General features: G+C 37.7%; 2 protein-coding genes across 2 annotated transcripts; one reads left to right on the forward strand and one right to left on the reverse strand.

Moving 5' to 3' along the window:
- Positions 1 to 3315: 3315 nt before the first annotated feature.
- Positions 3316 to 83941, forward strand: FSIP1 (fibrous sheath interacting protein 1). Its single transcript, XM_061463365.1, has 12 exons — positions 3316 to 3443; positions 4845 to 5034; positions 5923 to 6021; positions 7413 to 7585; positions 9106 to 9190; positions 11849 to 11947; positions 16618 to 16718; positions 17485 to 17589; positions 22911 to 23075; positions 30895 to 31032; positions 79229 to 79775; positions 83650 to 83941. The coding sequence occupies exons 1-12, from the start codon at positions 3318 to 3320 to the stop codon at positions 83682 to 83684; spliced, it is 1863 nt and encodes a 620-aa protein (XP_061319349.1). The 5' UTR covers positions 3316 to 3317; the 3' UTR covers positions 83685 to 83941.
- Positions 83942 to 90613: 6672 nt separating this feature from the next.
- Positions 90614 to 106262, reverse strand: THBS1 (thrombospondin 1). The gene is made up of 21 exons (XM_061463366.1): positions 106166 to 106262; positions 104854 to 105431; positions 104233 to 104308; positions 103789 to 103985; positions 103469 to 103594; positions 101808 to 101901; positions 101316 to 101489; positions 100760 to 100936; positions 100259 to 100432; positions 99947 to 100074; positions 99674 to 99826; positions 99041 to 99259; positions 98413 to 98520; positions 97794 to 97953; positions 97294 to 97412; positions 95409 to 95643; positions 94712 to 94939; positions 94290 to 94561; positions 93888 to 93985; positions 93638 to 93777; positions 90614 to 92968 (listed from the first exon to the last, which is right to left on the reverse strand). Exons 1-21 carry the CDS (start codon positions 106230 to 106232, stop codon positions 92961 to 92963), a joined length of 3531 nt encoding a protein of 1176 aa, XP_061319350.1. The 5' UTR covers positions 106233 to 106262; the 3' UTR covers positions 90614 to 92960.
- Between the last annotated feature and the right edge of the window lie 37917 nt (positions 106263 to 144179).

Genomic DNA, 144179 nt, shown 5'->3' on the forward strand with positions numbered 1-144179 from the left:
AGCTACTAAGAAGGAGAAAAATGACTGCTACTGCTGAACTGAGGACAGCTTCAAATCATGATCTGCACTGTCCAGAAAGCACCACATATTCCAAACACCCCTGTGGTGTTGTGTTAGGAATCACAGGAGTTAGGTTAAAATTCTAACATACCTGCAACTTGGCATACTTGGGAAGGAGGCTAAAGTACACTGGTCCATTAGCATATTTTCTGTATTTGTCTTCAGCTCTTAACTTTAAACCACATTGCACCCTTACTACACTAAATACCAGGAAAAACTGTTACTCTTTTACTGGCACTTCCCAGAATGTGACAGTAAAATGCCATTGTCACTTCCAGGAATGTGACAGTAAAATGCCATACACTGCAAGCATCAATAAAAACTCTACTGCAGTCAGTAAAACCATGTCCCCAAGAAAGCAAGATCTGTTTTTGGCAGAAAGATATGCCAATCAAAACCTCGATTGAACAAGATGCAGTTTGTATCTTCAAACTTTCTTGTAAATTTCTGCCACCAGTGAAAACTGGATTTTAGCATATATGGGTACCAAAGGAAGTTGTAGGGGCCAGTAACTATCTCTACAGTTTTTACAAATCAGAAACACAGAAATTAATCACAGAATTATAGAATGGTTTGGGTTGGAAAAGACCTTAAATCATCTTGTTCCAACCCTGCTGCCATGGGAAGGGGCACTTCCCACAAGACCAGGTTGCTCAAAGTCCCCTCACATCCTATTTAAATGTAGAAAAGAAATAAAAAGGATGGGATTAGGAAGGTATTCAGGTAAAAAATTGTGACAATAATATTTGGTTTAAGTTTTAACTTTATTTAAAAGTCATTCAACTATCCTTGTTCACAAGTCATGACAATTTATGCAGGAGACTAGACAGAGTATCAAAAGAAACAGTGATATTTCACAGCACAGATACATTGTTCAAAAGGCTCGATGTAGTAACATCCTGTAGGATTAAACACTTCAAAAACTGTTTTTTTTAACCGAAGCTGGAATGCCAGAAGCTATGAGAATTATGCTGTAATTAAAATGGCTGCAACTAATGTCTACAATACCCCGGCTGGCAGGTTTTATCGCGGACTCCAAAGGACACCCGCTACAAACTGCCCAGCTGCCGGGGACCCACCGTTTCAACGAGGTTTAGGAAAAGCCAAGGCTTCAGCTATGTACCTGCCATGCTACTTAGTCCGCTGACAGCGCCCACCTACTAAACGCGACCCATCTTTCAAGACTCCTTACCCCTTACATGCGCTCGCGGGTCCAGGCAGCCGAGGGCCCCTGCGGCAGCACACCGAAACCTGCCGGCAGGGCGCCCGCCGCCGCCCTGCCTGCGCCCCAGTGACAGTCTGGGGCGCTGGCGGGGAGACCTGGGATTGGCTCTCCCTTTCCCATGGCCCAGCCTCCTGCTGCCCGGCGCTGCTCGGCCCGGACCCGCCGCACAGACAGGGACACTCCAGCCGCGGCGCCGCGTTCCCACCGCCCCGGCAACAGACCCGGTACAGCCCAACCATCTGTGGGGGAGGAGGGAGGAAAAGGATTCTCTCTCTGTAGCATTTATCAGCATAGAGACGGAGAGGAGAGGCTTCAGTGAGGTTATCTTGGTGGCTCAGACTTTGTCAACAAGTAAGAGCTCGATTATAGCTGCCCCCTTGAGAATAAGCTAAGACCAACTCGTCCCCATGGCACCCGTCCAGACGATGGTACCGCCCCAAGGCGGAACCCTGTAATTATCGCGAGAGCCCTGCGCGTTGGTTGTCATGGGAACGGTGGCGGAGACAGCTGTTGTGCCAGCTCCGGCGCCCCCGCGCTGCCGTCCTCCCGCGGTAGAGGTGGGACGGACACAGCGGTGCCGGGGCATAACGCGGTGCCGCGCCAGTCCCTCCGGGCGAGGAGGGTTCCACCAGCCCTACCTGCCTCAGGTGGGGTGGCCGGAGCTGCGGCTCTGCCGGGCAGCACGCCCGAAGAAGCAGCTCCCGGCGCTCCTCTTTCAAGCGCAGGAAAGGGCTGCCTACCTACCTACCTACCTGCCTGCCGGTACGGGAAACCTCCCGTGAGATAAGTGTGTCTTGCGTGCGGTTGTTTGTATGGGCTTGGTTGGTTGGTTGGTTTTTGTTCCGGAATCAGCCTGTCTCCACAAGGTAAGCCTGGGATCTATGAGTTGAAGTGAACCACTTTTCTCTGCCCACTCCTTTATACTTTGGTATGCGTGGGAAGGCCACGAAGGTACTATGAGGGCTGGAGTACCTCTCCTGTGAAAACAGGCTGAGAGAATTGGGGTTGTTCAGCCATGCAGAAGAGAAGGCTGTATGGAGACCTTAGAGCAGCCTTCCAGTACCTAAAAAGGGCTTATAAGAAAGCTGGAGAGGGATGTTTTACAAGGGCATATAATGACAGGACAAGGGGGAATGGCTTCAAGCAGTCAGAGGGGAGATTTAGGTTAGGTGTAAGAAATAAGTTCTTCCCCTTGAGGGGAAGGTGAGGCACTGGCACAGGTTGTTCAGAGAAACTGTGGCTGCCCCATCCTCAGCAGTGTTCAAGGCAGGGTTGGATGGGGCTTTGAGCAATCTGGTCTAGTAGAAGGTATCCCTATGCATGGCAGGAGGGTTGGAACTAGATGTTTTTTAAGATCCCTTTCAACCCAAAACCATTATTTGATCTGATGTGTGTACATGACTCAGTTTGTACTTTTTCTTGTACTGCAATAAGAAGTTGTATTCATTTGGGCCTTCTGAAAAATACCGGTACTCAGATACCTAATTCCTGTAAATTCACACAGTTTTTTGCAGAGAACCATGCTTTTCTATTGTTTAAACTCAAATTTTAATTGAAGCAGGAAACGTGATCATTTGGATTTGGGAACTCCCACTGTTTAGAAGTGCTGAATATAAAAGACTATTGGTCACTTTATTTGATATGTTCAAGGTGTCTTTAAAATATTCTCATTCTTTTCTTGACGCACATTTTTGCAGTCCCATGTTTTTAAGAAAATAATAATAAAAAAAAGAGCCAGGAGGTTTCCTTTGTTGTGAGACTACTTTTAAGATTTTAGCCATTTAAAGTTCTATGACAGTATGCACATTCAAATACTTTGGTTGGCTTGATAATATAAATGTATATTTGCACATATATTAATAAATGTATACTTTAGTAGCAAGCTAGTTTATACTCTGAACATTGAATTGATAGAAAGGATTTGAAACTTGTGTAATCTACATCTGGAATATTACTGTGTTTGTGTTGCTTTCTTATAAAACTGATAGTTTAGAAGGTGGTGTTTTTTTTTTCTTTTCAATTTTAGGTCTCAATGGATATTAAAAGGGGGAGCTTGGATAAAATACCAAGGCCTGCATCTGGTTCAAGAGCTTATCCTAATTGTAGATCTTTAAATACATCTATGGAGTTACCAACAGCAGAGCCACATTTGCCTAAGGTAATTCTTTTCACCTTCATTAGGTTAGAAACCCTATATCTAATTCTTACTAGAATGCTAAAGGAGTAAGATTCTGCCTTTTTTTCTTCATATAAAGTCCTGGGCTCTGCAGGCGTGCTAAGGGGTTATGTGAAAGCTCATGAATGTGGGCTGCTCTTTGTGCCTACATGGAATGGTGTTTAATTTCATTTTTCAGAATCTGTGTTAGTTTTATGTTCACCACAAAAAGGGCTATTCAGCACTGCAACCTGGAAAACTGGTTTGTCTTTCTCTTTATGTTTAATCAGATTATTAAATACTGTTTTAAAGAAAATCTGTCAATAATGCATAGATACATAGCTATAGGCTTGTTGATGCATTGGCCATGAAATTGTGTTTCACTTCCATCCCATTTGTGCTTTTAAATTTAAGCTGGGATAAAAATTAAATTTACTATTAAAAGAAAGGATTTGAGCAATCCTCACAAGTTGAATTTTTGATTATAAAGTGCTATCAGGATATGCTTGAATCAAATAAAAAAAAAAATTCATGGTGTTCCAAGAAATATGTAAGCTCCAGGGATTTAACAGAAAACATCTGTCCTCTGAAAAAACTAATATTGGGGATTAACTTAATTTTGGGAACAGGATATGTGATAAGGTTGTTGGGCTGTAGGAAGTGGGTCTTTGGAATTACAGGTTTGAATTGTTTTAATTAAGATTAGTCCAATTGTAGTGTCCCTCTGTTCACCTGTCTGTAGAATGGGATGCTTCACGGAAGTATTAAAATATTTTTTTATAGGTTCACTATTGGGTATTAAGTTAACATCAGGTAACTCTTAATCCAAATTCAGACCTAGGCTGTTGCATGAAAATTTCTGCCTCTTGAGGCTGATAAAATAAACATAACCTTTTCAGCCCTTCAAAGACTATAAAAAACTATGAGGAAAGTTTGGCTACTACCTGGTGCAGTGGACCCATAGTGTCAGGGAATAGACAAGGCTGTTGTACACACAAGCTGTTAATTGGTTGACTCTACCCTGTGCTGCAGCAGAAATGGCATAAACCTTTGAAATCATTTCCTAGCCTGCCAACCCCAAATCTGGCATTTTGTGGAATGATGGGTTTGAGAATCAATGTGATATCTAAGAAACAGAATTCTGTGTTGTATCTGAAAATGGTTGTTTCATTTAAGAAGTACTTAAAAGCAGTACTGTATAGAATCAGCAAAAATCACAGAAAAAATGAGCTTAAAAATAAAAAATAATTTCCTCAGCCTGACTAGTAGTCAGTGCAGTGTTGTATAGAATTGTTGTATAGAATTGTTGTTAGCCTTTGTAATAGTATGTGATTATTGTGATTATATTTTTCTCCCCCCAGAATATTTGCAGTTTTGTGATAACAATTAATTTGCATTTCATAGGTTGATTCACCTGTCAGTTTGCCTGGTAGTCATCAAAGAGGCAGTTTAGAACACTGCTGTCCAGAAGAAAACAAAGGTGATAACAGAGAGAAATCTGATGTCAAGGAAGTAAGAACAAATCAGAGAACCACGGTGGAGAGTACAACTGTCTTTCTTCAGAAATGTGTACCGAATCATAAGGAGCTGTCAGGTGTGGAATGACTTTCACTTTCTTGTGTTGTGGCTAAACCAAATACAATGTTTGTATAGTTCGGGTAAAATTCTATTGGTGGTGGGAAAAGAGGATGCAAATCGATAAAATTCTAGAAGAGAAGGAGGTGTGAAAATTCATACCTTCATTTCTCTTCACTATATTGAATGCATCTTTGAAATAAATGTGTTATTACTGCCATTACCACCACAATATATGTCTTGTGGCATCTAAGCTGTGATATGCACCTTAGTCATGGCCTAAAAGGTCAGGAGAACCCATCTGCATGTGTCCTATGGAACCATCTTAGGAGATGTTTTCAGTAAGGTGTTTTTATCAAACTTTTCACACAAATCATGATAACTTGTTAGAAATGTTGTATCCTAATAATGGTCCACCAGTCCAAAACCCTGGAAATTATGGTTGTAATTTATAGTGTTTAATAACTGAACAATGCTGATACTAATAACATACTTTACATACAAATACGCAGTATCTAATTATAATGAAAGCAGTTTTAGAAATGCTTCAGATGGCATTCTTTATTACGATTTTATAAATTTTAATAAATAAACTTTCTAGAGCTTCCAACTCTTTAAAAATAGAAAAGGTCAGTATGTGAAACAAAAGTTTGGATACCTTCTTCAAGGTTAGATAAGATTTCATGGCAGAATTGCAGTAAAAATAATGCCTTGATTCTTGTTTCTGTGTTTAACGTGAGTGCTAGTACGCTAGTAGTTATAATTTTTTAAACAGTAATCCATACAGAGGCTTTCTGGATTGCAAAAATATATTTTGGTGTCTTTATTGTTAACATTTCAAAAAGTATCTTTAAACGTTGTTTCACATGTATTTTTTTGGTGAAAGGCTTTTTCCTATGTTTTTCAGGATGTATCTCTAACTCAGATTCTGGAGACGACTGCACTGAAATAAAGACTTTAAAATTCTGTGAACCTTCCCAAGGAAAACTAAGTAATGCAAAAGCAGGTACTACTTTTCAGGTGTATAAAGTGAACAGTGCAATAAAACTTCTGCTCCCCTTCCACTTGTTAATGCTTCTCAGAGTTCGGGACCATGGTGTATTTGTGTGTATATTCTGTAGTTATAAAGAAATACAACAAATTGAAAATGTATGTACCTTGTGATATTCAAGAGGTGTCAGATGAATTCTTTATTTAAAGATTATTTTATTAAAGGATATTCACTTTCTTTAATGATATGGTAGTATTTGAGTTTTACATAGATTCAGTCAATCTAATAAGGCAGAATTCAGGGGTGATTCTATCTATCTAGTGCAGCAGTACTGGTGATCTAACATAGTATTAATTTCTTCAAAAAAGAAGTGGGATAGAGCTCAACTTCAAAGCTTCACTCAGGACTTTCAGGTCAAATCCATTTGCTGGGTTCAGGCCACTTGAAATAAATGCTCTTTTTTCAGCTTCTGCCCTTGGGGCTTTCCTGGAGCTCAGTTAGGTTCTTATAGCTCTCCCTTGCTGTGTCACTCATCTCCTTTTATGGCATAAAGTAGACCAATGCATTACAGTAAAGGCTTGGGATGAATGGATGTGTAAAGCATTTGACCTCAAAAGATTAGAAAAATAAAGGACTCCAAAACTTGGAAGTCAGTGGGATAGGGACAGTGCTACAGTTGTTTCCTTTATTCTTGCTATGGAAGCTAAGTTTAACCAGGAAAGAGGGCAGAGCATGAGAATGCGATAGGAAGGGGAAAAGCTAAAAAGCGATCAGAAATTGTAAACTGCATGTTTAAGAAAAAATGAGATAGTACAAAAATCTATTTTAATCACATAATTGCAGTTTCCATCCATAATATTTCACCATTTCTGTTTTTCAAAACAACAGTTTTCTAGAACCAGTATCAGAATCTGGTTTAGCTGAGATATAACTCAAGACTGAAACTTCAATAACATTTAAAAGTAGAGATATTACAGAGTCTCTCTTAACCCCAGAATGATTCATTTTAGTGAATGACAGTTCATCATGTATTCTACTAGTCAGGCTGAGGAAATTATTTTTTATTTTTAAGCTTTTTTTTTGTGATTTTTGCTGATACTGTGGAGATATCACTCTTCTATTATAAATTTGAATCAAATCACTTGCTCAAAATGCAGGGGGCTCTTTCTCCCTTCCCCCTATACCCAGCTGCTAGAGTTCAGAGTGCGATTCAGTGTTCTGTTACAAAGACTTCTTCTGTGTTTTTCCATGCTATAAACAGGTTTAGAAGCAAGAAAGACATATGTGCTTGAGAGTATTTTTACTCTTGTCTATGGTTGAAATCAAACGAACTGAATTTATTTTTCTGCATTTTTTAAAAAGTTGAAATGCTTCAAGCTAAAATTAATTTAAAATGCATTCTACAGCAAACTCTTCCAACTTGGAATATCCTGAAGAAACAGATGTAGATCCTCAGATTCAAGCAGCTATAAAGAAAATGAATGAACTTGACACAATACTGGCAAAAACACATTTTAAGGAGAGAGAAGTTAAAAAACAAGGCAAAGAAATGAGGGCAAAGCTCTGGGAAGAGCTTCAGGTTAGAATGTTCTGATTATTTTGTAAATAGTTTGTACTTAGTACAAAGTAAGATAGTTTTATATCTTAAAGTAGTGTCTAACAATTATGTTTCATAGACATTATTTTATTAAATAACTCACAGTTGTATGTGTAAAGTGAAGAAATAGATCTTAAAAAGTAACTTTGAATAGGTTTTAATATATATTGCCAACAGGCTTTGAAAGAAGGCCATGGTCATTAAAAACTGATATGACCAAAAGCCAAATATGCAGCTGTCTAGGTGTGGTTTACTTGAGCTTGCTTGTTGCAGGTATGGTAGTGTGTAATGTTTGTGAACCCAGACTTAAAAGCGTTTATTCCCCTCTAGTATGATTTTTCTTAGGCCCATCTATTTCAGTATTGTCTGTTACCGAACAAAAGAGATGCCCTCTGAAGAAGGTGTAAGAACCATATAGCATAAATTACTTCACATTATTCCTATCCTGCTCTCTAGCAGTTGGATGTCAATTTAAGCCTTGAAACATATGAGTTAGTATTTCATCTGTGGTTAAGTATTGTATAATTTACATGAATACAAATGTCAGTTGCAAAAAAGGCATAATTGCAGTTGGTTTGACTGCATCTCATAGTTTCAATGGGTTTGGATTCAAAGCCATGTATAAATTACAGAACTTTTGTATTATAAAATGTGTCTCCATATACAAGACAACACATGAAGCTTTAAAATTCTACCATGCCTTTATCATAACTTCATGAGATGCTGTGAGAGGCTGATAGTCTGTCCTGGGTTCAGCAGTAGCAGTCATGTTTCTCCTTCGTGGTAGCTGGTGCAGTGCTGTGTTTTGACTTCCAGCCTGGGAACAGTGCTGGTGATACCGATGTTTTCGGTTGTTGCTAAGTCATGTTTACCCTGACCAAGGACTTTGTGAGGCTCATGCTCTGCCAGGGAGGAGGGGAAGCCGGGAGGAAACAGAGACGGGGCGCTTGACCCAGGCTAGCCAAAAAGGTATTCCATACCACAGCACGTCATGCCTGGGGTGCGGGCTAACTGGGAGTTACCTGGAAGGATGGGGGCTTCCGGGTGGGACTCGTTTCTTGGCCGGTGGTATTGTATCCTCTTCCCTTGTTATTTTCTCTTATCATTGTTATCGGCGGCGGTAGCAGTGGTGATTTGTGTTGTACATTGTTTGCTGGACTGTTCTTGTCTCAACCCGTGGGAGTTGCACTCTTTCGATCCTCCTCCCGGTTCCTCTGGGAGCGGGGAAGGGGAGAGCCCCGGGGGTGGGGCCTTGATTGCTCTCCGCCCAGCACCACTCACTGGGAGTGAGTGAACAAGCTGTCTGGCTAGGGTTTAAACCACGACATAGTCTTAAGAAATAAATAAAATAGTCAGTAAATGTTGCCATAGGACAAGGAATTTTTAATAGGGTCTGAAGTTCATTAGACCTGACAATGTATTTTGCCTTCAAGTATTTTTTTATGTAAATATATGCATGTATCTGTAAATTTATGTTTTATTTCTTTATTTCTTTTAAATAGTCTATCAGAACCACTGAAAGCCATGAAGAGATAGAAAACACAAAACTTTTTTTAGCTTTGATCTCACCATGGCAGGATACAGCTGGTAAGTAAGAAGGAGAAGAAAATACCCTGTTATAATTATCCCATATTTTGATAATTTTTTTTTTTGATACTATAAGGCTTTCAAACCTTTACAATAAAATAATATTTACATGTAAGAGTACATCAAGGGAATATATGAAACTTAAATGAAATAATTTTTGCATTATCACAAATGTAGATGTTGTACTTCAACATCAGGCTTGTTTTATTAATGGAAACTACATATGAAGCTTGATCTTGGATTTTTTTTTTTTTTTAATTGGCTTTTTTTCTGAAAATTCTAGGCAAATAAAATTAGGATAGATGGCAGTTTTAAAAAGTGAAGCTACGTTAAAGATATGCTAAGAGAAGATTCTCAAGGAGAAAAGGCCAGGAAGTCTGTTAAGATAATTTCTGAGCTGTATTATGATGTGACAATAAAGACAAAAATATTCAAAGTGGAAGTGAACACACTGCTAAGAATGAACTTTTGCATTTTAGTCTTTTAGTAAAATCATTTCCATCTCAACTGCCAAATTCTGTAGCTGCATTAAAAGTAGACAAGGGACTAATGAAGGATTGAGTTCTTTACAAGAAAAAGTAAACAAATAGTTAATGAAACAGAAATGTGGAATGTGATATATAACAAAAAAGACTGAGTGCACTCAAAATTGTAGTGAATACCAATAATGTAAAACTGTAGGTAGAGTATGGTAAGAAAAGTTAGATTATTTACGCATCCTTTTTTTTCTGAGTTAGAAGGACACAGTTTCTATTGAAGTTCTGAAGCAAGTGGTTGAAGCACGTTCTGAAGTATCAGTATTTTTTTTCCAAGAATATGAAGAGAATGTGCCTGCTCACAGGGACCTGAAAAAAAAAAAAAATTGTTATTTTAAAATGTCCTTTTTCTTTCTGTGGCTGGACTTACTGAGGGAGAAGCTGGAACAAACTGTAGGCATTCTGTTCACAATGTCTTGGTTGGGCAGGAGGAGCACAATCAGACTCAGCTTGTCAAGAACATACCAAGTCAAAATTACCCAAGAGTGGATTTAGGAAAAATTGCTGTTTGAATACTCTGTCTTGGTGCTGTAGTTCTCAGAGGTTTGTCAGTCACACACACATTTTACATCCTGTCCTGCACCTGTATACCTTGATTGAAAGGGTTTCTTGCTGAAAGAAAACAGAATTGCAGTGCATCCTGTCTTTTTTACTTTTTGGGGAGAGAATAAGTATTTGAGATCTAAATGATTATTGTTGAGCAAGAATCTCAGCTTGAATGTTGGAAATATGTGCATAATAAGGGTAGCAAGTGTGGGTAAAACACTTCAGCAAAGCTTATTATTATAAGGTAACCTGCTTTTATTTTTATGCTAAAGTTTGGGCTATTAGGGAAGAACACTGAATTTGATATGAGAGATATTGAAAAAGTCTCCAGTAGATGTCAGGGTATAGTAAAAAACAGTAGGCAAGCAAGACTATATGGTTGTTAATGAACTCCCTGCTCCAATTCCCCTATTATTTCAAAGGTAACTCCTTGCTGTAGAGATCATGTGCATCATATGGGTTCCAGTGTGCACTACTGAGAAAACTCTGCACAGTTCAGATTTATATTTATACTCCAGCTTGATCTTTATCTTGAATTTTCTGTGACATGCTGATGCCTTACTTTTCAGGTCTTGTTTATTTATTCATTTATTTAAATGAATGCCCAGATAGCTGCTTTGGCTGATACTGAAATGGAATGCATTTTATCTATTTTGGCTTTCAGAGCTTGAATTTGATAAAGAGCCCTATTAAATAAATTAAATAGGGGAGCTGTTTAATTATAGCTTTTAATGTGGCTGTGAAATCAAACACAGGTTCTGGGTACAAAATCATTAATAACTTGTGTCCCAGCCCCTCAGGCGTAAAAACCCCTCTGACACACTCATGGCAGAAAATTAAATCAGGAGTTAATTAAATAGCCTTAAATTAATTTCCCGGTGCTCTGTGCAACAAAATCATACTTTCGGTTGAGTCCATTAAACTCTGTTATTACAGGATGTTGGTTGTTCTTTCCATATGTGAAATATATGTTTCTTTGCAATACAAGTCCTTCGCTGTAAGTGCTAAGTGTATAGACTCCAAGTTAATGCCCTATTTTGCACTTCCAGTTAATATGTATCAATATCATGACTGAATTTTTTCTTTAAGTGAAACAACTCTTGCATGCTAGGATGTTTGAACAGGTTTTTTTGGGTTTTTGTTTTTCTTTTTTTTTTTTGGCTATACCCTTGACTAAAGCCACTTAGAAGTCTAACAATTCATGCACAGGCAGACATCAGCTGTGAAAACCTGGATACTTTATTCTCATTCTGAATTGTAGATGACTTGCTACATGATGTCTGCAGAGGCTTTTGAACTTTAGGGCCTTGGGCTGTATCTTCTAGAATGTACTTTTTTATCCTCGGTGGGCAGTAGTTTAAAAAACCCCAAACCAGACATAGGAAACAGTGTAATTATTCATGAGAGACACCTTACATTTTTTTCCCCTTCTTTATTTCTTGAGAAATATGGTGGCTATATAATTTATCCAAATAAATTTCTTTAACTTTCATATGTGAGGTCTTATATTATACTGTACATGAAAATAGATCTTCTTTAAATACAATTTAAATTTTACTGAAAATATTCCTTCCAGGTCCCTCCTGTGCCAAGGAAGAAGAAAGACATACTTCAGTATTTCACACACAAATTAATCCAGAAGGTTATGATAGCCATAAACCCCAGTGTAATCAGGGTAAGCTTTATTAATTATATAGTTTGTATGTGGCAAAAAAACATGCACCCCTTTACTTTGCTCTTGTGAGACCTCACCTGCAGTATTGTGCACAGTTCTGGTGTCCTCAACATAAAAAGGACATGGAACTGTTGGAACAAGTCCAGAGGAGGGCCATGAGGATGATCAAGTGACTGGAGCACCTCCTGTATGAAGACAGGCTGAGAAAGTCGGGGCTGTTCAGCCTGGAGAAGAGAAGGCTGCGTGGAGACCTCATAGCAGCCTTCCAATATCTGAAGGGGGGCTATAGGGATGCCAGGGAGGGACTCTTCATTAGGGACTGTAGTGACAGGACAATGGGTAACGGGTTAAAACTTAAACAGGGGAACTTTAGACTGGATATGAGGAAGAAATTCTTTATTGTAAGGATGCTGAGGCACTGGAATGCGTTGCCCAGGGAAGTTGTGAATGCTTCATCCCTGGCGGTGTTCAAGGCCAGGCTGGACAGAGCCTTGGGTGAGATAGTTTAGTGTGAGGTGTCCTTGCCCATGGCAGGGGGGTTGGAACTAGATGATCTTAAGGTCCTTTCCAACCCTAACTATTCTATGATTCTCTGTACAATGGGTGGGTAACGAGGACTTGTCCTTTGTGACTAGGCCAATAAAATCAGACAAAGCAAGGTTGCTAAGTGGACTGGTGACAGTTCTTTCTTTTTATTTTATTTTTTATTTATTTTTTTTTTTACAAATGATAGAATAATTTTGCTTGTGACTTTATCTAAAACATTTTGGTCAGCATGCAAAGAAAAATTTTTAAATCCAGGTTTATAGAACTTTTTCATTGCAAAATGATGAGGTATGTAACTGGTGGAAGCAAGGACAGGCGGCCTGGAAGAATACAGTGATGTTATTCGGGAAGCTAGGAACCAGGTTAGGAAAGCTAAGGCCCAGTTAGAATTAAATTTGGCTAGGGATATGAAAGATAACAGGAAGGGGTTCTATAATTACATTGCAAAGAAAAGACAGACTAGGGACAACATGGGCCCTCTCCGGAAGCTATCAGGAGATCTGGCTACCCTGGATTTGGAGAAGGCTGAGGTTCTTAATGACTTCTTTGCCTCAGTCTTCACTGGCAGATGCTCTGACCACACCACCCAAGTCTTGGAAGGCAGACTCAGGGACTGTGAGAATGAAGATCTTAGGCCCACTGTAGGAGAGGATCTGGTTCGAGACCATCTTAAGAACCTGAACATACAAAAGTCCATGGGACCTGATAAAATCCATCCATGGGTCCTGAAGGAGCTGGCGAATGAAGTTGCTAAGCCACTGTCCATTATATTCGAAAAATCATGGCAGTCAGGTGAAGTTCCCGATGACTGGAAAAAGGGAAATATAACCCCCATTTTCAAGAAGGGGAAAATGGATGACCCAGGGAATTACAGACCAGTCAGTCTCACCTCTGTGCCTGGCAAAATCTTGGAGCAGGCTCTCCTGGAAGGCATGCTAAGGCACATGAAAAACAACAAGGTGCTTGGTGACAGCCAACATGGCTTCTCTAAGGGGAAATCCTGCCTGACCAATTTGGTGGCCTTTTATGATGAGAATACGAAACTGATGGACAAGAGTAGAGCAGTTGACGTCATCTACCTGGACTTGTGCAAAGTGTTCGACACTGTCCCACATGACATCCTTGTCTCTAAATTGGAGAGACATCAATTTGATAGGTGGACCACTCAGTGGATAAAGAACTGGCTGGATGGCCGCACACAAAGAGTTGTGGTCAATGGCTCAATGTCCATTTGGAGACCAGTAACGAGTGGTGTCCCTCAGGGATTGGTGTTGGGACCGGTCTTGTTCAACATCTTTGTCACTGACATGGACAGTGGGATTGAGTGCACCCTCAGCAAGTTTGCCGATGACACCAAGCTGTGTGGTTCGGTTGATACCCTGAAGGGAAGGAATGCCATCCAGAGGGACCTTGACACATTGTGAGGTGGGCTGATGCCAACCTCATGAGGTTTAACCATGCCAAGTGCAAGGTCCTACACCTGGGTTAGAGCAATCCCAGGCACAGCTACAGGTTGTGCAGAGAAGAGATTCAGAGCAGCCCTGTGGAGAAGGACTTGGGGGTGTTGGTCGATAAGAAAATGAACATGATCAGGCAGTGTGCGCTCACAGCCCAGAACGCCAACCGTATCCTGGGCTGCATCAAAAGGAGCATGACCAGCAGGTCAAAGGAGGTGATCCTGCCCCTCTACTCTGCTCTCGTGAGACCTCACCTGGAGTACTGTGTGCAGTTCTGGTGTCCTCAACATAAAAAGGACATGGAACTGTTGGAACAAGTCCAAAGGAGGGCCACGAGGATGATCAGGGGACTGGAGCACCTCCCGTATGAAGACAGGCTGAGAAAGTCGGGGCTGTTCAGCCTGGTGAAGAGAAGGCTGCGTGGAGACCTCATAGCAGCCTTCCAGTATCTGAAGGGGATCTATAAGGATGCCAGGGAGGGACTCTTTGTTATGGACTGTAGTGATAAGAGAAGGGTTAAAACTTAAACAGGGGAAGTTTAGATTGGATATAAGGAAGAAGTTCTTTACTGTAAGGGTGGTGAGGCACTGGAATGGGTTGCCCAGGGAAGTTGTGAATGCTCCATCCCTGACGGTGTTTAAGGCCATGTCAGACAGAGCCTTGGGTGACGTGGTTTAGTGTGAGGCCCATGTCAGGGGGGGTTGGAACGAGATGATCTTAAGGCCCTTTCCACCCCTAACTGTTCTACGATTCTATGATTCTATGATTCACTATACAGTGTACCATTGGTTCTTCATGGAAATCCTTTAAAAACTTGTCTTTGCTGTTATTCTAAGGTACAGCAAATTTCATTAATAGGCTTATATTCATGAAACTATCTACAAATTAAGAGTGGTGCTTTATACAGTTTTAACTGTTCTGTTTGTTTTTTTTTTTTTTAATTATTTTTTTGTTTGTTTCCAGGAGAAATTATCTAGATGTTGTGACAAACCTAAATCTTCAAACAAACTAATTTTATATTTTGTTATGCTGATTATTGTAGAAGCTGCATTGCTTTTATGGATTAGGTACTTTCTGGCAAAAATCGGACATTTGTGCTGGTTCTTCTAGGAATCACTTGTTTTAAATGCCCTGTATAGCTTTCAAATTCTGGTAGCAGGGTAGTATGTCCAACACTTCAAAATGGAATTCTGCTTTTCTGCCTCTGTTCTTTCCCTATTTGACATTCAAATTTGTATGGTTGAGTAACTTCTCACATGTGTTGTGACATAAGAAGAGTAGCTTCAGCTGCCATTCTGTCAGCTGCAATTGTTTATTTCTTTGTCAACTACCATTTTATGTAAACAGAAGGAATCTATCTTCCTGGTTACTGGCTAAGATGACAAGGACATCTTCCTGAAGGTTGAACCGTTGATGACAACAGGATATTTGTACTTTTTCAAATGTGACTGCATGTTTCAATTTTTAAACATGGACTGTAGCTATCTTACAGTTTTATCACTTAGTCTACTATAATGTGACTTTTACCTTTGTGTTATTAAGTGTTTTTTTTCACACTGGGTTGGAGCAGGGCTGTGCTTTTGGTATCTCTGTTTTCGTACCATGTGTCTTCATTCCTCCCTTAAAAGGAATCTTGTCTCTTAACTTCCACCTTCATAATTTCCTAGTTGTGCTGGAGTGTCCTTGAATAGCAATAACAGGCTTCATTACCAATATTCAGAACAGCAGTGGCTTCCGAAACCCATTGTGTCCATAGTGTGTAAAAAAAGATGCAGGGAACTTATTTCATACCTTTGGGAGTTTGCTTGCAATCTATTCACTCTAAACAAGGGTTATTTCCATGTAAATTTCCATAGCCTATCTTCTATTATCAAACATCTTAATTTTGGGTTTTTGTAGGCAAATAGCACAGCCCTTTCTCAAATCTCTACTTCCCAGAAGAGCAAAATGTATTATGCCTACTTTTGAAGCAGTTTTTGAGACATGGAAGTGGGTTATATTTGCTTAGACTGGTTATTTAATGTGATAAATATTTGCTGTCTGTAAAGGAATTGCTTTTTTAAAACTGGTAACTCTCTGAAAAACAGAATGCATTCTAATTTTTGTGATGGATAGAACCCTGTTGTTGGAAAGAACCATACATATGATGTTGTCAGAGTATCATGGCTGTAATAGCTTTTCAGGTCTATAACAAGTTTATTTTAAAACAAAATTTGTTTTATAAGCTGTATTATAATATGAACTATATCATCTGTTCTTCAGCTGTTTTATTTTAAAAAATGTACTTGACATGTCTCCAAATATTTCTGTGGTTTTCAAAAAAATTATTGTCTGGTTTCATATGGATGATAAAACTAAAACAATGATAGGGTTCAAAAGAATGCTGTGGCTTTTAAAGCCACCATGTTTAACATTTTTGAGGTTTGAAATCCAAAGTATTTTTGGCAACATTGAATGGTCTCATATAATAAAAGCTTAAAATAAGATTAGATTTTGACAATAATTATGTTTTAAATTAGCTATATTGTTTATATAAATAATGAAAACAGTATATAAAAAGTTTGTCTATCCACTTTGTTAAAGATTTGATGGGATTGCTGTTATTACGACTGTCATTGAATCAGAAAAGGAATTATAACACAGCAACTTTTCTTCCTCAAACTTCAGATTATCCAAGTGAATTAGAAATAAATGAATTTCTTAATGAACCAGAAAAAATGCATGTCAAAAATAAAAATAATAAGGATTTCATTAAAAAGAACATAGAGGTAAGCATTAACACATAAAATCATTGACATTTTGTTAAATGTTAACTAAAAATATTGTGTAAATACTTCTGGAACCAGTTTTTTGTTTTTGTGGGTTTTTTTTTGTTTGTTTTTATTTTGAGTCAGGAACATTAAAAGCTAATTAGGCATAAATGAAAAAATCTTGCTGTTAAAAAGTGTTGCTTATGGTAGAGTATTCTATAAGATAGTTCTCATCTTGGATGCTTATGTTGGTGGGGATAATACTGCTGTGTATTTGCTAAAGAGTATTGGAAACTGAATTGTTCTGTTTGTGTCTGGACATAGCTAGTTTTGAGGGCAAATATTTCCTAAGACTTTTGTTAAGTGCATTTGCTATTAAGTTAAAGGAGGTGCTCCTAAGCATAGTTAAGGAATAGGTATGCAGGTTGCTGAAGTATAACCTGCATGGGACTGTTATTTACAGAAGACTTCTTTCTGTCAGAAAATAGATGCCTTGATTTTCATACTTTTTTTTTTTCTATGAAGTTCTAGTAGCTGTGATACTTTTTCATCTAGTAAAAAATATCCACCCCGCTGCTATGTCAAAAACGACTATAAAATTATCAGTTTTTATGTAGGCATCTAGATTTTTCTGTCAGAGTGATAATTTTTATTATGGGAATAAGCATGATTTGGATGTTAATTTCACAGAGTTTAAGCACTTTGTTTTGGTGCTGTGTGAGCTAATGGACTTCTAAGTTTTTTTGGTTTTTTGTTTGTTTTTGTTTTTTTTTAAATATTTCAGCTAGCAAAGGATTCAGGAAACCATTTCATGCTTGAGGAAGAAAGAAAAAGGCTAATTGAACTACTGAAAGACACAGAAGATGGAATTGAATTGCAAGGTCCTGAGGTATGGAAATTTGTGCTGTTCTTCTTTATTTGGCTTATTTTTATGGTAAATCTAAATTTGACTTGGTTTTAGTCCTACCATGAAGTAAATCACTGAGCTATGAGACAAAAGCTGGACAAATCCAATTGCTCTTTTGTCTTCAAGAATGAATTTTCATTGGCTTCTTTGTTAATTTTACTAACACTTGGACATGCCTGGCCTCAGAAAAGCAATAGAACCTGAAAGTTAGACATGGGTGGAAGGAGCCTCAGAAGGACACTTGGTGAAAAAGATGACCTATTTTCTCTGCATAAAATGTGAAGTTATGGCCTATCAATCTGAGTGGCTAGTGCTGTAGTTTCAGGTAAAGGGGTCAGCAACCATTTCAGAAAAACTCTTCAGGGTAAAAAAGTGTTACTGCTTCTAGGAGAGTCTGTGCCTCAGAATGATTCCCAGTGATGTGAAGACATCAAACAGTCTTTTGATCTTGTAGTTACTAGGAGATGCCCTTTATCTGATACTACTTTGAGGGGAATATCACAGTGAAGGAGTGTTTGGGGCTCTGTGTTTCACAGAAGTAATCATAAGGCTGTCAGGATGGGAAGATAAAATTTGGGTAGAAAAATGAATCATACTAGGAACTTACAGCACTTTTCAACATTATATAGTAAGTTATGTATTTTCATAGAATGAATATCCTCTATGTAAGCTTGATATAATACTTAAAGAAACCTGCATTTTAATAAACAAGAAGAAATATTGGGGAAAATGCTTGTGTTGTGTAAAGAAATTCGGTGACCTTTCTAATTTGTTTTACGTTTAAATGAACATTAAGTCTATAGTAATATTATGAGCTTTTCCACAGCATTTATAAGTATACACTGAATCACAGTACCTAAGAAGAAAGATGTGAACTCTGTGTAGAATGAACAAAGTATATCCAAAGCCTAGTTTCAGTTTAATTTATATAGCTAAAGTGATCTGGAGTAAATTATTTTTCAGTAGGTTAAATAACAGCTTAGGTGTGAAAGAAAGAAAAAAAGGCAAATGCAATTTAGTTTTCTAAATTGTCTCTTCCTGTATTTTTTTTAAAAACAATTTTTTAATAAGGTGATGAAGACATCAAAGAGGTGATGTTCTACATTACTGTTTTTAAAAATGTGTCTAAAATCCATCTTCATAAATTACCGTTTCAGACATGGGGTAAGGTTGGAGCTCAGGATTTTCTTCATCTGAATGGAAATGGAGAACTAACTTACCCATGGTTCAGAACATTAAACAAATCTGTAATTTACCCAACTTCAGTGTGATTTCTAGGTTGAAACTCATTCACTCTGTAGTCCAAAACTTTTCCCTTTACTCTAGGGGAACTAGTAAATATACACTGTGTTTTGTCATTTTCAGAGCTTTGTGGGTCAAATAAAGTTAAGGAGTCTGTATAAGTCGGGAAAACCTGATGGTCAAATGACTAAGATTATATAATGTGCAGTACTTTAACAGTAACTGTTCATTCACAGTTAGTAAGATAATGTAGAAGCACAGAAACATAACCTTTGCTGATCATTGGTATGTAAAGGTTTAAAACTATCAGCCATGCTAAGTGCTTATGCTCATGAGATGAAAAACTTCTGTAAAATTATACCAGTCTTCCTGCTGGCCTGACACTTGTTCCTGCACTTTACATAGAAACCTTACTTATTTTTGGACATGAATGCTGAGGTTGCAGATTGACTTACTTATGTGTGTAAAATACTCATCAGTTAATAACGTTGCACAGGTATTTGGTTTAGCTGACATAGTTTAGCACTCAAAACAATACAGTGGAAGGCTCTTTGGCCTAATGTTCACCTACTGGTTGGGAGAGTTGATTTTTATTGTACTTCTGAATTTGTTGCGTATTAGAAGAATGAAGTTAAAGCTCACTTGATCATAATTTAGTTAATCTTTTGTCTGTGCATTTGGAAAAGATCTGCTTGCAGCAGGATTGGCATTAGAATCCTGTGTAAGGGTGACAGACTGTTCAGCTGTAACAGTACTTCATGCAGTCTAATAGGAAGAAACCGTAGGGAGAGCGTTGTGGCTGTTCTTTCCTCATCAAGGACGTGTTTCAGTGTGAGGACATAAAACTATAGAGGTTTTACTATTTATATCAGATATTAAATAGATCACAGGATGTGTGTTGCTGTATCTTCTTGACCAATGGACAAGAATGGGAAAGGTGATTTATGGGTTAGTCTAGTCTGTACTCGATCATCTCTTCAAAGAAAACAGCTCCTAAATCTAAAACCAAAGTACAATAAAAGAAAGGTTTAGTTACTTAAACGTGTCTAGTCTGGAGATGAATTTGTTGTGTCTCACATTTGAATTTTATTATGGGTGAGGCATTTCCTGTGGCAGCTCTATAGGAAAGATCATGAGGAAATTATCAGGTAATGAGTAATCTAGACCGCTTCAAGAGGGTCCAGGTAACTGTCCAGCTGATGGCTACTTTCATCTTATTTCTTACTAACTTTTACAAAACTGATGCAACCACGCTGGCTAAAGTAGTGTTTTGGAGGTTATCAATCAAGGCAGATCTGGCTATGCTGTATGAATTCCTCTGTATAGTGTAATGTGGATCAGGTTAAATCAACTTAATTTGACTTGGACTACTAAATATGTCAAATATCCAAGCAGTATTTCTCACTTTTTTAAAAAAGTGTTTTATGAGTATTTAAAATACTTTAGAAGTACATATTCATGCTAATCTAATTTTCAAAGCTGCAGGGGTATAGTTTGTTTCAGATGTTCCACAAGCACTGACTGTGCTGTTATAAAAGTATTGTTCTGAGTTAATACACAGGAAACATTGGCAGGACAGAAGTTTATTTTCCAGGCAAAGCTATCTTGCAAATACAGAAGAGAATGTGTGAGTCCATTTAACTCTGGAATAAAGTGACTAATAGAGTAATTTGGTTACTTGGAGCACTGGGATATGATGGCATGGGATGCAAACAGTGAGCTGTAGCTAGTGAGCCCAGGTGCAGCTTGACTGACTCCTGTAGAGTCATTTCTGTGTGTTTGCACTGTGCCCTTCAATGTCGGATTAGGGGTGGTTAACATGACATCAGTGTAGTACCACATTGGTTACCTATGATGGTCACTGTCTCACCTGAACAGATGCTTCGACAAAGCTGGCAAGCTTCTAGAGATATTTCTGCATGGCTCTTCTGGAGTCAGGTCATGTCCAGTCAGGCTTGCTACTTGTGTTGTCATACTTGTATGAGAAAGCATTAGAAGAACTGATTTTGTTTCACAGAAGAGATGACTCTGTCTTCTTTTTAATTATCTTTTAAATTTTACGTGGCATGGAGATAACTTGTGACTGGTGTTGGGGCATTCTTTTTTTCTTTTTGTAACTAATATCCTTTACGATAATGGGGATGAACCAGAGGTGACCTCATAGTAGTGGTATCATAATTGGAAGCTGGTGTCTCCTCCTTTTCTGTGGACACTACTGCTTGAATAGCCAGAGGACTAATCTGGAAGGTGCAAGACAGAATTTGCAGTCTTAGGGGAAGTTGGCCCTCTTCTGTTAGGAAAACGAAACCAGTAATACTATCCCACATCCCTGCTTGGCCCTTCTAAGGTCCGGTGTTTCTTTGTGCTCAGGACAGAGACATAATCTGCTAATGTCCTTCCCACTGAATGATGGTTGTGCAGACTTACTTCCCTGAGTATGAGACTGGAGTGCCAGGTTGCTGTGGGGAACCTGCATCTCTTTATGAACATGAGCTCATTTGAGTTAAGAGGGCCAAGCTTATTTATAATATGCAACTGTCTGTACTAGGAGCACATATACATATTTGTTAGTCAGCTGTTAACTGCAATCAAGAGGAAAAAGCCACATAAATCACAAACAGTAAAAGAACTGTTTTTTGTCTCTCCCAGTGTTTCTTGTGATAACATACTGGGGCTCTAGAAAGGTGGCAGCTACTCACCTCAGAGCAGTGCCTTTGCTTTCCTGTGGATGGCCAATTTTCTTCTTTGGTGATACATTGCAAGTTTTGTATTGGATCTCACACCCTCATTTTGAGATTTGGCTCCAGGTGGTTTCTGCCATGGCATCAATGTCTGCAGTTTCATTCCAAGCCTGGTTTTGACTTGGATTTGTCTTTTTTAGAAGCAAAAGATAGTTGATGTCTCAAGTTGGCTGTATGGTCAACTATCTGTACAGTTCCTTGGATTTAAGCTGTAATATGGTGTCTCAAGAATAAGTGTGCAGACAAGGAGCGCTGAGATGCAAGGTGTAACAAAAGTAATTCAGGACGATGTTGAAGACAATCCTGGTGCAATTTGAGGGCTGTGCTTCTCCACTTCAGTATTAGCATTGGAAAATGTGAGCTTATAGCAGCATGTTCTTTGTGTTTTCTATCTTAGGACTGGTGGAACCACATGTGCCAGATGCTTTTGTCTTTATCCCTATTCTGTGCACTATTTTGCAAAGAAGCGCAGCACTCTTAAGTTGATTTTCATGTGGGCATCAGACAGTGATGCTTGCTGTGCAGCAGTGGACAACATGATCTATATGCAAGTTAGACCATGTCAAGCAATTATTCCTTCAAAAGGAAGTTGAGGCTGCTATGTTGAACAAATACAGAAACTGCAACAAGGGCAGAGTTTGCATCCATGGAAGGGAGCTATGATAGGAATGGCATGATGTGAGACTATTTTAAAGGTTCAACTGACTTGGCTAAGGGGCTATAAAGTGAGGTGCATCCTTCAGAAAAAGGGGTTCACTATCCAAATGCCTTTCTTGACTGTGCAAGAACTTGATCAAGGGAGTCATATAACCTTCAGAACAGATGGGGAAATTGGGAACTGTCTGATTGCTTTGTGGCCAGCTGGCATGGAGGCAAAACATTTGCTTTTAAGCAGTTTTATTTCAGGGCTTTTAGAGTGGCTATTTAGTGAAGATGCAGGCTTTGGACTTTCACAGAAATAAGTAAATAAGGTTGTGTAAACCTAAACAGCAGAAGTCTGTTTTCCTATTACATTTGAACAATGCATGTAAATGCATATGCTTTCTAAAAATTAAATATATTTAATTCTTAAGTCCGTTTTAATTTGCTGCTTGGTTATATCTAAAGGTGAAAAAATGTATGCCTCTATTCTGCCTATATCTGCTTTTGAGTGCTAAGTACATGAATATTTGGCAGGTTTCAGCTATATACTAAAATGTATGAAAACTTACGTTTTATTCTTAGTATGGTTGATTTGAAAAATAAATACACTTGATGTGTAACTGTCTTTCAAGTCTTTGGGAATGATGATTAAATGTTTTCTGTGTCTTTCGATAGGAGGATGTATCATCTGGCTGCCAAGCACCAGGAGAAGGGTACATACCTGACCTGATGGAACTTCATGACCTAAAGGAGATAGACATTAAGCTTCAAGCGCTATTATCTCATAGGGATTTTTCAACTATTTCCAGCTCTCACTCAAAACTTCCAAGCCAGATTTATCAGGTATATTACAGAATTTCAGATTTCTTGTTTGAAGTGTGTGTTGAGATCTGATGTAAGTGAAAATACATTATGTGTCCGTATTTGTATTTTTTGCATTTTTCTTTAGTATCTTCTATTTGTTCTCAAAATAAGTGTGAAAGGATGAAGTGAAATCTTTACCTATAGAAATCATACCAGAAAATGATATGTTAGTATTTTTAGTTGGTATATAATTCAAAGACTGTCTTGTTTTTAACATTTTCTGAGTCCACACTTGCAAGAAAATAGTTCATATGCAGGAATTGGTAACTCGGATGGTTTTCCCTATATGAGGGCCTCAGTGATTTTGTCAGCATGGTGACACGTTACCCATGATAATTAATCTTTGGGAATTAGAATTATTTTTCTTCTTACCTCAGGATTCCAAACGTGCTTCTTAACTTATGATCTGAAAGATGAAGCAATTGCTGATAATATTAAAGATTAGAAAATGTATTGAAATTGTGTTTCCCTTATTTGTAATGGCCTTTGTCTTTTTCCGTTACCAGCAGCAGTAAGAACCTTTGGGGTCTTAGCCTTGGGAAATGATTGTTTGAATTTTGTACATAGAAAACTCCTATTTATCCTCTGCCCTGGTAATGTTATAATGCCCTGTTATAATGGAGCATATAATAAAATACCATAATTCCTATTTTGCACTAATTTGCATAAATCTCATTTACTTCTGTAAAATTTACAGTTTATAACCAGAACAGGTATATCAGAGGCTCTGTAAACAGTGTATGTTGTCAAAACCTTGTTTTCAGTTGCAAGTGTATAAGGGATATATCTCTTTGAATGGCTAAAATACCTGTTTTTTGTTTTTTGTGTTTTTTTTTTTAATAAAGGCACTTTTTTAATGTCATTTTTTTGGATTGACTTCTTTATGACCTTCAGGTTTTGTTTTACCTATAGCAGTGTTTTCTGTTGCTCTAACAGTTTCAGAGGAGTCCCATTTTGATCATGCTGAACTGGGATTTAATGTGTGAAATAGTGACTCCCTAGAGTTGGTAATCAGTTATGCAAATGCTGTTGTCACTCAGTAACTTGAGGTTCATGGACCTGAGCTTGCCAATGATTGCTTGCTTGAAGTTAGTTTGACTGCCTGTGATAATGAATACTCTGTTTGGGAATGTTTGCCCAAGTGGTTGTTGCTTCCTTTTCAGGTAAAAGCTCAGAAGTGTTTGAATGGGATGTATGTGTATGCTTACTGAAGAATAATGCATTACCTTGTTTAATAATACTAAACTTAACGACTGAAAAGAGAGAGTTAATTGCATAAATTACCATTCATTAGTGAAAAGCAGCTGCCCTTCAACTTTGTTTTGCAGGATATAAAAGGCTCTCAGACACTGTAATTCTGGAAAACACAGGATTCCATTTGTCTTTTTTTTTTTTCTTTTTTGTTTGTTTTGTTCAGATAAGCGTATGAGTCATTTTAATAAAAGCTACCAAATAACAGGACTATTTAAAGATGGTTTTATAAATTCAGAGAAAGAACCAAACAGGAAAAATATAAGGTGAAGTGAGTAAAAGGCTTTAGTTATTTAAAACTGGGTTTAGAAGGACACTAATCGTATAAATGCAAAACTAATTTAAAAAAATGCAACAAAACAAAATCTGGAAGCAAAACTTCTGACTCTGCAGCTATCGAGTTCCAGAAGTGTCTTGGTTGTCAGGTGCCTATTTAGTTGACTACAAAATCCTGTAGGTGCTTTCATTCCCATTTCTTTGCATGTCCAGAGCTGCTCTCCTCAGCAGAGGAGAGGGTTGCCTTAGTTTCACTGTGATCCAGACTTCAGGCAAGTAAGTGTTAAATTCTTCCTGAAGCCTGATTTGATCAGAGCAATCTGCATTTGGCATTGTGACATGAATCAATTTGTTTATATTTACCTAGAATTTCAGCAGCTATTTTTTTTTTAATTTTTTTTTTTTTTTTATGGTAAGTGGAGGGGAAAAAAGTTGTCTTAACATTCAGGAACTTGGCTGCTTGATTGATGGCTTGGCTTTGCGAACGAGGATTTGGGAAGGGCTTTACCCATGCTTACTACAAGTGCAATGATGACTAAAAGGGCAATGTAGGATAGGCAAATCTGGCTGGAAAAAAGGCTAGTCCTTCAGGATGTTTCCAAACAAGACTGTCATCTCCTGGGTCAATCTCGAGTGACCAATGTCCTGAACCACCTGCATTCAGGGTTGGGTCTGCAGCTTTCAGTGCACCGTATCACCTTATCACTTGACTGCTTACTGTGGAAGCTTCATACCAGGTCTCGCCTTTAGTCCTATTAGTCCTATGTTCTTGGTTATGGTTATTTTTGTTTTGGTAGGTAAAACGTCACTCTTCATACACAGCAATAACAATTCAAGTTCTGAATTTATTTATGTGAGTTTATTCCCCACACCTTCTGTTTCAAATTAAATTAGTAATTGCTTTTTAAAAAAATCAGGAAGCAGCAGTAGCTGAAAAATTAGTGACTACTTTGAGTTTAGAGAGCTTCCTGTCAAAAGGCATGAAAAATGACAGTTTGTTGCTGCTTGTGATCTTTTTAGGACAGTGGTGTTTATCACTATCAATATTCCCTAATACTGTTATAAATGGGAAGTTTTAATGAATGGCTTCTAAAAAATCTTGGTATTCTTGAGACATCAGTTCTGATTTCAAATAATAGGTGGGTCACAGAGTAATATCAGATTTCTTTGTACTGAATGTCTTTGGAACCTGATCAAAAGCAACTGCTCCCTACCTAGAATAGGTCTGAAGAAATTTAATTGAATGATACATTTGCCAGAAGATCTTGCTTTGTGCTATGTTAATGTGAATGTCACATGCAATACAAAAGCAGTAAGAGTTCTGGTTGTCTGCCCCTTGTTGGGTTTGATTTCAAGTGTTTAATGACAAAATTTTCAATTGCTTCTTCAGCTGATGATAGCAACTAAATGAGGAAGTAAACTAGCTATCGGCACTGGAAGGCTATTATTCTCTGTAAAATCAGTTAGAATTGGGACACATTTAGTAACAGAGCAAATTAAATAGGCACGAATTACCCTATTTGTTCATCCTTGCACATATTCTCTAAATGCTGTGAGAGACAAAAATCCTTGTGAGACTGCGGATCTGTGGTATTCAAAACTGATAGCGATAATCTGATATTATTGAAGTCCCAGGAAAGTTTCTGTTAATTTCTTTTATTTAGGGTTTCAGTTTATATTATATTGCTACTTCTCCCATAAGCAAGGTAAATTCTGTAAACTTAATTGCTAGATAAAGATGTTGGCACAGATGCTATGGAATGCAAATTAGAACGCTCTGCAATATTTTTTTTCTTAGGAGCTTGGTTTTTTTTAAAGTTTTGTTTTTCAAACTAAGGTGCCAAGCTTAAAAAAAAAAAGTCTGGAGCATACAGAATTTATTTTGCATGAGTATAGTTGTTGGAGGACACGAATCTAATTTGGAACATGGCTTTCAGTTCCAATCAGAGACTGATTTCAGTGACGTTAATCTTTCTTCAAAAAATCAGTGCTGAAATTCTTTCTGATTTCCATGAGATGTGGGTTTCATCTGAGTATTAGTGATGAGGAACATTTGGAACAATTGTTAGTGTGTAAATAATTTGCTTGGATTTTAATTTAGAACTTTAGACATAATTAAAACAAAATTAGCTTAAAGTTGCATATCATAAAGTGGTACCTTTTTTTTTTTTCCATCCAAGAATTGCATTAGGTACAACTTTCAAAACACAAACACCACTGGCTCAATGGGAGAGCTACTCTCTGCCACTGATACATACTTTGGCAGGGTATAGGAAATCTGACTCTGAAATCTTTAACAACTGGTTTTAATTATCCTTCAGTACCATCACCGAGCTGTTACAGAGAAGCATACAGATTTGTCTTTTTGTGCAATGAGCCCAGATGGATTCAGAATGCTTTTCCATGATTAATGTTCTCTTTTACATGGAAATGCTTCTCATCAAAACTGCATTTCTCTTTGAAGCATTTCTTTGTTCTGGTGCCAACTTAATTACATATTTAAAAATGCTTCTGTCTTGTTTAATTTGTTCCTTCCTAAAAAATATGAAGTTGAATGTAATCCTTGAAGAGACAGGAAAATGGTAGGGTGAGGAATATGAAATGTAAGACTGTGTGTGATGAGTCAAGTTACCAGCTTGAAAAGCTGGAAAACTACCTGAAAATAAAAGGAAATGGAGATGGTGTTTAGAAAAACAATAATATCTGTCTGTTTGATTGTCTATGAAGATGGCTAATGTTGTGTGTTACCCTTATGAGTTCTTTCATACTTGATTTGGTTTCTTTTATCAGCAAAGTGTTCATTTTTCAGTTATAGCAGTAGACTACAGTTGACAGTTTAAATAAATACTCAAAATAATAAAAATTCTGAAGATATTTGAACGAGTATAGTTGAAACTAATGTTTCAATTAATGAACTCTTTGATGGCCTATACTCTATGCCAGTACTTCACCAAAAATATGATTTTGATAGATATTTATTTCAGGGCATGGTTAGAAGCAGGTTAATAGGCTGATCAGGCATTTTTGTGTCTCAAGAAGATTGTAGGACACTAATACCTTTCATTAGCTGGGATTTTGTTTTTATAGAATTATAAATGTCTATGCAATAAACATTTATAGAATTAATAATGTCTATAGAATAGACATTAGAATTTTGGAGAAAAGGGAGTGCAACAAAAAATGTAGCCATTTCAAATACTGGATATTTCTGTTTTGCACTAGAATTGTTACAGCTTTGGCTGTTGCTAAGTACTTACGTATTTCCTTGTGTAACAGTTTTATTTTCTACTTTATCTTTAAGATACTTAGATCTTTAATCTCAAACTGAGTTCCCCTATGTACACGTGCTGTATAAATCAAACATAAAATATTTTGAAGAATCTGAAATGCTCAGATAAGATGTTTTCTGTGATATAATACTTCCTATGTTCATTTCTGACATCTTGAGAAAACTATTAAAAAATTAGTAAGTGGGGAAAAGTTTCAACTTTACTCATATGTTGTGAGTTCTGATCCATTACTATCCATGTCTGAGAGAAATGAGACTGTAAGAACTACTTCCATGAAAGCAGCAACTTAATGCTTTGTAGTGATCAGATGTCAAATAGATAATTAGGAACAATTATGAAAGGAATACAGAATGAAACAGAAAATATCAGTGTGCTGCTGTATGCATCTGTAGCGCACCATATAGCGGGACCATTGTGCAGTTGTCATCCCTGGATGTCATAAGGAGTACAGAAAAAAAATGGAAAACTGGTTACCAGAATGTTCAGAAGTGTAGAATGGCTTCTATGCAAAGATTGACTTACACAGAGTTTGGAAAAAAGGAGTAAAAGAGAATGTATTTGAAGTGTGCAAAACCATTCTGATCAGAGAGAGGAAAGGGAGAGAGAATAAATTAAATTTTTTTTTTTTTTTTTTTTACCTTATCATCTAATTAGCATTATGTCAGTTGTGGATATTGATGTTGGAGAAATGTTGAGACAAGTACTTTTTACTTCTGGTTTCTTGTAAATGCTTATAGTCCAGGTTTTATCCAGCACACTGATAGGAATTCTTTAGGTGATATGGCAGAAATCAATTTTCAAGAGAAGTTTATGGAGAATAAAGTCATTGTGTTTATCCCAGTTAAGTATTTCTTTTGATAGAACAATAATGTCTTACCAGAGAAGCAACCAGGCTTAAAATGGTACTATAATAAAAGAAAAAATAAGTCAGGATACACAGTTTTCCTAAAGTTTGAAAGTGTTGCTCATAACTGCTGGCAGTAGCTGAGCTGTCTGCAAAATGAAACATGTATGCCTGAAAATATTTGAAAGACAGAGATCTGCATACAGCTTTTTTTTTCAAAAATGTGTGTGAAAAATAGTAACTCTTTTTAACTCCTCTCGCTGTCAGCTTTTGAATCCAGCTGGTACTGCAGCAACATAATTTTCAGAGATGCTGTATGCAGTTTGAGCTGTTCTTTGAAGGCTGAGTTCATACAAAAAATCCCAACCTGTAGTGCATGCATACAAGCCCCAGAAGAAAATACTGGGAAGTATAGTATAGCATTTAGTGACTTCTCAGTACCATGATCTGTAGCATATTCTCATAGGTGTATTTATAACATTGATTTTTAAAGCAAATCGAAACTACGGCTCTGATCCATGCTGAGCACTAGCTGCTCACATGGTAATATATCTATATATGCAAAGATCAAAATAGTAGATTTAGAAATGTAATTGCAGAAATAGCTATAACTTAAAAAAAAAGAAGAAAGAAAAAGAAATACGATGCCATCATCTTCCTTCCCACCTTTCTATGAACAATTTCATTTGTATTAAAATCGCTGGAAGAACAAAGCCATATAAAACCAGTTCCTCATATTAGGAACTTCAGTTATACTTTGAGCTGCCTTGCTAACTCTGTATTTATATTGTAGATATAAAGATCATATCCTTCTTTTGTGTATTAATAAACAAGTTTAAGTCCTTTGGGTTTTTATATTTTGTTTAGATGTCAGTCATGCGGTTTTCTTGCCATTGGGCATCATATTTAATTAACCCCCCCTCTCTCTGTATTTAGAAGCCTAGCTTTAGGCGCTCAATATCAAGAATTTGGGTTTAGGCGCTCCACACTAAACTTCAGCCCAGTTTGGAGAGATTCTAGTCATTAACGGATGGTGCTGTTTATATCTCTGTTACAGGAAAAATTACTGGCATTGTGGTACTGCCAACTATTGCTGATTGGATGTATTCAAAGATTTGTACTGTGTTAAAATTAGTCTATTTTCAGGCAACTGCTAGTTTGGTTTAAACGTTAGAGCTCATGGATTGGTTTGATGTTTAGAAAAGGTTGTTTACAGGTGCTTGCTTTTTTTTATATGTAGTTGGGAAATTTTCTGTTGAACGTTAAATTGCAAAGGTTGTTTCTCTTAGACCTGCTACTAGTCTAAGAGAACTTCTTGTGTGTGTTTATTAAGATTGCTTGAGCTGCTTCTAAGAAAAAGAATGAATAGAGTATGTTTTCATTAAATGGTTGCTCATGTTCCTTTGGGTTGAATTGACTAACGGTTTGGGTGATTTTTTGATTGTTTTTTTTTTATCCTCTGCCATTATTTGGATTCCTTGGGTTCTTCTATAGGATGTTTGGTTTGCAAGACAATGCCCTAGTGTTTTTCCACTTACAACATAACTTTTCTGTTTTTGCCAATACTTGTCTTTCTTAATAATCTAAATTGCATGTAATGAATGTGTTCAGGACTGAGAGAAACTTCGGAATCCTATCCAAAGCTACTGAAGGATGTGGACAATGTGTAACCGAAGTCTTTAATAATGGTTGTGCATCTAACTCCAACCCGCAGAGAGAGGATTCTTTCTTATTTATCATGATATCTAGTAAACAAAACCTACAGGCACTTCTTTTCAGTTCTTGCTTTCCCTTCAGGCCTGATTCTGATCCCTGTATGTTTAGTAAGAGCAAGTTTTGAACCCCTCATTCAGTCTCCCCTATTCTCAGTGCATTTTTATGGTTGCAGAGTTTAAGCATCAAGAAATTCCTCTTAAAATGTGAAGGGGAAGAACACTTTTATTTAAATAAGTCCAGTCTGTTATTTAGCTATTCCATTTAAAAACGTGCATAATAACATTATGCATTTGTGAAATTTGAAATTGACACATTATTCTAAACATTTGAACGTTTTCCTAATAGGAATGAAAAGAACACTTATCTGGATTTGAAGGAATATAAAGTCATATCTTTGATTTCTGCCAATTCTTCTTGTCAGGAGTCTCTGGTTTATGCAAACAGAAGCCTAGAAGCAGTTCCAGGTGAAAAGGTTCTGCGAGACAACAAGGAACGACGTGATCAACAAAATCGTCTGAAAGAAATAGATCTTCAGCTGAAATCCCTAGAGAGAAATCGTGTAAGTTTTCTATTTCTGTTGTATTTTTTTCCCTCAGTTTGAAAACTTTGGAGTCTATAATTGTGTGTGTCTTAAAATACAATTGAATTCTGCAAACTTCCCTTTGGAGGAATCCCCAAGGAAGCAAAGTCTCAATTTTTGCCAACCTGGGAAACATATTTTTCAGTTGTAATGCATGTTTCTCATTAACGTGGTGTTTTTCAAAGTGAAGAAAATGATTCTCCTCTCTTCTCCCCAGAGGGGGATAGCATAAACAATTATAAATAAATACATCCTAAAAGGTTGGTGTTTTTTTTTTTTAATGGCTTTTATAACTCGGAGTTCTCTGAAGGAGCTGATCTGGTGGTAATGTTGTATACATTAAGTTATTGTGTGATTTAGTTTTGCTAAATTGATTTAGTGTATTTTTGTAACTTACATTTAATTTTGTACATGAATTTCATAGATGCAAGGGCCTTTAAAATAGGAACATGGAAGTGAAATGGTAGTGAAAATCATTACCATTTTAGAAGAAGTATGTCATATCTCATCCTTATTACTACTTCAGTAAAAGTGAGTAGGGGAAAGACAATTTCAAATCCAAGAGCATCCTACTGTTAACCTAGTAGGCAGAAATTATAGTATCATAGAATCATAGGATCGTTAGGGTTGGAAAGGACCTTAAGATCATCTAGTTCCAACCCCCCTGCTGTGGGCAGGGACACCTTACGCTAAATCATATCACCCAAGGCCTCCTCCAGCCTGGCCTTGAACACTGCCAGGGATGGAGCATTCACAACCTCCCTGGGCAACCCATTCCAGTGCCTCACCACCCTAACAGTAAAGAATTTCCTTCTTATATCCAACCTAAACTTCCCCTGTTTAAGTTTTAACCCATTACCCCTTCTCCTGTCACTACAGTCTCTAATGAAGAGTCCCTCTCCAGCATCCCTATAGGCCCATTTCTAAGTCACAGAGCCAGGACTGACAAAACAAAACAGATATACCTCTCTCAAGTGATATATTCTATTATTTTCTCTCTCAGTGAGTATAATTTATTACATTGCTCTCATGTTGTTATAAGGAAATTTAGCTAAAAACTTGTGAAGGTGAACCTCAAGGACTTCAGAAAACTTTTAACTATTTTTCACATATACGTTGTAAATATGCAGTTTGGTCTCTGCTGAAAGAGCTACAAAGCAGTCTATACAGAAGAGAATTAGAGAGAAAATATATAAAACATTAAAAAAAACAGATGAATTCGGAAGGAGAGTCAGACGATACAGATGTCATTTGATTGGCCTGAAAGCCGATGTTGGTATTTATTTTTATGTTGGATCTCTCACAGATCCTCTTAAGAGCACAGGAGAGAAATCATAGAATAGTTAGGGTTGGAAATGACTTTAAGGTCATCTACATCCAGCCACCCTGGCATGGGCAGGGATGCCTCTCACTAGACCATGCCGCCCAAGACTCTGTACAACCTGGCCTTAAACACTGCCAGGGATGGAACATTTACCACTTCTTTGGGTAACTTGTTACAGTGCCTCACCACCCTTACAGTAAAGAACTTCTGTATATCTAACCTGAACTTCCCCTGTTTAAGTTCGAACCCATTACCCCTTCTCCTGTCACTACAGTCCATAATGAAGAGTCTGTCCCCAGCATCCTTATAGGCCCCTTTCAGATACTGGAAGGCTGCTATGAGGTCTCCACGCAGCCTTCTCTTCTCCAGGCTGAACAGCCCCGACTTTCTCAGCCTGTCTTCATACGGGAGGTGCTCCAGTCCCCTGATCATCCTCGTGGCCCTCCTTTGGACTTGTTCCAACAGTTCCATGTCCTTTTTATGTTGAGGACAACAGAACTGTACACAGCACTCCAGGTGAGGTCTCACGAGAGCATAGTAGAGGGGCAGGATCACCTCCTTGATCCTTTTGATGTGCCCAGGATACAGTTGGCTTTCTGGGCTGTGAGCGCCCACTACCGGCTCATGTTCATTTTCTCATCGACCAGCACCCCCAAGTCCTTCTCCACAGGGCTGCTCTGAATCTCTTCTCTGCCCAACCTGTAGTTGTGCCTGGGATTGCTCTAACCCAGGTGTTGGACCTTGCACTTGTCATGGTTAAACTTCATGAGGTTGGCATCAGCCCACCTCACAATGTGTCAAGGTCCCTCTGGATGGCATTCCTTCCCTCCAGCGTTATCAACTGAACCACACAGCTTGGTGTCATCGGCAAACTTGCTGAGGGCGCACTCAATCCCACTGTCCATGTCAGCGACAAAGATGTTGAACAAGACTGGTCCCAACTCTGATCCCTGAGGGACACCACTCATTACTGGTCTCCAGGTGGACACTGAGCTATTGACCACAACTCTTTGCGTGTGGCCATCCAGCCAGTTCTTTATCCACCGAGCAGTCCATCTAGTGGTCATCATAAATATGAGTTTGTTATGCCAGACCAAAAATCCATGTAGTCTCCCTTTGGCTTGTGGATGTCTTTATTTAGGAGTAGGTTTACCTTCTGCAGTAATCAATATTAGGACAAATAGTGTTCCTGTTCTCTTTTATTGCCCTGAAACAGGCATCTCCAGTGCAAATCAAAAGCTTTGTGGTTCAGATAGCAGCATAACCACAGTAGCATAATCTCAGTTACAGGTAACACTGCTGCTGCAGTTGCAAAAACTTCAGCCACTATCTACTTATGCAACATTTATGCTGTCAGTGCTGGAAATACAGAGCTGTTATGGAGTATTTATGGAGTACAGAGAAAAAGGTTTCAGACAAGGAGACAGTGTTTGCTTTAGAGGCTGTTCATGTGTGCATGTGACTACAATAAGGCATATTTGGCTCATACCTGTTTGCAGTACCAAAACGATATTAGAACTTCATTTTAATACAGTGCTCTATTATACTAAACAGTTAAAAGATAGGAGGAAAATAAATATAGGAATTCTGTGCGACTTCAATGTATTGAATGGGTTAATGGGTAAACAGATAAAATAAGCCTGCATATTGTAATCTTTTCCTAGTCACTGATCTTTGTATCGCTTTTTTTCACTACTGACCTTGTTGATGAGGCAAACACAATCTGAGGAAGTGCGTCTGGGAACTGTATGATAGTCTGTAGCAGGCCTGGGAAATGCAGCGGGCTGCTGACTCATTCAAATATTTTGTGTACAAATGGGTCAGTTCCAAGTCTCAGTTGCATTATAGCAGTATTGTTTGGTATTACATTACTCTTGCAACATTTTTTCCTTGGCTAGACTGTGTATATTTAGAACTCTAAATCGATACACTGTAATGTTAATTTATGGTATGTTGCCTGTACCAACGTGTAACTCATGGTCAGACTAGCATTGCTGTGTGCTATGCAGCACCTGGTAAGGCTTCTTCAGGGGAACATGCTGTGTCTTCTTAGCAGCTGCTGCTCTGTAGCATGACTTTGAGATCACAGCATATAGAGGCGAGATATTTATTTATTAGGTTCTCTGTGAGATACTTTGGTTGCCAGTGTAAATAATGAAATATTCAACTCTGAATGAAAGTAGGCTTTTCCTTCTAACAGTAGAGTAAAATATACAGAAAATGTCCACTTCTTTTGTGTGAACAAAGAACAGCCGTCAGAAAATACTGCTTTTTTTTTTTGTTTGTTTGTTTGGTTTTTTTTTGCCTTGATACTCTCTAATCTTATTTCTGGAAAATCCAGTTGTTACTAGAGAAGTTCGGACAAAACAGTGTGCTATCTCCTTCCTTATATATGTATGTGACCTACATAATTGAATGACGTTTTTCTTATTTGGTGTGGGGATGTCTAAAAATGAAAAGACTTGTGCACTGTGGATTGGGTGCCTTGTTTATATAACAAAGTAATATTTTGGCCATCAATTCTGTAACAATGTTAGCAGCAAAACTGCTTTCTGTCAGGAAACTGTGATAAAAACTTAAACTGAATGCTTGGATTGAAGGGGGAGAATACATATTCCATGCTTCCAGAATAATGTGATGATTTCTGGAAATACTGTCTGTTATTCAATAGGTGGCACTGTTCACTGGATGTCAGAGGAGGAAAGCCTTGGCATGCTTTTAAGGGCTGTTATTACTGGTGAAGATGTAATTTCTGCGATATAAAATACAATTTGTAAGAGATCACCTCTTGGTTTTGGCAAGATTCCAGTTTTGCAGCTTTTTATGTTCAGTTATTTTTCTAGCTTAGTTACTTAAATTCTCTATTTAAAATTAAGGTTTTTAAAATTCACATTGCATCTAAATTTCTCCTTTACTTTTTCTTAAACCACTGTAATTCACTATGTAAAATTGGAAATAAATTCTCTGCTCTGAGTAGAGGAGGATTTGTCAGGAGTTAGGAATGTTATTTCTGAATGCATGGTTATAATGGGCTTTATAATTTTAAAATTAAATATTTTACAAGTTTCATGTCTCAGGGTTGACTTATTTTAAAAATATACTCAAAAAAAAAATCCCTTGAGGAAATATTTTCTTTTTGTTGTTTCATTTGTTTGCTTGGTTTTGTTTCCTGAATGGAAATTATGGATAGTTTAACTAAGCAGAAGTTAGCTCTGTGTGTTAGGGAGTAACTTGCAGTAGGTATAAAGATAACTTTATTAATAATTATTTTTTGAACAATAGAATTTTGTATTTCTTCTGCTAGTATAAAATGATTTTTTTGGAATGGATTTGTATAATGTTAGCTTTACTCTGACCTTCTCTTTAAGCAGGAAGAATGCACTCATCATACTTCTGGAGCAGGCTACTTAGTAGGTGCTGGCTTCTGAAATTGTAAAATTTATGGATTCTTCCACTACACTTTCCCTTATATATGCTGTAAGGCTTCATGGTTTCAGCTAAGTCTGGGACTAAGCCCACAAAACAAGGCTGGAAGAGAAGACTCTAACATACTTTAAAATTGATATAAACCCAAGAAAGTTGCTAAATATTATGCTTGAAGTAATGTATCTAAGGGCTTTAGAATTTGCATCTCCCCCCACCCTTTTTTTTTTCGGGGGGGGGGGGGAGGGCGGGGGGGGGTTTAGGGGGGTAAAAATTGTCCGCAGTGAATTAATATACTAAAGAATGTATTGTATGCATTGTTGAAACACATTGTGAAATTTCAATCCAACTGAAATGTGTTTGTACCATGGTGTCTGGGCCCTTGCTGAATTTCTTTTAGGTTTTAGCTTGACCTTAGTTCACTTGTTCTTCACTTGAAGCCATGGCTGACTCTCTGCGCATTCTTTCATCTTTCAGTTTCCTGGAAACCATTGAGCTTATCTTTGTTTTGTGAATTGCATTGTTAACTGCTGCTTCAAAAAAAAAAAAGTTGAGCCGCCAAATGCGTGTTGCTGAGCATTAATGAAAAGAATTTTATGTAGAAAGTATAGTAAATGTAGTTATTTTTCAATTGCGGCTTCTACTAGTTGGCCATTTGTGATAATCCAGTTGCATGCTTGATGATGTGTTGTATTGCTTCGTGGCAGACAGTAGGTTCAAAAGCACATCAAAGCAAGCTGTTAAGTAAGATAGTTTCACCTTTGCTAGGTATGTTTATCTATTTCAAATGTCTTACACTGGAAACTAATTTTGCCTTCCTAGTCACAAGTGCCTGTTTTGGGGTTTTGGTTAAATGTATAAATATATATATAAAAAATATATTGAAAATGCACATTGAACATGTACACATTTGATTGTGTGTATACATATGTATAAATAGTGTTATCTCTTAGAACAACTGAGATACTGATATCTACTTTAAAAAAAAGTCTGCTTACTTGCACTAAGTACTTTTAAAATACAAGCTAAATCTCGTTTGCCTAGTCTTAAATTGATCTTCAAATGTCCATACATCTCTAGGAATTATTTTTTCACAAGTTTATGCAATCTAGTTGCCAAATGCAGTATGTGATTGTCAATTATTGAGATCTTTTAAAATATCAAATAATATGAAAATACACATATTCTGTTATCTGAATATCTGAACTTTGCAGGAAGGTGACCAATTGCTGTGGATGATGCAGAACTAAAATAGTAAATATATCGATGCTGTCAAGAACTTTGATTACCTGCAGGAGCAAAAGGCATGGTTCTTCTTGATACAGAATAATGTCTGTCTGTGGGGGAAAAAACGATCAGGATTAAATTCATTATTTTTTAGTGCTGCAGGAAGTCTTGCAACCATTTCATGCTTTACCCTACATCAGAATAATGAGGGGATTTGTTGTTATACAACAACAAACTAACAGCTTTTTCCCTGAAACCAATTGAATTCAATGCACCTGATCCTGAGTCTCTATTGGACAACTTTGAGAAAAGGAGAGTAATTTGTTCCTGGCTTCTACTACAAGTCTTTTTTCCCTTTAAAGAGAAGGACAAAATAAAGTCCTACCATATATTTAGAGGGTAATTTCTGAACTAAATAGTCATTTAACATGGTTTTAAATTACAGTGTCTGCAGAAATTAATTACTAATACTTCTGAACACAGGAACATAGGCATATTTTTTTATTTTGTTCACTGTTAGTCTTTCTAGGTTCTTCTGACATGCTGTGTGGTAACATATAAATAGCAAACATCTTTATATCAATTCACACAATGTCATGTCTGTTTCTGAATAAGCATATGTGTATAGGTCCATAACAGTAGAACTTGTTTAATTAGACATTTTTGTAACACATATTTAATTGCACCAAATAGAGCAAAAAAGGACAACTCTTCTAAATAAGGTTGAGGTGTACCACTTGTTATGTTTTTCCTTCAGAAGATATTGACAAGTTCCTAAATTCACTTGCCAAACTGTTACCAAGCTTCAAACAGATCTTGTTTATTCAAGTTCTACAAGAATTTGTTCTCATTATGTGATTGTACAAAGGTGTTTCAGAATGAAATGTGGTATCATTTCTACCTGGGAGAAAATATTAGTGTGAAAACCTTATTTTCTTCATTTAAGAAACTATTTAGAATCTTTTAAGCTACTACACACATAAAGAGAGAAATAAGATAAATAGCAGATTGATAGTTTAAATATTGCTCTCATATGATTAAAATATATTTCCTGTTGATTGTTTTTCACAGGATGGTGGACAAGAATGAAATAGCTGCTATAAGTATTTATAATAAATAACTTGAAAACTAAAAATTGTAGTAAGACAATATAAATTTTGTATAACTTAAATTTTTAGTACTAAATTATATTAAAATATTAATCAGTTAAAGTTTTAATGATGCTTCTAGTTTATATAAAAATTATTAAGATGATATTTACATATATGCTGGAGCCAGTTAAATTGAACTACATCCATATGATGGTTAGAAACGTTGCCAACTTGCATCACAAGAATTAGTTCTGCATTGATACTGTGTATGAGAAGTCATTTGCTGAAATGTGATACCTGCAGTGAGGCCCGTTTTAAACGTAATGAATTCTCTGACCATTCAATGTACCTATCCTCTGTCTCCCAGAATGTAGTTTCCTGTTAAGATGATGACTGCTAGTCGTTTCCCCCAGAATGTGTAGGAGAAAATTGAGAAGCATCTCCCTTTTTGTACTTGTCTCAGATGATTTTGAACAAAGGCAACCTTTTGTCTTTTCTTTTTTTTATTTTTGTGTGTGTGTGTTGTGTTTCTCTAACCACTGTAGTAGTTGTTCTCATTCTCTTTCCCAGTATCTTGCATATGATCTCATTTTCTTCTGTAGAGTTGAGTGTTCTTATCCTTTTTTCTCCTATATATTATGGTAGTTTATCTTAAAATAATAAACTATCTTTAACTACCCATCTATCTCTAAATTCATATAGTGGTATTTAAAGTCATTGGTCAATCTCCTTCCATCTTGTGTCTCTAACATGATTTGAATGTAACTGTAACTGCACTTTCTTAATTAGCTTTTTTCATAAATGACATTTGACACCATTGAAGAGATCCTTATAGGAAGTATATTTTGACTTAGATGATAACAGAATTCATGAGAATGAATATGCTTCTATGCTTATATTATTCCTGCAGTATATACTTTATCACACCCTGTGAACTCTCTGACCTCAACAAATATAACATTATACATTTTTTACTACGCGAACAGTTTATTTGCCTCCTGACCTCTCCCACAATCATGTCTAAACTAGGTTACATGTATCCACTTGCAAGTCTGTTTTTCATTCCTTCGTCACTCCCTTTAAGCTGTCATCCTTAGTTCATTGTTGAGATAAATACGTGCCTTCAAAGCAGGACAGTGCCCTTCATCACCCAGTTGCATTTTCAAAAAGTAGTATATTGCTCTGCTTCCCTCATGTCTAAAGCCTTTTCAGAACACTTTTTAGTGAATTGATGAGGATCGTATTTCTAGTTTAAGAATGTCAAGCACATTGGTCAATGAAGTTTTAGTGGTGTTTTGATACTTGACTACCTCCATGTATGTGGCTTTTGTATGGATATGCTTACAGGTTTGTTGGGATTTTCTTTTCTCCTGTCTCTCACTGTTTCTGTACACAACCTGGCATCACATTTCAATGCAATGACTATGATTTATAGCTGCAGTGAATTAAAATAACTAGCAATTTCTCTGGTTAGTACAGGCGTCCACAGCATAAGATTTTCATCATTGAAGCATGCATGTCCTTTTGAAGCAAGGAAAAAGTGTTTATTTGTTGTTACACATCTCTGTTGGCAAACTTAGGAGCTCCTTATTCCTTGCTGCCAGTTAACACTTCAATCTCTGTAGGAAAGAAGCCTTGTTTTTGCTGGCCTGCTTGCACTCTGTGCACTAGAGATGTAGTCAGGAAAAAAACCTGTTTCTCTGCAAGAGTTGTAGTGGAAGTCTGTGTTTCTATTTTGCCCTAAGATATCTCATTCAAAATGGGAGAAGGAAAACAGCAGGGCTGCTGTGGAAGAAGCCTTCTGCAACATGTGCTTAAGGGTAGTTTATCCTTTGTGGGGTGAGTATTAATGTCTTGACCTTTTGATAAGTAACATACAAGTGCATCTTTCGTTTTTAGGCTTGACAGCTGTGTAATTTAGAGTCTTCGATACATGTCAGCATAGAAATCCTTTGTAAATTTATCTTATGCGTGTATGTCTGCATGTACAGATTGTGTGGTAGATCTTTAATCTCTTCTTGAGACACCTTAACTTGTTAGGCTAGGATGGATGGGTAATCAAACAGCATCTCTAAAAGCAAAGGACAAAAAACACATAGCAGATGTGCAGGGTGGTGATATTCTTGTAAACTACACCAAACCCTTTGACATTCACATCAGGCTCCTAGGCCAAAAACATCTTAAATATCCTAGCAGGATGTGACCCCCCCATCCCTTTCAGGTGGGATCTTGTCACTGTACCTAATTTTGGTCATATATTCTGCCTCGCTATTGATGGTCTTCTGAGTGAATTTATCTTCTCTAATGCCTTGTTGTTAAGTAGTGTAATAATACTGTGGTGTATATATATGTATCGAACACTAAACAATATTTGTTGCTAAGAATATTCAACTAAATAATCTGAATAGTTTCACTTTCTGGGATGTTCATGGAAAAGAAGATTGAAACTGGATAAGTGCTTATACAAACATGAACATGTGGTTGTAGCAGACCTTTTTTCTTCCTAGCTGCTTTTCTTTCTGTAAATCAAAGCTTTCCTTCAAAGACTTCTCAAGGAAAAGTGGTGTCTCACAGCAGGGAGTCTTTATTCTACAGGAAACAAACATTTTGTGCCTGTCCTCTGCTATTGGCTTAAGTGTAATGGAAGCTCAAAGCTCCTGGTTTGTGAGGAGGAGCATAAAGGACTTCACCATTCTTATTGAAGCCATGTGTATTACTTTCTCAAATTCATAGAATCTTCTTCTTGAAGAAGCTTTTGCTAGTGCAGGCTTTTTTCAGTTAGTGCTCTTTCTATTAAAAAAAAAAAATTCAGCAAAAAAAAAACCAAAGAACCCTAAACCCAAAGATTCCTATCTTAGGATAAGAAGATTTGCATATAAATATAGTGCACTAAAAGGTTTTTGATTTATCATATATTTAACAGACGTACCTGTATGATGGTGAAAGTAGAGTTTACTGCTAGAATTGTCACTCTAGTAGTTTACTGCTAGAATTGTCACTCATGCGATATCTTGTACTAATTTTTCATTTAAGATAATTGGGGAAATGGAATCCCATGTAAATAATGACAAATGTTTTTCTTCCTCAAATTTTTAGAGACAAAGCTAGAAAGCAGTTGTGAGGAAAGTGACTTCAAGGTGATATTAATAAGCAGCTAACAATTATTAGTGTGATAGAACAGTAAAAGAATAGTGACCTATTTGGTAATTATACAAAGGAAGGCATTGTGTTTGTAAGAGTAGTTTCAAGTATGGTGTGGTAATGGACTCATAGCATTTTTTCAAAGGCATGTCTTTAACTTGAGCTTATATAATAAAAATAAACTGGAATTATGTGAATTCAAGAAATTACAGAAGTCATGTAGTATATAGAGAATATGGATGGATTTGTGGAGAAAGATTAGAAATAATATGCATATATTAATAAAACTCTTCATGAATGATGCACATAGAGTGTAATGTGTGAGTAGATCAGGAGTATAGATATAAACCGTGGAGAGAAATAAGTGGTGCATGATGGATTTGTGCCAACAGCCATTGTTCAAATGTCCTTCCAGTTGTAAATAGTAAAAAACCTGAATTCTTGGTGTTTGAAGTTATTGTATGAACAATTTTGATATGTTGTTTATTCTCTGTGAAACAGTGTTGCTTGGTTTGGTTGGAGGATTTGTGCCATGTGAATTAATCTTTCAGTATAAGTTCTGATGCAGAAATGACATTTTAACTTTTCTTTGTATTCTTCAATTACCCGTATTTCCTTATTTGTCAATTTGGTTTATAAACCCTTATAATAGAATGTTTCTAATTTGTTTAGGAAGCTTTGGTACTGAAGGTAGGAGTTTCAGGTGCAGTATGTTGTTAAAAAATGAAAAAAACAATGCACAATATTGGAAAGTGAATTGATAATATCAGCACAAAAAAAAGCACTGCAAATTCACATTCTTTATGCTGATGGTTTAATTTTCATAAAAATTAACAGAAGATTAAAATAAATTTGTTCTCTTTTTACATGCTATAGGAACTGCCCATTTTTTATTTTTAATTTATTTTTTTTTATTTAGCACAAGTTTTCCTTAGAAGGAAAAGTGATATCTGTCATCTGGCTTGTTTTAATACCTGGGGCTCACATCAACATTTAGCTGCAGAGTAAAGTAAGTGAGCAAATCTTTTAATTAGCCTCTGTGATTATCCATCATGCCCTCTTCATTAAACAGATCTAACAGGGAGAATAGCCAGTTGTTTCTAATAGTTTTCTAGTGCTTTTGTGGTTGTATACTTCAGTGTTCTGAAGGTCGGATAGAACTACCAGACCATAAAATCCAGCCAGTGAGAGATCTGGAGCTAAGAGAGCTCAAGGATTTATTAAGTGATGTGAAACTCTATTGTTTTGTGCGTGTGTTACATAATTGCTGTCAATGCAAGGCTGTTAAAATTCCCTGCTAGTAATAACACGAATACCATTTTATAGCTTAAAGAGGAGATAAAAGAAGTTTCTTAGTCAGCACTTCAACAATATCACTGCACATGTCAGTTTTATTATTCTGGGGCCTTCAGTTTTGGCAGATGCTCTCCATTCTGGCTGTGGTGTGGTAATTACCATATAAATTAAGCAGTGAAATAAGCAGAGTGCAGCCTTATCCCTGCTGCCTGTAACCAGGTTGCAAGTACCACAGTGTGAAACAGGCATAATTCAGGCTGATTATATTTAGAAGGCCACATTTTGAAATGCCGGGCCTTTATCTCCATTCAAGTCAATTTTTAAAATAAATTGAAGCTGTTTAGTTGCTGTGCAAACAGAAGGATCATTCTTTCTCCGCAAGGTACTCTCCATAATAGCATTCCAGGAATTAGTTTAATCCATCCAGGTTTGATTCATAGCCACTAATTATATTTCAGCATACACTCTAATGCTTCAAATTATATGTGTCCTTACTTTAATGAGTTGTAACTAGTCCTTAAATTGGGAGCTTTGCACTTTTATATCTAGCAGGCTTTACTTTGTATTTTATGGGATTAAACTATTATGGAAAGTCTAGGAAAGTAAGCTGAAATGAGTGGATTTGTTTTCTTTTGCTTTGCATTTTTTCTGTATTCTGTTAATTCTGCTCTTTTTGGAAGCTTTGGAATTTTTAAAATCAAGAGTCCAAATGCAAATTCCTTAGTGACAAAGCAGACATATTCCTGCTTGTGATAAGTAACTGAAGAGTGGGCAAAGAAATTAAACATGATGTGAGCAACTGATGCTCAGAATCAGAAAGAATTTATTGGAAAATAAAAAGCCTCAAAAGAAGTGTATTACCTTATTTCTATTTCTTCCCACTCTCACCCCCTCCTGGTATTGCATTACAGAAGTAAAAAGCATTTTAGAGAACTGGATATGTTATTGAAAGGTGTAGCGGATGCAAAGAGACATGGCCAGGGTCTCGATGTACTGGTAACAAAGCTGATGATGTAAACGCAATATTTTGATTTAAATTCTTTTTTTTAAATTTAGTGTAATGGAAATATCTAGAACAATCTTGTGCCATCATTGCTAGGCTGAAATTAATTGCTTTACTACACTAGTTTCTCTGTAGATAAAATGTGAATTTGCAAAACTGTTCACTGCTTGAGAAAACTTCTGATCTTTTAATAAGATGAAAAGTAAAATTAAGGATCTTGATTCTGGATCCTTTTCAGCTCTTAGGGATGAGTTTTGAGATATTATTTATAGTTATTAAATTTAAAATCTAAATTTTCAAGATACTGTGGAATTAAACCCATTTTCCCTGTTTTGGTGATTATCTTTAAGTAGAGCATTTGGATTTCATTTAACATTCTTGACATGGAATTGGCAGTGTAAACAGTGAAACAACATTGAAATGATAGGATTTATAATCTGTAAATGTCAGAATGGTATTTAACTGTAGTAGAAATAAACATAAATGCGAGACTAATTTCAGCTCAACTAATTTTATTATTCCCACTTAAACTCCTCTTTGGTGTCAGGTATTTCTTTTTTTACCAGTTGTATATTGTTTGTTTTTATTTTCTTTCTAATATACATTGCTCAGCAGTTGATTGGCTTATTTTTCTAACTGACAATTTAGGTAGTTTCATGCAACACTTCCATGACCTTTAGAAGCACAGGTGATACACAAAAGTAAGCTCTTATTTGAGTAGCTTGATTTTGAGTTGCTAAATATTTGAATCATTAAGTATTAGGGTAATCTTTATGTGAGCATATTAAAATACATTTTGATAGAGATAAACAAGGAGAAAAGGCACCTCCAATCTACCAGACAGATGGTATATGGCATTAAATAATTTCTTCTGTTTGAGAATCCTATCTTTTTCTCATTTTTTTGTCTTTACTGAGGAGAATATTAGATAAACTGTTTTATTACTTTCTGTATGTGTATCTGCTCTATGCATTGTTACAATTTTTTACTATATAGTTATATTCATTAGAGCTCTTCTGTATTTGCATTTTCTTAGAGGTTAAATCAATTAAAACATGCTGTAATCCCACAGAATCTTTAAAGGATTCAGAGGATACAGAGGAGTATGAGTGGTCATAGAGATCTGCTGAGACGGAGTAGTCTTAAAATTTAATGCTGAAGTTACTACTTGGTTGTGATACTCAAACCTTTCAGTAAATCCTTAGTTTAGAAACCATACTTGGAATATCTTGTCTGGTAAGACCTTCATGGAAGTATTTTCTGTGCTTGGCAGAAATCACCTGAGAGCACAGCTAATGGTGGATAAAACCTATGAACTGGTGCTGTAAATATGGCAAGACCTTGGTTAACCATTAGAAATGTGTTATGGTTAAAGTCTGATACACTGAGCTTGTTTCACAGGCAAATACATGAAGCAAACCAATTCTAAGCTACTAATTATATTACACTACCTGACTTATCTGGATTTTCGCCAGGTAGAAAATTATTAGGCTAAATCTTACTTGTACTTTCACAGTTGACCTACCTGTAATCCCATGGATCAGAAAAAAAACCACCCAAAACCCAACAAAAGACCAAATTCAAACAACTACAACAAAAAAACCACATGAGAAATAATATATTGTGTGAGGAAAAATGTGTTTGAGTATTGGCAAACAATATTCTGCATTCCACCACCATCCTTTACTCCTACATGCTATTGATTCACAACTTTACTTGTCATTCCTTTACCAAAAATACTTGTAAATGCAAGCAAAATACTTGTTACACATGACACTGTGGCGCTATTTCATGTGGGTATCCAAGACAGTTGTAGCAGCTATTGCAGTAAGTCCATAGACCTTATTATTTGGAAAGTGCTCTTAACAGCTTAGGTTTTGCTTTTCCTGTCTCTACGGTCAGGCTGCTTGTATTCTGTTTATTGTTATTTGCAGTGCTTCTCTGCGTTTCATAATGTGCAAGTGGACTAACCATACTAAACAGGGCAATAATAATCTCAGCTGCTAGTTGCAGAGTTAGGATGCTACCACCTATGGTTCTCTACTGTTCTTCTTATGTTTAGTCAGTTTTGAATATGCAGTAATATTGTTTACTTTTATAAATTCCACTGAGCATTCAAATAACTGAAAACAGATTTCACTGTGAGGACAACAGGTTTTAATGTGCAATTTTAATCGGATATGATTATTTCCCCTCATTTTGTCTCTAAACACAGTGTGCAGCAAACACATTCTAACTAAATTTGTTCGTCTCAATTTTAAATATTTCTGTGGTTTACCTAGTAATAACTTATTTGAAACTATAAGCTGTCAGGTGATGTGTGAATTCACTAACTACAAACTTTAGGGTTAAATAAAAATTGTGTTGATATACACTTTTTGTATGAGGTAGCAGAATTTTATACAGGAATACAGTAAATTTATTTATGTGTGTGTACAGAGAACAGTCAAGTTGTGTGTTAATTTGTCTCCATATGTCTTTAGGCCTTACTAAGTCATTTTGTGCTAAAACAGAAAAATTGTTGCTTTAAAGCCTACACGCCTAAATGTGACCAAATGTGGTGTAGACAAAAGGAAACAAACTATACAGAGTGAAAATGGGAATGACTTTGAACTCTTTAAAGACAATGAAACTGCTAATGTCTTCAATGGAAGTTTTAATAGAGGGTGGAAGCAAGCAAAACAATATAATATAAGAATAAAATACTATGCAGGATTGAAAATGCTTGTTCTGTGGGCTTTATTGTATAGCAAGCTGAATTTTCAATTTAGTGATTTTAACAATTTTTCTGGCTAAGCTAGCTAAGCATTGTCTATAGGACAGCTTTTCAAGTTCAGGCTTGTTAATCATTAACATAACTTTGTAAAATGAATGCCCCCCTGCAATGAGTTTGCTTCATCTACACAGCAGCCTGTGTCAGCCACAGCTGAAAATTGTAGGTAGTTTCTTCTTTTATTTAAAAATATTAAATTCTGGGTTACTTGTTATTGCAAGAAAAAATGAGAAAAAACTTCTTAAAATCAAACTTAAATATTAATTTGGTCTGAAATTGCATGAATGTTCTTTGAATAATTCTCGCATAGCTGCCTTGTGTAAAATGCTTTAAAGTAGTTAACATGCATATTTCAACTTTGTGAACTAGCATTACACTGGCACAGAAAAATGCAGTCTGCAAATAATTAAACAATAATTAAAACAAGAACAAACTAGATTTATTTTAGTACAGAGATCATGCTTTTGAAAGCTGATGTTCTCTCAGCCTTTTGAGTTTCTTTTTGTTAAGGAAAGAGAAGTCTTCCCAAAGATCTCTGTGCTGCCAGACTGATATACAGTGTGATCATGTATAGAAAGCAAAGTGGCTTATGCATATTGCTGTGTTCTGAAGGTTTTAACTGTAGATGCAGAGAGTTAGGCAGGTGTCAGATAAGTTCAGAGGAGGAGATTCCTTGCATAAGATCATTTATAAGACCATAGATTCATTTTTCCAGAGGTAATGAAGATTTTTTTTCCTGAATAATCTGGTAATTTATATTCTACTAAAACACTACATCTGTTTCAGATAAGATGCATATAAGTGCTTGAATCATTACAAGAATGATCACTATAGTGAAATCTTTATGTTACAGAAACAAGTGCACAATGCAAGAAAGTAGAATTCATTTGGCTTGATGTAGCAATCCATAATCCTGCACTTGCATTCATCTGCCGTCTGTGAATCTGTTTGTGCTTGGGCATAAAGTTGCCCCAAAGTTAGAACCGCAAAACCCAACCTCATGCAGTTTCATAGTTTGTACTCGAAATGCTTAAGGAACCTGTTAAAATCTGAGTCACTTTAAAGTCATAAGATTAAAATAGTCATAATCTATGCTTATGACTGCCATTAGTAACATTAAAAAGTCTGTTAGACTGGTATTTACCAATTTACCTTATGAATACCTAGAAAGTAGAGAAGTAGCTATCCTTTCATTTTGAGCAGAACACTGGTATTCTGTATTTTAGAGTACAGGATGAGTATTATTGCTTGGATAAAATAACAATTCTTTCATTCTCCAGCCCATCTAGTTTCAAGGAATGTCATTTATGTGATAATTTCCTTCAGCATTTATTGCCTGTCTAAATCGTGAATGGATCAGATGGAATATATTACCTGTGGCATAGATTTTAAAATAAGATCCTCTTGAATATCTCTTGGGGGTAGAGGGGGAGATGGCCTCATACTCTGCTGCCTTCTTATGCTTTCTTAAATCTTTGTAAGTTAGTCATTCTGAATCACTACTTCTTCTGAAAACCAAGAGTTTCATTTAGATGTAAATAGATGTGCATAATAATTTTTACAGGCAAACTAGCTAATTGTTTAATGAGCTATAATCTTTATGATTTTGGAACAGATGTTATCAAAATGTTCAAGATGGAGAATCAAGAGCCTTATTCTTTGCTATGTATTTGTTATTGTGACAGAGGAAAAGCAGAATATCTATCTGAAAAAGAAAATTACAAATGAAATTAATTTTCTTGAAAATATTTATCATCTGTCTTTTTGAAGATATTTTATGTTTGAGTGCAGTAGTCTTCACAATCAATTCTGGAATAGAAAACTAGTGATAATAGAAATAATAGAAAATAAATAATAGAGGTGTTGTATCTTGGAGTTCCTTAGTGAGCTGCTAATGTACAAGTTGTTCAAAACATTTATCTAAATATCATTAATATTTTAGTTCAACGTCGAAAGTATCAGATACATAGAGTTGAAATAAATTGAACTAAGTTAAAAATGGTTCTTCTATGTAGTGTGGTTTTGACCGAGGTTTTCGTTTTTATTTATATGATATTCACTTATATTATCTTAGAAATGACCTTTAAGATAAAGTCCAACAGTTAACCAAGCACTGCCTAGTCCACCACTAAACCATGTCCGTAAGCACATCTACACGTCTTTTAAGTACCTCCAGGGACGGTGACCCAGCCACTTCCTTGGACAGCCTGACAACACTTTCAGTGAAATTTTTTCCCCTAATATCCATTGTAAACCTCCTCTGATGCAACTTGAGGCTGTTACCTTTTCTATCACATGCTACTTGGGAGAAGAGACTGACACCCACCTTGCTACAACCTCCTTTCAGGTAGCTGTAGTGAGTGATAAGGTCTCCCCTGCGCCTCCTTTTCTCAGTGCTAAACAACCCCAGTTCCCTCAGCTGCTCCTCATAAGACATGTGCTCCACACACTTCTCCAGCTTCATTGCCCTTCTTTGACTCTGGATGGCTTCTCTTAATAAGTAATCAAGAAAATAAAATACTGTGATAAGTCAAAAGGCATACGTAGTGTTTGAATATAGGTAGTACTTCAATTGTGCAAAGCAATAAGGAAAAAGAGCTAGCCAAAATATAATACTTAGGCTGAAACAGTGCTACAATACAGAACACAACGAATGAGGTATATTTAGCTCAATACAAAATCTGTTTTGTACCTTTTTCAAAGTTAATACTTGGGTTACTGCTTTTCTTGAAAAAAGGAAGTTTTGGTCGCAAAATTATTAAAGCTATTATCATATAGATGTTAGAAATAATTTTCCTCTTGAGTTTCCATGATTCTCTTTTCATTCTGACAGATGTATTAGTGCCATTTATATAAAAAAATAAAGTAATAGGAAATGTCCTAGGCTTATTTTCTGTGGAATAGAGAACAAAGTGCACAAGTCACAAAGGTGTTACTCTTATGTTATGGTTTATGAAAGCAGGATGATAGTTTGGCTCAGGGTGTCTGAAATGTCAATAGTTCACCCCTAGCTTTTGGCTTTCTTTAATTCTGACTATGTTTTGTTGACATATATTTGCACAACAGTCTAATAAAATGGTAGACCTTACTATAAATGGGGTTTTGTTAGTGTGACAAGTAGACTAAACAGTGAAGGTGATTACGTGTTAAGAATTCATATTTGATTTCAAAGTGGTTACTACAGAGAAATGTTATTGAGTTCCCTTTCATATCCTATATGAAAGACATTATATAATAAGATACAATAATATTTCTAGACATAACTTTTTTCCTCACTTTGTAATTAATTGTTTTCCTTCTCCAGAACAAACATAATAGCTCTGTTTAAAATATGTAGTCAGTGTTTGTGTATTTGATGCTTCTGTGGTGTAGATTGAGTTTCATAGATGTTTCCACGCTACATTTGCATTTACTGTGAAGCTGTAAAATGAATGGTATTGTTTGTCATAATTATGTGCACATGCTTAAGATTGTTCAAGTACATAAAGAAAGCTCTGTTTATTTCGTATTTTAAGGGTTTGTCACTCTGTCTTCACTACTTCAATTGATATTATAAAGCCTGATGCTGCAGGTCCATGCTTGTAGGATAAATTCAAAGAAATATTTCTGATTGAATATTTTTCCTGTGTGTGTTTAGGATTAGGCCTGTTATTTGCGTTACTAAAAATCATAAAAGTGACAGAAAAATAACATAATTCATTATTGTGGCCTATGCCTAGAAGAAAATGAAAAAAACAATTCAACGAAAAGTTTAGATATTTCTTCACATAGCAAAATATGTATTTCTAGGAGAAAAGTACAATTTTCTGGTTGCATGTTGTAAGTGGAATACTTTGATTTTTGCATTTTCTTTATGACAGTAACTTACTTATGAGATTGCTCCTGTTACACTAAAATCTGGACAGAACTATTTTAATGGTCCTATGTGTGAAGCTTGAGTTTTGTGTTATTTGTAGATTGTCATGAGATGAGCTTTCTACATATCCCTGTATATTTAGATGTCTGCTTACTTACAATAATACTGTCATGCCTAGTCAGGCAATAGAAGATAGGGCTAAACTTTCAAAACATTATCATACCACTAAACTGTGCATAGTGCACATATGCTGTGTAGAAAGGGATTTTCTCATGCAAATTAGTGTTTGCATATGTAGTTACTGCTTTTAACATAGTAATGCGGACATTTGCTTTCACAATAGGAAAGTGTCCATTCTATATACATGAGAAATCAGATGCATAACTCTAATCATATGAAAAGAGTTCTTTGCATGACCAGATGAGACATTGTAAGGCAGCTATAGCTCAGTGAGATGGCTGACTGTGAAAACAGCCAGTGAAAACTGAAAAAGACTCTGAAAACAGGGACAGATATTCCTTTGTTTCTGTTTTGGTAGTTGTCATATTCAGCCATTTTGTAAATCTAACTTTAAAAAGTTTTATTTTTTTACTGGTCAAGAAATATCAGCCTTCTGATATGTAAATTGTATCACTGCTTAATCAATGGTTCATTTGCATGAATCTTGTATAAAGGAATAAGAAATTTTTTCAATGTAGGTATACTGTTTGGCTGGATGTGTTTTTACCTCCACTTTTTACATGTGTTATTACTGATCTGCTTTAAGATTGACTATTTTCTACTTTTCTACTTTTATGGGAAACAGATGGAATGTCTGGAATTCCACTTACAAAAAGGAATCTGTGTCCTGCTGAGTAATAGCAAGATGGTTGTCTTTTTTCTTCTTTCCTTTCCCTAACTGCAGATGTAAAATTTAATACCAAAGGCATGCAAAATATTGAAGGTGATTTACTGCTAAGATTTAATATTATTTCTTAAACTACATAGCTATAAGGAGTATGTCTGGATGGAGGATTAATTTCAAGATATGTAGCTTAATCTTCTGTTGGAGAAAGCTACTTCTAAAAAGAAGAAATAAAAGTAATAAACTGAAATCTTTCAATTGCTCATATTATTAGTATTTTTGATTTTTTTATACTTGTTGCTTTTTATGTTTGTTACTTGCATATGTACTTCCTATGACTTTACCAAGTTCAGGTGCATAGTGCAAATAAAATGGCAACAAACTGCTGAATGTCTTTTGATGATGACAGCAGAAACTGGAGATGCTATGAAACTTGTTGAAAGATGTAGATTTATGATGTTATTAAGAAATTTAAATACAAGACTTAATTATCTGGTATATATGAAAACAGCAATAAGCCAAAAACGTAGGTACACTTGCATCACTAACTGTAATATAAATAAGCAGTGCTTATATAACCTATTCTAATGAATTATTTTAAGGAGATAGTTTAAATTTACCCAGAAAAAAATCCCCAATATCTTGCTTATTGATAGCATTTTGTTGGTATTATTTCCTAGTTTATAGCTTTCTTTATTATGTAATAATGCATTAAAAGAATTTCAAGCCATTACTCAGTGTGAAGCAGATATGCTGTAGGGAAACAGCAATTACTCTGTGGTTAATACTTGCTCATGTTTTCAAAGTCAGTGGATTTTGAACAAAATTAATATGAACTCTATGACTGCATCCCCTGGATTTGAAAATTTTAGCAAATCATTATTATTTTTATAATGCATTTACCTCTTAATTTTCTTCTTGAATAAAGTACTTGGGTTGGCAGGTGCAGAGATGTGACCAGGTTTACTATTACTAGCATTAAAAATATTTAATTGAGCACAGTTTTCAAGTTGGCAGATTCCTGATTTTAAATTCGATATCCTATACAAAAAACTTTTGAGTACTTGCTTGGTTTGGGTTTTTATTTTTAATATTAATGACAAATAGAGGCAAAAAAATTAAGCAGACAAATTGAGATATTGATTACTGTTCAGAAGTACACCATATAAACACATAGTCTGTTAAGATATTTTTTAAATTTAGAAGGGAATCTTCAGAAATTGTTTAGGTTTTGGATAAACACAGAATACACTCGTTTTTATTCTACAGCTGTCTGGTTGTAGAAATCACAGTGCTAATCTGTTAATGATATCTATCAGTTGGAAAAATCTTAGGTCTCCAGGAAACAGGGTTAGCAAACACTTTTTTTTTTCAGTTGAGAAAACTTTTCAAATTTACACTCTGTTTTCTGAATGTTTGGGGGTTTGCCACTTGTTTTTTGCCGCTTGTTTTTTGCATGGTTTTTTTTTGGTTTTTTTTTTTCCTGCAGGTGATGTTTTCAGGTGGTAAAGTAGCAGGGCTGTGACTTCTGATTCATGGCACTTGATACAATTCTGAGGGAAATCAACTGTTTTGATGAAGTGGAAAATAATTGGTGGTTTTGGTTTTTTTTTTGGCTGTTTTTTTTCTCTCTCTCAAATTTGAGTTGTGTTATAACTCTCAGTATTTTCCACATCAACTTCTTTTTGCCTATTCTGATGTCATATTCTTTTGACATCCCTTTGTGGGAGAAACAGAGAAAGTCCCCCCACAATAGTGACAGTTTCTTTTGAGTTGTTACCAAACTGTTATGATGGCTGCAGCCCACTCAGCCCTTCATTTCTTACAATATACTTCTATCAGCAGCACTGTCTCATGTTTTGTGTTGTCTCCTTTGATTTATGTAGCTTCCCTTCTTGATCCCTGGATGCTTCTCTTCCATGTCTCCTGGAAGAAATTTCTGATTTTTACTTGTTGTAGAAACTAGTCTTTATAGAGAAGATAGAGAGGGGAGTGTAAGAATACATGAGCAAAGTATAGGAACTCCTTTGCACTCCTTTTCTCCTCTTGTTGCAGAGATTTAGGTTGAATCAGAATGGGAAATCCTTTCCCTACTCTCAGTACCTTCTTAGAAGTACACTTTCCCTAGTACGGAAACACATTGATAACCTGTATCCAGACAAAATGTGCAGGCCTGAATATCTTTTCCAAACCTTTTTTAAAAAAAAAGTTATAATTGTTTTTCAGACTTGATCTAAAAATCAGCATCCAGATTACTTATAAGTCAGGAATAAAAGATCATAGTCTATTTTACAAAAAGACTTGTTTTGTACTATGATTTTTATAAATACTGCTCTCAAAATTTCTTACTGCCATTCAATTGGATAAGTTTATTAATTGTCATTTGCATTGGAGATCTTACATTTATTTGAAATTATAACTGACAACATATTTGTGGGTATGGTAAAAGGGGAAGAGAGTTAACTGAAGGCTTGAAATAAAAGAAATATTTTAAAATAGAACTTACAATTATTGATTCCTTCAAAGTATAAAAGCATTCATATCGGAGCAATTCTCTATTACAAACATATTTTATATCATTTTTTTGCCATTAAATGTCTGAGAATAGTAGAATAGTATTCCTGCAATTCTTTAAATTTAAAATCCTCACTTCAGATAATCCAAGCATGCCATTTACCATGCGTCTTTGAAGCGCGTCACAAATCCCTGGTTGGTTAAAGCTCCACTGAGCCTTGTAGTCTGTAAAGCTTTTAAATTCAAGAAGCTTTTAGTTTCCATTAGTGAGACTGGATTCAAAACCAGGTGGCAGAGATGAATAGACAGTGTCTGTGAACAATGCTTTTTGAATTCCATATCACAATACCTACCCTGATGAGATTTTTTTCTTCATACTGAAATAAGAATTAAATAGTGCACAGTGAATCAGTGAATAATGCTTTAAGAAATATTAAAAAAATGTGAAGTTATTATTTCAGTATCTTTGTCTGATTCTTTTGTTGTTTAAATTCAAAATATTTTTAATCCTTCAACCCCTGTTGTTTCTTGTATTATTGCTCTCAATGCACCACACATTGTTATTTCTGCCCAAGTTCCCTTCAATGAGAAAGGCTTGGTCCATTGTCACTTCTAACTTCATGTTGTGGGGAAGTATTGTAAGTATTAACTACAGAGATACTATTTTTAATTTGGACAACTACGTGATTATTAATATAGATGTATTTTTTCTTGCTTTTCTTCAGTCTTTGTTGGCATGGACCTGCAATTGGGTACTACATTTGGTATTTTGCCTCTCTAGAATATGTGACTCCAGGGGAGGAAAATTCTTCTAATGTGGCATCAGTTAATGCTATTGCGTTGTATAGTAAGCATGAATGGCAGAAATTCAGCCAGTCAGAGCAGGCGTGTTACTTCAGGTTCTTTTGTTGTAATAGAGTTGGTTTAAGCTGGATATAAAGCTCTGGTTAGTGCATAAAATTCCATCACTTTAGAAAATGAAATATGATTTAGCTACTAATTGGAGGTAGGGGGAGATAATGGACACTTTCTTGAAAGTCTAGATTTTGCTTAGTTCTGGGCTTCTTGGTGTTAGACCACATCTAGATTATCTATATAGTTCTGAATGCCTCAGTTCAGGAAAGACATCACTAAGCTCCAACAGAGAGAAATTTGTGGGTTAGAGTACTTGGTTTGTAAGGAGAGGCTGAGGTAACTGTCCTTGTTTAGCCTGGAAGAGAGGTGGCTACTGATAGCAATCTTCCAACAGCTATGAGTATCCAGACTCTTCATGGTGGCAGGACAAGAGACCCAGTGCGTAATGTGGAACAAGAGATTTGGACAGGATGAAAGAAAGTGGTTTTTAATAATGAGATCAGACAGGTAGTGTAACAGGTTGCCCAGAGGGGTTGTTCTGTCTCCATTCATGGAGGTTTTCATGACACAACTGGATAAAACCTTGAGTAACCTGGTCATAATTTTAATTTTAACAAGAGTGAAGAAGAAAAATGCTTCAGGTTATCGTGAGGAGTAACTAAGGGCTAACAGAACACCTCTGCTAGCTAGGTGAAGTCAAACTGAGTGCTTCTCTAATATGACAAAGCTAAAATTGGAAGTAAGAGGTTAGGACTCTGAGTATATGTTAAATAACAACTGAGGAACTGAACAACCACTTCCATAATTGTCTTGTATTTGTCTTTTGGAGTATTAAGTTCTCCATGTGTTCACATCATCTGAATATTATTTAATGGGTAGTCTTAAAATTCATTGAATAGCTAAACATTTGATGTTCTTCAACTTATTTCTGAAATGAAAGTTAATTTCTTTGTCTACTTATTTGGAAGTTTAATTTGATATGAAAATAATTTCAACATCAGGTTAATTTACAATAATTGTTGCATTTTCTACATAAGATTACTTAATATTTCCCTGTTTAAAAATATTTTTCTTATTTTCTATTTTGTTTTTTATATTTATAAACACTGAGAACATTGTCTCTACCATGTTAGTCCACTTTACAGATTTTTTGGTTCTCCAATTTTTGGCAAATTTCCTTCCTGTTTGAGGGCAAACTTGTATGCATATGAAATACGCTCCTGCATTTCAGCATGTTCACTGGAAGATGGGAAACTTCACATGAGATTATTGCCTTTCTCCCAGAAATAATTCCTATTGTGAATTTCTACATCGGAAATTATGGTAACATGGATTTACAAGGTGTCAATCCACCATGGTACTTTGTTCTGTGTTTTGCAAAAAAAAAACCCCATCATGTTTGAATGCTTGCCTTTTTGTCTGTCCATAAGTAGTTGTTGAGGAATGCTGCAAGGCCCTGCAGGTGCTTTTTCAAAAAATAAAATATTGTACAGGTATTTAAAACCTGTATTATGTATTCTCCAATTATAATCAACTATTGCCTTATTTAAACTCAAACTTGCAAGTTGCCTTGCTAATGACTGTCAGCCTAAGGCTTTATAAAGGAAAAAACATGCCTAGCATGAGAGCCAAGTTGGATAGGAATGGCTTTCCTCATGTTGCTGCATTCACATGTTTATCAACATGTTTTATATATAAAGATTTGCCCCCTCCCTCCAATTTATAATACTTCTAAGCCCTACTGACCTCTGTTTTGCTTAGGCTTAATGCCTGGCACTTTTAAATCACTTTTACTGTCTCTTACAATGTTTAACAAAAAAACAAATGAACCACTGAACATAACCCCTCACAGATGTTAGCAGGGTTACAGCACAGTCGTTTTAATAGAGGACAGCAACAGCTTTGTTGCAGGAAATGAGGGCAAATATCTCCTCCAGTGGAAACTATGGGAAGAATTTAAATAGAAAGAATATTACCCAAACTAGAATTTAGTTTTCTAGATGGTAAATCTAAAAGCTGTATGCTTAAAGTATCAAGGGATCTCTCTAGCACAGTTACTAACCCCTTCCAATTTTAAATCTCATTCTAGACAAGGCTGGTCGTATTATAGAACCTCCATATGTCTCTGCAGCACAAAGATCTATTATTTATTCAGAAAATCAGCTGAGTCATGAACTAGGAGTTAATCAGATCTCTCTTGTACACATTCTGAGCTGGTGTTAATTCTGCTTATAACATGCGAGATCACACAGATGGAAGGTTTCTTCTCTGAGGTATTTATGTCAAATGATATTAAATCTTTGAATTTGAATACTCCCTCTGATTGTATCCTCAGGTTTGTGATATCCTTCTTTAACTTCCTTTAAGAAAAACATTCCAGTATAATTTATTATCACTACAACCATTAATCTTTCTGACCATTTAGGTATCTTTCTCATTCATATGAAGCAAATGTCAGTGTTAGTGCAGAAGAAGCCAATGTATGGCTGATGTTTTGAAGAAAAGTTTAAAAAAAAGACCAAATTTTAAGCCATCTTAAAACATGACAAAGTGGTACATTTGTTAAAATATTAACTCTGATTTATTCGTCTGTATTCCTACTAATTGGTGAGAGAGTTACAAGGAGAGTTAGGCAGGTTACACTATATTCATGACTACATTCACTGGTTCAGTACACTCAACAAAGATTCCAGCTGGCTGGAAAATTATATAATACCAGCATTAACAGGAGAAGCTAGCCACTGCAATTTCTGATGTCATCAGGAGGCAGATTGTATTCCACCTCTAATTAATCATCTGTTGAGAGTAAGAATAGGTATACTGTCCAGGCAGGAAATGAAGATGAAAACTCAGTGTTTGAGAAAGGGGGGGTTGCACCTTGGCAAATGCTGTGAGAATGCTGGATCTGCACTACCATGGTGGTTCATGATTCCACCCTGTAGGCAGTTAGGAGACTCACCATCCTAAAGTAATTCTCTGGCAAATGAACTGCTTCTTTCTGGTATTCTTAATGTGAGGTATTGCTGAAAGGCTTTTGAGAGCCATCAGATGCCCCCTGCTCTGTGCTTATTCTATAGTTCTTTATTGCCAAAAGTGTTTTTAATTTTTGACCATAGGATGAAGTTTCACATGCTATACATAAAGTAATAAGGGGCAGAAGGAGCGATGGAAGTCCAGAGATAAACGGAAATGGCAACCTGAGGATTGGTCTAGAAACCAGAGTGAGAATTCTATCTTGAGAATTGGAGTAGAGGGGTGCAGGAGCATTACATAGGTACATGAATGCTAAATAAATGTACTGTTGCAAGAATTATGCTGAATAAAGCATGCAATTGGAAGTCTTAATATAGGACTATGACACAATTGATGTAATTTAGTGAAAACTTATATGAGTGGAATTATACCATAATGGGGTATCGCCTTTTCAAAAACAGGTCAAAGAATCGGAAGGAAAAAGCACATCTAACAAAAATTTAGAAGAGCCTAGTTATTGAATGATCTAGTAAAGCCTGAAGAGAAAATAAAATGAGCAGACCACCATAGAAAATGAATAAATGGATGCACCATTTTGTTAGCACCTAGCAAAACAATCTAGAATTTGGTGATATGAATAAATTTTTAATTACCCAGATATTTGTTGAGAAAGGTGTAATAGACTTTGAAGTTTCAAGCATTCACTGGTGAGTTTTGGTGTAGGGTTGTTTTTTTCTTATTATTTTTTTAGTAATAGTATAGTAGTGCTTTTTGGCTTTTTTTTTTTTTTTTAATAAGGATAAAGAAAACAACTTGCTGGAAAGTTTCTATAGACATAATTTTAAATAGTAAGAAACCAACTAGGAATGGATAAGTGAAAGGCAACTTGATTGATGTGACAGTGAAATGATGGTACTCACAATGTTTAGCAAAGAAAACAAAATAGAAACTGTGAATGTCAAGAAGCAGACTCTGAGAACTAATAGAACTAAAGACCTCAGGGGAAAAAGGATTGAAAGGAAAGCTTTTTATAAAACAACCACCATCTCACCCCCCTAACTTTCAAACTCATTTGAAAATGGAAAGGTCACAAGTGAAGGTAATCTAATTGCAAAGGGAGGATTGGGACTCAGTTGTTGATTTCAAACACATGAAGATAACATATAAAAAGGGCTAATAGTGTTGCCGTAATAAGGTAATAAGGGTGAATATAGAAGAAAAACATCATTTTAGAGAGATAATTTCAAAAAGGCTAAGGCTAATGTGAGCTAAAATAAGCAAGATATATCAAGGAAAGCAACATGTATGTTAGAAATTCTTTATACTAAAAGGAGGGCTAAACTCTACCATTCACTAAAGTTCCCTTTTAGGTATTTGTACTTAAAAGTTTGCAATACTTAAAAAATTACCTACAACTGCTTACCTTACTATGTCTAGTACCAGTGGACTAGCATCTCTATCCTTAACTAAAAGACAGGGTAGGTACTGTACATATCTGGTTGGCTTAAAATTCTGTTTGATGGACCTCATCAAACTTAAATTATTGCATGAAGAAACCTCAGAAATACTAGTACTCACAATTAAAGATGGCCATAAGAGTGGTTACCGAGAGACTGGAAATGGTGAAAGTAATGCTTATTTTTTAAAAATAAGGAAAAACTAACAAAGGTGCAACAGCAAACAGATTTGTCAAGAAGAACAGGATCAAGGGAAAGGACTACTTCTTGTGACAGGGTAGCAGACAGAAGTCATTTAGATAGAAATAACAGATTGAAGTTGGGTTCAAATATGTTTACACAAGCAGACTAGAAATATTAATGGTTCACTGTCAAAATGTCAGTGAAATGTGGCTCTGGAGGGACTTGTCATTGTCTCAGTTTTATTCTGAATTTTCATTTATGACCTGGAAATTGAAATGAACGACATGCTTATTAATTTCTGGGAGCATGAAGTTGACAGTCATGTACATATCTTTAAAAATGGGAATTTTATAGAAGTGGTCTAGAAGAAGTTAAGATGCAGTTCAGCAAGGTGCTATGATTAGAAATAACAGCAGAAATACAAAGGAGAACAATGGTTTAGATGGAAAGTTTCTCAGGTTTACAGCAAATCATGAGCTGCATGAGTCATATCATGTTATAAAAATGTGAAGTCATACTGCGGTGTATAAAAATTAAGATATATTTCTGCTCTGTGCAGGTTTGTTAGGTCTCAGAATTTGCTATGTAAACCTTATTAAAAAAGCTGCGGACTGTTTGGCAAGAGTGTAAAGGAAAGCCTCAAACAATGGCTAGATTCCTACATCACAGGCCTAGAAAATACTGAAATCAGTATGGGAAGAATTGGGGTGAGACAGATGAATGAGAGAACTCTTGGGAGGATGTGCTAACACTCTTCAAGTGTGTATTTCGGCAATGTGGAAGGAAAGAAATTGTTTCCATACTGAAAAGACAAAAGAGCAATTGTGCTTGACTTGAGGAAGAAAAAATCCAGATTAGATATTAAGAAAACAATAAATAGCTAGCATTTTTATGTAACCTCCATCTACTACAGGCTTGAAAAGAGATTAGTCAAAAGTTGCACTGGAAATGGCATGAGGATAATTAAATATTTCTGGAAGCCTAGATGTATGCACATCATGGCAGACACTAGTAATAGGGAAACTGCAGTCCTCAGAGGAATTAGTTATTGTAAGATCTGGAGTGGATATGCTGCATTATGGAAAGGCTAGTTTCCTTAGATTGTCAGTATGTCCGTACCTGTAAAATGCTGAATGCAAACTACAGTATTATCTAAAGGCAATCCAATAGCAGTCATCTATGAAGTGTGTGTAAGACAGCCTCAGGTAGTAAAGAAGAGAATTAAGGTAAGCATTATTTCACTAAAAGATCATCAACATGTACTGTGTAATGCAATTTATTTTTCATGGTATTTTAACGGTCTATATACCATTGCCAAGTAAATGTTTCCTTGCATGTATTTTATCATTTCTTCCATTTCCAATTTTGTTGCATTTGAATGCATTATGTATAGATTTGATTATTTCAGCAGTCATGAAGTCTCAATAAAAATTAAAAATGCTTTGTATCTCGGGATTTGCAGTATTAACTTAAACCAAGACCTGGTTTCATAATGTGAACACCTTATTGTTATATAATGAATCACTTAGGAAAAAAATTTACCCCTGCTACATAACAGTATTTCTGCACCCTGGTACAGAACAATATTTCCCGACTCATTAAATAGAATTATTGGTCTACTAAGACACATCTAATAAATTTCTCATTGTCAAAGAAAACTCACAGAATCAGTGAGTCAAACCTCTCATTTTGCATTATTTTTTAAAACGGAGATAGGGCGAAAAGCAACAGGGACAATGACTTTGAAGAAGTTGATTGACTGTAAGTATAAATTTATAGTTTTGTGAATAAAATAAGAGCTTTCAGCCAAGGCTAAGAGGCTTAAAGTAATCTTTGAGCTATATGATTCACTTCAATTTCATGATGTGATGTAACAAGCATCAATTTAGTTTTATTGCACAGATGTTATATGTCTAGACTCTTATACTAGAAGTCTCTGGAGTTTTTCCTAACTTGCAGTCTGGGGCTTGTTCTTTGTGGTTGAAGAAAGAAATGCTGAACGGGAAGAGGTTGCAGCTCTTAAGTCACTTGCCTGTACACTGTGGGTACAGACATGATATTTAGCACAAATCCAGTAAGTGCTTGGTAAATCAGCTGCCCTTAAAATCATATGGAGGGGGAAAAAAAGTGTATTTGAGGGTAGCAATCAGACTGATGGAGAAGACTTACTGTTCTGAGAGGGCTGAAGGTAAAGCAGAATTGCACAGTTTCTGTATGGATTAGTGCAACATTAAGAAGGAGTATTGTATTCTTCTGTGCTATCTCTAACTCTAGATTACTCCATAACTATGACTGCAGCAGTGGTACTAGTGCTTATAATGGGGTTGTCATTAGAATGGATTCACTGTGAGCTGCAAATGTTGTTCAGGAGATCCCAAGTAGATTCTGTGAAAGCTGGCCCAGGATGAATTCTCTTTTGCTGTGGTTTTCCTGCTAACAGTTATTTTCAAGATAGATAGTTTTTGTATGGCTAGACAAACAGCAGCAACCCCATTGGATGTCAGTCTAGACACAATTTTAAACTTGCATAAGTGTTTGATGTATTTGACATAGAGCAGTTTTGTACTAAAAAGTTCTTAGTAAATGCTTGACTTGACAGCAAATTACAGTGTAAAACTCAGATGAATGTCATCCATTCTTTCATGTACTTAGAATTTAAGTAAAACTCGGATGAATTTCATCCATTCTTTCATGTACTTAGAATTGAAGATGTCTGTCTGCATTTTTTGAAGCATTGGTTTGCTAGCTATCTTCTGTAAGCCAGCAATTGGCTGGTAATTTTGTTGGTTTTGTTTTTTTTATCTCCTAGAGTAGTCAAGCAAATAGCAACTTTAGCAAGCCCAGAAACTGATGTAAGTGAACAATGTGTTGTTAAACTGTTATGATGATTTATCAAGACTGTTAAAGGAAAATTAATTAACTTGGTGCTAGAAGATGAAATTTCAACTAGAAAGTCTTCTTTGTTCTTACTGATGTTGGCACATATTGTTTTCTTTTTTTTTTTTTTTTTTAAGAAAGAGCTTTAAAATCTTGTGTTGGTTAAGAGTGTTAAATTCCTGGCATTGTGTGAATTTTTTTCAGACACTCCTTTGTATGTATTTCAAGTTTATTGTAGTTTAACTAGACTCAGAATGCAATTGGTGGAAACTAGCTCACAAATCATGCTTCAGAAGCATTATTTTCAGATCTTTTCCTGCAAAATAGAAGAGATCATAGAATCATGGAATAGTTAGGGTTGGAAAGGTCCTTAAGATCATCTAGTTCCAACCCCCCCTGCCATGGGCAGGGACACCTCACACTGAACCATCTCACCCAAGGCTCTGTCCAGCCTGGCCTTGAACACCGCCAGGGATGAAGCATTCACAACTTCCCTGGGCAACCCATTCCAGTGCCTCACCACCCTAACAGGAAAGAACTTCTTCCTTATATCCAATCTAAACTTCCCCTGTTTAAGTTTGAACCCGTTACCCCTTCTCCTATCACTACAGTCCCTAATGAAGAGTCCCTCCTTGGCATCCCTATAGTCCCCCTTCAGATATGGAAGGCTGCTATGAGGTCTCCACACAGCCTTCTCTTCTCCAGGCTGAACAGCCCCAACTTTCTCAGCCTGTCTTCATACGGGAGGTGCTCCAGTCCCCTGATCATCCTCGTGGCCCTCCTCTGGACTTGTTCCAACAGTTCCATGTCCTTTTTATGTTAAGGACGCCAGAACTGCACACAATACTGCAGGTGAGGTCTCACGAGAGCAGAGTAGAGGGGCAGGATCACCTCCTTTGACCTGCTGGTCACACTCCTTTTGATGCAGCCCAGGATATGGTTGGCTTTCTGAGGTGCAAGCACACATTGTTGGCTCTTGTTCATTTTCTCATCAACCAACACCCCCAAGTCCTTCTCCACAGGGCTGCTCTGAATCTCTTTTCTGCCCAACCTGTAGCTGTGCCTGGGTCACTCTAAGAAGTGATTGAACACTGGAACAGGTTGCCAAGAGGCTGTGGAGTCTCCATCCTCAAAGAGTCAGAACCTGTCTGGACACAGCCATGAGCAACCTACTCTAGCTGACTCTGCTTTGAGAAGGCTGTTTGGACTAAGCAATCTCCAGAGCTCCTTTCCAACCTCGACTATGATAAAATTCTGTGATTCTGTAATACATCTGTTAAAATGTGTTCATATCATTGAAGAAATCTGACTAAATATTTGATACCTACTTAAATTAGCTTCTTCGAAACAAATGACTTCTGTATTTCTCTGTTTTTTATACTTTTGAATTATTTTATTTGGCATAATATATTGTTTGGCTTTTTCATGCTGAATAAAAACAGAAAAGCCCAGTATTAATGTTTATTAAAAGGGAATAAATATTTTAAAAGCATGAATATGAGGCTTTTGATTACTATGCATATGAACAGCATCCTTCATATCTTGTTTCTACAGTTATGTCTTGGTAGTTATATCTAATGATATTCTATCACATTAATTGTTCATATGTTCAAAATGTAATTTTCTTTTCAGATAGTACTGTGAAATATGCAAGCTAATTACATTCGGAAAGCTACCTTTGACACTCATCTTGAGGAATGGTTTTAGTGTGTTTAGTAATGTTGTAATTTTCATTACAGTCCTGTACTTTTATGGTATCAGACATTCATGCAGTAGGGGCTATGTAGATAGTTGGCAATCGTAGGATATATAGCAGTCAGGATTAAATAGCAATAAAGGATTCACTGAACTGCACTAACAAATCAGACGTGATTACAGTCTGTGTCAATGCATGCAGAGTTTAGAATGTGCTGGTGAATAGGCTGTAGTCCATTCACTTATGTTATTTTTCTGTGTGTGATATAAGTGAAGATAAAATAATAGTATAGATATATGGTCCTAAATTATATGAAATATTTTATGAAAGCAGTAATAATTAAGGAAGTTGAATTAAAGGTTCTTTCATTTTTATGATGTATGTGACCTCTTATTTTTAGCTGTTGTTCATCAGTATGTTTTCCTCTTTCTGTTATTTTTTACTAATCTTAACATTATATGGCTTTCAATAAAATATTTGCTTCAGTGTTCAAATAATGTAAAATTTAATCACTTGTGGTGTCCCACTGATTCTAATTTCTGTATTCAGAAGACATACAGAATGAAGTTTTCTCTTAATTGTTCGACTTTTGTGCTTACTTTTGTCAAACTAATTTTTTTTCTGTAATCTCAATTTTGTAATCACTTGTATGCATAAAAACATAACATTTTGTGAAGTGATTTCTAGGTCTGAATTCGTATTCTGGGCATGTGTAATTTTGCGTAGCTTGTCCATGTTATGTGATGGCAAGAAAGAATACTCAAATCTCTTCAGTCAAGCTTGTTGAACAATTTTGTCACTTTTTTCATAGGAACATTTTAAGGACATAATAATGACATAATTTAGGACAAATTTTTTAAATTGTCACTTAAATTACTTTTTTTTTCAGATAAATAACCTGAAGTACAATAAATGGCTAAACAGAAAAGGCAGGAATAGAAATTGGATGGTAAACAATTTACCGTTTTATGCATACAGTATCTTTGGTCGTTATTGCATACATGATAAAAACTGTATATAGAACTTTTAGTAGCAATTGAAATTTAGCAGGTTAAATGCCTCATGTTTAATTTGCAGCCACTTCAGTATATGCACAGATGTTTTTTAAATTTAGGATCAGCTTCACTTTTGTGTTAGGAGAAGAGATTGAATAAGGTGGTTCATTAGTTCTCTGACTCTCAAACTGTTCTTGTCACAAGATCTGTTGACACCTTTCAGGCAGTGCTCTAAGTTCAGACAGGCATGGGTTTATACTGTAGATGTAAATGCTTGGAGTAGGGCAAGACTTCCTCTCCCCTCTTTGTTACAGTGTCCCTCTTTTTGCATAGGCAGTACTTGGCCCTTGGGGCTGTCCAAAAGCCAGAAGATTCCCTCCTGATACAACTCTCAACCATATACTGCTCATGGGAAGTAGAGAGGCTTCATTTGGAAAAGTGAATCTGTCCTTTTATTTCTTATCTCATTATATTTCTTGTATTAACAAATATCTACCACTCCTTTCTTGAGTTTTCCTTTTTTTTTTTTCTCCCAGATTAACCTTTTAAAGTTTTCAGCATGAACTTTTTTCCCATGTCATGAAAAAAGAAATCTGAAGCTCCTCATTATAGAACTTACCAGAATTCTTTGTCTTGCTGTTATTCCTGCATGTTTTAAAAAAGGTGGATTTTTCTCTTTTTCATATGGTTTATTTTATGAACATATGGGTCTGTTTTGTGGTTTTGGGAGATACAGTGATCCAGATTTTCTCTGCAAGTCCTACAGTCAAATTCTGCGAGTTTTTTTTAATTATACAATTGAATACCTAACACTGCAGAATAGGAATTTGCATTATATGCATCCATTTCACTTACTAACTTATTCTTAATACTTTATTCTTATTTATTGTTTTCATTTGCAGCCTCTTCCTGTGCCCATCTTGCTATTTCTGTAGCCAGTAAACGATTAAATTAATTCATTAAGGTGTGTGGTGGGTAGATGCATACATACTTGCAGACCCTCATCCCGCTCCACATAAATCAAGATATAAATCTAGATATAAATCAAGTGTGCAAGGGAGACTTAAATCACTGTTTCCTTTGTATTAATGAGTCTTTTTGTTTGTTTGTTTTTTAAACGAGATGTGAATTTCTACCAAGTAGGTCCTAAGAACATCAGGAGAGAAAGGTGGGTACAGTGGCTCAGCCAACTCTTTGCCCTCCCACCTTGGGCAAGTCAGTTAAAGATGTATGGAGTGAATGCGTGTTAATTCCTGGGCTTTCTATGCAGTTCAGGGTGAGGATTATGTGGGTTTAGAATAATATTCGGAGCAGCCAGTTTACTGAGTTGTGAACAGCCTAAGGCTAATTTATAAGTGGAAAAAAACCAAAACAAACAAAAACCCAAACGTGTCTGGGCTCCTACCCTTTCTGGAGCTTAGGTATTTTGCGTGGGGTCTAGTCAGGTGCCTTTGTCTTCTTAAGATCTAAAACCTAGAGGAACTTTGTAAAGCTGTGCACATTTAAAACATCTTTGTTTCAAACAAGGAGAAGCTCTTCTAATTAATCCCTATAGCTGATGGTTCAAACATTTGTCTAGCAATAGTAGAACTAAATTTAGTTCTTTGTAAGCCTGCTGTTTCAAACTACATCTGTTATCATCTAAAAGAATACCATATATCCTCAATAAGCTGTAGAATAGATTCAGTGCAGTACTATTTGTGGCTGTCATTGAAATGGGGCTCTACTCTGTGAGGAAAGCCAAGCCAAAGAGACCATGTCTGAAAAGGTGCAAGATGTTATGACCTAGTGCTTAGCACATCCAGCTCTGAATAGAGAGCCTGAAGTGCCTTAATCCCCTTTCACAAGAGTGACTTGAGGATAAAATACAAAAATAGCTGTGTCATATCCTTCCCCTTGTTATTCTCTCTTGACTTTTTAATATGGGGACTTAAAACCCATTGTTCCCACTAGCCAATATTAAACTGTCTCACATAAAATTACAAACGAATGACCCATATAAGGAATACAGTTCCAGTAATGCATAAAGTAAAACATGGACTGCATCAGATGCATTAAAATAATTCCTGGAGCTTAGTACTCTAAGGGGATGCATGTATGAACAGATTCCATAAGACAAGTTGCTTGTCTCTCCTACCAGGCAGACCAGAGGGATCCACAGTTCAGTCTTAAAATTTCAGAAGGAATGGATTTCTGATGTCTCTGAATAGGATTAAATATCATCTTGTGGCTCAGAACCATGGTGCATCTTAATTAAAACTACTTAATTTTAGCAGTTAGATATAGCTCTCAAATTGTGCCAGCCAGGCTGGAAAACACACATGTAATCACAATGCAGAGGCTAAACTACTACATAGCATCATCTTTCCAGGTTACAGCTGTATCCATTCTTGGTATTTATATAGATTTTTGTCTCTAACAACAACAGGTTAGATATTTATGTATGTTTTTATTATTGTCATTAGCATTAAAAAAAGTCAGATACTTAAAACTTCCATCTCTTCTAGTATGCTCTTACTGCATCTTATTCAGTACAGTAATGCTAGAAACTGCTGCTAAATGTTGTTTTCAGGGGTGTATATCTTTCTATGAACATCTTTTATACTTGTCTTAGTTTAATGAACTGTTTCATCAGATCCTCTTTACATTTAAGTAATTTGAGTAATTTGCCAATCTATCCTCAAACTCCCGTAAAAGTTTGAAATAGTAATAAGCTTAATGCGAGAGCATGTTAACCTAAGCAGTGAATGTGCTTGGTTAAAGAATGTATGACTTTCAAACATTTATCATCCCCCCCATAGCTTCTACTTTTCGTTTCAAAAAATGTGATCTTTTCTCAATGTATTTCAACAGGAACCTCTATCTGAATTAGTCTAATGAATAAGCAGCTTTCTGCTAACTGCCTGGAAGAAACACACAAAACACTTGACTGTGTCATTGCCTACTGATTCAGTAGCTGTGATTCCACATAACTGAGAGGAGTTTAGTGTCTTCTAAAACCAACAATGTCATCATTAATTCATCAGAAACACAGCTGCGAACTTTGGGTGCTTTTTATTATACCAACCCAACCGAGCAAAAAACATTCCAATGTGCAGTAGACAAAGTTCTAAGCAACTGGGGTGCATAGTGCTTTGTGTTTAAGCTATTGACCTTGTAATGTGATCACACAGACTTTTAGTAAATTAATCTTTCAGATCTTATGAGTGACATGTGAACTTTGACTTTCTTGGCAAAACACAGACTCCAGCTCTGGTAGTCACCTGTACTCAAAATGCATGATAAATTCACATAACTTTCTTTTGAAAAAAATTAGTTTTTTGGTACTTTCATGTCTTTTACTAGGAAGAAATTAGACTTTTTCATTTTTTGTGCAGTGATCTACATCACTGAGTATAAATGTGATTGTCCCAAACTTTATTTAAGAATATACTTTGGCTATTCCTGTAGCAATGATACGTTTCAAATTGTGAAACATGAAGTTTTCTGTGAGGTACATGCAACTGTACCTTTTACATTCTGGTAATTTGTTCATTGTTTCTAGAATTGTATTAATTTCCCTAAAATCAAAATTTCTTATAATTGGTGTTTACACAGCCATTATTCCAAAATACATTTTATATTCGAGCATCTTCTGCAGAAAACAGGTGAAAAATTTAAGCACTGAAATACTCTGATATCGTCAAGGCATAATTATTTAAAATTTTGAGTCTTTACTATAAAGCCTGTAGATTTCTACATGAGCATAATTCTTTTTTGTCCCTGGTGCTGGAAAGCTGGTATGCTTATGCTTAGTATTTGGGCTATTTGGGCTACCTGGTTTGCGCATATGTGTCACGTGACTTGTGGCATTCTCTTTGGTCATGAGGAGTAAGTACAGGAGCTTACCCAGTGTGGCTGTGTGCCCTGTTGAAAACCATCTTTGCTTCTAGTTACAAACATGTAGCCATCTCTTATTTACCAGGCATGGGTTTACCAGGAAATGAGTAAGTGGGAGGGAAGGAAGCCTATGTACTGCAACACTGTGTTATGTACCTATAGGCTTGTAGCTTTCATAGTCAAATCAACCTACTGTCTTTGTAAAGTGAGTAAAAGTTTCCTCACTTTTTATCTGTATGCCACAGATACTTGTGTTTCTGAGCACATGAACCAGGATAATAACAGTAAGGAACTGCAACAATTAGAACACATTCTTTTCGAGATTATTTTGTTCTGGGACATGAGAATCTGTGACCAAAAAAAAGAACAACACAAGATGCTAAAAGGGATTTTCATTTCTAAGGCCTAGAGAGCTAAGAACTATTATAAACTTAGTGGCAGAAAGTAACTGTGAGGGTTTTCCTCATCACGCCAGGAAAGAAAAAAAAAAGGAGGTTGGCTTTCCTACCTGGTCTTACAATATTTATGCTGTTTCTAGTTTTCCAAGGACATAAAATACATGGATTTTTATTTTTTTTTATAATAGTATAAAAATATTACCATGCCAGCAGGAATATGGTCATTGATACTGTTCATATTTACTCTATGTGTAAAACAAGCCTGAGGAAAAGCCATACGGGTTTTAATAAGTGATCAAAACTAAGGTTTACTTTAACAGTTAGACTTTCTGAAGGGATCTTTGTAGTTAGAGGAAAAAAAAAAAAATTATTGTGCATTTCTATTTAAAAAAACCTCCAACACTGTCAAACATCAAGTAAAATAGGTTAGCACTTGTTTTATCTCAGTCTTAGGGTTTTTTTATTGTTATGTGGTAAATTTAAACTTTATGATAATGTAGATTTCAGTGTTTCAAGGTTTTAAATCTTGTTCTTGTACTTACTGAAAGGACCCATGTCCCCCAACCCACCACCACCCCCAATCAAGAACGGGTGCAGGCAGGCTTGAAACTCTAAATAAAATGTTTTCTTTGAAGCATATTGTTCATCACGTTTTTCCTAAAGGCTGTTGGGTTTTCCTTTTGAATGGAAATAGAAGAGCCATAGGCAGGTATTTGATTTAAAAATACCCTTCCATTCTTTAGAAAAGAAAAAGAAAAAATTATTCTCTATTTTAAAAATGTTTTTTAGCACTCCATAAAAAGATGCCACACTGACAAGCACAGCTGCAACTTGATGTTCCCTATGAAAACTTTGCACTTGCCCTGTGGCAACAAGCCCACCAAACTCAAAAACAAAATAAAATTCTGTATCAGTTCTCTCTCTGACTTCTCATTAGCAGAGACAGAGATGTGGCAAAATTATCCCTACCCTTAAGCATTTATCTATGCTCATGTATGGTAATGTTTCTCTTAAAAGGCAATGACAATTTCATAGATTTTAGATGGGATGTTCCTTAGTTAAGTGTAATTATTCATTACATGAATCAAAAGGGTCAGAAACATTTCATAAGCAGTAAATGGGAACTTGATTTTTTCCTTCAAGAGACTTACTAGTCCTGCCATTGTGAGGTAGGACTCCTTATTTGCAATTCACATAATTAAAATTATTGCCAATGTCTCTTTTTCCTGTAAGTTATGTAAATTTTGGTACTGTTAAAGCTCTAGATTTTTTTAGTGCCACAATTCCACTAGAATCTTTGCTCCTATTAAGGAGACAAACCCAAGCCTTTATTTAAAACTGTAACAATTGAAAGATCAAAACAAGAAAAAAATTACAGTTTTGGATCTACTAGACCGCATATTTTTGGACAGATGTCATGGGTTTTGAGTGCCTGCATTTGCCAATACAGGGCAATATTGTACATGCTCTTTTATTGAGTTTGTGGGATAAACTTACAGTAACAAGACAGAGAAAGCTAAGCCAGTGCGATACGTTTGTTATTTGAAACTAGGTGTCTTTACAATTCTGTACTTCGACATATTTCTTGGAAACAGGTTTCTGAAAAATAGTGTCATACACCTTTTTCTAATCCTGTGTGATTTACCAAATTTCTGTTGTATTGTTGATCTCTACTTCTTCCTATTTATCGTTTTTGCTTAGAATGCAAATTGTATTGTCACAAAGGCTTCAGTTTTAAAAAGAGTAATTTATAAGCAAAATTCTAAATTTTCTGTGTTTAGATATTAGCTGGGTTGAATTACAGTCTGAGGTGCTGGTGTCTTTGCTATGTGTGAGGACCTTGTGAACTAGTCAGCATTATTAGCATTTGGCTGAGGCTCTTCATTTAGGTGTCATGAATGTGAAATGAAGAAGGAATACTATAATCTTTATTTGACGCAGAGTCAAAAACTCTGTGAGAAAACCGCATTTCTAAAAGAAACTCTGTGCTTTTTTCCTTGGATAATTGAGATTTTACACTACCTGTGTTACTGCACTAGAGAACACTGTGGGTTTCTGCATTTTGTTATTCTACATATAGCAGGACTTCTTTCATATCATACTTCTGCTATTGGGAGAGAATATTTCTGTTTCCAAAATACTTATCACAGGTCAGTTTTACCATATGTGTATATATACGGTATATAGAAGTCAGTATCAGGGCTGCCAGTTGCTATTGATGCACAGGGCCAATCAAAAAGAATCACTTTAAAAGATGTCCCTAAAAATATCAGAAATGTGGTCTAAACTCCTAGTATTCCTAAAACTATTATTTTGTTCCTTTTTTAAGCCTCCATTCATAGTCGCTTTTGAGTCTTTGTGTCTTACTGCTCCTTGGGCCAGTCCTTGATTTCAGTGAGACTAAACTACATAGGTCATGTAGATCATGTGTCTGCAGCTTGTCTGTTTTCTTTCTTATTTGGTGGAGGCATTTTGTCAGTTTTATTGGTGTTTTAGCACTTGAAGTTTCTTACGTTATGAAGAAACAAATCTCTATGCCATTACTTTTATTGCTATTTATGTTTTCTGTTCCCTGAATGGATTATAGACCTGCAAGTATTCTTAAAATCTCAAGATACTTAGAGTTTTAAAATTGCTATGAGAAGATACTTATGTACCCTTAGTGTACCCTTATGGTACACTGTATCTATTTCTTGGAAAAATAGAAACCAATGTGACAGAAAAAAAAAAATAAGTGGGGTTTTGTAACAGAAAACAGCTGCAACCACATCAAGGCATTTTTGTCTACTCTACTGGCTTTGCTGAAAATTAAAGCCACAACTTAATAATATTCAAGGAAGAGATTCCTACGGAATTAAATCTGTTAAGTGCTTGATATCAAACAGTTAAAAACACAAAAAGGGATGTTTAGGAAAATGTTTCTGAATGCTAAATCGCCTAGATTGCAGAAGTTCTGCTTCTTCAGGAGAGGCTAGAAAATGAAAATCTTATTCCGAATGATGGATTATAAATACCAGCTCAGGAATTTGTGTCTTATGTTTTCTCACACATTCAGTGTGTTCAATTAAAAACAGCTTGCTTTCTAACCTCAGAATACTTGAAAGTGTATGAAATCAAGTTCTGTAAAGCTAAGGAGCTATCTGTTTGTTGAGAAAAAATCTAGAAATGACAGAAAAAATTTTAGTGACTCATATATAGAAAAATGCCTTTTTTTTTCCTTGCTACAAATGCAATAGATGAGCTAAACATTGAACTAATCTGGAGTCAGGAGAGCTGAATTCTTGCAAAACATCTGTTGACAACCTTGGGGTAGATGGATTTTTAAATTCAAAGTTATTTAAATCAGAGATTTTTATCACAGTTCAGTATTCAAATAAAGAGGGGGTTACATGATTTATGCAGCTTTTAAAATTCTTGTTAATTATTTTTCTAAAGAACGGTTGACTTGTTGTTTAGTGACTACTAGGATATGATTATTTTCACTTAAATATGCCCAGTATATCAAGTCAGTACCTCTTTGCCTTACCCAGGAAAATATACTCTATGCACATTTAATTACACAGTTTAATGTATTTTTACTCAGAATTGTAGTTCTTACCTTTTGTTTTATGAAAGATACTGAATAAAATGTCTTTCTTTGTTGATTCCTGCTGATTAGAAATTTGTGCCCTGCTGCTACCATGAAATGAAGCTAGAATTGAAGTTAGCTTCAGAGAAGAAGGGTAAAAAGTATGACTTGTAACAATTCAGAAATAAAGGGGCTTGGATCTTTAAAATGTATTAAATTATTTCAATATGCTTCCAAGAAAAAATTCACACTTACAGTCACTGAATTGCTTCATTATATCCTACTGTAGTGCCATGCAAACTTTGCAACTGAGAGTAATGCAGCTTAGTGTCTTGGTGTCTATGGTATCAAATGAAAAGAAAATGATTGCAAAAGATATTTTAGCTTCCTCCTTTTTTTGTTGCTGTTTTTTTTTCTCTTTTTCCCCTACTTCTGTCTCCTCTGGCAAGTAGTTGCTTTCTGTTTCTGAAGTCTTCAGTGTGACATATCTGACGAAGCAGATTTTCATTATTTGCACATTCAAACCACATGCAATTAAGTGGATATTTTTGAGAAAGATAAAATAAAAACAAGTATTACGCTTGTTTGCAATGACTAAAATATGTGTGTTTGAATTAGTTTTGCCTACAAGAACTTGTCATTTTTATTTTTTTTTTGGTATAACCTTTAGGCGATCTTAAAAAAGAAATGTGTGACTGCAATTACCATGTCTCTTCTTCACAGTTTTCACCTACTTTGCAGCTCTAAATAACAGCAAAATTTTATAAACTCATGTCCCCTTTTGATTTCTGTCTAAAATTTCTCTTTCTCAGAGAAAGGGGAAAAAAAACTTTAGGGTTTTTATTTCCAATTTATTAATGAAGTTCATTTATTTATTTTTTTAAATGGAGTTTTTATGATTCCATGAGGCTGATGATGGCTTTGATGTTGTGATTCTGGTGTCTCATGATGTTACAAGCTAAATTTTCTTTTCAGACAGTGATGTTACCAGACACCCACAAATCTCCTCTTTTTTTTCTGTCATTTCTGCTTTCTGGCTTTTAGCAGCAGCAGCAGCTACAGAAAACTGCCTACCAGACCTTTTTATTCTGCCCTAACAGAAGCAGAAACAGTGGAAACAAATGAGAAAAGGGAAAATGTCACCAACAGAAGAAAAGAAATAGAAGAGAAGAATAGAAGGCAGAAAAGAGCAATGGCAGGAGATTTTCTCCTACCGTTCAGGAATCCCATTCTTGTTAAAGATCTAAGTCTTTCCTGAAATAGTACTAAAGTCCCCAACATACCCAAGCTATGTATAAGCACAGGACCATCAGATGGTGAATCTTGATTATAGCACAAGGAGCTCTTAATTTTGGAATCCATTATTCAGCTTCCAGTCTAAATTTTTAACACCATCAGATTGATACATGTTATTGCCCTATCCAGAAACATGCTCTCTGAGTGGTAAGCATGTTTTTAATTTACTCTAATTACATTTTCTCTCATTACATTCTGAAATAGCCTTACACAGGAAAGATTAACTTTTTTCTTCTAGATTTGTTAAGCCCTTTCTCATAAGATAGTGTTTTTAAAACAAACCAGCAAGCACTGAAAGCCATAACATGATGTGCTGGACACAAAAGAATTTCCTTGTAAAAGTGGATGTGTGGTTCTCTGTACTGGGTCTGGCTGGGATGGAATTAATTTTCTTCCTAGCAGCTGATATGGTTTTATATTTGTGACCAGAGCAGCACTGATAACACACCCATGTTTTAGCTGTTGCTAAACAGCGTTTGCAGTGTCACGGCATTCTCTGTTTCTTGCTCTGCCCTCCCAGTGAATAGATCAGGTGTGAGGAATAGGCTGGGAGGAGGCACAATGAGGCAGGTGATCCAAACTAACCAAAGAGATATTCCATGCCATATAACACTATGTACAGCAATAAAAAGGGAAAAGAAGGGGTTCTATAAAGTTCCCATCTTTTGCTGAGGAACTGGCTGGGCATTGGTCTACATACAGGAGATGCTGAGTGGTTGCCTTTGCATAACTTTCCCTTCTCCTTTGCTTATTAAACAATTTTGATCTAGCTACACAAGTTTTAATGCTTTTAGGCTTCCTTTTCACTTCCCCTGTCCCACTGGGGCAGGGGGGGTGGGCAGTGAGCAAGCAACTGTATGGTGCTTAGCTGTCTACTGTATCACAACAGTATCCTAAGGACATATTACCACAATTTAGATGTTATGGACACCAGTCCTGACATCTGTGGTACAAAAGAGCTTTGGGCTGCTAGCACTTACGGAAATTGTAAAAAGCTCTTCCACAACAACATGATGTGACTGTTTTTGTATGCAGCGTATTAATAGTATTCCATAATAGCACTGATCAGTACTGCTCATAGAGAAGTTCATGTTGCTTTGGTGTGATGCATAAAGGTGAGACCTTGGAACTAATAGTGCATGTTGAGTTGAGTAGTATGGAAATACAAGGCCTTTTCAAAGTAGAATAGAGCTGTTTGAGAAACTATTAATAAGTCATGAAAAAAATAAAACTTATGAAATCTCCCTGTACTGATATGTAAAAAATCTCATGTTGTCTCAATAAATTAGTATACAAAAATAGAGTCTTTTAATCAGGAAGAGATCAGTTACTTTAGAATTGACTGTTGTAGTCCTACACATCAGCAAAAATCTAAGTAAATTTGAGTATCAAAGTAAATTGTTTCAAGCAAATAAAGCATCTTGAGAAGTGTTGATTGTAATACTTTCAGATTAAGCAACAAAATCTAGGCATTTATAGACATGCCAGCTACATGAGTCCTTAAATAGTTTTGGCTTTCTAGTGCTTATTCATTTTCTGTGTGTCATTTTATGATTATTTACTATAATTAGAAATAATCCTGACATATTAGCTTTCTCCCCATGCTAAAATCTGATAAGGCCTTTCAGTGTTAAGTCAATTTCTGTGTAGATGTGGAAAACAAGACTAACGCTTTGAACTTCCAAGCCTGTAGTCACAGCAGGTCTGCCTGCAGTGTACTACAAGTTTGCATTCCTACCGCATGCAGTAAGGTTTTCTCTATAGACCCATGTCACTGAGGAATTCAGCAAGGAACAAGAAATCTTTAGTCAGAGAAGGGCCACAAGTATGTGGAAAACTAGCTACACATAAGCAGTAAAGGTCATTAGCAGGCTCCTAAACTCCTGGCTAGGAATTAGTTTTTTGGATCATTAACAGTAAAAAGCCTAGAAAATGAATAGGACTCAGTGTCCTATTAAAAATTAGACAGAACAATTAAAAGGTGTTCCAATTTCTAATGGGAACCAGACCTGATAGCTCATTTTCCCTTGTCTAGTGGGCTGTTTTTTCATTTTGATTTACATTAATTTTGTGTCCTTGTATTTTTAAAGAACAATCTTGAAGATTTTTTTTTTTTCTGTATAGGAGTTGTAAATTATTTACAGTAAGGGCAGTGATAGCTTGGGAGAGGTAGAATCTGGTGTTTCCCTAAGACTGTGTTACTGATTCCAAGTCTTGTGACTCTAAACTAGTACAGTTAGCTGTGAAAGGATTTATTTTGGTGTGTGCAAAAGTGTACTTTGCAAACTCCTCATACAGTTGCGGTATTATGCAATCCCATGAGTTCAAATGCTCATTTAGGTGCGAGGTGTCTCTCCTTAGGGTATTATCTGTTTCCCTAAATTCAGTATTCTGTTTTCAACAGCAGTCTTCTTTCATTTCAATGTAGATTTCTCGCTGCTGAGTGGATGACTGATCGCTACTTAAGAGCAATCATCTTCTCTACTGTATATTTTTCCTTAACCCTAAAATGACTGTGGCACAAAAAAATTGTGAACAGTGAGCATTTAGTATTTTAAAATGTAATTTTTGAGAGCTATGTTAAATAATTTCTATTTCCATATCTTTGCATCCTTGCAATCCTGTCTTACAAAACAAACCGAAGGGAGGAAGAGATAAAGAAAGAAGAAAAGTAAGTAATGTTTTACACTGCCTGCTTTGCCTGCAGGCCTGCCAGTCTGAAAGAAAACAAGCCCACAAGTTACCAAAACTTTTCACTCTATAGATGTTATACTCATTTCCCTCTCCATATGCCTTAGGCTCTAAATCTCCCTACTTAGCTCCCTGGTAGTAATCAAAGTAATATATGGACTAATTGTCAATACGAGCCATGTGATTTTCCTGACAGGAAAAAAATTAAAAATTAAATTTGGACAAGAAAATGTAGACTGCAGATAAATGGGGATGGGGAAAATAGAATGACAAAAGAAAGGCAGGACAAAGATGATCTTCTCACTGTTTTCATTTTGTACTCATTCATTTACTCCAGATGCAGAATTATTTTCTGCTGTGAGTGAATTGCCCTGTCATTAACATAAACTTAGCTCTAACTGATCTTGGCCAAGAGCTTTGAAATATGTCATTATACAACCACACACTCAAAACCATGTGTGAATCCATGTGGGTTTCCAGATGTGAAAATCTTTTGTGATACAAATTTAGTTATGTTTATGTAGCATGATATTCTGCTCTGTGGATATACTCTAGATGAAGCTGTGCTTTCAGTAGTTGTCTAACCTATGTTACTGTGGTGCTCTGCCTGAGCAAATGCATCTTGTTTCTTATAGTTAGTTCATTCTATGAATGACTATAGACAGACATTGTCCCGCAAGTTAAAATACTTCTTCAAGAAATGTAAGAAATTCAGCAGGGTCTTGTAAATTAGATTGAGATTGAAAATTTGAAAAATTCCTTGTTTCATTTTTGCTTTGTCGGGTGTTTTGCTACTAATTGTTTTTCCCTCTCTGACTTATTTTTGATCTGTATTTTCTGCACTAGGATTGACATTTAAAAGCAAAAGAAAAATTAGAATAGATCATCTTGTTTTCTTTGTTATTTAAATAGGTGCTTAAGGCTGTGATTTGATTTCAGTTATATTATCAAAACTACATTGATTGATACCAATATTAGCTGAATCTCAATATAATTACCTCATTTAATTTTCATCTAAATACAGCTCTCTACATATAACGATAGTCTGTTGATGATAGTTTTGATTTGTTTTGGTTTGTTTGTTTAAAAGCCTTAACATCTCATTTTCTTTAATGCAGTTGTCTTCTTTTATATGTGTAGGAAGTGAATTCAGAGTGTCTTTGGGAAGGAAAAGTGTGTGCACAAAAAGACTTGTGGGTTCAATAAATCTATAAAATGGAGTTTAAGAACATCAGCTAGTGCCTGAACTGTAATCAGACTATAGTAACAATTATTAGCTATTCTTAATGTTTGACCATGTAAGTACAGAATAGTGGCTGAAAGTAACCTAAAATGTCTTTCTTGTTCACTTTATAGTGTCACCTTGTAATTTTTAATAGCCACAGCAAGTCTACAAAGAAATACTATTTTTTTCCTCACTGAGTGCTCTCGTATTCATGAACATGAATAATCAGTTTGTAGGCATAAATCATACACACTCTGCTACGTTGGCTGCCATCTCATCATGTCATATACATGAAACAGTTTCATATCACTCATGTAGTTGGATCAGGGGTAAAAAAATTAGCTGGATCTGATATTGATCTTTTTTCTGAGATGGTAGTAGCTCCATGCTCTAGCACAATGTAAAATCACGTCTGTGTAACAGTCATTACACCGTGAATAAATCATTGTTTGACATAAATCACTGTAGCCTTAGAGTTCATCATCTTGTCAGCTGACCTTTTGTCTCTTGGATGTTTGGTAAAACTGAGGTTTTGATTGTAGAAAGCATCTTTTCCCATTTAATATGTCTGTAACATTTGTAATACACATAATTATATTTTATCTCATATTTCATAGGCAAATGTATTATGAATATCTAAAATATGTCTTGTACTTTTCATTGCAGTCTCTAAATTGTCAGGGAGTGTTGTGCTTCTCTATTACCAGGGAGCATTAAGGACTGTACAGGCTAGAAGTAATGCCCATTGCAAACCTCTCCAGGCAAGGCAATCTTTGCTGTTCTTCACCACTATCAGCTAATATTAGTAATTATCTTTAATATCAAATTTAAAAAAATGTCCAGTAAAGGAAACCTGCATGATAAAAATGATGGGAGTGTGCCACTGTCTGAATGAGAAATTGACTGGAAGGGATACATCTGTGAGCTATCCAAACAGTGACAACTTCTTGAAAGCAGTAAAACTGGTGTACAGAAGATGGGGCTTTCTTCTGCCACATGCCTTGGGACATACATGACATGGTACGTCCTGAGCAACTGATGGGCTTTCTGTCAACGGTTGAGCAAGGCTCAACGGTTTGTTGCATTTTTACAGTGGGCGGCAGGGAATACTTCAGTCACTATGTAACAATCCTGTGGTCTGGTTTTTTGACCCCAGCTATATTGCCCAAACAGCTGAAAGTCTTTTAGCTATGTGCTGGTTTGCTTTCAGTACCCAAAATCTTAAAGCGTGTGCGTGTCTGTATACATTAGAAACCAAGTTATATGAAAAAGTACGTCGTTTGGTAATTAAAACTAGTGATATCTAGTGGAAGACTAAGCAAAATCAAAGGCCTTCTCAGTGCCTTGTGGGCATCAGACTTCTTTCCTAAATTTCAGCACCTAGTCTACCTAGAACCTGCTGAAGTTGTTACATAAATGATATAATTATATAAATACATATTTAAATCCAGTTTGAAATAAAAAAAAAATTATATCAGTTTAAGAGGTCTGCCAGTGCTTTTGTATCTTTCAAACTGTTTTATGGCACTGCTTTTCACTAATTATATTTTGAAAGAAGAAATTCTTACCCTCTTTTTTTTTTTTTTTCAGACTGAAGAACAAATGGGCCTCTCTGAGGAGCAGCTTAAGACCCTTCTGGAAGAATGTATACAGGCTCAGAGAACAATAAGCAACGTTACCATGCCAAAGTCTCAGGAATCTCTTTCTTTTGGATTAAGTCCCCCTTGTTACACAAGTCAAAACTCCACTCTTCACTCCACATCTACTCTTTCCAAAATGTTAGTTGAAGATCATATTGTAGGGATGTTAACAGCTCAGGAAAAGACTGGACTGGAAGACAAAAGCTTATGTGTTAATGCAGAGAGTGAAATCCCTGGCAGCTATATCAGCAAAGCACTGGTTGATAGACACTTATCAAAGGATTCACTGGCCCAAACAGAGGAACCTGCTGACCTAGAAGGTTTACAGAAGATGGAAGATAAGAGCATTACTAAAGGTTACTTTATGTCAAGAGCATTCAACACAAAAAGGTTGAAGAAACCTTCTTTCTTGGATGAACCATTATACTGCATCAGCACGAACAATGAGCCATCCACAGAGGCTGACATTCTCTGCATACCACTGCAAACCAAAGGAGGTGAGACTCTTAATGACCCTTTAGAATAGGCTTTTGATTATGATGGAAAAACCCAAGCAGGTTCTCACCAAAGGTATGCACCAATACACACTGATTATTATGGTGGGGCAAGGACGTACTTTTATAAAAGATAAAGCTGTGCCAAAAGTAATACACACGAAATAACAGAATATTTAATAAAATTCTTGCCCTGACATAAGTGACTATAGGACTAGGACTCTTATGAAATATAACATTGATGTTGATTAATTCTGTCAACTGGAAAACAGTGTTGACAAGACATATGGATTATCTTTTTGATACTAGATAGTCACGTTCACTGTTCTGTGGAAAGCAAATATTCTCCCAGCAGTTGGTATAACATTTCACACATAAATCCAAGTATTTCTCGAATGTTTTTAATAAGGTAAACTCGGTAGTGTAGAAACAAACATGACCTAGTTACATTAAAAATAGTAAATTGCTTTCAGTAGTTCAAAATTACACATAGAAGATACCAAAATGAATAAATACTGCAAAATTTCTATAAATTACTTTTAGTTCAGTAAAATAAACAGCTGTAACTGGGGGTGGGGGGGGTGGGGGGGGGTGGTGGTAATAATAATAAAAAAAAATCACTCTAGTATTATAAAAAGATTTTGGAAATGTCTCTATTTTTTATGTCCTTTACTTAATGTGATTATATAGTGATAGTGTAATCTAAATCTACATTTAGATTTTTAGCCTAAGACCAATTCTCTTTCTGGAAACCAGACCATTCAGATAAGCAGATTTTAGGCACATGCCTCTACAACTTTCATTTCTCTCAGGAAAGTTGTGACAGTGTGAAGTTTTTTTTTTTTTGTTAAAGTTCAATAGTTTAATTGTACTAGAAATCAGTTAATTTTGTTCAGTTTGTCAAGATAGGGCTTTGTTATCTGGTAATCTATTCTGAATTTGGGGAAACATTTTTTTACATTCATCCGTAATTTAGAAGAACATTCTACTACCTCTTTACTATATTATAATTTCTTGATTATGATCACAAGTGTTTCTTTGTTTGCTTGCACTTAACCTTTCTACAGTGAAGGGAGCGTTAATATATTTTCAAAGCAATTCCACTTACTAGGAAGCAAGAAGGCTTATTGCTGGTTTTACACTGCCAGACAAACTTGGTATCCAGACTCACCTGCTGTATTTGCCCAGTATGAGATTTAGGCCAATGCTGTAGTGGAAGTAAAATAGAAATACAATTCCTGTAGAAGAGGTTGGGGTTGCTCAGGTTTCTTTTTTCTGATAGGTTAGTTTTCAGCTACCTTCACATGCTAGCTTTGCTCTTCAAGTAAATGCAAGCGTCAGAAGAGCAGAGCAAGAGAAGAGGGAAGTAGTCTGCCCCCAGGGCAGAGTGGGGTGTCAGTGGTGGTAATGGAGAACACCACAGAGAACCACCTCTGCCGAGGCAACCTGATCTCCTGCAGGAGTAACATGACTGCATACTACATTGCTAGTGTTCTTTGTCAACCAACAATAAGAAAAACTCAAGTTTAACTTGCTGGCTTCACATGAGTTAAATGAGGGAGGGGAGGAACCGGGGCAGGGGCGAACCGGGCGGGGGGGGGGGGGGAAAAGCGACGCTCAGACAGGCGTAGCCCCAGGAGGAACCCGGGGCCGCAAGTGCGTTCGAAGTGTCGATGATCAGACGAGATCGGGCGTTTTCAGGGTGGTGTGGCCGTAGGCCCATCCAAGTACTAACCGAGCCTGACCCTGCTTAGCTTCCGAGATCAGACGAGATCGGGCAAATACGTGGAGGTTATTCTGTAAAGGAGTTCCTGTAAGCAGCAATCGATTTGTTGTCTTGAACTCACGTACTATCTCCAACAGTTTTGACTTCTCATTTCAAAATCCAATGGGGTTTCCCCGCACAGTTTTTGTATGGAATACCTCCCTGGCTAGCCCGGGTCAGGCGCCCCGTCTCTGCTTCCTCACAGCTTCCCCTCCTCCCTGGCAGAGCATGAGCCTCACAAAGTCCTTGGTCAGGGTAAACATCACTTAGCAACAACTGAAAACATCGGCTTCACCAACACTGTTCTCAGGCTGGAAGTCAAAACACAGCACTGCACCAGCTGCCACAAAGAAAAAAAAACATGACTGCTACTGCTGAACCCAGGACACTTCTTTAGTCTGAGCAGATGTAGTCAAGTCACAGTCAGAGTCAAGTGTGACTCAGATGCAACTGCTGTTGCTGTTTATTAATAAATTTTAAGATGGGATGTGATAAATCAAGCAAAACACCATGCACTGTAGCCACTATGTAGTGAAGGGAATACGTAACTGTTTATAGCTATGGGGAATTTTATTGTAAAGAGAGAAAGGAGATTTCAGCTATTAAGTTTCCATGTGGGAAACCATGACAACATCTCATGGTAAAAGTCTTTAAACTGAATATATTAATGTTAATCATGTAATAATTTAAATATCTTTGAGTCATAATCATGTGTTGTGTCACAGCAATGCAATGGGGTATTTCAATTAGCTATTTTCAGTAGATGCTGAATAATGTTCAACCATACACACCTCAAATCTGTAGTGTTAATAAGCATCTTAGGTTTATGGTTATTTTGCTTACCAAAATTATTTTTTTAGGGATGAGGGCATAAGTGTTCTGAATTTTCAGGTCTCTAAATCTCTTCATTTTTACTAAAAACCTAAAACCAAAACTAAGTATATCATTTCAGATATCATCATCTCATCAGTCTTTGAGTCTTTGTGTCGGTATCTGATTTTTAAAAACGGTATAAACAGGTAATCTTTAGAAAGAAGTGCAAAATAAAACCCGCTTCAGAGGCTTGTGTTTTTTACATTGCTGCTAAATATTTTGAAGTTATTGCTAAGTTTAAGTTTAAATTTAAATTAATTATATTCAGATTTATTTTAGTCCATTAATATTGCTCTAATGCTAAAGCATATTTTAAAATTAGCATTTAAATAGACAGCAGCCCATTCTTACAATTTTTGTCAATGTAGTGCTTGCAACAAAGTATACAGCATAAACCAGAAAGGCCAGCATCTTTCCATGGAATTAATTTATCAAATTTGTAAAGCTGCCTAATATATTCTATAGGTAAGCTGGTGGTTAGTTCAGACATGATTAGATGTGCTAATTATGTTAGGTTCCAGTGGAGTCCCATTTAAGGCAAATATATCTGCAGATGAAGTTGTGAGACGTGTAAGGTTTATTTTAATTTTTAAGAGACATTTACATAGTTGAGCTTTGTTATGAGACATTTACACAGTTGAGTTTTATTATGGCCTTAATTCTAAAGGGCATTTAAACATGTATGCATGATCTGTAAATAGTTTGATTTTCCGGCCTCCTACATGTGGTTTAAACTCTGTGTAATGCTGTGTAAGCAGACAAAATTGTGTGTGAAAATGATTTAGCAGAATTTTGGTTTTGCACTCATTATGGTACTGTAGTCTGTGATACAGATTTATTGTAATACATTATATATTTTAAGGCAAGCATAATTATTAATATAATTCATGTATATACCTGTGGATCTATATCTGAAGGAAACTCTTATTACTTCAGAGGTAAGTAATTCCTGTTTCTTGAAAGAAGCAGTTATCCACATCAGGGTGATATGCATGTCAATATAGGTGGTGTTTACTTAGATAAACAGAAGCCAGACCTACCCATATACAGATATGAAAAGGCTATTATTTCTCAGTTGTATGAGCCAATGGGTAATTGTTTCCAGCTCTTTTTTTCTGGGGGGTAGGGGACTATATTAAGTTTTAAGTAGAAGTTGTATCACAAACTGTTGTTGCTTTTTCCTCTTGCAAATATTGTGCTTGCAGTAGTTCAGCATGTACGTCTTTTCTTTTATTATAGATGATATGAAGATGGAAAAGATGAGGGGAGAGTGACTATACACTTCTTTACACAACTGTTTTTTTGAAAGCATGGTTAAGCCTCCATCAGTGGTATTATCCTGATACAGTATCTTTTCAGACAACTTCAAGTGAATGAATTATCATCTTTGAAAACTGTTCAGTGAGCTTATTCTTAAGAGATAATTGTTACTTCACTATTATATCTTGTTGCAGTTTAATTTCAAAATAAATTCTTGCATTTCATTAAATTTCTTAAAAGTGTTCTATCAAATAAATGTGCATACACATTTGTTTAGCATGCATGTCTTATTTTACATTTTTCATGAACAAAGACATGCAGAGTTCAGTTTCTACAGATGGGATTTTGTTAGAGAGGATGTGAAACGTATATAGTAATTTCATTTTTCTTCCTTTACTCACAATCTCCTTTTTTTTCATGAAGTTAGGCAAAGCCTGGCCTCTGCTATCTCAGTGTAGTTTGCTGGAGCTCAGAACCTATCTGACTGCTGAGCCCTGAATCAGTGAAGAACCCAGCCATGTACCCAGTTTTCTGCCTTGGGGCTTTCTACTGGGTCGTTGGTTTGATCGAGGGTAAAAGGTTGCTCAAGTCCTCCACTGGACCACATCAACACCCCTCTGCTCAGCTGTGTCCTATTCTTCATCCTGCAGGGTGTAACCATGTAGCAAACAGACTTACTTACTCTCTCTAGGAAGTAAAACTGAGCTATGACAGATCGCAGTCCCTTATGAAGGCTTGGTGTGGGTAAAGGTGAACGAGTTCAGAAGATTGCTCTGGCAGTTACTGGATTGTGAAAACTTATAGTAATGGCTGGCTGGAGGGAAGGTAATACAGCTGGCTTGTGTTTGAGGTAATACAAATACACTACAAGTTTTTGCTTGTCTATAGCTACTGTTTCTCCTGATTTTTCTACTTATTTACTGAGCTGATAGTTTTTTATTTCATGCATTGTAGTGTCAGAATAAAAAGACATAAAAAAAATGGATCTCTTTTAAGTTGGTTGGTTGGTTGGCTGGGTTTTTTTGAGGCAGAAGAGATATTCTAGCAAAGATAACTGAATAGATTTTCCCATTGACATGCTCTCATTTGACACAAACTAAAAAGACAAATTCTTTCTCTGATATTTTACTAGGCATTTAGCATCCAATGAGAAAAGATGTATGGCTAGAACATTAATGATACAATGGCTGTGTTACAGCATACGGTTTACTTAAATTAATCTGAGTGTTTAAAATAATGAACATTTTGAGATTTTAATCTCACAGAGTTGCCAGTCTGAGTGGATGTACACTCTTGTAGGAAGTTGTAATTGTGTGGATGCAATAGAGATCAGAATCTAACCTACTTTCTTTGAATTAAGAAACTTAAACGAAACATTATATTTGTAACAAACAACTGCTGTATGTTGTTTTATTTTCTGATATTTTAACTTGTTCTGCAACAGCAATAACACACCCCTGGATACTGGGCGTTCTGCGTAGTCCTGTTGCTCTGCACAGGATTGCTGTAAGCACATTTCATGGAGCTTTGCAAATCTCACCTACGTGTATTTCTTATCTTCCTTAAACTTTTTAAGCCTGTGTCATAATCTCTTTACCATAAATATAATCTAAGCAATACCGGCAAGTTTTTTCAAGACTATTTTCTGTGCCTGTGTGATACTTCTGCAGGACTGTCCACTAGCTCTACTGTGAACTTTCCACAGTCCAACAACTTTTATATGGAATTTGTGTTTTACAGTGTCCTTCTCAAAAACAGTGTTGAAGTGCTTGGGTAGTTTTGGAAGAAAACTAAGTTGTGTTTCAAGATCATATGTAAAATATCTACAACATATACAAAGAGAAATACTAATTAATTCTTACTTTCCTGGTGTTTTTTTTTTCTTATATATCTCACTGTTATGAGAAAGATTTTTCTAGCACCGTTCTCTGGCTAAGCCTTATAACATTCCTGAAGCCATGAATACAACCCTTTATTCACATCTGGCATTTCAGGGATAAGCAGTAAGTTTGAATCATTATTGACTTAATTCCAACAGGAACTCTTGTTACTTTACTTCAGGTCTTGGAAAGTGCCAAGCATCCTGCACTGCAAATTGCAGGGACCTAGTGCTCATGAAATGCTATTCCAAAGGCACAGAGGGTCTCAGAGACTGTCAAAAACTAATGGTCTAATATTTATCTGTGCTTGTTTTCTATTCCATTATATAAAATAACAGGATATGTGAGAAGATTTTATTTCTTGCTTGATGTTGCAGGTGAAATAAAAGCTCAAACCCTTCTTTTAATTATCAGTTTTAAGCAAAAGTGTAGGAGATAGATAAAAATATATGGTAAAACATAGTTACTGTTATGAGGTACAGAATAACAGAGATATTATATAAAATATAATGACAAGGTCATTTGCTGAAGCATCCACAATGTCAGGGTAAAATGAAAGTTGAGCCCAGGAGGTTTCATGGATTTTTCTTTGTTTTTTCAGTGTCTCACTGTTGTGACCTGCAATAACCCCTCAGTCGGCTCGCCACTTGAATTCCAGCTGCACTGGAATGCGGCAGCTTCTCCTGGGGGAATAATACAGCAGTGATGATTAAGATATTTAAATGAATTATCGCTTGCAGCCTGAGGATTTGGAAGCAGGTTTCCCAAAATATATAACTTTATTCAGTGTAAGTTGTATTTGGTGAAAGATTCTGATAACTAGCTTCTTTACAGTCTTCCCTAGGTCTGTTCATCCCAAAACACAGCAAGAACAGGAGACTGATTTTTAAAGTTATCCTGAGGATAACTTGAGGAATAAGAAATTTAAAGTGTGCACATGGATTTATGCTGTTTTGTGCTCCTTATCTTAACTTCCTTTTCTTCCTTATCTTGTTATTTTACAGCACAAGATAGATAATTTTGTTCCAAAAAATTAATAATAATAAAAGCAACATACCCATGAAGAGGATATTTTGGTGTGCTTGCATCTATTTGCTGAGCAATATATGACCAAGCCATTCTGCCATTGTCACTGAGATTCCCCAATAATATACATATAGTGCTGGTGTTTGTGGTGAACGGTACTCAGCTGTGATACTGATTTACTTTAGGGGGCATGTTTTGATGCTGCATGATTTGCCCTTTAAAATTACAAGCTCTATAATGCTTTCCTTTGAAAGTAGAAAATAAGGGTGATTGAATCATTTTCATAACCTCATGTCTGTTTTTATATATAAATATATATAAATTATATATATTAATATAATACATATCACATAAAATGGATACTATAAAACATAGATTTGAGTCAGATGATTAAAAGTGTTGATTTCAGTATACTGTAATGGTAGAAGGATTTCAGTCCAGCTTTATAGTTATTATGCAGATATAGAGCAGTTAAGGGTCTTTTTCATTTCAAAGGAAAGCGATAGACTAAATATCCTGATATAAAAAAAAAAAAAAAAGCTTGTTGACTATTGATAACAGTGATAAAAGGAGAGAAGTTATTCTTATATGTCCAGAATTCAAGTTTAAATTGAAGTAATTCTATCAAGGGGTGAAAAACTTCCAGCTTCATCCTAAAAAAAATGAAAAAGAGGAGGGTAAAATGCCCCACAGAAATTTTCAGCCAAATGCTTTTTCCAAGCCAGATGATGGCTGGCATCCACTCTGTGGGGCTGTAGTGCATGCTTTCCCTCACTTCCCGAGCAGAACTCCTGCAGAGTCAGTGGACATGCTGAGCAGAGAGTGAAAACAGGCTGTGCAGAAATCATCTGCTGCATAGATCAGAGAGGAAAGGGCTGCTTAAACATGTCATCAGAGTAGCAAAGACTAGTCTGGAAGTGCGAAAAAGAATGCCAGTAATTCATGTGCTAGAAAGGGTGCAATTTTACCTCCACATCAGAGAGGGTAGGTGAGAGGCTGTTATTTGCCACTACAGTCCTGTAATTTCAGCACTGATAAGAATTTTAAGATTTTGTTAAAGAACCCTATTTTCTAGAAAAAATGTCATCAAATAATATGAGTGCACCTCTTCCTTTTGTTATGTCTCTTAGAAAGGCTTTAGCCTAGGTCTTTCTCTCTTGCTTTTTAGGTGCACTGTACACTGTTAACGCTTTCAAGAGCGATCCCACCAGCCAGAAAAGAGCCTCATGTCTGGGTGTCTCACAGTTTGAAGGGTAGACAAAGAAGACAAGGTGGTTTGGCAGACACTTGGAAAGTTGTTAAATCAGGAAGGTTTCTGAAATCAGGAAAAATAATAACTGTTTTTTACTTTTTTTTAAAATAATTTTCAACAGATGTATTTATTGAGAAATAATTGCTCTTTTATTTGTAGTGAGATTTAAAGGTCCTGAAACTGTTTCCTTTTTAAATAGAATAGAAGCACTTGAATGCTACTAATGCTATAACCTACAGTTATCCAATTATGCATTTCACTGGGGGATTGGCTGGAATCCAGGTGCAGTAGTTAGAATAAAAGGCTCCCTGTCATTTAAGCTACGTGAAATAGTTCACTGCTTGCAGTTGCATCTGTGGTATCCTATCTACTATGCTTTACAACCCCCCAGCAAACTAGAATACCCACAAGTGTGTATTAATCTTTAGAGTGCTGAAGTGCATGAATAGTTTTGATTTATAGGCATTTTGTATTTGGAACTTCCCCCCCAACCACACTTAAAATTTGCAATTTTCTTGTGGAAACACTGTTCTGTGCCATTATTTTCCTATTGTTTCTTTAGTGTATTTGGTATGCATAGTTTTGGTGGGAAGGGTTTTTCCAGAGGCATTCTACTCTAATTTTACAATAACACTAAAATGGTTTCTCCATACACATTTTGTGAGTGGAGTCATCAAGGGAGACTGGCACAACATCTAAGCAGCACCCAGTTTAGTTCTTGTATGTATTGCCTAGGCTAGCAGCAGAAAGCAGTTGAAAGATTAAAGACAAAGAAGGATGGCTGGGCTTTCTAGGGTTTGTCTAAATTTGAAAATCCAAGTTTCTCTGTGATACTTGTCTGTGGATTTCCTGTGGAAGATTTTATCTTGAAGACTTTTTCTTGCCAAACACTTTTCTCTAATGAGTTCTCTTCCTCTTGTCATAACTCTGTTTAAATATGTGTACAACTTTGGGCACCTGTGTTTTTTCTCTTGGAAAAGATGAGAAATAAGAGCTAGAACTCCCTTTGTGGATACATGGGAGATGCTCTCTTCTATTATCTTGGCAATGCTTTCCAAAATGAGTTTATGTTGAAAAATCAGTCAATTACCATACTATGGACTTCACTACAAAATCATTACAAGATCAGTAAAAAGTGCGCTGTTGTCATTAAGATGCAGATCTCGCTACAGTTATTTCACCCTTTATCTCCATATTTATTGAAATTGAAATCTATAGGTTATTGAAATCTACAGGTTAAACTACTACATTTCCTGAACATAGCTTTGATGCAGGTGACTACTTGAAAATTTCAGCTACTGTAGTTACATGGACTCTGAGAATAGTGTACTATAGTAAGAAAACATTGCACTCTGCAATAGCTTGAAGCTCAAAGATTATTTATGCAAAAAAAGTTGGCCAAGTACCCAGTAACGCTAGAAGCAGCATGTATTAGTTGGTACACTTATGTGGCCCACTGATGAGTCTGAAGGGAGCTGGGAACAGCATATTTCCCACAGGCTTCACCTATGGATTTTTTGCCTGGTAAGTATGGATATTTTCCCTGTTTGGTTTTTGACAGTTGTTTCTTTGGGCAAGTACAGGCCTAATTATCTCAACTACAGCTCTTTCTTGTTTCTTACTGGTTTGCACTTCCCAAGAAACAAGAGGGTGGACTTAACCTATGGCTTAACACAAGCCACATGGCTTGCCTTTTTTATTCTAAGGCGTGTATCATCCCAATTCAGATACTACACTAATGTTAGCTACTTAAATGCATGCAACAAATTACCATGAAAGTAAGTTTGTCTTGGGCTCAGTCAAGGTTGTTGGAATCGGCTGCCATGGTGATCTTCTCCCACATCAGCAGCTTTAAACTTTGGGCCAGAACTACATATATGTATACATGGATACATCTGTTCGTATGACTTACTGGCTTTCTAAATCCAGAGTAACACATTTTTCCTGCAAGCACAGTAAAGAGACTTCTCCAAGTGGGAAATTTCTTTGTTTGTAGTTCTCAGTCTTGGTGCTCCTGGGAAGCAAGAAGAGAGTTTGAGACCAGAACTGCAGGAAGCAAAAGGTCAAGATTTTTGTCTTTTTTCTCTTTGTTCCTAATAGGATAAAATCAAATATTTGGGGCTGTTCTCAAAAGTTTAGTGACATAAAAATAGGGAAAATGTCATAGAGCAGGGCTCTTCAACATCAGGAAAAGTAGATGTAAAGATTTTTTTGTATACCTGCAGGATCCCCTAAATACACTTCTTATGTGGGTATCTAGCGCTTCTAATATAACACTTGGCTTTGGTAAAAGGCTTATTGGACAACCTGCTGCTGCAAGTAAAGATGGAACAACTACTATTAAATGCTCTTATTTTTAGCAAGTTCCAGCAGTTGCCACAGTGCTACGCCATCAGCTTTTTGATCACACTAGCACTCTCAGTCTAGAAGAGATGTTAACAGCTATCATGCTGCTTCTTTTCCCATGAAAGGGAAATAGGGGATATGCCTGGCTGGAGATGGTTGAAATCCCTCGAGTATTTTGTGGCTGCATCATGGGCAGCATTGCTGTGTCTGCAGTTACAGAAGTCTTCAACGAAGCCTTCAGAATCCAATTTGCCAGCTGTCCAGGCAGGAGAGTCTTCAGGTCAAAGCTGGAGTGAAAGCTGAGGTGCATCCCCTCATCATAGTTTTAATGTAAAGAGAGTAGAGACAGCATGCTTTGAAACCAAATTTGACAAATAACATACCTCTGGTGAATCACTGATACTACAAAACATGAATAAAACTATGGCTCAAAGGTGTAAAATATAAATGTCCTTGTTGATTTATTGTTCTTTGGATGTAAGAAGCTTTATTGTACAACTTACTTACACAACTTTAAAATGGAAAATGGTTAAAAATGTTTACAAAAAAGCATGTTCTTAGAAAATTATGCTAGCAAAAACATCTGGAGGAGGGAAGCAAAAAAAAAATCTTCAGTGTGCAAACATTTTATAAAAATAGAAATACTAACTCTACAGGTAGCATTTCATGATAAATTATTTAAATAGCCTATCTACACAATTACGTGATTAACTATTACAATGGCAATGAGAAAAATAATTTATAAAAATACAAGCAATGGTATACAAGATGACGGGAAAAAATATAACACAACAATTGTATCCAACTTTTTTTTTTTTTCCAATGCTATTTCCTTACTGGGAATACATTTTCTGCAAAGAAATTCTGACTATGTACAGCATTAACATTTTAGTACTACAGTAGCTTTAAAGTTTGTTAGACATTTGAACTCTGCTTTATCCAAAGGTTTTTCTCAGTCACACAACAATGAGGTAATATTTGTACGTAAAACTTTCACTGTGTTATTTTCCTTTTTTTTTTTGAAAAGACAAGGAAATAGAATAGGTATAAAGATGCTGCCCCTTCTGTTGGGGAAGGGTCTTCTGCTAAGGAAAATCAAGCCCTCTCCCTCTTTTGCAAGGAGCTCCTGAAATTCTGTCTAGTCTGTGAAGAATTCCTTCTTTGTTGCCACACAAGACTAGTTACACGAATGAATGTGCAGTGGCACAAACAGCTGGTTTGAATGGTTACAGGGTGTGGTCATGGTGCCTCTCTGCAGTCTCCTCAGGACGGGTATATTCTGGTTTTGTATCAGGCCCACTGACCAGTGGTAAAGCACTGCAGACATTTCCCAGCACTAAATAACTGCTAAGATTGTAACTGTCATTCCCTTATCTCTAGCACTAGGGATGAGACAAGAACTGCTATCATCCCAAGAGACTCGAGTTTTAGCACTGCACAACAGTTGCCTGCCAGGCTACCAACTGCCTTGCATAAAGAAAGGAAAAGCCAGCATTGAGCTCAGACTGAGAAAAACAAACATCCCATCCCCCACCCCATCACTTCTCCCTGTGCCTCAAAGCCTTTATAGGAAAACTGGTCTTTGTAACAAATACATCAGCACTATCTGCTCCAGACAAGATGACTTTTTTTCTCATCTAAACCCTCTCTAGTTTCCATATAGAACAGAGTTAATAAATAATCTGTATTTACAATCCAACAGCCATGAAGACTTGTAACAATGATTAGGTGGATAGTCTTGACGCATTTCTTGTTGCTTTAATCAATAATCCCTCAGTCATTATAACATCAAGGATAAGTAAAAATAAATATTTTACAATTTCAGTATTTTATCTATAGGCCCCCTCCCCTCCAAAGTGAGGGGTTTAAAGCATCTATGGAATGTTTTCATTACTATTACATTTGTGCCTTTTTAACCATAAAAAGTGAAGCACCTGCTGGTTTCCTGAAGGACAGCAAAGTGCTAGCTGAGATGGTGGTGCTTCTTGGCACCGTGTATGAAAGAAAATATTTAAAGGTAAGAAAGATCTGCATCTAAATCAGAAAAAAAAAAAATCTAATTGTATATCCCAGTTCTCCCAAAGCTGATGTGATCCAGTGTGCCAGTTTTTATCCTCTTTTCTCCCCTCCCACCACAGGAATCAGTTTTAGGATATCTACTTTGTCCTGTGTAACAGAGCAGTGATCTAGCTCACCACAAATGGAGCGAAAGGCTGTGTTTTCATCTGAAACATATGACATATAAAACTATAATTCCTCCAAGTTAAATGGATGTAAACCAAAGCAGTGCAGCCCTCATTACAAAAAAAATCCTCTCCCCCATAAAGAATAAAAAGACTTGGAGTTCTCCCTCCCACCCAAAATCCCTTTTCCCCACACAATGAAAGGTCTTCAGTTTAAGTAGTCCACAGCACATCCAAGGATGTTCTTTTTACAAAATGCTACTCCATGGGACCTCCAGTTAGAGAGGCAGTGACACTGCACTGTGATAAACAGCAAACAAATGTCTTTCCTACTGAAAGTGTGCTTGTTCAGTGAAGACAATTCTCATTTGCAAGACACATTTGTTTCCTTCCACTTCAGCAGAGGTCAGATTCCAAGTATGTTCTCACTTTCATACTCTCAAAAGCATTCTCTTGAGGCAGGTCATGTGTTTCGAGTCCGCATTTACACAGAAAGAAGAAAGGAAGGAATAATATAATGGTCCCAGGATTCGTAAGGCTAAACATTTCAGAAGGTGCAATACCAGCATTTTTAAATAGTCTCTGGATCCAATAACTTTGTGATTATGGATCTGTGAAAAAAGAAAAAATTAAGATATTCAAATATTTCTGTGTATTATGCATGATTATGTCCAAGACATCGATCCCTACAGGCATTTGTAAAGAACGTATTGGTAAAGACAACTGAAAGTGCTTAGGTACTTTCTCACGATAAACTTCGGAATCTAGTCAATGTAGCCATGTAACTGTGACATAAAGTCATAATTTAAGAAGGCTAGGGCACCTAGAAGTAGTCATATACCTCCACTATACTGCATTCCTGCAGTTCATGGACAATATTCTACTTTGCTTACTTTTAAGTACATCAGTGTTTTGCATGTCAGACACTACCCTCTTGCTTGCTAAAGCTGGTATTCTGATTTTTCACTTTGGACCATCAGCTGTGCTGATTCATTTTAGAGCCATTTTGAAGGATATTCAAGATATATTTTATATCTGGAGCTCAACATAGACTTCTGATACATCAAAATAATGATAGAAATATATTTAGATTTTTTTACATTTAAACTTTTAGCTGTGAAGAGTTTCAGGAAGGTGTCCTATTTCTGCCTGCAGAACTTACTTGAGATTGACCCATAAAAGATCATGGGTGAACCTTCCCTCTTAGCTCTTATTTTTGATCCATTTTATTTTTATTGAACCATTTATATATTGCATCTTAAATGCAATGCCTTTCTTACCTCTGCATTCATATTTAAGATCTGAGAAGAACACCATTTCCTGAGAAAAGACAAATAATCCTAGCCGACCACCAGCGTAAGTTTTATCATAAATTGGTCCTGAGTCCGCCATGATTTTCTTCCCTTCATACATTACAACCCTAAAAAGAGATAATAGGTCAGCCATCTTTGATAAGCTTCTGTTAGGTTCATCTTTACAGATACCTACTTTCCTTGTGATAGTGACTTCAGATAAAAGGATGATGCTAACCTGATGTAACCAGTCTTTGGTCTATGGCTAAGACGCCATCTGTAGGCAGTGAAGTCTTTCCAGCCTATGTGACGAGGGTCATGCCACAAAGTTCTCACCTACAAAAGAATATTTCTTTATTAACCAGAGACCTGAGATAACATAGGCATTATTTTGAAATTGACTGCATTTAGGAAACTACTCCACAATTCCAGAAACAATGATCCACTGTGCTGAAAAGACTGTCTGCAGCATGCAGTCCTGTTAATTTTATACAGTATTTTGCAAGATTTCAGATACTTAGTTATCAGTCTTCACCAAGACCACCATGCTGTTCTGATCAGCATGTACAGTGCCTACCCTGTTGGAAGAACAGCCTTTCTTACAGTGCAAAAGAGTAGGTTATCAAAATGCCACTCTTACCTGTCCAGGAGTGTTTCCCGTGTGCCACAGAGCATTACGAAGGTGTTCTCCTGGACCAGTGGTGGAATTCACAACTTTGATGGAAAGGCCCGAGTAGCCTTGAGCTTTGGTTGGTGTGGAGTCCCAGTAAGACTGGGTGATCTGCTTCCACATGACAACATAGAAACGACTGCTAGATTGGTAGCCAAATACAAAGCCAGCATAATCATCATCCCTTTCTGTATTGATGAAGAAGGTGCCACTGAAGTCCACAGCATTGAATTCATCAAAACCTATGAAGCATTAAAGGAGAAATTTTTAGGTGCCACTCATTTGTGATTCTAAACAACTCATTAACATCCCAGGTTCTCTTCCTCTCCCCACCCACAACCCAAAACCAAAGTAAGGTCTTTGTGTAATACAAGTTAAAGTTTTCCCCTTACCAACTGCAAGGCCAGGATCACAGTTGACTGTTTGAACCAGTTCTTTACCCTGGTGACGAACAACCCAGTTTGGATCATTTTGGGATGTTCCTTTGGGATCCAGGGGAATCATCTGAAATTTTCGGAAATCAGTTTCACTAATGTCTACATTTTCAGGGCAGATATCATCAATGTCTGGCACACTGTCTTGATCAAAGTCATCTTTGCAAGCATCTCCACGTCCATCACCTGCAGGACACAAGTAATTCACCATTATATCACTATTGTTGTTCGCTTCTGAATCATACAACTCGGAGTTGTAATCTTAATTGCAGATCTCTGACTGTCCAGGTACTACTGGCAGCCACGGTACAGAAGCCACAACAGCTGCTGTATAAATGCCCTTTCACTCCAGCCTGATAGTGCTTTAGGAATAAGTTGGGTATGTAATCATTTTTACATTGCTCCTTACTCCTGAGGAGTACTATAACAATACAGACACTCTATCTTTTTGTTACTTGGAAGTTCTGTCCAACCTTAACTAGTATAGAAACAAACAAAACCAAACAAACAAAACTAAACCAAAAAAAACCCAAACTGTCACAAAAAACCACACACAAACAAAAAACCCCCGAAACCAACCAACCAACCAAAAATCCATGCATCAAAACTATTGGAAGATACTTTTAAAGTATTACTATGATACTGGCCATCTTACCATCAGAGTCAGCTTGATCTGGGTTGGCAACCAATCTGCAGTTATCTTTGTCATCAGGGATGCCATCATTGTCATCATCATGGTCACAGGCATCACCTTTTCCATCCTTGTCGTGGTCAGCTTGATTGGCATTGGGCACATAGGGGCAGTTATCAAGATTATTTTGATGACCATCTTCATCTATGTCTTGGTTGTTGTCACACTGATCACCTATGAGGTCAGAATCAGCATCTTCCTAAGAAAGGAAAAAGATAAAGAACGCTCAAAAAAAATCCACTTTAAAAAGGCTGAAATAGGAGTCTTAACAGCTAGAATTAACAGATTTCTGCTTGCTTTAGCAACAACTAAGATGGGTGTAGTGAGGTACTAGGATTAATACATGCCTACTTCAAGCTTCCTGTGCTAACTGCTTTCAGGCTGCTTTGGCATTGTCCTGGTTTTAATTTGAATCCACAGCAGCAGAAAGCAGCATAGTCATCTGATTCTCTTTTCCCTTCTGCCACATGACTATTACTAGTCTACCATACTGAACACTGGGTACTTCACCTCCTACCATCTCTGGCAACTCCTTGGTTCCAAGGACCTGATAGGGTCAGACTACTCTGTACCTAGCCGGTGAAGACAGTAAAACATAGTCCACCATGTCTTTGTTTTACAGCCTCCACACCATATCATAAAAGCTTATAATGCTCTTCATGCCCCATGATTCAGTCAAGACAATTATTCCCTTAGTATCAAGGGCTGCATGAACTGCTGTGCATGCTGATCATGTATTTTAGCCAGTCATTTCTTATTTCAGAAGACGACTAAGCAAAAAGAAAACCAAACCAACACAAACCCAATGCAGTCATCCCTGAGGCTGCCTCAGGGTTTAGTCTAGTAGAGTCTTGTCAACAATGGTGAGTTACCTTGGTGCTGGTGTAGACAGAAGGCATACCACACAGTCTGAATAGCTACTAATTTCTGCTGTTTGAAACCTACTATTTCTGCTTCTAGAACTTGATTAGAAAAGTGTTCAAAAAAAAAAAAAGCCAAGCAAACCAACCTCACTGGAGTCATATTAAGATTTCAAAATATCAGAAGAAACATTGTCTGAAAGGTTCTTCAGGCACTTTCTACCCTTAGGGAAGTAGTAATATAAAATTTCTTAGTCTTGCTTATCTATTTAAATATTTTGAGTAACTCTGCTTTTAGGCTGCACTTTCCTCTGATTTGCAACACCTTCTCTAACCCTAGAAACATTCCATATATGTATATGTCCCTGAAGCTATTAAACTACAGCCTTGTAAATGACAGGATGGCACAGGCTTTATCTACTGCTTCAGACATTTCTGAACCAGCAAATTGTGTGAGAGGCTGCATCCCCCTAGACTTTTATGAAGAGGAATTTTGTGCTTTTTCCTTAGAGAAAAGCACCTGTGCTGCCTTTAACTTACTGGTAGGAAAGGTGCATCTTTTGAAATGCATCCATTTCAAACTTAGAAACAAAGATTAAAGAGCAACTTTGTGTCCACGTGAAAACAGCTCTTCAGGCTATGAAGCAGGTAGTTCCTACCTATCCATTTTTCATACAGTGCTCCCAGGAATTTCATATCCTTACTATGAGAATCACCACAACTGACAGGCCTAAGAGAGATTTAGGAGACAAGCACCTGCAAGAGTCTCACATATCTTCGCTAGAGTTACTTTTCAGGAAATACCTAGCAACTGTTTGAATGGCGAAGGCATGTTTTTTGATAAAGGCACCATTTGGCAAATTAATAAGAATGATTTGGAACATGTCAAATTTAAGTTGCCACTTGTTGTTCAGGTATTTTCTACAATACACAACATACTATCTTTTTAATACTGCCAGCCTTCTGTTTATATAATGCAAATCCCCTACCTGGTCAGGATTGTGTTCCAGTGGACAGTTATCACACTGATCTCCAACACCATCCAAGTCTGTATCCCTCTGGTCTACATTGTAGACATATTGGCAGTTGTCCATTTCATTAAGGACCCCTGTAAAATGAAGAAGAGCTTGTGAATGAAAGTCAGATGGCTACATGCTGCACAGGACTGCATAAAACCATCACACTCTTCATATTTTTTTGAAAGCATTGTAAGCAGCATTTGAAAGCTTTGAAACTTAACTCATCACTAGCTCTACCACACACTTCTGTCCCTACTGTCTGCAAGAGCAGAGCCAGAATTCAACTGTGCCAAAATATGTATATTTCAAAGTCAATTTCCATTAACTATAATTGTTATTTCAGTAATCTTATGTCCTGAAACCACCAGAGGAGAAATTTCATGTGTTTATGGATGAAACATGAAAATGAGTACATTTCAACAATCTGTGATTAGAAAATCATGTAAAGTAGTGATTTAGAGACCACCTACCATCTCCATCAATATCCACTGCACATGCATCTCCTTCTCCATTGTTGTCAGTGTCAGTTTGATCAGGGTTGTGATTGTAGGGGCAGTTATCACAGCGGTCACCAACATCATCCCTATCATAGTCATACTGCTGTGGGTTGTAGATGAATGGACAGTTGTCCTGCAAAAGCAGGAAAAAAAGTCAGCCTTTAAAAGAGAATCCAATTAAAGCTTTAACCAGATTCTGCTTATGCTTGTACCACTATATGAAAGGAGAAATGAAAGGCAGAGAAACAGTTAAACCTGGAATGCTTCTGTCTCAAAACACACCATTACTTCCCTGAGCATAGAAATGGCTGAAGTTAAAACAAAAAAACCAAAAACCAACCAAAAAAACCCCAATGAAACAAAATAATAAAAAACAAACACAAAAACCCCTCACTAAATAAAAAAGATGTTATTCACTTTCAAAGCTCAACCAGCTGCAGAAAGTTAATTTGCACAGTTGGACATATCAACAGTCAGTACCAGCTATTTCCTATGGTCCTCTCAAGAATAAGGTTAGAATCTAGACCCCACCTTAGAAGGAAGTGGAATAGGAAAACTACATTCTCAAGGCTCATCTTTTGTGTTGTCTTACCCGGTCATCAGGGATGCCATCGTCATCATCATCATTGTCACAGGCATCACCAATCCCATCCTTATCATAGTCTTCCTGCCCAGAGTTGGGCAGATTAGGGCAGTTATCCTAGAAGGAGGAAGAATATAGATGAGGTTACTCCTGGCATGACTACAACAGTGATTTTAGTGGGTATTATCTAATCATTAGGCAAAGTCCTAATGCCTCTGTCAAGTAACTGTTATCTTACTGTAACAGTCTCAGACTTATCCTCACAGTAATGACTAGCTAAAATTTAGAGGGCCATAGTTCAAACCATTTTTGAAACAAAGATTTGGCTGCTTTTCAGAATCTTATCCTCTTTTCTTCCTCTGAAGGTATCTGTCAGAGCACGGCTGATATAGGCCTAGACTAAGCTAGAGTCTTCCTAGAACATTTATAACAAACATTTATAGTTTTCTCAGGCTTCATTTTTTCCCCCATATTGCAAGGACATCTAAAGCAACAGCAAGTCTCCTAACAGTATACTTGACAGAGAGGATAGCTTAATAGCTTGAACGAGACAGACTTGCTTCACACCTCAAACCTAATATATTTTGTACATTTATTAGACAGACAAGCTGTTGTAACAGTAGATGGGAAAACATACTTTTTTACAGTGGTAAGTGGCATTGGCAACACAAACAAGGTTCTCATTTGGCCACCCATCCAAGTCAGTATCTTCTCCACAGATTATACCGTTGCCAGCATAGCCTGGTTTACATTCACAGCGATACATGGGGTCGCTGAAGTGGCCGAGGTAATTGCATTTGGCATTCTTGTTGCAGTCATGTGTTCCATCTGTGCATGGATTACGTGGCTTGCAGACCTAGAAGACCACACAGAAATTAAATCCACTGGAAACATCTTTTTATCCCTAATTTTTCCCAGAGATTCAAATAAAACATAGACAGTACATGCTTATTTTGATCAGGAAGGAAAACGTCTCATACATTACATTCTTCCACTCCCCAAATCCAGTAGCAGTCTTACCACTAATCATTATTTTTCTTGTTCAAACCCTATTCATTTTCAAATGGAACCAAGCACTACAAAAATCTCTAAGGCACTTAAAACTCCTTTTGAACTCAAACTGCTTAACGCTTCTCCTGTTCTGAATCACAGGGGATGGTATTTTACTAAATGTGCCAAGTCCTTCTTCCCTAAAACGCATAGGTGCTTTCTGTGGTTCAGAAACTTTGTGAGATTTCATAACCCAGAATAATTCTCAAGTTGACAATACCTGTTTGTTAGCCATGGCATCCTCAACACTGCGACCAAATGGCTGTGTCCCAGTGAAACGTGGCGGACAAGGAAGACAGTTGTAACCAGGTTCAGTATTCTCACACCTGTGCACTCCATTAAACACAAAGCAGGCATCAGGAACCTCTTTGCACTGAAATACAAGTTTGAGATAGAGGAAAAAAAATGGTTAGCATTATAAACCACTGTGATTTTATTCTCCCTTCCCATCTTTTTTCACTCCCTTTCAAGGGGAAAACCCTAGTCTTCTTACCTCATCAATATCTTGGCAGTGGATACCATCACCATGGTAACCAGGAGGACAGGCACCACACTTCCAGGAACCATCAGGGGAGCTGGTACATGTAGTCCCCGCAAAGCAGGGATTAGACAAACACCCATCTGAGAAACAAGTAAGAAATTGTTAAGATGAGGGACATTTGCCATGCTGCCACAGTGCTGTATTTGGCTCATATGCTGGTTTAGAATTCTAGCACTTGTGTTTTAGACTTATGTCAAAGTTTTTAATCAGTATTTCCAAGGTTGTACACAACCTTCAGATGTTTGTGGGAAAATGAATACTCACCAATTGGACAGTCCTGTTTGTTGCAAACTTGAGTCCCTCTAGCTTCACCAACACAAGTCTTCCCACCATACTGAGGCTCAGGATTATTGCAGAGACGGCTACGTTTCTGAAGTCCTCCTCCACATGTCACTGTGCAAGCATCCCATGGAGACCATGGTCCCCAGTTGCCATTAACTGAAGGAAGATAAAAGTTAAAAGTCACATATAGCTTTAAATTCAGTGGTGCAACTAGTTCCTTCCTGACTAAGGACTATTACTTTTGTAGTGAGAGCACCTCAGACATTGTTCAGACATAAGTGACAGAATTAATGGACTCTACTGGAAAGCCATAGAAGACAGTTTCACGTAAACATATCAGTTTCACCTGAAACTAACCTCTGAGGTTTTAGCTAGCCCACCCCCAATTTTAAAAGGAGAATATTACTAGAGCTAGACTATATAGCAACTACTCAGGAAGTTCACCATTTAAGCTACTAAAAGTTATGACATGGATGCACTTACTTGGGCAAGGATCTTTCTGGCAGGGCTTGTTTTCTCGTGCCTCACCCTCACAAGGTTTGCCATTCAGCTGTGGCACCGGTGAGTTGCAGAGACGAATTCTAGTGATGATGCCCGTGCCACAAGTGACAGAACATGATGACCATGGTGACCAGTGACTCCAGCCACCATCCTGTTTAACTGCAAGAGAGAGATGTCCGTTATTAATAGAGTTCCTGAAGAACACACTTCAGCTGCACAACACCTTGGACATAGCCAGTACTAGAACTGTACCAGACTCCACAGGTATTGGACAGCCTCAGCACTGTCACTGACCAAGTTGTTTTGTCACTAGAGAAACTGTATATCTAAACAGCCTCAAATTTTGCCCTGGGAGCAATGCCCAAACATGCCTATTCACTGCATTAGGTATCTGGAACCCTTTACCTGATTAATCAAGATCCTTAAAGCCATTGCTCCTTCCCAGTGACAAAGCTTACATGGTAATCTTTGCTGTTAACATTAAGCCAATAAAAGCAGTCTGCATTTTATTACCAGTGTGAACAGGTCAAGTACTTACATCTCTTATCACACTCCTGAAGGTGGCAAGTCCGAGTCTGTACAGAAGACCCTTCGCAGCGGTTATTGAGACTGTCACAGGATCGTCCTCTCTGCTGAATCCCATTCCCACACGTTACAGAACACGAAGTCCATTCAGACCAAGGAGACCACCCATCATCTGCATAGTCGCTAGCTGCAGAGAGATACAGCTCTGAATAAAACTGCAGCTGTATATTTTTCTATAGCCTTTTCTCTCACTCTTCACAAAAAAAGAGACACAGCTGTCCTGAAAAGCCACAGGCATCTTCCTTTCTTGTACAAGATAAAGGCCAAGAACTCAAACATTTCAGTGCTCACATGCATTACCTAAATGATTAACCTCAAAGAGGCATCAGGATAGCCTTACTCCAGTGGTGCAAGGTTATATCCAGTTGTTGTACACTTTAGAGCAGCACGGGTCTAGCTAGATGAAGCCTACTGCAATACAAGTGTGAAGGCATTAAGTACGTACGCCAGCATCGAGGGCAGCACTCCCCATCAGGCACAGTGGCATTGGAACAAGGCATGAGAGGACAGGACACTTTCCGGCATATAGTTGCTGAGTTCTAAAATGAATTATGAGAATTGAAATAATATAGTTGCTGAGTTCTAAATAATAATATAGTTGCTGAGTTCTAAAATGAATTATGAGAATTGAAATAAGTGGAATATAAATGATGTCTGGAGCCTGGTTAAGTGATCAGAGATCTTCTCTGCAGCACTTCAAGACTCAACAGCACCTCTAAAGTAGAGACCCTTGTATTTAGAGCTAATACAACAGGGTAGTCCCAGGTATTTTCAGTCCAACTTCATCTCACTCCCATTCTCACTCATTATTTGTCCACCAAGAGCAGTATTTCGGTTTTGCAGAAGTTGATCAAGAGTAGCTACCAGATGCTGGCTAGAGTAAAAACTATCACGTGATACCTCAAGTATAAGGTCAGACTTCAAGGGAATGAAACATGAATGAGAAGCCAACTTTCTTTTCAGTTAATATGAATTTAAGCTGATTATACAGTAAAGATAAAATGAGTTTGGTGGACTCTGCTCAAGAGCCATGAAATCTGTAACTTATACTTAGACGTCTTTGATATTTAAGCCAAACAGGCAGGGTAAGAACATACACCTCCAATCTCGGTAAGAGCTAAAGGGCAGCCTGTAGTTTTGCTCCCAGAAGGTAGCAGCTTGGTCAGGAGAATTCTGTCATGCTTACTATTTTAATATCCCCAGGCAAATGACCACATTAAGGCAATTACAGCTAACACTGAGTAACTGGGTTGGTAGGAAAAAGGTAAATGCAGAAGTCACAGTATCATTTTCTGATTACAAGACAAATGATGCAGAGATCTATAGAAGCAGATGCAGAATTTGGCGAGATGCCTTGGACTGCATATGTACAAATATTCAGTCTTTAGTTTCTAAACAGCAGCAGGCTAGTTAACACGCTTTTCAGTAGACTGGTACTCCACAGCGGGAGCAAGCAAAGAGTTTAAAGAAACTCAGAAATTGTACATTTTGGTGTACTTTTCCAACACTCTACAGTAGTGGAACACAAAGCATAAGAATGTTGCCAGGCAATCCTGGGATTTAAATAGCTACCCTGAAATCTGCTGCTCCATGTAATCTGTGACTGCTTATAAAACACAACTAGAAGCATTTGTTAGATAAAGAAAAAAGCTCTTAAGTTTCTAGTACTTGGTAAATACTTTGAACGTCTTTTCCTATTAAGCCAGCAAGAGGTTCAGTAAGTACAGAATGCGGATTTAAAGTATTCCAGGGAGCAAAGCTAATAGTACTATGAATGTGTTCTACTGATGATGACTTTTAGTTTACTTATGGACTTATATAAAGGATACAGGCATTCCCCAAATTAAGGAACTAAAAGTGATTTAAAAGCTGTATCAGAGTGATGTTATATGTAATTTTCTAAAATACTGCTGTTGTAACACTGCATGAAAGCTGCTTTTATACCAGAGATCTAGTAGGGTGAAATAAACCAAATAATTCTTTGACTACTGGCAGTATGCCCATTTCTGTGCAGGATTCGCTCTTTCTTAGTGTCATTTAGAAATATCTGTTAATTCCAACTCATGAATTTATATACAGAGGATTTATGAATGTGAGGAATCTCACCTGGCAGGTACATTCAGTACAGCTGTCAATAGTCCACTCTTCTTTATTTTTGTGCAAGATTCCATTATGAATGCACACTCCGGGCGTGATCTGGACTACTTTGGCAATGAGTTCATTTTCTTCAGTCTTGGAGGGGGAGGGAAAGAAAGCGGGAAGAAAAGCAGAGAAAAGATATTTAGAAGTTAATGCAGAAAACACCCTTTTTCCACAAAAGTCATAGTAAAGTTATTACTGTTTATCCAGGCTCTCAAAGGACAGGTTATAATTCATTCACTAAGGGCCAGTTAATGAAAGGTACTATGAATTTAACCAACACTCACCACTTTGCGAACTCTGTCTTGAAGTGTTGTAACCATGGACCGGAGCCCTTGCAGTTCCACAAACATATTTGTTAGCTCATCACAGGAAAAACCACAGACTGCTTGAATGTCCTTTGTTTTATGGCCAATGTAATTAGTGCGGATAGCTGGGCTTGAACCATTGATAGGGTTGTCCAAAGTAATGATCGCACTAGTGGCTAAGAGACACAAATGCACATAAAATAAATGCATTTTTTACCATGTGCATTTATCATTCTATGGTAATACCCGCTAAACAGCTGCCATCAAATTCACTAGGTTGCCTGCAGAAATATAATCATATTTCTTATGCAGCGTGGATTTGCACATCAGCATATTTCCGAGTTCTGTTTCAACTTGTCTTTCTAATGCAATGAGGAATCTTATTTTTAATAGGTCACTGGATTTGAAAGATTGCAAACTTACAGCTGGAGCAGCCTTTGTTCCTCAAGATAGTTTCCAGGGTTGTTCCAAACACAAACCGCACATTCTGCAGCAGTCCCTGTGGACAGAGGAAGAATTACAACCACTTGCAGCAACTGCAAGGTAAAGTACAGCTTGCATGGAGAGAGCTTGGAGTAACTTATGGTCACATAAGTTTATTAGGAGTAATTTCATGACAGACAGATGGCAAAGTGAAACACGTTGCTTTATTCTCCTTAATGATAACAAGCCCTGCTTCCTAACATTCTTATCCTTGACCACAAGGATCTGGCAGCTCTCCAGGCAGGAAGGAAAAACCCCAGGAATTTCTGAATCTCATATAAGAGGATTCGGAAGCTGAGCAGTGAAACTACAGCTACCTGTTTGGAAGCTTCAATGCCTTCTTATTGCTGCAGAAAGTTATACCCCTGCAAATCTAATGCTTCACCCTTCAAACTCCAGTACTAAAGTTTAGTAGATTTAGAGATGGTCTGCATCAGATGAGCGCAAAACAATCAGAGCTCCTTCTCCCCGTCTTTGCAGCTATTTAGGATGATTGAGTAGTTAACACACCTCAGGGTGGGTGTTTGAAAACACTAGGCGAAACATCAGTGAAAGCCTTACCTGGAAGTTGTCATTGACTCCCCCTTTGGCAATGCGGAGCCTGGCACTGCTGGCCAGGTCCCTAGTGAAGATGTTCTGGATGGGGATGTCCAGTTCTGCATTCTCCATTTTTTCACACCCAACATAGAGCTGAGCTCGGTCCTCCTGCACAAACAGGGTGATATTCTTCCAGTGTCCTGTAGCGAGCAAGGCATCCTCTACTGACACTATCTGCTGCTTGCCATCACCGGAAAGGCTCAGGTCCAGGGTGCCTGCCTTGCCGTTTGACACTAGACTGAAGACATGACCAGAGCCATCTTTCTGTTCCACGGACAGCAGCGTGCCTCTACTCTTCTTAGCTTGCCGGAGAGTGGCCAGGAGGATGAAGCCCTTCTCAGTGTGGATGGCATCTAATAAGTCTTGGAACTTTGAGTCAGGGACAGGAGGGATGCGACTGGCATCTTCAATGCGATAAGCAGGGCTGGAGGATTCTGGTCCCTTCACCAGGTGCACCCCGGGTGCCCGGCGCCCAGCTCCCTTCCGAATTAAGCCAGTGAGCTCAAAGAGATCAAAGACGCTGTTGTCATCGCTCCTGGACTCTGCGGAGATCAGAACAAGATATATGAGCAAGGGACAAGAAGAAGCAGAGTAGACGCTCAGAACTGCTTAACATACTGTTAGCATACATAGTGCATATGGTGTGAGATACAGCACCTCACATCAGAGTACAGACATAGCCCCAACGATACAGCAGTCCCACCAGGAGCTGCTGTGTGGCAGCTCATGCGAATTCTTGTACAGGAGCCAGTCGGCACAGGAGTGCCAAGTACCTGCTGATCGACACACAAAGGTAGTAACTGTTCTGGCACCTCAGTAGGCTCTGGTGGAGAGCTGACAGCAGAAGCCCAGGCTGCAATGTTGCTGTGTTGGGGCTTGAAAAGGGGCTTGCCTAACCCAGCTGGGTGACAGCAAGCAGAGCAGCAGATCCTCTGTGGCACCATGACAGCAGCCTACAGCCCCATCCCTTCTTCAGCCAGTTCCTACATCAAGTTCCCCCTTTCCTCTGACCAGTGCAGAGGGGTACAAGCTATGTGCTTCAACCCTGAAGACTGCATTCTTATTTCTGAAGGTTACACAAACTCCACACTAGAGAAAGTTTCCTATCCGCAAACAGCTGATGCTTAGGTTAAGTTTTTGTCCATTGACAGCTTTGTCACTCTTCACCACCGAACGCAATTTCAGCCGCGTACAGAGACACCAAGAAGCGTTTTCTTTCCGCCACCCCACTTCCCTTCCCTGTCTGCTCTGAGCGCTGGCACGGGTCTGGTCTTACCTGCAGTACGCTTCGCCTCCGAGCCGCAGAGCAGAAGGAGGAGGCAGAGCGCAGCTGTTGGCCCCATGGCACAGGGCTCCCTCTAAACAGCCTGGGGACAGCCACAAGAAGAAGGTCACCGTGCTGCCGCCAGACCGGCACCTACCGCCCGGCGCACCGGCGGCTCTCGAGGCTCCCCGGAGGCGGGAGGCAGCCGGGACGGGACAGATACCCTGCCGCCCTCGCAGGGGAGAGGGAGGGCGGCGGGAGCCGCTTCAGCACTTACCTCCGGGGAGAGCGATCCGGGTGGGCAGCGCCGGCCTCCCGCACCTCCGGGCACCCGCCGACTGTCCCGGCGAGGGAAGGCAGGCGAGCGAGCAGCAGCGAATAACGACGCTGCCGGGGCACTGCAGGACAGCCGCCGCACGCCGCTTTAAAGAGTGGCTCGCATTCCTCGGCACGCGGCTGGCCAATCAGCGGCGGCGGGGCAGGAAGCGGGGGGCGGGCGCCGGGCGGCTCCGAGCCCGCAGACAGCTTTCCTCAGGGCCGGGGGCGGGCGGGCTGCGGTGCCGCCGCCGGCGGTACGCCCGACCGGTACGCCCCGCTGGCCGGGGGAGGGCGGTGCAGCGCCCGGCCTCGACGCTTGGGGGCGCCCCTCGAGCTCTCACAGAGCTTGTCCTGCAGCCCCCGCCGAGTGCGACGCCGCCTTCCCGCCGGCACCCCTCATTCCTCGAACCGGCAGAGTCGCGGCTGGCACCCGTTCCCCGCCGCCCCACCCCTGCCCTCCAGCGGCCCCGGCCGCTCGCTCGCACTGTTCTTGGTCCCGCGCTAAGGAGCGCGGGTGTCTTGGCCTTCTCCGGCCGGCATCCAGCCGTACTCCCGCGGCCGGCGGGCATCCCGCCGCAGGGGTCTGCCGGCGGCTCGGCCGGGGCTTACCGTAGAGGTGTGCCTAACACCGCTATCCGGCTGTCTCGAGACACTGAGTGAGAGCAGTCTACACTTAACTAACTTAATTCAGTTAGTGAAAGGCTTCTCTTCCTGTCCGCTGGCCGGAGCACACAGCACCGTGAGACTGGGATCACGAAAGGGGAATAAATTCTCGCTAGACAGGGCAGGGTCGTGTCGGAGAAGAGGAGAGAGGCGGCGAGGAGGAAGGCGGGAGAGGGGAGCGGCGACCTGGCGCCTTCCCACTCCTCTGGTGCTTGTCGCTGCATGGAGCGTGCCCGGGGGTGACCCTCGGTTCAGACTGCCCTTAGGGGTGAGGTGACTAACGCTGCTCTGCTGCCGAGCCCCGTAGCGTCTTTGTTTAATGAGCAAAGTGACTAATGCTGCTTCCTCCAAAAATTTTCCCACGTAACCTGGATTTCAGGTAAGAGGAAAGCTTCTTAAGGTTAAAAAGGCAGATTCTCTACGTCACGACATACTCTGTATGACCGAAAGTGACCGGAGTGTGTGAAGCGGCTTGGAAGCAGTCGAGTTCCAAAAATGGTTAATTCCTTTGCATTCCCCGGTCTCTGCGCGCCTGGCACGTGCTCATGCGGAAGGCCGTGTCAGTGAACGAGAAGGATCTCGTCAGACGATTTCGTTTGTGGGGAGGGAAAATCGGAGCGAGCTTGGCAACCCTGAGCAGTGACTGAGTTGGACTCTGAACTGAACTGTGTAAAACGCATCAGGCAGTCGGAATGGCTGATGTTCGAGGAAGCATTAGTACTCCACCGATTATCCCAGGAAATGCCTTGGGAAATCTGTGACCGGAGAGTGAGATAGCTGCAGAGTTGTGTATATTAGGGTAAAGCCAGAATGATTGCCCTTTTAACTTAAGAGATAGAGTATACCAGCTGAAGTAAGCCTCCTTATGGTGTGATGATTCATAGAAGAAAAACCTTAAGTGTCTCTCAAGTTAAAAACCCGAGAGAGGAGAGAGATGATGATGATGATGATGAGAGCCCCACCAAGGGAAAAAAAAAAACAAAAACAACAGCAAGAAAGAGACACTGATTGTTCCTACCTGGGCAGGTTTAATTGATAGGTAGTTGCAATTCTTAGTAGACCTCTCCCTAAGCCCTTCATATACCAGTGAGTTTCTTTAGTGGATTGTCTCATGGAAGCCAGAGGGGCTGCTGCTCATGTGAGCTTGTGTCTTGGAGCCTGGGGAGTTGTGATCAAGCTTTTCTTCATGTGTCAGTAAGACAAGCAGAAGTTAGATTTGAAAGCCTGTGAGAGAACCTTGGCAGTGTTTTTACCTTAAGTGAGGAGATTCGGGCTGGCACCTGTCTACTTCAAAACGAAAAATAATGTCAAAAATTTCCCTCTTATTTCAGCCAAAGGTGTGTGGACAAATGTGTCACCTTCATCAGAATACTGCTGCTTGTTCGGTATTGTGAGATTTTGTAATGTGAACTCATCTTTAAATGCCTTTAAAATGAGAATTCAACTTTGAATTTTCTGATTACACCAGAAATGCAACATCATGATTGAGGTCAAAACCTGACCCATAATTTCAGCATGTCGTACACTTTTAGGTTCGCATTCTTACCACAGTGTGTAAACCTAGCTTTGTTGACTTCTGTGGAGCCTAGTACCGATTTACATCTGTGTAGCTGATGCTGGAATTTGACACAGCTCTGCTCTGGTGGGCAAGAGATGACTTGATGTCGAATTGCACTTAGTGGAATTTACCTGTTGTCATTTGGATGTCTTCAAATGTGAGCTCTGTTAAAACTGGCAGCCAGATCTTGGTATGTTTGGATGTTTGATGTGATTAATACATCATTCACTCTTGCTGTGAATTCTGGAGTGACATCCTGTTCCTTACTTTCTCTTGAGTTCAGGGTCCTTCTATATTTTCATTGAATACTCATTGCATAATATATTTACAAGTCCAAAGCTTCTTAGCATTGCTTCACTTGAGACTGTAAAAACAAAACAAAAAAAGAAGGTGGAAAAAAGTGATGGGTATAGGATAAGTACTGGGGAGAACATTGATACTGGTTTCACTTCTGTGAGTGTAGATGCGATCTCGCTCCATTGTAGCCCTTGGCTCAGACTGAGTTAATGTGTTCATGATACCCTCAGAATTTTTGTAATTAAATCCTATTGTAGTAGCATTCATCTAATTCTTAATGTATGCAGGATTAATTAGGACTCTTGCAGTTATTGTACAGAGAATAATTTTGCTTACTGCATAAAGCCTTCAGTGAAAAATGTCATAGCTTTTTGTGAACTCTTCATTGACTTGAACAGAGAGGTTAATTTTTAGTGGGATGGGTGTGGCCAAGGTTTTATCAATTATAATTGATAAAAGTATGGTTCCTGAAGTTGCCAGTGTTGGAAATGAAAACTGAGGAAATGTACAGCTGGATCCTCAACTTATTTGAGCTCTGTGATAGCTCACATTTTATACTGTTTGAGATTATTATGCTTCCTTCTTGCAGTGAATATCCTCAGCAGAAAGTTGAAGAGCAAAGTGAATGCCCTGTCATATTGCATCTCGGAGTGTTTCATGTCCATAAGCGTAATGGTAAAGTACAAGAAGAAAGAGTATCTGTTATGATAAAAATATGCAAATAAAAATCAGTCAGTATGGTTTAATTCTAGGGCAAACCACAAGGACATACAAAGGCACTGGAATAGAAATGAACTTTTCTCTAGGTAAGACTTTCTGTCTAGAATCTCTTTATAATGTTATCCCTAGCACATGGGAAGAGATTTTTTTTCCTGTTTAAGGTTACATAAATAAAAAAGGTATCTTAATAACCTGTGCTGAAACTGCAATTTAGGGGTAATAGGTCAGATGATATACACTGGATGATGCTATTGAAATGCATGGTCTTAAACCAGTTCACACCAGTTTATCTGATATGTTTTAGTCACATAAAAGGAAAGCTTTAAAAATATACAATGCATATTTTATAAAGATATAAAGTACATGAATATAAATGCATAAATATATAAAATATCAACTTCATGGCACAGCACTGAAGATTCATAGGGTTGGGTTGTTTATTAGTATTATCATTATACAATTTAGCAAAGATCTAAAAAGTTTTTATGAGTCATAAAATTATTTTCACAGAATCACAGAATCCCAAGGGTTGGAAGGGACCTCAAAAGATCATCTTGTCCAACCCTCCTGCAAGAGTAGGGTAACCTAGAGTACATCACACAGGAACTTGTCCAGGCGGGCCTTGAATATCTCCAATGTAGGAGACTCCACAACCCCCCTGGGCAGCCCTTTCCAGTTATCTGTCACTCTCACAGTAAAGAAATTTTTCCTGATGTTCACATGGAACCTCCTGTGCTCCAGTTTACACCCATTGCCCCTTGTCCTGTCGCTGGGCATCACTGAAAAAACCTAGCTCCATCATCCTGACACTCACCCTTTACATATTTGTAAACATTGATGAGGTCACCCCTCAGTCTCCTCTTCTCCAAGCTAAAGAGTTCCAGCTCCCTCAGCCTCTCCTCATAAGGGAGATGTTCCACTCCCTTTATCATCTTTGTGGCTCTGCGCTGGACTCTTTCAAGCAATTCCCTGTCCTTCTTGAACTGAGGGGCCCAGAACTGGACACAATATTCCAGATGCGGCCTCACCAAGGCAGAGCAGAGGGGGAGGAGAACCTCTCTTGACCTACTACCCACACCCTTTCTAATGCACCCTAGGATGCCATTGGCCTTCTTGGCCACAAGGGCACATTGCTGGCTCATGGTCATCCTCCTATCCACCAGGACCCCCAGGTCCCTTTCCCCTTCACTACTGTCCAGCAGGTCAACCCCCAACCTATACTGGTACATGGGGTTGTTCTTCCCCAGATGCAAGACTCTACACTTGCCCTTGTTGAATTTCATCAAGTTCCTCTCCACCCAACTCTCCAGCCTGTCCAGGTCTCGCTGAATGGCAACACAGCCTTCTGGTGTGTCAGCCACTCCTCCCAGTTTAGTATCATCAGCAGACTTGCTGAGGGTACATTCAGTTCCCTCATCCAGGTCCTTGATGAAAATATTAAACAGCACTGGTCCCAGCACCAACCCCTGAGGGACTCCACTAGTCACAGACCTCCAGCTTGATTCTGCCCCATTGACCACAACTCTCTGCCTTCTTCCTTCCAACCAGTTCCTGATCCACCTCACTACCTGATCATCAAGCCCATACTTGCTTAGCTTATCTATGAGGATGCTGTGGGAGACAGTATCAAATGCCTTACTGGAATCAAGAAAAACCACATCTACTGCTCTACCATCATCCATCCACCTAGTTACTTGCTCATAGAAGGCTATAAGGTTGGTCAAACATGACTTCCCCTGGGTAAAACCATGTTGGCTGCTCTTAATGACCCCCTCATCCTTGATATGTCTAGAGACATGGCTTATTGTTGGTGGAATTCATTCTGCCTGCCATCTGAAATGTAGGCTTTTAGTCTGGGTTTGCTGCTTAGGTCCTTCTTCTTTTGAATTGAGTCTTCAGAAGATCTCAATTATTTTAGGGTGATAGGAATCCTCTCCTAGAGGTGCCCTGTGTTTCCTAAAGAAACAGCTAACTAGTTTTAGTGGCTAAAGTCAGAGGAGAAGGATCTCACCATTTATGACTTTCTGTGGTGTATCTTCTGTTTGCGTTTATTGTGCTGTCAGTAAGGAAGCTAATGGTTAGCTCCCAGAGGAGTGCGGGCTTGAATGCAGGGCATAACCCTTCCCTCTGGGGTGGTAATCCAGGACATTGTTGTTCGACAAATCTATGTCTTGTCTGTGAAAGAGTCATTCTACATAAATTACTGTTAAAAATATGTTGATGCTTATGTGCTTGACAAGGATACCCTACTTTATCATTGTTTCTCTTTGCAGGCACGTTCCCTATGCAAACCACGTGTAAGCTGCCTGCATATCAAATTGCCTGCCACAAATCAAATTGGATATTTTTTCTCTTTGAAGTTCTTCCATCAAATGCAGACCTGTTCCCATATCAAAAAATGTGTGGGAAATTGCAGTGTATGACTAATGGATAGCTAGCTTGTTGAGCTAAGCCTTAACCCTTTAGTAAGCAGAGATATATGTAGCTGAATTTCTTCTGAATTATGGTGGGTGTGCAGCATATTTATTTACTGTTAGTCAGAATTAAGGTTGGCAAAGATACTGCAGGTTGATGAGAAGAATATGCTTTAAAGGAATTAACTGTAGTTGGTAGGATTTTCTTACAAGAGTTACAGCTTTGTACAATTGTAATACCAGACAACAAGTGAAGGCATTCAATAATTTTTAAGCCATTTTTCCCTAGAAGGAAAAGGCATTTATTTTAAAGAAATAGTTAGAATTTTCAGTATGAAGTAAAAAAATGCCCCCCTCCCCCCTTCCTGAAGCTAAAAACATTTACTGTACTTCCAAGTTCAAGTGGGTTTCCTTTGTCTATGAAGGATAAAGAGGAAAAAACTAGCATTCCCTATCAAAAGGCCTTTTCATGTACTTCCTTTGTCAGCAGTGGATCAAAGGTAACCTTAGATATAGGCACCTAGTCTCTGTCTTAGTAAAGCATTTATAGTTAGTGAATCATTAGAGCATGTATTCAAATTCAAGCACATGGTAGAGTTTCCTCGGGTTTCACTGGAATTCAGAGCATACTTGTGGACATGCATTTTCAAATGTGTTACTCAGAAGAGGAGTCCATAGGTACATATGTTTGTACATTTACATACTGGGACCTTTGATCCCATGAAGAGAATGAAAGCTGTTCATTTGCATCCATTAGCACTCTGTGTTCCAGGGTTTTTGTGTGTTGTAAACAAGCAGCTGAAGAGCTGGAATATAAATTCCTCAAGATAATCAGAGATGAAATAAAAAAGAGATTTAGGTTTGTGTTCACCTATCAAACAGAGCACCTCCCATCTCCAGCATTAACTTTGTATTACTCAATCGGGTAAGACTCTATTATATGTAGGACAGAACGTACGCATTTTACCGCGACATGAAACCGCATTTTAACAAAATGCCATATCACATACTCTGTTCTTTTCTTCATTTAATTAGGCAGAAGTAATCAATTATTAGCAGGTCCAATAGAGTAATTCCATTACTAAATATTGCATAATATCTTCTAAGCGTCAGGAAAGAAGGCATTGAAAGATCTATGCAATACATAACTGGGTGTTGCTGGCAGTCGTGGTAGAGAAAGTGAATAACATGTATATTAAAAGAGGACTGTGCTGTCATTACACAACTTGAAAGATATGCGTTTAAAATAGCTGAGGGCAGTGATGAATAAACAGTAATGTGCTCCTGAGAAGGAAGATTGACTTTGTGCTAGGAAGTGATGTGTCTGGCAGTTTCTTAAAGGCCAGTTGCTTAAAATCTCATGTCCAGAAGGTATTGAAATATAAAATAAAAAGCTTGTTTTGTAATTTCCAAAGTCCTCTCCGTGTTATTACAACATGTGGAGCTGCCTGCTTTTTTCTAGCTTCACAAAAACTGATACAGCGCCCTATATTACAGTTTATCTGTGTTATGAAATTGGTCTAGATTAACAAGATAAGGCAAATGCCTTATTTCACTGTTGTGCTGTAAAATAACAAGTGCTTCAGTCATTCCCTTATTCTGCACAAGTATCTGTAGCAGTTTGATGCCGCAGCTGTTGCACAGTGTGCACTCACAGAGACACTTTAGGAAGACCACAGACTGGAAGAGATTCTGTTTCATGTTGAGGAAGGAGACTGAATAACAAAATTGCCTGGTATAGTTATTTGCAGTCTTTTATTACAAACAATGCCTGGGGGGCAGGGAAGTAAGATGTCTTGCCAAGAGATTATTTTGAGCAAATAAAATTATCTATGAAGTTTATGACTAAGAATCTTTGACACACCCCAGCTGAAACTCCCATGCAGTCTGCCACTTACTGGAACTGTAAGCTGTGTTACATATATATATATATATATATATATATATATATATATATATGAGGTGAAAAGTGCATAAAAAGTATGGGCAAATTTCTTGCAATTTTAGATTACATCTAGCCTTTTCTTTATCCCAGAGGTTGTAACAGAAGTGTTGAATCCTGTAAAGCCTTTCTCATTCCTGTAATTTCTGGATACATCATTACCCCTTTTGGTATGCTTGCATGAATAAAATTCTTCAGGATCAGGTTCTTGCACTTCTTTATTAGAAGATGTCCTGGTTTCAGCTGGGTTAGAGTTAATTTTCTTCTTAATAGCTGGTATAGAGAAGTGTTTCAGCTTTAGTCTGAGAATAATGTGGACGACACACTGATGTTTTAGTTGTTGCCAAGCAGCGCCTACATGAAGTCAAGGACTTTTCATCTTCTCATGCTGCCCTGCCATCTGGGGGGGGCAAAAGAAGCTGAGAAGGGACACAGCCAGGAGGGCTGACCCCAATGGGCAGAAGGTATATTCCATACCATATGGCATCATGCTGAACAATAAAACTGGGGGAAGTTTGGTAGCTTACTGCTCAGGAACTGGCTGGGCATTGGTCCCTGGGTGATGAGCAATTGCATTGTGCATCACTTGTTTTGTATACTTTAATTCTTCTATCGCTGTTACTATTATTTTTTCACTGTTGTTATTATTTCTTTCCTTTCTGTCCTATTAAATTTTCTTTATCTCAATCCACAATATTTTTTTTTTTTTTCCTTCTGAGCCTCTCCCTCATCCCACTGGGTCAAAGGAGTTAGTGAGCAGTTGTGTGGTGTTTAGCTACCTGCTGGATTAAACCATGACAGAAGTGCAGCCTGTCTGCAACTTACACCTTCTAATTCAAATCGCACATAGCATAATAGCTATAGCAAATACAGTCATCTCCTGAATTGTGCCACATTAATTATAATTGGAAATGGAGGACATTTTGAGAAAGTTGTCTCTGCAGTTTGTTTGAGACTGTAGTGTTGCCTAGTTGCACTAGTTGCACAACAGATTAAGCTGTTGTGGAGTCATCTAGGAGATAAACAAGTGTGATATGTAGCACATACTTTTCTCTCTCCCCTGAAAAATAAAACTAATCTTTCCGAATGTCCAGCTACTTCTACATTCATGGAAACAAAGCTTCCAAGAGTATCTGAAATAAGACAGTCTGGCAACTCCCAAGAACATTAGAGAAACCAAATTATTTGGTCTTTAGTGAGGAAAACTTCTTATGGCCCTTCTGAGGCTAGAGGCATGGTCTACAAAAATGAACAAATGCACAAGTGCAGCTCTGCAACAGTTCTGCCTAGGGATGGTGCCACTCTATTAGGGAAGTCCTCTAGGGAATGACTGTGAGATATGTGGGCCTTAAATTCACAGCATAACATGTTCTTTTATAGCTTCCCTTTGTTAGCAAGCACCTCAGTTTAACAAACACAGTAGTGAAAATAGTTGCTAGGACATGAGCATGTAGACATCCAAACTACTTTATCTTTGATATGAATGGAGTTAGTATAAGCATTTTTTGTTTTTTTTTTTTTTTTTTTCCTGATTTCATGGGGAAATTAGGTGGATGTGATCACACGCTATGTCGGTTTGGATAGGTCTGTGTAACAGACCATTCTCTCCCTCCCCACCTGTTAGCATTAAATCTATTTTCAAACTGTCAAACACAAATTTCACAGAGGAGCAGAAATTTTAAGGAAGTTCTAACAAGTCACATGAAAATTGGCAGCTGGGTAAAGAAAGAAAACCCAAATTACATGGGTAAAGGTGTCAGGTCACCTACTTCTGTGAACCAGACAGCTTCCAGGTGTCCATTCAACAGCTCCATCCATACTTTTTGTTTACAAGCACTCTTAACCAGCCCCAATGTTTGCTTCTTTATTCCCAGACAATGTGCAGATGAAGTAAGCAAGGAACTGAGGACACAGAGTAAACAGATGAGGTTGTCAATATGAGAAGGAACTGGGCCTGTCAGATTGCATCTTGGGACACAAAAAGTTAGGTAAGATGAGGAGATACGCTACATGGCATATCAAGTACAAAGAAACCCACACTGCTACTTGTTTTTGTAAAAATTGTGTGGCATAGACAGTATTCCAGAATGATAACAGCACTGTGAGGGAAAAGAATAGGAAAATGGAACTGAGATCTCAGATGATTGTCTAATCCACTTCTACAATAAATCAGGCCGAAGCACAGCAGACCATCCCAAAGGGATAATTGCCCAACCTGTTTGTGTAAACCTTTTGTTTGATAAAATTTCACAGCTTCCCCATGCAGTTTGCTTATACCGTTCTACCTGTAGAGGTGCTTTCATAATATGGTTTTCTTTACTGCAAATTGCTCTGATTTCCTCTTGTCCTTCTTTCAGTGGTCATAGAGATTGGTTACTGTCTCTTTACAAGCAATCTTTCATGCATGAAAACTCCTCAGTCCTTCTAGACTAAACAAACCCAGTTTCTTCAATCTCTTTTCTTAGGTCATATTTCCTCTAACTCTTCTTCTCCACTTTGGACTTTGTCCAGCTTTTCTTTAGCTTTTTGAAAAGCATGATAACCAAAACTCTTATGCAATGAAGTGTTCAAGCCAAAGCCTTTATAAGACTTGGTGAAGAAGAATAATTACTGTCTTTTATATAGAATATTCCTGGTGGCACATCCTGGCATGACAATGGTCTACTTCTTTCCTTTAATTTTAGTTTTGCAATAGTCTCATAACATTAATATGTATCCTGCCTGTGATTTAATACAGTCCTTAAGTCTTGTCAATGTGTTTTATTGTTCTGCCAGTTATTTTCACACTGTATTTGATTTCATGTTCCTAAGTACAGGACTTAGTCTTTACTGTGATGAGTTTCACCTTAGGTGTTTTGCATACATGACTGCTCATAGGGTAGAGCTTCTTGAAGCTGAACATGGTTGTTGCCAACTTTGCCAAGTAAGTGAAGACTAAGAATCTGATATACCTGCACAGAGCAAGCCAGAAAATGTTATCTTCTGTTTGGAAATGATTATCAGTATTACAGCATTTATTAGAAGTATTCAGGAATATTCTTTAAATATTTGTAGAGTTATGTTATTCAGTTGCAGGGGTGGAAATTAGAGGCATGAAGGTTTTGACAGTAACACTTTACGGAAACAGCCAGCTCAAAACAGCCTTAGTTGTATCAGCCAAATGTATGGGATTTGCTTCCTAAGGGTAAGCCTGATCTCCTGCAGGAAAATGGTTGGTGGAGGCATCCAAACTTGAAGGCTCTTTGGAAAATTTTGACCGAAGGAAACCTATCTGAAAACACCAAGCCAAGGCAGAAATTGGAATGTAATTTGAGTGCCTCTATCTATAAGTGCACACTATCTTATGTTTTGGCAAAGGGTCTGAAGAAAATATACAGCATTGCAGCTATGCTTATTAACTCCGGCACGGCACTAACTGGCAGTGTCTCTACACCACAGCTGGTGCATGTCTAGCTAGCTCAGTGTATGAGTGGAGTTAACACAAGACTATCTCCATTGTCTGTTTAGGCAAATACTGAATCTTTGTTTTCAGTCTTTCAGTAGGTAGAGGAAGCTCTGTACTGCCTCACACTGGCAGCCCAGTATTTTCCACAACCAAAATTTCAAGATTTGAGGAATGCCAACTGCAATTTTCCCTTATGAGCTTTTACCTGCCTGAATTCTCCCTGTGCAGAGTAGTGCTAAATATACTTATCAAAAGAGCTGATTCCTCAGTGCAGGGATGTTCCTATAGATTGCAGACTGTTGAGTGCATGTGTGCACATCCAGTATTGTGCTCATATTGTCAGGCATGTGCAGATTTAAAAGACATTGCTCTTGAGCCAAAGTGCCTACCCTTTTTAGGCACTTTAAATTCTATCTTTCTGCTTTTCTCTCTTGTCACTGAATTTATTTATTGCGAAACAATTGTAGGCACTTTGTGAATTCCATCATACATGTTTTCCTCTTGTGGCCCTTCCTACAATCATACTTCATATGCTAAGAGCCCTAACAAGACCAAATGCTAGCTTTGTGGCTGCAAACCACTTTTTTTTTTGCCATGCTAAAAAGCGAGTATTATTTAACATACAGATGCAAGAAAATCAGAACTGCTAGAACATATTTCAGGATATGAACAAAAGTCACAAGCCAGGGACTTACAGCCTCCAGTTCACTTGTAGAAACATAAGCAGTGAAAGTATGTTTATATTGCATTGGTGTTCTAGGTGCAGCAGCAGCAGTCATTATTCTCCTTCTTAGTAGCTGGTGCAGTGCTGTGTTTTGACTTTTGGCCTGGGAACAGAACTGGTAACAATGATGTTTTGGTTTGACCAGGGACTTTCTGAGCCTGATGCTCTGCCAGGGAGGAGGGGAAGCCGGGAGGAAGCAGAGACAGGACACCTGACCCAAACTGACCAAAGTATTCCATACCACAGCACGTCATGCCCAGGATGTAACAGAGTTACCTGGAAGGGCTAGAGGACTGGGGGGTTGGACAGGGTATGGGTCGGTGCTCGCTCGGGTGGGATGGGGCGACTTATAGGTCAGCTGGTGGTGAGGTGTTGTATTCTCTTCCCTTGTTATTTCCTTTATCATTGTTATTATTGGTGGTAGCAGCAGTGATTTGTGTTATACCTTAGTTACTAAACTGTTCTTATCTCAACCTGTGGGAGTTGCATTCTTTTCGATTCTCCTCTGTCCCTTCGGGAGTAGAGGGAGGGAAAGAAGGGAGGGGAGTGAGTGAACGAGCTGCCTGACTGCTTTTAAACCATGACAATTGAATAAAATATATATCCTCAGGGAGAGATAAACAGAGCATTTCTGCTTTTAGATAAAAATTGGTAAAGATTAAAATTTGGATGATATTTAGTTTCTGGGGTTAATAAATCTGCATGTAGCTTTTTAGTTCATCATATGCTAGAAACTGCCCTTGTATTGATGAATAAACCAGTCTGTGTTGTTTTCTGTTTGACAGTATGTTTATTTCCAAGCCAGTGGTGTGCCATACAAAGTAACCACTCTATGAACAAGTAGGAAGTCATGTTTAATCAGAACTTTCAGGAGACAAAAACTAAAAAAGCAGTGGAATCTGATTGTCATGAAAAAATAGGCATTTTCATTTGTGTCTTCCTTTTTTCTCTCCTGCAAGATGTTATTTAGGGCCAGGTAGCTCATGTAGACTGAAGGAAAAAGAAAACAACACCACCAAACCATAAATCCAAACCCGATTGCCTATGATACATTAAGGGAAGGCATGTTTGTGCAGAAATTCTCTGAGGAGCTCAGGATTTTGGAAGCCAGCAGCTAAGAATATGAACTTAAACTGGAAACAGGGAATTCTGCACACCTTTTTGTACCTCAACATGCATGACCAAAAGATTAAGAGAGAGGATTAGCTTTAGTAGTCAGATATTACTGTACAAGCTATGACCATGATTTTGGGACCTGTACCTGAATGAGTTAGCTGCTATTGACTACATCACGATCCACATGTAATGTGTAGCCACATCTTATTTTGATGAAAAGGAAACATAGAAAGTTTTCTTCATTCAAAAAAGACATTCCATGTCTTGAACTTCTTCATATAGCAACAAGATACTGAGTATATTAATAGGTTAAAGAGGACTGTATAGCTGAATCCGTAAAACTGAAATGCAGAAGGTATGTATATAAAGGTTATGGGGTTTTTAATTGGCATACCACTTGTAACCACAAAAGGGAAATTTTGACAGTACTTGTAGTGCACGCATTGATACATTTATGGGGAAATGCTAAGCCCTTTGGCTTACTATTTTCTTCCTGTAAATGGTGCTTTAAGAATGCTAACTTGTAGTTTCATCATGCAAGGATGTTAGCGACACCAAGAGTATTTTCATTTATTTCCTCCTTTTCATAGTTAAAGCATTTTTGTAATTGCAAAACTCTCTTTAATTACCATTGTTATTTCTACAGTGGGAAGCTCACCCTGGAGCTGGAATGTCGGGTTTGTCCTTAGTTCTTTGTCTTCTCAGCTTGTGTAATTCTGCATGGGCAGTGAATGTCTAGCAGCAAAATGACCACAGAGGTTTCCACATAAAGGTGAGTAACTGTAGAGTCAGGTAGGAAGTGAAAAACTTGAACCTGATCCTAGAGAAGAGAAAGCTCAGGGGGAATCTGATTAATGTGTATCTGAAGGGAGGATGTCAAGAAGATGGGACCAGACTCTTCTTGGTGGTGTCAGGTGATGATTGAGCGACAGTGGGCATAGACTGAATCATAAGAAGGTACACCTGAACATGAGGAAGAACTTCTTTACTGAGGGTGACTAAGCATTGGAATAGATTGTCCAGAGAGTTTGTGGAGTCTCTTTCCCTGGATATATTCAGGAGCTGTCTGGACACCGTCCTGAGCAATGTGTTTGCTCAAGGTGACCCTGTGTGAGTAGGGAGGTTGGACTAGATGACCGCTGGTGGTCCCTTCAAACCTCAGCCGTTCTGTGATTCCTTGAAATAGGAAGAGAAGAGAACATTTATGGGAACATTTTGTGGGAGTACTAAGGGCGAACAGCCTTCATGTCTGGGCCTTGCTATTTACTTGCTTTGTTTGCCATGTGGCAAGCCAAACTGGTTTTCCATACCTTAGATCATCCATCTCGTCAATGAAATACATATAGCATATCAAAGATACAATGCTGTTACAAATTCAGAGTTTGAAAAAATTGTACGTCTGTCAAATAATACATTTTACAGATTCCACCAGAATTCTATTTACCCCTTTCAGTCAAAAGCCAGCAGGAAAAAGGGGGTAATGAGCTATACCGGTTCTTTACAAAACTTCTTCTTCAGAAAACAATTTTAAACCCAATGTTGTTGGCATTGGAAGGGGTGAGGAGGCTTCAGCTGAACTGCATTAGCTAAGTTTAAACCTTATGTGGGTGTCTGGAGTGAAGTAACAAGACATGGCCTAGAACTGAAGGCTCTGGGAGGTTTCTGGAGGGTGGGATGGTTGAAGATGACTCTCAGAGAGCAGAACTGGGTAGAAAAGGGCTGGGCCTTCTTTTTCATTTCCTTTTCTTCTTTATTTTTTATTTGTGTGTAATTTCTTTTGTGCTTTGAAATGCTTTATATTTCTTGCAGAAAAACCTGCAAAGGCAATACTTTTGATTAAGGATGGATCTAGTGGTGGGTCTGCTGCTTTTTGCACACTTCACACTTTTAGGGAAGAAATTAGTTGCTATCCTCGGTCCAGAATTTAACTGAGTCTTTTGCAGGTTGCTGATTCTGCGTTCTCTGCTCATCATCTTGCTGGGGTCCATTTAAACAGTATAAACAAGCTCTAACTGCTAGGGTGCTAACTGTGCTCCTGCAGGGCACAGTATCTTTAGGGGTATAGAGAAATACCAGTGAGAACAGAAATAACAAGCTGTTACCAAGAGCCTGGACTCTGATACTGAATGACAATTTGAATCAAGCTTAAAGGGGCCCTTTATTATTGTCTGCTTTTTTCTGGGTGTTCATATAGGATATGATGCTAAGAAAATCACAGGGGATGATACTGGAGCGTTAATCTAGTAAACCCAGTAAGCTGATATGTGTGGGTACAGTGACCTTTTTTGGCCTGATGATCAAGTGACAGAAGTCACTTTTTTTCTGTACTTGCGTTTTGCTTTGGATTTTGTTCTTCTGACCTTAGTTTTTGGCCAGAGATGCAAGTCATTGAAATTCTAGCAGAGCATGGTTAGATGTATGATGTGAAACTTCATACAGAAGTCACTTTCTACTAGACCATGTTGTTCAAAACCCCATTCAACCTGGCTTTGAAAACTTCTAGGGGTGTGGCATCCACAGCTTCTCTGGGCAACTTTTGCCAGTGCTTCACCACCCTCACTGTAAAGAATTTCTTCCTGATGTTTAATCTAAATCTGCCCTCTTTCAGTTTAAAGCCCTTTCTCCTTGTCCTATCCCTACATGCCCTTGTAAATACTGATCGTTAGGTAAAAAAGAGAATCTGCAGCCATGTGGTATGGGATTCTGTAAGTTTGTTGTGTAAAGGAATACACAAGGAAAATGTGGTGATTTCTTTATGAAGGATAAGTTTTGCAGTTACTATTAGAGCTATATTGTCACTCTCTTCTGGTCCATTCTTGTGTACAGTCATAGGCTCTATTTAAGTTATTGAAGCTATGAGCAAATACATGTTTTCTCAGGATTTGCAACCAAACTGAATGCATTCCCAACAGTTCCCAAGAGTTTTCATGTCTAAAATGTTCAGATAAATATCCAGTTATAAGAATGCTTAACCAAAATACTGTAAAGGCTATTTTGATGAAGAAAAATCAAAGTAAACTCCTTTTGTGTGCTGGAGATTCCTTGCAGTGATGAGTTGGCGCATGCAATGGAGTTAGGAAAGGAAAACAAGCATGCGCAGTATAAAGTATTTAGAATGAGTAGGCTTTTCATTTGATTTATAATTTCAAAGGTTAGCTAATCTGCACATAGAGGGAAAATAAAACTCCACAGTTATAAAATTATTTTGGGGAAAAACAAGTACTTTAAAGTTCTTTCTGTGCAAACAATGCTTGGCTGTATTGGTAATCTGGGAATGGTGCATCTGCTTACAGGGTGTGTATGGTAGAAATGCACTTGAAGAACTGTCTATAGACGCAGTATTAATTTAATGAATACTGTCAGCTAGAGTGTTAAGTGCAGTCTGCTTACTGAAACATTTGGAATCTGTGCTGCTGAGAATGTGACCTGAAAATGTTGCCTTTAGACTTTTATATAACCTCATCTTGACCTGGCTGCATTTCAGCTGAAGTTTTCAACAGTCAGTAACTTACACTCTTTCATGTGAGCAGCAGGGAAGACTTCAGAATGAGGGACAGCAAGTAGAGAAATTAATTGTCGAAAAAGGGAGGAGGAAAAGGATGGAATGAGGAAAACATGAGAGCAGAATTGCTGTGAAACTTGGTGACGATGACAGTAAGATTATTCTTATTTGGTTTTATCCTGGGCCCCATAAAACTTTAATCCAGTCATGTGGGGAAAGGAAAGTAGATTATTGTAGAAATTATCCGTACAAAAGAATATGCACTAGAACATGCTTTCCTAGCAAAACAGTTTGGGATCAGAACTCAGGATATGCAGAATGGGAACAAATATTTGTTTATGAAAAGATCTCAGCAAGAAATACAAAATAATCCTCTTGAGATGGGAGGAGTATCCCTGACAGCATGAGTGTGTCATGTCTTATGAAGAGTAGAGTGGTTACTTGTGTGTTGCAATGGCAGGAATAATGAGCAGTTGCTATGTTGCTAGAGAGCAATACTGGTTATTTTTTCTCTGGTGGTGGTCTTTTTTTAATTTCTGTCAGGTTTAGAATCTGATACTATCTGATAATTTGTTTGAAGGATTAATGTAGCTTCAAAGAGCAAGACTCTTTGACTCTTTGCAGTTGTATGTAATCCTGAGGAGTTTTTTTCTACCAAAAATCTCAACCAACACAGCTTTTCATTTTGGCACAAATTCAATCATTAATTGGGTTTTGTTGCAGTTAGTAAATTGAGCAAGATGGTATTATGCTTTTTGAGGTAAGGTTGTTGTTCCAAATAAAGTCTGTTTTGAAGTTCCATTTCAGTCAGAAGTTGATATCCATTCAAAGGAGATGGGGACACATAAAATGAGGAAAGATAGTAAGAGTAGAATCCTTTAAAATGCTTGTGGCATTTTAGGCTCACAAGGGGTTTGTCCAAGTTAAACCTCCTCTACTTTTTTCACCTTACTTTTGGTATAAGAAAACTTCAAACATTGCTCAACCCTGTATTTTGGTGGCATTACTAGTGATCTAATACGACTTACAGGTTACTTCAGTGACTTGCAAAACTGCATGTAGAAACTGAAGGTCAAAATATTTTCTGGAGATGTAAGTTTTGTCTCTGAAGTTCTTCTAGGTTGTTTTGACAAACGTTTCATGTGGCCTAAGGTGCCACACTTACTTATGTGTTATATGTCCTGGATATAAATGATCAGACTTTTATACTGTCCCTAAGGGAGACCTTAGCCATGCCTTTTACAATGTCATTGACCTTGCATAGCTAGAAATAAACTGACAAATCCACAGTGACACTCAAGTATTTCTAATGATCTGACTTATCGCTTAATGTGGCAAAGAGAAATAGTCTTTTCATTTTTTCTCCCATGTACTTTTTGATAACCTTGTGGTGGGATAGTCAATGGTCAAAATGTCATCATCAGTCAGCATATTGCTACTGGAAAATCTCCTTGCAGTAAAGAACTCTTCCTAATTGCTGCTCACTCAGAAATTTCTTAAGTGCTCCTTGCAAGTATATTCCAGATGTGAATTGACAAGATGTCTTAATCGCTTTCCTAGGCTGGATTTTAGAGAAGGGGCCCATGTGATACTGTGAACATGCTCAGCATTTATGCTTTAAGTGTCTGAAAATTGGAAGCAGCTTTTATCACTGTCCAGCAAATAAACTTGTTTTTTATTCATGTTAAATAGATACATTGTGGTGATAGACTTGGAAGAAATATGACCTCAGCTAGGTATCTGCTATTTACATAGACAGGGAAGACTGATGCAGATTTTACACTAGTCAAAATCTGGTTTAAAGAATTAGGAACATAAAATGCCATGTATGAAGTAAAAGTTTTCTTGGTGAGGTGCCAAAGGTGTCATGGCTGAGATTTCCAGAGAAAGGTGAAATTCAGTTCTGTGGCATTTTGTTCTGTTTTCAGTGTATAGAGAATTTATGGTGAAATTTCTGGGGCTATAAGGTTTCAGGGTCTGCGCTTTCTCTCACACACATGTGCATACCCACTTCCTCCAGAAAAGTCGACACAGCATGCCACATCAGTCTGCCAGAACTGCACTCATTAGATGTTCATTTTCACTCCTGACCTCCACCCAACACGTCCCCTTTAATTTTCCTTGTGAAGAAACAGCTCTAATAGCTGATTATTCCTGGATTAGTTGAGCTATTTAGCATATTATCTATGGCCTTGTTTACCTTGCAAGAATCATTGAGCCTGAGCTAAGTCCCATAGCAGTGCCACAGAGCACAATGGCCTGGCATGAGCAGTAGGCCCAAAACCTCAGGACTATTAATCTAACATAGCGAATGGCAATAGTGAAATGCTGCTGGCAGGTTATTTGAGCTGGCAAGAGATTGAAAACTGCTGCCAAAAAGCCAGCAGAGACTGGTTTCTTCAAAAGATCAGAACGGCCTGCCTGAGGAAACTACTGTGTCTGTCTATCCTGTTACAGATACTGGGTGTGAGCTCAAAGCCTAGTCCAGTTGGCTTTGAAGAGCAGAAGAAAATAGTTCTTTAAGATGCACTATCCAATTGTGAACCTGGATAATGGGAGAAGTGGTCTTCAACACAACAGAGATTGATGTAAAAGTCTTTCCTTAGGTGACTCCATAGCCTGTTCTGCCACTTCGCAGCTTTGGCCTGGAGGACATCAATAAACATTTAGATCACGGACAGTTTTCATTATGGAGACCTCAGTATGAAGTGAGGTTTATGTTCCAAGAGCAAGTGCAGAAATATGGATACCTATTTGCTTCATTTATCCCATTTGTGTTCTGGGCTGCACTGTGGTTTTATCTTTAGGCTGAATCATGCCTGTACTTGTAGTGTGGTTCTTGATAATTTTCTTATTTTCTACCCTGGGGATTGTGCAAAAGGCCTAATTTCAGAGTGAGGATCTTGCCATCTTCCCTCTCTAATGTCCTTGAATGCTTACGCTGAGAGTTGTGATTTGTGAGCCAAGTCAAAATTAGATTGTAATGTTTACATTTACAGCCAACCTCCCCCTTAAAATAGCCACTTGGAGTCATGAGTAAGAGCCCCATATCACCCTATTGTTTCTTATCTTGAGAAATGAAAATACTGATTCTTAGCATGGCAGATGGCAGTTGTTAGTTATGCACTGGATTGTCTTTCACTCTTCTCCCTCCAAATGTCATAGAAACCAAACTTATTTCATCTTGTCCGCATGTGGACCAGAAAAATCCATGTGGATTTTTTTCTGAGAGGCTATTTGGGTTTGACTGTGACCGCAGTACTCTTGGCAGGCTTATAATAGACCTATAAACTCCCCAGTTGTGAGTGGCTGTTGGATGAAAGAATGAGTTTGAAGAATAGTTTTAGGGTATTCGTAGAACATTCTGAAAGTCATCTTAGCCAGCTGATTTTCATACAGTGGGTTTTGCTTCACTTGTCACAGTTTTCCCCAAGATTTCCCCACTTAATCCATTTGAGTATGAATCTTATTAACATATCTTTGTTTATAATTGTCTTCAAGGCAAAAATGTGGAAGGATTGCAGTTCCAGAATGTTTGAAATCTAAGTAACATGACCAAAGAAAAGTCTAAAAAACTTTTAGGGGGAAAGTCAACACTGAGGAACAAAGGAAGACTGCTAGCAAGAGGAGGAAGGGGGCTAGACCCTCCCAGGGCTTTTGCCTATCCCTATCAGTCCTAAGCTGCTCCTCTGGACTTCTCCAACATGTCACTTGCTGATCTGCAAGTGGGGAGGCAGGGAGAGGAGTATTTTGAACATGGAGAGGAATTCAAAGCCACTCACACCCACTGAAAATCTCCCACTGCCTTTGGCGAGTTTTTGATCAGGATCCTACCATACTGCAGTCTCCTGAGTGAACCTCTGCTTCCAAACAGAATAGATGGCTTTGTTTTAGGCCAGCACATTGTAGTGAATCACTCATCCATTTGTTGCAGCATGCACAGCAGAATTGTTTGTTCCAAAAGTGAGCCTAAATGCCAGACCCAGATTCAGCCGTTTCTAAAGTTCAGGGGTATTCCTGTCCAGCGACTGCACCGAATCCCTTCCCTTTCACCATAACCAGTGTCTGTCCTCCATTGTTGGAGGAGCAGTGCTGTTGACTAGCACTGCCATTGCACGTATCACAGGGAAGGCTAACGAACGCAGAAGGCAAATTTTAAAAAGTCTTCATTTTGCCCAAGGAAATGAAACTGAAAAGCACAGTTTACCCCTTCCTCCACTGGCCAAGGAATCTATGAACTGATCTGCTGTCTCAAGTTGATTTCAATCCTGTGTGACTTTACCAGGCAGGACTTTGGGGCGTTTTCAGCTTGCAGGCTAGTTGTTTACTAAAACTTACAGTATTTGCCTTTTGTTGAAAACAAGCTAAAGCTGGGAGTATGAGTGTGCTGGGAGATCTAGTGCATCTGGCAGCTGCAAAATAATGATTGTCAGCCAATATCTTTGTGAAAGAACAAGGAGAAGAAAAAGTTACAAAGTATATAGTAATAAACAGCATGGTTCCACTGTTGTTCCTTTCCAAGCAACTGCTGCACCATATGACACCTGTGAACAAACCTTAGAATGGTATTAAACTTCTGCAGAAGGCTGACAGAGCTCTGTGTCTTCTTGCACTCTTCTGACCTTACGTGTAGCTGGCTTGATTCATGTCTTGCTCATTTGTGAATTCTCTGAGATCAACATTTTTATCATCAGCAACTAGCTCACATATTTATTTCAGTCAAATCTGCTAATTTTGCTTCTTGGCAAAGTAACAGAAAATTGGCTTCAGGATTTGTGATGAGCTGGAAGAGATAACATTTTTGTGTGGCAGGATCAGGGCACATTGTCCCTTTGTGCTAAGTCATTCAGAAGCAGAAAAATAGCCTGGCCCATCTGCACCAACACGTCTCCAGTGCCAATTTTGTATGCAAGTACCAAAGTCAAAGCAAAAGCTTGATTTCCAAAGAAAACCAAAAGAAAACTTTGTACAGACTGCATATTGTAAACATCCAGTGAGCCACTGGTACCTTCCAGGCAGTTTGGTCAGAAGTTCCAAAGCGAGCTGGGTCCTCTGGATTTAGGCATTTCAGGCACAGCTTTCCTTTCCTTGCTCATCATTTCAGCAGACTTTCCTGAGTTTTCATGAAGCCAAACTCGCACATCCCTAGGAAGAGGGGCTGGAAGAAAGCATTTGCACATGGTGGTCCATTGGTAATTTAGTCACTGAGGTGGTGTAGGGATGAGAACTGATGTTATTGACAATAACTTGTGATAGACTTTGTGATACGCAATTTAGCCAGACGTAGCCAGGACAGATCCCTTGCAAATCATCAGTTAGTGTCTACAACAAACACTGTCTGAAGGTTTAAATAATCTAGCACACTGCTCTGAAATGTTGCTTATGTTTTTCTTTCACGGCTTTTGTGGTACCCTTCAGGTTAGATTACTCAGGATATTTTTTCTAATTCCCGATCTATGGTATGTGCCTGCTTACTTGTAGATAGATGCTAAAGCTGTTAAGGCGCCACTGCAAAAGTTCAAGTCCTGAAATGTCCATTGTTTTCTTTCTGTCTACTGTCACTTCAAGTGGACTGAGGAAGTATATAGTTTGTTACTGCTGTTTTTCAGTGAGACTTTAAAAGCCTAAATGATTCAGATGTGTTGAGTGAGGCACAGAAGAAATGTTGTCCTGTTAGTATCTTAAATGGAAGCTATTTTAAAGTTTCTTTTCTTTCAGTGTTAGGTTCTTTGGCTTGTTAAGCTTAAATGTGTATACACTGACATATGAAATGGAATTGTATTTCTGCAGTCTCATCCAGAAATGAAATGACCATATGCTTCAGCTGTAGCATGATGCTACTTTGGTACAGAGAGGATTGTTGGGAAATCATCATTTAGGGCTGGGAAAATCATCATGTCCAGCGGAAGATGTCCCTGCCCTTGGCAGGGGATGTGGGACTGGATGACCTTTAAGGTCCCTTCCAACCCAAACCATTCTATGATTCTGTGAAATAAGGAACTCATTGCAAAATCTCTGTAGTTAAAAGAAATACAAGGAATCTGTGAAAGATTCATATTATTATATTCTGATATGTATAATTTAATTAATGTTGTTTTATACCCTGAAGGCAAAAAATGGTTTTGTGTCATATAAAAGGCCTTCCACAATGGATTAATACAAGCTTTTGATACATATTCATGAATACTTGCTCCCCAAAGAACTAATAAACTCATTTCTGGATTACATTCTCTCTGTTTGACAGCAACATTTGTAATACATCACATTAAAAATGCAAGAGTCATAGAAATAATAGATGGAAATGACTTACTAGATCTCTGAATTCTTACATTAGCATTGCACAATATCATCCTTCATCATGTCATCATGATGCTGAGATCATTCATTTTCTTTCTTTAGGATACTACAGTATGTATTAAAAAATCAGACAATGAATTCCCTAAAGCTCAGTAGGTGTCCCTGAAGTTTGCTGTTCCCTTGAGTAGGGACAAGCCTTTGGAAAACCAAATGAATACAACAAAACTAAGTTTTCCTAATCCAGTAGATTTTTCAACAAGTCCAGTGACTAAAAAAACCTTCCCTAAACCCTCAAAGATGCTTCTGTCTGTCCTGAATCCTCCCACCTCAGCTTCCCACAAACTTAAAGCAGCAAATAATTTCAGCATTGTATTACATAAGAAACTTTTCTGTTTTACTTAGATGTTGCAGAACTGAATACTCTTCCAATTGCAGATCTATTGAAGGGAGTTATGAAAATATTTTCTGCTAAAGATCCATGCCAGATGTATTTTTATGCTTACATCCCACCATGATGCAGTCTTACCTGCTCCTATTGTTACCTTTAAACTTCCTAATTCTATAAAACATGGAAATTCAAGACCATATTTTACTGTATACCTGAGACTGAAAACACATAGGCATCATTTCACCTTTTAATGCAGTATGGTTTAAAGCAAACCTTTTAAAAATGCTTCAACTTTCCCCTTAAAAATTGTTAATGGCCTTCAATTCTAGATGAGTGATTCAGTTAGCAATGTTGGAGACCACAGGTATGAAATCAAAATGGAGTAGGAATCCAATGGGTGCTGCCCTATCCATTGACAATGCCTTATAACCGTGCCTCTTGTAGGGCTAACGTGTGTTTTTCCCGCAGTGCTAAAGCAATTTTTCTTCTGATTTTAAACAAAAGCATGATCTCAATTATTTGGCAAGTCCTTAAAGATGTTACTCTGTTCTTAATAAGGAGAGAGTAGTAATTCTGGTGGGTTTTTTCCACAGTTTACTATGAGTAATTCCTGAGCATAATCCCTGCACGAAATATTAAGGCTCTGTAGAGTGCATCATTTTTCAATACTACTGTGTCATGGAAAATGTCCTTACTGTGTTTTTTGGCAGTGCTACCATCTTCCATACTGTGTTGTCTGCCCCTCACAGCTTAATGAATACATGCTTGAATGACTTAAAGACACTGTATGGAAGAGCCTATGCCATCTTAAAAGAAATATAAATTGATAGTATCAGCACAGTTATTTTGTCATAATTGTTTGATATGCTCAAAATTACTTGTAGAAAAATAAAAAACCCCAAAACCCAACTATCTGTAGGTCTTCCTCACTATTCAGCTGAGATACAGTTTCAGAAACATTTTCTAAGTAAGTGATCCAGAATAATTTTTAACAAGTGAAGAATCACTGAAATCAGTATGATAAATGCTATTGGAAAACTTTTTTCCCCTGCAGGACAGAAAAACCTAAAGCAAGAAAATGAGGCTGTTTGTCTGCTTATCATTCCATCATCGCTAGAGGTGACAGTAATCTGATAGACAGATGACCTAGTCCCGTGCTACTGTATCGGGCTTGGTGGAACTGCAGTTCAAGGCCCTGCGCTTTGCTCCCAGGCTGGCTTTGTGCTCACTCTCTTGGTGCTGTGTGTTACATCCTTAGCCAATTCAGCAGCAGTATTACACATGCTCACGAGGGAATCTCTGTGCAGCTTTTCTTGCTAGGAAGGATAGGCTGCCTCATATGAGATCTTGCATGTGGGAGGAGTACAGAAAAGAAAAGGATGATTCAGAGTCCTTCGAGAAGCAAAATGTAGCAGCAGACTGATTGTTGGAGCTCTGTCTGGGTGAACTGGGTTTGATTCTCGATATAGCAGTGCAAAAAAATAGCCAGCTTGCTGATGATCTTCCCGTCAGTCCTGCATTTGGTTTCCAGCCTTCACAGTGCTAAAAGGTTGTAGGGCTGTCTTTGTTGGAGGACAGAAGATGAAAACAAACAAGCCAGTTCCAAGTTTTGGTTCAATCCAATTGCCATAGTAGCTGCTTGTTTTTATGTAAAAATGTTTGACTTCATAGAGTCTTTTTTTTCTTTCTTTTTTAAAAAAAAAACCCACCACAACCAAGTATTAATAAAGCATGTAAATCTTTCTATGTATTGCTTTGGCATTTGCAGTTCAACCTCAGCTTGTGTCAGCCTAGACTTTCAAGACATGAATATCTGCACTTTCAATCACAAAAAAGGAGGTGAGGTTACAAGTTTCCTTAAGGCTATTCAACATTTGAGGCTTATGAAAAGTTCCCACAGGAATTTCAAGAAATTCCAGCTCTTTTCTGGCTCAATAAATTTCTACCTGTGCTTGAACAACATCTGCTTGCACCAGTGCTCATTTTCTGTAAAGAACTTATGGTGGTTTTATAGCTTCTCTGTATATACTCCATGTCTAAAGCAAAAGGATGACTGGAGATATCCCAGTGTCTGTGATGTGGTATGTTAACACCAGAAATCTTATTTCAACAGAGAAAATATAGGAACTGTAGATCAACTCGTATGATTGCACTAACAATTTCAGATGCTATAATTATTTTCATAGGTGTATAGAATAATAAAGTGCAGACATATTTTTCTATATTTGCCAACATTTTCTCCATTAAATCAGGCTATAGCATCAGGTGAATCAACATTTTAAAAGTTATTTTAATCAGATGATGTTCATATAAATAAATGAGCCAAGATACTCTTTCCCTTGTACTGGATCTAGGTTCCTGCAGTTTTCACACATCAATCCAGTTGAGTCAGTTGGGAGTAAAACACACACCACCAATACTGTAGTTTTGCATTGGGATTTAATTTTGAGGCTTAATGTGGAGGAATAGTGATGTGACTATTCAGTCTTTTCTGAGTTGGTAACTTATTTAAAGCAGGGGATGTTTTTGTGTTCTGTGAAGTAGTAATTGTGGGACCAACCACTGCATTGTGATTGTCCAATTTTTAAAAGTTTTAAAAAAGTTTTAAAAGTTAAAAATTTAAAATCTGTTATTAGATAATGCTGGAGCCTCTTAGTTTTATCTTAATTTTCTGGGAATATTTTTCATAATGGTGGTAGATATTTCAGGGAGCCCAATTAGATCCAGTGGTCCGGATCTATATTAATTAAATACTCCCACACACAAATGAAAAAATATGAAAACTATACAAAGAATTTAAAAAATAAAGAGAATGACAACATAGACAATGGCAGGACCAGCACTGGTTTTAGCATGTGAGTAAGTATTTGTTGAAGAAAAATTCCCCTGCATTTATTCACATTGATTTTTACCTGTTTTGAGGCAAAGACTTAGGGTCCAGTATCTTTGATATTTGTTGTATCAGGGACTTTGGTGTTACTAATTCCTTGATGCCATTGAAAAGTATCTGCCTGTCAGAGGTGAAATTTTACCTGCTGGTGAGAGTCTTTATGGTACATTCTGGGCTCCTTCAGGTATCCTGACCCAGGCATTTTCCTTGTCCTAAGGGAAGAAGTTGATGCCAGAAGAGAAAGCATCAGGAAAAACACAAGATGTTTTAGGAGAAAGGGAGGTCTGCCTGTTCCTGCTTTCTACCCTGGAGATTTACTTGCAAGGAGCACAACCAGCTTTGCAAGTTCTTAGACACATTATGGATTTGGAGAGGCATGAAGATAGTGAATTTGAACTCAGTGGCGTTGTGTTTTTCTGGCAAGCTTTTTCTTAATCAGAATAAACAATTTCTATCTACAGCAGAATTGAACCCAGATCAGAACAGAGGATTTCAGAGTGCTCATTCTGTGGGAGGGCTCAGATTGGGACGTGGCTCCAGTCTTTTTGGCTTAAACCCATTTCTTGTCTGTGTTGTGGTTTTATGAGTTGATATAGCAAATATGTGACATTTGCTCTCCTTTTGCTTCTCTTGGAGTTTTTAGAGACGAGAGTTCTCGCTGTTGTATAAGGCAGAAAACAAGTCTGAATAATAATGGGCATTCTGTGCAGAAATCTCCATGCCTGGAGAGCAACAATTATTTGCAGCCTCCTAAAGGTTAAGGATGTGATGGATGTTAATGCATAGACATTTGTGGTTGTTCATGAAACAGTCCCTCTTAGGGGAGAGCAGAGACACAAGCATGATTTTCCACAGTGGTTGCTACCAAGCTAAGAAGGCCCTTTCTATATCTCAGGAGTTTCTAAAGGGACAGCATGGCTAGCACAAAGAATCAGTCCTACTAAAGAATCTCGGTACAGTAATATGAAAGATCAGATTGAGTTCAGACAAGTTCTTTCTGGCAGTTATTTGGAAAGATGAAAATGTAATTTGAAAAGGAAGTTTGAAAATTCTTTATTGAACACCCAATCCTGGTGTTTTTAGTCAGATGGAGATCTGACTTTAATATTATGAGTTTATTGCTTAGAGACTACTCATACCATCCCTCCATCTGGGACAGCACAATATCTTTAAAAATACATTTGCTAGGCAGTGTATCCATCTGCTCATGACCGCAGAGAGGAAATAGTTTGGATTCTAGAGAAAAGCTTCAAATACAAAAAGACAGCAGGTAGTCTACTGGCATATTAGGAAACTGTCAGTATTGCATTTTAATTGGTATTCATCTCATCTAGTTTAAGGCAAGTGAAAGTCAAGCATCTAATCTGATCTAGTTGCCTGAGCATCTCCTCTATACGCTAGAGAGAGATGGGCACTTCCAGCAAGTGACTCATCTCTTTGCAAGAATAATGCCTGGAAGGATTCACTTTCTGGGTAGCCCTGTCTTTTTCTGGTGGTTATAGAGGTAACATGGAAACCTAATATGGGCTAGAAACCTAGCTTTTAGATGAACTAAACCCCTCCTTATATTTCTTCCCATTGTGGTGTGAATAGGCACTGACTCAATTGATACAGATGTTGTGGAAGGTATTAAGTTGAACCAAGAAAGTCAGCAGTAGTAGTCTAAACGTTTGTGCATCAAAGTCTGTGACTCTGTATATTTCACTTAAAAAGTCAGAACAGGTAAGAAAACAGTGCCATACTAAAGTATGAAACACTGAGCAGCAGAAACATTATCTGACCCCTTAAAATTCCTCAGAGCCATGCAGCTGTTAATAGTGTGATAGTTAAAAGCTGTGTCATTAAAGAGTTTTAGATATCTTGATTACTTAAAACTGCCTACAATACTTTTGTGTTATGCTTTTGATGGGTTTTTTGTTTGTTGAGCTTGTAATATTGTCACCCATGTCTCCTTGGTGGACACTAATTGTCATGAGTCACCAACTCCAGGGCCTATCCACAACATTGTCTGAATAAACAGGGCATTTATGCAGAGCTCAGGCCTTTGCGCTGGCCTTTTGTGCAGCTTTGGAGTGTAAGGAACAAGAAAAGATGGATACTGGAGAGGCTGATTTTCCTGATTTTTTTTTTTTTATTTCTTGGTAATAAGCAACAGGTGAGATTCATCCCTCCCTTTCTCCCCAGGGAATCTGAAACATAAACAGAATCAACTTTTTTTTAACTTTTTCTTCCAGAATGCTTTTCTGTGTTGTTTTATTTCCTTCATGAGTTGTCAGAAGCAATTACAAAGAAGAGAAGTTGGAACAGTTCCCTTTTGGCCAGAGCCAACTTCACTCATGCTGCAGTGACCTGGCTCTAATTGATACTTTCTTCTCTGCCAAATATTCCAGATAGCCATCTAAATTCAGCAAAGAAGTACTACAGTGTGTGTATAGGCCTCTTACATGCTTCGGGTGCATCTGCTTTGTTACACCTGCCTAAAAATGACAGCATTGGACTGCTGTAGTTGAAAGGCTTATCAACACTGTAGCACTCAGAACCTGTCTTGCAAAGGTATTGTGCAAAATGCAAAGAAATAACACTGAGCTCCGTATTTCAAACAGTGGATAAATATACCCTGATAATTTTGCACTTAGGTTTAAGTTTGTACAGAATCCTGTCCGCAGACCCTGCTGCCATTGGCGTGTATAAATTAAATACTATCTGCTACAATGAGGAAAGTAATGTTTCCTGCTGGCAAAGGCAGGAACTTGAGACAGAAAGTAAAACTAAGGGTAATTCTGGTGAATGACTTGAAGTCGCTTTGCAAGCACTGCAAGAGGTAGCATACAAACATGCAGAGCTTGTTACATTCAGATGGCCAGTATTATAGCATTAAAACTGAGAGATAAATATGCCCCAATTTAAAAGGAATAGATGATTTTATTTGCAATTAGATAGCTCACCAATGTCAAGGGAAAGCTTCCAAATGCCAAGTATCCAGGTGGGAAAGGTAGGAAATTACAGTGATGCACTTTCATGTTTACCAGTTATTTCCCTAGAAAATACTTTGCGTTTCCTCCTATAAAGTTGATTGTACAGCTTGGCCTTCACCAGGAGATGCTTTTAGACACCAGTTTTGTCTGTATAGAGAAAATACTGATGTGACAGACCCATCAGACTGAATCTAACCACATTTTTTCCTCTAAAAACATCGGCATACTTAAGCTGCCCTCAGCAGAACAGTATGGATTCACACCAACAACCGACAGCTCATTCTTGAGAATATCCTTCAGTTCAACTTTTTTTTTATCCAGAAACCTCTATGATGAATCAGTTTGCTGGAAGCCATTAAAGAGCTCTTGCATCTTCAGGTACCATACAGAGCTTTCGGCAACTTTACTATAGACTAGCCAAAAGAAAGGTAGGCTTGTGCTAGTTTCGTGTACTTGCCTCTCAACTTATTTTTTTTTTAGTTTTATTTTATTTTATTTTTTCTGTGAAGACCAGGCCTTGGTAAATACTAGCATGTGGCATGGTCTGTAGCTGGATTTGAACTGCCACTTCCATGGTCAGTCTCCATGACGCATGTTTCCCCTGTTGTATCTTACCTATGTGGTAGCTAAGCTGAATTTCAAGGCAGAAAGAGTTACATGCAGGCGTCTGAGGAAAGGTGGTAATACACTGCTTGCTGTCACTGAAGTGTTCTGAGTCTTACATACATATTTCAAATATAGATACTTCCTTTTAGAGAATTTCCAGTAGGGAAGAGACAACATGCCTACAAATATTTCTGGTTGATTTATTATTTAAACAAGTGTTTCTGATGCAGATGTAATTTCTCAGTTTGTGATTTATTGTTTCACCTGTTTTTGAATAAGAATGAAAACACATTGCCACTGTGCACCATTGCCACTGTGATCAGTGAGGTGCCTTGTTTTATTTTAAGGTGCTCAGGATGATAGTTTTGGTAGCCACCACTGAAAGTCTTTTGCCTTTCCACGGTAATATTTTGCCATAACTAGCAGGCCAACTGAAGTCTCCTATTGGAAATGGAATTTAGGAATAGCAGAACTTTTCCCCTTCTATGGTGGCACAGATGGTACAGGTAGCTGTTTTTCCCTGTATTTAAGTTTTACACTTGGTGCTAAGACAGAACACCTCTTGCCCATATGTCAGCACTGTTAGAGTCACAAAGTTGAATACCTGTTAGAAAACACCAGAGCTTAGGTTGAATCTTTAGTCTTAATTTGTGCCTTTTTTTTTTTGCATATGCATTTCCAAGGTTTTTCGTAATTGCTAATTATCCTTTTCTTTTAATGATAACAAAATAATAAATAAAAAGTACTTAAATAACATTGCAAGGAAGAAAATCTCCAATGCTATTTCTGAAGTAAATGTGAATCGATATTTATCTTAACTCAGGGTATACTTTTCCAGTAACTGACAAAGAAAGGAATTTTCCTCTTTTCCATAACAGAAAACATCATTGTTCTGAATTTGGTCAGAGATGTTTTTTAATTTCCTATTAAAATTCTCATTAAATATAATTTCATAAAACTATAAATTCTGTTTTTGAGTAAATGGGAGCTATTCTTTCTTTCAATTTAGTTTGCACTTTTTAGCTTTCACAACAGAAAAAATTTCCTTAGTTTCTCACATAACTTTGAGGAAAATTATCTTTTCCAGACATGTTTTGAGGGCTCCAAAGAGATAAAAAAATGACCAGAATGTCTATTAAAGTGTTTGGATTCCAGAATGGTACTACACAATTACAGTGCTATTATCATGTAGTATTTTAATGCCACTAGATTTGAGGATTAATTATACAAATAAAGGATGTACCTACATATGTTACTTAATCTGCAGGAGGGGATTTAACACAGTGACAAAAATATACGTAAAAGTAAGAGTAGCATGTGAAGTCACTTAAAAGAAAAGATCAAGAGTGTCTTGTCCATTACACATTAAAGTGTAATAGCCAAAGGATAGGAACACAGTAAAATAATATTTATATGTCAAAAGTACTTTTGGCATCTGTTCTTTATTGATGAGTATAATATTTATTGCCATCTGGTTTTCCTAACTCATTTTTCTGATATTGCTTATCTGGGGTTGCCATAGGACACAAACAGCTGGATTAAATTCCATCATGTTGTGTCACTGTGACTCATTTATTTTTTCTTATCTATCAAAATTTCTTGTAAATAACATCTCACTTTTTCCCTTTCTGGAGGACTTTGCTGTCTTGCAGAAGTAGTATGGTCTTTCTGTCTGTCTTTCTCACCTTTCTCTTTTCCTTCTTTTTGTTATTTTCCTCTCTGTTTATCTGAGACTCCCTTTCCCTTTTCCTCTTTTTTTTCTTCTGTTTCCTACCTCAACAAATGTTAAGTAGTTGTATAGATGTGCTTTAGTCTTATCTATGGGATCCAAACATACGTTTGACGTTGCCTGAATACTACTACTGAGAGTGCATTTTATAATGTGAGAGGTTAGTTAACTTTCATTGGAGCTTCCCAACTGAGATTTGAGTCCACTTAATTCAGAAACTTTGACCTGATGGCATGGAGACAGGGCTTTATGACTGATTCCCTGGAACTGTATACCTATGTAAATATATGAGGGATGGAATATTGTATTGATTGTCTTTTGTAGAGTGTCTGAAGCCCAATATAACTGTATAAGATTATTGTACCTACATGTAAAAGAAGTAATTGCAGAAATATGATTTACTAAGCAAATACGAAAAGTTATGAGGAGTGCTGTCTTGACTATGTTTCTTTCACTAGGCCAATGACAATGACTGCTGTTTTAAAAAATTGCTTTATTCTAGAACTAAATCATACACACAGCACTCCCTTTGAAATTGTGATAGTTTTTGTTTTTCTTTTTTTCCTCAAACTGGATATTTTAAGAGCATCAATTCAGATGTAGCTGGAAGTCTTTCAAAAATGTAGATTCAAGTCTGCCTCAGATTTTGAGTCAGACCACAATGTGGCCATTTTGTGCATATTTATTTGAAAAATGCTATTTTTTTCATTGCCAATGGCAAGAGCTAAAAAGAGATTCCTTGTTTCTTTCATGGGAGGGAAGTATTGTTCCACTGCAGAATCTTAGTTTTGTGCATGTATTTTGAGTGCAAAGTTTTTACTCAAATTGTTTATTTTAAATCTTTCAAATCAGCATGCAACATATTGCTGCAAACAGATACCTTTCTAAGCACTTATGTGCTAGCATTACATTGCTTCAGAAGCAGCCAACAATTCCAAATAAGATACTGGCCTAGAAAATATTTTCTGCATGGGTTGTGACAATATTTAGTCCAGATCCATGTTGCAAAGTCTGTTAAAGATATGAGTCCAGAATCTGGCTATCATGGATGAAATGGGGAAGGAGTGTTGTAAAGGCACATCAATGGTTCTATGCAACTTCATCCTAGTTCAGCATCCTGTTTATACTGGCCTGAATTTTACTCCACTTGTGGGTAATGATGCTAGAGGTCATCTCACGAAACAAGAATTTTAATTACTCCATCGGGTTACTCAGTGTAAACTTCCCCTTGATCATGCTCTCACTGGTTACTTACTATTCTCTTCACTTGTTACTCTCCTTGTAATTCGTGAGATGATGAAGTAGCTTCTTGTAGAATGATGCCTTCATATTGGCCATTTTGTTCTTCCTGGTTCTCTGACAAGTGGTGTTGCATTAGGAAAATCTGGAACTGGAAAATCTAAATAAAATTCAGAACGGTGCTTCATTAGAAAACATAACTGGATTGAGGTTAGCTTGTTAAATGGTATAAACTGAGCTACAATTTAGAGTATACAGTCTTCTGTGTACACAATCTGTGTACACAGTATACAAGACTTTTTTTGTTTTGCTACTTCACTCAGATGTTAATGATACTTATCCCATTGACCATAGACATGCACGCATTTGAGAACCTGAGAACCATGCTGATTTGATGTTTTGTTGACGTGGTTGGTTTTGTATTTATTTGTGTGTGTGTGTGTGTTGAGGTTTGAGTTCTTTTGGAGTGGTTTTCTGTTAATTGAAAGAGTAGATATTTCTTCTATCATTTAAAATCTTTTAACTTTGGAGACTAAAAGAAAACATTTACTGACAGTCAGTCAGACATGGGGCTGCACAGGTTCTTAAAAAAAAAATAAATGTTTCTTTCCCTAAAAGATCTACTCATATAAACAGTGAAAAGAGCAGTGACTGGCCAAACCAGGTGCATGTGCAGATTTTATCTTCATGGTATATTCTAAAGAGGTATTGAAATACGTGGTTACAAGGATGAGGGGAAGGTTATTTATTAGTTATGGTAACTTTTGTCTATTTCTGAGTCAGCAAAGTAAATAGAAGGATAATTAATATGCTCCCATAAGAGGTTTACTGCATGAGGCCAAAACAAGGATTCACAGTCGCTTCGTAGGACAGATACACATTATCAGCATTGTAAGCCAAGTGATAGCTACTCAATATATTATTCAATGAAATATATTATTTATATTTCTGTGATATCCACCAACTCATTTTACTTTTTAACCCTGTCACTGTATTGTATTTAATGTTGTACATGTGTTGAATTTTTTTGAGATCTGAGGGATTTTTTGTGTACGGATCCTAATATTTTTGGTGCTGCTCAGTGAACTCTTCTATGACAGATGAAAAATATTTAAAAGCAAGACAGGAAGGACTATTTTTTTCCTGGGGAATCATTACAGTAGCATTCAGTCAGAGGCCAGTTTCTATGCAGCCTCTCATGAAGCCTGGATCAGGCTGCTGAGAGGATCCTACAGTGGAGGCTGAGCTGGGATGCTGAGAATTTTACTCAGGGCTAAGAAGTTTACTCAGGAGCTGCAGACATCTGTAGTTAACATGAGGATTTGTAGGTACTGAGGAGTATCTATCTGTATAAGGGATAGAAACAGTCACCTTAGCATTTATTCACTTTGGGTAGCAACAGAAGTAAACATAATGTCTTGTTTCTTTGATTTCAAAGAGAGAGACATATGTTCTGGAGGGTCTAAGCTCTGCATCCTATACATTTAAGCTCTGCATTGACTTTTATATGCTACTTGTCCTTACAGTCTGAGTGCAACCCTTAAACTATGCTTGAAGACATCCTTCTCTTTGATCATCAGGTGCACTGGTCCCTGCCTATGCAATAACAGGAGGAGCAGGCAGCATGAACAGAAGGAAATACCACTGAGCAAACTGGTGTAATATTTCTTTTAAGCCTTACTTAATGAGAAAACTTGTCTCACAAATTAAGCTTTGAGGAAAATCAAGAATTAAGCCTTTCTTTTAGCTTTGTGACATAGTGAAATAAGCACAAAAGCAAGTGTTCAGTTGTCTTTAGAATTTCTTTTATTACTTGTAAAGGTATATTTTCCCATCCTGCATCATGTCAGAACACAAAGGCAGTTCAGATGAAAAGTTATTAAACACTGAAAATCTGAAAACATTGCTTCTAACATTATTTCTAGCTTGGCTGTGCAAGATTCCTAACTCAAGAAATGGCATTATTATCACTGGAATTTTTAGGCTCTGCTTGGAACTCCCAGCTGTGAATCAAATACAAAGATCTTGCAATGTGGTTTAGACATCAGCAAATAAAAGATAGCAAAAATCACCCCAGATTTGAGTAGCAGAAACCACTTTTGGAGTTCAAAGCTCCGCTATGATTTTCTGTCTGCTTCTTGCAGTTCAGACGTTCCCCTTCTACCAGCTTATCTGCAGTATGTGCTTGTGACCATACTGTTGCTCCCGCATGCCCTGTGTCTGCTTGTTTTGGCAGTTTTGATGGCAGAGAACGCCAGGCCTCTTTCATGTGGTTTATGTCACGTGTGCTGCTGTGCAAGACACGCGCGGCTCTTCAGGAGCGTTCGCCACTTGCTGCTTCTCATGCTCTGGTACACTTCCTCTGCAGATGGCTTTCCTGGCTCCCAAGGACCATATGTTTTTTCATTTTCTTTTAATGTGTGTACACTCACCCCATGCAGTTCCAATGGAGTATGTGTTTATTTCCTCTGCTGTCCAGCTCTGAAGTTTCAGATCTAGGGAGGCAATCCCTGATACTAAGTCCAAGAACGATCCTTAACACAACCTGCTCTTTTCCTGGGGTCCTTTTCTCCTCCCTCTTGGAAGTGTGGAATTCTCCACTTGTTCTGTTTTTAGTCCTGTAGTGACTAATTTTAGCTATTTTACCACCATCCATTGTCTGTGGAGAGAAGTGGAAGAGATATCCTCCTAAGGGAGGCATCTAAGACAGGTGGGCAGATTTGTGTCTCTCAGATGTTTCTAGTTTCTCTCCCCATTGACGCAGAGAAAGTCTAGATAAACCTAGGCTAACTGGCCCACTTTGAGATAGCAATATCTAGGTGAGATATATCCCTCTCCAGCTACCCAGGCTTCATGGTGGTATGCATGAATGCTGTATGCTTGCAAACTGCTGGTTGGGATCTTTTTCATGAGCTAATCCTCTTTTCAGCACTTTCCATACTGCCTTAGCCATGAGGACAGAGCAGAGGAGAGCTGAGTGTTGGCAGAAAGGCATGTGAATATAAAAGATAAGGACTAAGAGCTTCCTTACAAGTGTGTCAGTTCCAGACTCATGCTAGGTATTTCTTCGCTAAACGAAACAGAATAACAGAGTGGCCTAGGTAAGAAGGCATGGTATTGGTGAGAAATTTGGGTAAAACCCCCCAAACCTTGATAAATAGAAAAACCCTAGAATGGTAGGAGGGCAAACCTTTCATGCAGAATATTTCAAACGTGGGTGGGAGATTTAGCAATTCCCTAGTCAGGACTAGAAATGGAACCTGAGAAAGGTCAGTCTTTTCACAAGGTTAGTGGTCCCCTTGACTTCCTGAAAAAGCTGAATGTCTGCCATATGCTTATTTATACCAAGAGCTATTCATTCCCCATCAAGACTGATGTTTTTATTAACAACTATGTTGTTTTCATTCAAGAGCAAAACTATCAGAAACCAAATACCAATGGTAGGTTTAATGCATTTCTGCTGATTCATGGGATTTCTTCACAAATTGTTTTCAGAATTTGCACCACTTCTGTATTTAAAAGCATGCATTAGGTAAACTAACTAGCCACATCTGTGAGAAAAAAGGCTTCCTCACACCAGAAACAAAAACTTGCTTTTGGTAGAGCTGTTAAAATATTCCAGATTTTTATATCCTGAAATAGTATTGAATAGATCAAGTAAAACGGTAGCAGCAGCAAGATTTTTATTTTGGCTGCTGTCCAGCAGTAAGAAAAATCCTGTAGATACAGATTGTTTCTCATTTTCTTTAGGATTAGCGCGCTGATTCTGCATATGAACTATGTGTGAAAGTCCCTGTGACACTAATGGGAGCTCAGCACAGGGACCAGCTGCACAATCCGTTCCCACATGTAGGACTCAAGGCCTATATTGAAGAAGGTTTAAACCAGCAAGGTTATTACCTGGAGAAGAACTGGCATTGCCATAACTCTGCAAAGCCATAACTGTTGTGACATAAGGCAAGGAGCACAAGGCAATAAATGTGGATCTGTGGGATGTGAGAGAAATGACAGGCTTGGAACGGTGGTTTCTATCATTGCTCTGGTAAGAGAGCAACAATAGTAAGAGAGACATGATATGTCAGGACAGGCTTATACTGTCTAATTTCCAGTTTGGTCTGCTTCTAGGATTTTCCTGTATAAAGTTGTTGGAAAAAAAAATTCTGCATAATGTGAATTATATATAAGTCCTATGCTCATGCAGTATCCTGTTGTAGTCACCGGAAGTCAAGCCTGTAAAAAAAGCAAGACTGGGCATGTAATCGTCCTTTAAAAAATACTCTTTCTTTCCCTGAAAATTGATTAAAAATAAAATAAAAAGGAGTGTTCTCTGTCACTGGCACCATTTCTACAGGGCATCAAAGCAAATGGTTCCTTATAATCTCTAGACATTTCCTGACTGACTGCAAAGGTCATCTTGGAGTGAGCAGGGGAAACTGAAAGGGAGTTATCTGCAGGCCAAATAAGGTGAAAGCTGCTGTGGCTAAAGTTCAAGTTTATTTACACAGAGAAAAAAAGAGAAGTGAAATATTTGCTGACTTATTTACTTTTATTTTAGAAAGTTTTGGAGCAATTTGTTTAAAACAGAATGAAAGGTAGAAAAAAGGAAACAAAATGTACTGTGATACAATAGAAATAACAGTTAATGATTGTTACTGGCAATCTTTACTTTTCATTATTTTTCTCCTTCTAACCCAAACAGTGATGTTGCTGTTATTTTTTAAATTAGAAAACCTTTGAGGTTGGGATCTTCTCTTATTTTTCCTGTTGGAAAAACTGCCTTGTGCTGTCTTGCCACTATGGAAGGAATATAACATCTATACAAACAGTGAAATTATGGAAGTACAGTTTCATGTAGGTTTATGTTCTAGTTTACGTTTATAACCTAATCCTCAACACTAGAATAGCTGTAGATTCTCCTGCATACTTTACAGCATCCCACAGAGTAGTGACAGCATGTGTGCTAAATATTTTGGTCTCAAACACTCTGCTGACTGCCTCATTATCTGCAACCAACCAGAATTCCAAATAACTGATATCTTGTCAGTCTCTTCCAATTTGAATCTCCGTAATCTACCCACTTTAATGCATTCTGTAAAAATTCATCTGTCCGTAAGATGTCCACTCTATGTTCAAACTTGGCTGAGGATGGCCAGAACGATCAAAAATTCCTGGGGGGAGTGCAGACAGACAGTGAAATATCTTG

Source organism: Pezoporus flaviventris, unplaced genomic scaffold (assembly GCF_033815535.1).
Source record: "Pezoporus flaviventris isolate CSIRO_AGI_PZ_B2104156 unplaced genomic scaffold, CSIRO_AGI_Pfla_v1 ptg000036l, whole genome shotgun sequence".
In the NCBI taxonomy this organism is placed as follows: Eukaryota; Metazoa; Chordata; class Aves; order Psittaciformes; family Psittacidae; genus Pezoporus; species Pezoporus flaviventris.

Excerpts from the sequence above, each read along its gene's own strand:
- FSIP1 (XM_061463365.1), top strand. The coding sequence starts at position 3,318 with ATGGATATTAAAAGGGGGAGCTTGGATAAAATACCAAGGCCTGCATCT. Across the intron at positions 3,444-4,844 it reads CAGAGCCACATTTGCCTAAG|GTTGATTCACCTGTCAGTTT; the intron begins GTAATTCTTTTC and ends TGCATTTCATAG. Across the intron at positions 17,590-22,910 it reads TTGAATTGCAAGGTCCTGAG|GATGTATCATCTGGCTGCCA; the intron begins GTATGGAAATTT and ends TTTCGATAGGAG.
- THBS1 (XM_061463366.1), bottom strand. The coding sequence starts at position 106,232 with ATGGGGCCAACAGCTGCGCTCTGCCTCCTCCTTCTGCTCTGCGGCTCG. Across the intron at positions 101,902-103,468 it reads GTACTGAATGTACCTGCCAG|AACTCAGCAACTATATGCCG; the intron begins GTGAGATTCCTC and ends AATTCATTTTAG. Across the intron at positions 101,490-101,807 it reads GTGCTGCCCTCGATGCTGGC|CTAGCGACTATGCAGATGAT; the intron begins GTACGTACTTAA and ends ATCTCTCTGCAG.